The following is a 144,179-nucleotide window of genomic DNA, read 5'->3' as shown; positions in this document are numbered from 1 at the left end:
GTTTGAAAGTGTCAATGTTGAAAAATTACCCCATAAATATGTTTTGTCAATAAAAAGCTATAATAATAATAACAAGAAATTTAAATTGTGTTTGGTTTCATCATTTATCCTCTGAAACTAGAATTGGTTACTTCACTGGTTAGCATTCTGAAGACTTTCAAAATCGTTTTCCTTTATCTTATTGTGGTCATATAAATTCTATTCATTTCATTGTGTATCAGTCCACACAAATTTTCAGAGGTTTCTGATCAATCTGTTATATTTGTTATTTCTTAGGGCAAATGATAATTCTTATGATAAGATTCCAATACATAACTACACTACATGATTTTTTTCAGCCATTATGGGCACTTGCTTTGTTTCTGGTTCTTTGACAGAGCAAGTCTTGCTATCCATATTTTGTACATATGGGGACTTTCTCTGGTATTTGACCTCTTTAGTGTACATGCCTGGTTGTAGCATCACTGGGCCAAGACTGCATTGTTTAGTGACTTTTTACAAACTCCTCATTCAAACTTGAAAAACTGAAAACCAGAATGAGTGAGTGATTAGCCCAATGAGCCCACAAAAAAATTACTTGTATTATTAGAAAATAACAGTTAAAAAAAATCCAAGTCAAACCTCATTAAACCAAGGCTTTAAATATAAATAACGTGAAATTACAGAGATTCAAATAACAATAGTAAAAATTGTAATGTTCTCTCTAAAATGTAATGTTCTCTGTTGAAGTTTTTTTAGGGTCTCTGGAGGCAGCCTTCATTTCAGTTCAGTAATCACCACAAGTGCAGCCAGGTGTTAAAGTCCAAGTTCTTTATTGTTTCCTTCAAAGTCTTGTCTCCTTTCCTGGGGCCCGATTAGCTTTCTTAGAGCCCTATCTCTCTCCTGGGTTCCAAGAGCTTGAGCCTGCCTTCTCTGGCCTCTGAATCTCCCTGCCTTCAAAGGTTTGTGCTTCAGCCTCCAGTCACCACAAAGGTGGATGATGGAATGAGAGCTTCTCTGAGCTCTGAGAGCTTCTAGTGCGCTTGTGTGTCTGGCCCTGAGAGCCTCTTCCTTATATGCTCTACACTGGGTACAAATCAATCATTATATCACCATTCCTATTTCCAATAGGAAACCATTATTTGTTGTAGGATTAAATCAATGCTAAACTAGATTTAACCATTGTCTCCTCAATTCCACTTGGTATACCTTGTTTCAAGTTCTGTCCCATAGCAAAAAATTATAATTAAAACTCCAAACTCCAATTCATATGTCATTTACAAGTTTACAAAACATTTTCTTTAATATAGTAGATATTGTAGAAGATAATGTCAAATCTTCTTCTCATTTTATTTATGAGGATACTGAAGGATGAAGAGACTTGCCCAATATTATATAGCTAGTACACAGGTACTACAAAGAATCAGATCCTATAATTCCAATTCAATTATATAAAGCTGACACTCCTATGAGCAATACAGAATAATATATATGAGACAAACTTTATGTAGAGGACACATATAGAAGAAAAGTCAGGAATACTGGGTTCAAGTTCCCATCATGCTACTAAGTGATCTCGGAGGAATAGTTTTCTCTGTCTAAGTTTTGGTTTTACCATTTGCCAAAACAGTAGTTCATCTTTGTCAGTGTTTGCAAGAAGCATGAAAAACATCTGCAAAGGCTATTAGGAAGGTGAAAGCTGGAGTATATTGGTGAGGGATGGCTTGGGCTACAAATGCTGGCATACTATCTGGTAGTTTTATATCTTAGCTAATTATTCCTTCTAGAAACTTGGTTGTTTCTAAATTGCTAAATTATTTAAAGTCTTGTGATCTCTCTCTAATGTTGGTACCTGGAGCAAGGCTCTAGCTATGCTACCCTAGTTATGCCTCTGAAACCTCTTTGAAATTTAGGTATTGGATTATATATGCTCTATGGTCTCTATTACCTCTGTCGGGGTGATACCATAGTGCATAGAGCAGGGCCTGCAGTTAGGAAGAATCATCTTACTGAGTTCAAAGCTGGCCTCAGACACTTATTGGCTAAGTGACCCTGGGCAACTCACTTAACCCCATTTGTCTTAGTTCCTTCTCTGTAAAGTGAGCTGAAGAAGGAAATGGCAAACACTTCAGACCTTTGCCAAGAAAATCCCATATAGGGTCTTGGGAGAGTCGGACATGACTGAAATGACTGAACAATAATGGTCCCAGCTAATGTTAATATTCTGTAACTCTATAAAGATTGTCTGGCTATTTTCTTCCGTCTCTGAGGTTCAGACAAGTTACATTACCTTGTTCATGGTAATATAATGTAGCAATCGGACCTTCTGAGACCACTCCTCCAAGAAGCACTTATGCACAGATTGGGATATCCAGAAGGCAGCAGCTGCTGCTCTCAGCTGTTCTAGTATTAACTTTTAACAAAAAACTAGTATTTAACTTTTCAACAAAAGTATTAACTTTTGGGGCTGGGTTTCTATTACTGTCACTCATAAACCCCAACTCACATGCTCCCTAGTGAAGATCAGCTAGTTGATTCAATTAGCTTTTAGCAAAGGCATTTAAAACCTCAGATGTCATAATAATAATAATAGTTAATGTAAAATATTTACTCCCCCAAACCCTAAGGCACAGTGTCCAGCAAATAATACATAATTTACCAGAAGGGGGGCCTCAATGTTAGTGTGGCAGAAGAGTAATTAACAACTCCTACTTGATACTTTATGATTTAGAAATCTTTTCTTGGCATTTTTCTCTGGTGTTAGGGCATTCCACGTTTCTTGAAGCTGCTTTCTCCTTGGGTGGTTTTATATCTGTGTCCATTTTTGTCTCTGTTTGTCCATGTTTGCCTGTATTTGTCTCCAGTGTCTGTTTGCCACTGACCAGAAGTTGTCTCCTATAGGTAATCTTTCCAATAGCATGATGGGGGAAGATAAAAGAAAGGGGGTAAAAACAAAGAAAGAGAAAAAAAGAGGCGTGGGGCACTCACACTCATGGGATAGAGACTTTGTTTATACATTTAAAATTTTATCATGTCCTTTATACTGGTTAATGGGGAGGTAGAGACTTCTCCCTTAAAATAGCTCGTATCAAATTCAGGAATTGAACCCAAATCTTCCTAGTTTCAAGTCTACCATAATGTACTTCACCCTATGCTGCCCTCTCCAGATAGGAAAGATAAGCTGTTAAGTTCACGGGAAATAATGAGATGTCTCCCTCTTCAAAGGGCTACGAGAAGAGCTCAGCTAACCAATCACTTGGACTTCATAGTAACCTACTATGCCCCAAGAACTGAGAATTGAAGAGCTGGGATTCAAACCCTGACTCTTTTATTCCAAATTCAATATTTGATCCACTATACAATGCTGCTTTTTAGTAGACAGAAGCATAGCATCTCCCCCACTGACCAGCTGAAATAATAAGGAGAAAATAGAGAAACCTGGTGTTTTGAAAAGAATAAGTATTTATCCTCTAGGGGTTCCAGCCTGCATTGTCTGTCTGTAATTACAGTCCTGTTGTGACCTGTTTACTTAACTAGGGAGTAAAGCTCCATGATAGACACATTGGGTAGCTGAATGGAGGTGCATTAAGCCAACATGCAAGGCATTTCCTCTAGCAAATGACTTGGAATGTCTTCAGTGTGGTTCATTCAAGGCAGATCTTTTGTTTTCCAATAATGGTATTCACAGACATAGGCAGCCCTGAAATGCCCAAAGTGCCTCAGAGATATGTATTATCTGCTAAAAGAGAGACTAGTAAGAGACACACATTTCCTATAGCAAAGACTGGTAAGGCTGCTGCTAGGTGGTCTCTTTGGATGTCTGTTCCCTTAAGGCTAAGATTATAAGATCATTGAGGAACTGGGGATGAGTACTCTTTTCCTATGAGATAATGAGAATGTGATGAACCATAGGCTTCTTGAGATCTAAAAAAAGTGATAAAAGAACAAAAGACAAAAGTGAAGGCGTATTTCTCTGTTTTGATGGAGACTGTGATATACTGGATAGCATATTGAACCTGAAGGCAGAAGATCTGAGTTTGAGTATCGGCTCTGGCAATTATTTACCATAAAGTATGGCAATTTTTACATTACTTATTTTTTGGGTTGTTGTAAGGAAAAAGAAAAGGGTAAGAGGGAAAAAAGGAAGCAAGAGGAAGAGAGACAAAGACAGAGAAAGAGAGGTGTATATGTATGTGTGTATGTGTGTGTGTGGTGGGTGTGTGTGTGTATGAGAGAGAGAGAGAGAGAGAGAGAGAGAGAGAGAGAGAGAGAGAGAGAGAGAGAGAGAGAGAGAGAGAGAGAGAGAGAGAGAGAGAGAGAAAGAGAGAGAGAGAGAGAGAGAGAGAGAGAGAGAGAGAGAGAAAGAGAGAGAGGGAGACAGAGAGAGGAAGGAGGTGGGGGAGGACATTGAGAGAGATAAGATTTTATAAAGTGCTATGTATATTAAAAAAAGAACTTTGATATTATTGTTAGTAAAAATTCTGTATTATTCACAAGTACCTTGCTTATGGCAAATCTGCTCTCTCTATACTTTTGTTCTTCCCCTGCACTGCTATTCAGCTATGAAAAGTGCAGTAAATATAGCCATCTCTGAGTGAATATGTGTGCTTCACCAAACATCCGAGTCCAATATAAACGATTGGGGGTGGGGGGAGTTACTTCTCCCCCACCCATTATCCATATCCAGCTTCCAACCAGGAGTTCAAATAAATCTTTAAATGCTAACTCAAAGAAACAAAAGAAGTCATTCCAAGGATTAAAGGCTTAAAGATCAAGAAACAACCTAAAATGTCATCCTGCCAAACCTCATAGAACATTAGGAAACTGAAGCCCAGAGGGATTCAGGAATTTGCCTAAGGTTCCAGAGGTAAAAAATTGAAGAGTTGGGGTTCAAACCCCAGCCCTTTTATTCCAAATCCATTGTTTGGTCCACTATCCCTGCTTTGTATTTGGCCAATTCCCTGGTTTGAACTAGAATGAGATATCCTCTCCTTAAGAAAAAAAAAAAAAAAGACTGAGTATTCTTTGATATTTGTATATATACTAAACTTGGACAAATGTCTGAGACTGTGTGCGTTCTCTCCAAAGATTTATGATGAATGTGGTTTCCAAAATAAATCCTTGCTGCTTCTAATCTGTTGCTTGTTATAACTGAAAAAGAAATGGAGGTTATCAAGAGAAACCAGATAATTAAATTTCTAACACAGTTAACTTTATTTTACATATGATCTTAAGACAATAAGCTTTGAGTGAAGCCAAAATAATCATACTTACACAGAAGAAAATGTTCTCTTCAGCAACTTTTTCCAGCTATCCTAACCCCATGAAGACACCTCACTTTTCAAAACTGTGTTTAGGATAGTTGATCAAACTTGTTTTGTGGTGTTTATCATTTTAAAAAATCATTGTATGGCTTTTTTTGAGCCCTCATTAGTTCAAATAAGTCTTCCCATGCTTTGTCTTCATCATCTTTGCGGTTTCTTCACAGAAAGAGTTTTAGTTGCATCCCAGAAATTTTAATATGTAAAATAATTATAACTAATATATATATATATATATATATATATATATCTGCCAGAAACTTTATACATATTGTCTCACGTGATACTCACAAAAATTCTACAAGGTAGGCGCTATTATTACCTCATTTTCCAGTTGAGAAAATTGAGACAGAAGTTAAGTGCCTTGCTTAGTCACCCAGCTTTGAAGCAATTTGAATTCAGGTTTTCTTGCCTCTAGGTCCAGTTTCTATCCACGGTGCTATCTAGATGCTTTATATTTTTTTTAGTCATGTTTGATCATTTTCTTTTTTTTAAATAGTATTTTCTTTTTTTCTAATTTACATTTAAAGACAATTTTTAACATTCATTTTCAAATAGAATTTTGAATTCCCAATTTTTTCCTCCCTTCCTTTGGCACCCTTCTCCCTAAGACAATAAGCAATTTCGCATAGCTTATATATGTGCAGTCATCATCATTTTCTTTCACAAAATTATTGCTTCTATGATTTTCTCTTAAACCCTCTCATTATTTAGGATTTTATTTTATGGCTCCAGTGGGTTCTATTTTTTGTTTGTTTGTGTTGTCTGAACTAATTTCTAATTTTCATTGAGTTATGGTCTATAAAAGATGTATTTAGTGTTTCTGCCTTTTTATATTTATTTGCAATATTCCCTAATGAATGATTAATTTTTGTAAAAGTCACATGTGGTACTGAGATATATAAATAAGTTTCATCTAGATGAATCCATTAATTATTTAGTCCTATTTTTTCCAGAAATTTGTTCAATTCTATATTTTCTCTTTAGATTATTTTTCTGTTGAGTTTGTTCAAAAACTGGAAAAGAAACATTAACATCTTCAGCCACTAAAACTTTACTCTCTATATCTTCTTGTAATTCAATTATTTTTACACTGTAGATTTAGATGCTAAGGCATTTAGAGTATGCAAATTTAATACTGACATTTGTTTAATTTTGGTTTCTTTTAAAACAATAGTTTCCCTGTTTATCTCTATGTTGTGGATTTTTGTTATGTTTTGTGTGATAACAAGTCTGTAGCTTTTGCTTTTTGAGGGGATTCACTGGATGCATATTAGATTTTGTCCCAGCTGTTGATTTTTTTATTTTACATGTGTCTTGGTTTACATATATTTTTGTAAGCAATAGATTGTGAGTTTTGATTTCTCATTCAATCTGTCATTCTTTTTGTTTTATTGAATTGTTTACTCGATTCACATTTAAAGTTGTTAGGTTTATATTTTTCTTCATTCTCTAATTTGCTTTTTAGAAATTATAATTTCATACTCTCTTCCTCTTTGTTCTCTCCCCCTTGTGAAGGTAGTATTTTATCTCTCTATCTCTTTTTAAAATGTATTCTAATAGCTCTTTCCCTTGTAGTCAAGCCCTCCCCCCCCCCCCGTTTCCATTTTTTAACCTTTTTCTAGTTGTTATTCCTGTTTATTTCTTTTTTAAAACTATTTACCTAATTGCTCCTCTCTTTTTCCCCTGTAAGTTATGTAATCAGATAAAATCTCCTTTTCTTTTCTTCCTTTAAACTTTTTTTTATTTTTTAAAAAAATTCTCTGTAGTTTTCTAAAAAACAATTCTTTATCTCATTCTCTTCATTAATTCTCCTCCTTTTCTATCCTAAATAGTTTGGTTCCCTATGCTCATATATTCCTGTGATTCTAGTTGCACTATTTTGAGTTCTCTCTTCTAAAAGAAATTTCTGTTATTACTTTATAGATCTTGTTACCTCCACAACCACCTCTCCATTTTCTGTTATACTTTGCTCTTAGAAGAATCAAAGGAGATAGATGCCTTAGAAATTTTCCTGTGTTCTTAAATCATATGGTCCATTTTACCCCTTGCCTTTTTGATCATTTTCTTTTCCATTTATCATGAAATATCCTTTTTTGGATTCATACCTTCTCTGGATGTAGGTTGTCCCCAGGAGAAGTTATTTCACCTTCTGATGTAGGAGGCTGTATATTTTCTCAGAAGTACAAATCGGCATTGTAAAGTCCCCATTTCCTGTTATCTTTCCCACCATGGCAATGCTCTTCAGAGGTACTTTTGTTCATTTTTTAATTAAGATTTTTTTCCTTTCTTTCTTTCTCACTATTTTCTTTGATACCACTCTAGTTCTCTCATAGCCCCTCTTCTTCCTAAGAAAATGAAGGAATTGTTTTCTTTTCATTGTTTACTATTACCTGGATTAGGATCATCAAGCATTCTCCTCTCTCTTCTTCCTCCCCTCTCCTCTTTGATGCCCCCTCCTATTCTGAAGTTTAGTCCCTCAGAGAGTAAAAACAAAAACACTGATTCACCTGAACAATATGGGTTGTGATGTTTTGTCCATGGTATTTCAGATTTGGTCCTCCACTAACATTTTTCATTTAGATTGTATTTTATCTTTAGCTTCTTGTATGTTTTTAGAAATTTGTTGCTATTTTATTGCTTTTAGCCCCATAGGTATCTTTTTTTGGGGGGGGGTCCATTTTTTCTTTTTATTATCCTCTATCTATGGAATCTTTTTTTTTTTTTTTTTGTTACTTGTATTTTCCTTAGTAATTGCACTTAGTTAATTTTCGTGTGTTTTTATTGCAAGGGTGCTTGAAAATGGAATAATTTGCTCACATTTTTTTTTTTTGCCTTATTTTGAAAGATAATCTTTTTAAAAAGTGATGGTTAGGCTCAGATTTGAAAGATAGGACCGGTTTGGTTTGCATTTTGAGCTATTTTGCTCTTCAAAATATGTTATTCCATTCCCATCTTTAGTTTCTGATGGGTACATAATAGTCTTGTGTTATTTAAATTTCCATATTTTTATATTTGAAGGCCTTTCTTCTGCTCACTTGCAGAATTTGTTGTTTATTGTTGGAATTGTTAAATTTAACTATTAATGTGTCTTGGAATTTGTAACATAGAGTTGTTTTCCCCTCTGGAAGCATTCTCTGAATTTTTTAAGTTAGTACTTTGGTTTTTATATAATATTTTATTTTCCCCCAATTACATATGAAAAAAATTTAACATTATTAACTAAAATCTATTTCTCTCTCTCTTCCTTCCTCCCTGAGATCAATCTGATATAGATGATATGGAACTTGTTATAAGTTAGATGTGCAATTGTGTAAAGTGTTTCCAAATTAGTCGTTCCAGTGGAAGGAAAATAGCTCTAACAGAGGCAAGAAAGAAAGTGAAAAGTTGTATGCTTCATTCTCTTATTCAGATGCCAATGCCATCAATTCTTTCTCTAGAGACAGATAGATTTTTCATTATAAATCCATCGAGATTATCTTGAATCATTGTATTGCTGAGAATAGCTAAATCATTCACAATTATCATATAATATTGTTGTTATTGTGTACAATGTTTTCCTAATTCTGTTCACTTTACTCTGTGGTGATGCATGAAAGTTTTCCCGAGTTTTTCTGAAATCATCATGTTTTTCATTTCTTCTAGCACAACAATATTCTGTTTAAATCACATACCATAACTTGTTCAACCATTATTAAAATGATGACATCCCCTCAATTTCCAGTTCTCAACCCCCATGAAATGAGCTACTTCAAATATTTTTTATTGCTACAAATTGGTTCTTCTCTTCCTCCCTCCAGCTCTCTCTCTCTCTCTCTCTCTCTCTCTCTCTCTCTCTCTCTCTCTCTTTCCCTTCACCTCCCCCCTCTCTTCTGTGTTTCCTTTCTCCCTCTTTTTGGGAAACAGATAGTGATTTGTTTTATCTATTTAGGGAAAAATTTTTAAAGAAAACTTTTAATTATGTTTCTTACAGTTTAATTTTTGTTATGTTGTTATTTCTAGTTGCATTGTTGTATTTGCTGTGAATATTGTTTTCTTGGGCTTGCTTACTTCACTCTGCATCAATTCATACACATCTTTCCAAACTTCTCCATATATATTGCACATATTATTTCTTGCCATAAATAATATTCCATTAACATTAATGAACTACACTTAGCTTACCTATTCCCCAATTGATGGGCATCAATTTTGTTTCCAATTTTTAGCTATTACAAAAAGTGCCACTATAACTATTTTGGATTATATGGAGATTTTCTTCCTGATTTCACCTTCACAGAAAAAGATCCCAGGATAAATTTGTCATGTCTAAACTCATCAACATGCTTCCAATTCAAGTCTCCATTGGTACCATCTCCCTCAGTTTCCTTTTTTTCTGACTACAGGATTGGAAGATAGACTACCAAATTCCTAATATCTTCTTTTATGCAAGGCAATAATGAACTCTTAATTCAATTCACTTTGTATCTGCTGCTCTAAAACCAGCCTAGTTTCAGTTCCATGGAATATTTGTTCCCATGTCAGGTACCCTCTGGTATACTCCTGTTACTCCCTGCACTGTTTTTTTTTTAACCACCTTTTTTATGTGACCCCTCTCTCACTCTCTTTAGATTGTAAATTTTTATTAATTGTATTCCTAGCATTTAGCAACAGTGCCTGGAACATAGTAGGTGCTTAATAAATAATTATTGGATTGAATCAGTTCAAAAAGCATTGGCATTTTAATTACTTTATTTATATAATTCCAGATTGCTTTCCAAAATAATTGAACTATTTGCACAACCTCTCAACACTGACTATTGTCATTTTTGTTGATTTGCAGGGTATAAAATGAAACCTCAGTATTGTTTGGATTTGTGGGGGTTTTTTTTATTAGTGATTTGGACCTTTTTTAGTTGTGAATATTATGCTGGGTGTTTTTTATTTGAGAACTGTTTGTTCATATCCTTTGGCCATTTATCTATTTTAACATAATCTTTTTTTATTATTATAGCTTTTCATTTACAGAACATATGCATGGGTAATTTTTCAACATTGTCCATTGTGATCCAAGTGATTACTTCTGTTCCAACTTTTCCCTTCCTTCCCTCCACCCCCTCCCCTAGATGGCAGGCAGTCTCACACATGTTAAACATGTTAAAGTGTATCTTAAATACAATATATGTGTACACATTGTACAGTTCTCTTGTTGCACAAGAAAGATTGGATTCAGAAAGGTAAAAATAACCTGGGGAAAAAATAAAAATGCAAGTAGTCCACATTCATTTCCCAGTGTTCTTTCTCTGGGTATAGCTGGTTCTGTTCATAATTGATCAATTGGAACTGAATTGGATCTTCTCATTGACAAAGATATCCACTTCCATCAGAATTGATCATTATATATTATTGTTGTTGAAGTATATAATGATCTCCTGGTTCTGCTCTTTCACTCAGCATCAGTTCATGCAAGTCTCTCCAAGTCTCTCTGTATTCATCCTGCTGGTCATTTCTTACAGAACAATAATATTCCATAACATTCATATACCACAATTTATCCAGCCATTCCCCAATTGATGGGCATCCATTCAATTTCCAGTTTCCAGCCACTGCAAAAAGGGCTGCCACAAACATTTCCCTTCTTTAATATCTTTTTGGGATATAAGCCCAAGTAGTAACACTGCTGGATCAAAGGGTATGCACAGTTTGATAACTTTTTGAGTATAGTTCCAAATTGCTCTCCAGAATGGCTACATCCATTTATAGTTCCACCAACAATGTAGCAGAGCCCCAGTTTTCCCACATCCCCTCCAACATTCGTCATTATCTTTTCCTGTCATCTTAGCCAATCTGACAGGTGTGTAGTGACCATTTATCTATTGAGGAATGGCTATTAGTTATGCATATTGATGTTGTTGTTCAGTTGTGTTTGATTCTTTATAGCCTGCCTGTGCTTGTTATTGTTTTTTACTTCTCTTCTAGATTATCCTTTACTTCTGCATTTTTGCATTCCCAATCTATTCTTTTTGTTTGTTTGTTTCTACGGTGAAACTTGCCACTACAGATTCTAGAGAGGTTTGTTTTTGTGTGTTTTGTTTTTTATTCTATCATGATCATAGAAATTTCCCAATTGATGAATATCCACACAATTTCCATTTCTTGGCTACCACAAAAAGCTTTGTATTATTTTCCTTTGATTTGTAGAATTTACATATTTATTCATAGATTACTGAACTCATTTACTAGACCTGAAGAATATATTTCTCTCTGTTGTTTCTGTTTTCCTATTGATTATCAGATTGTGTTCAAGATCTTTGTGATTTTTCTTCCAGAAATCTCTGATAATCTCAGGATTTTCCCTCTCTTATTTTCCCCTGTCATTCACTTTTTATTCTCTCCTTTCTGCATGTAGTTTCTGTAGGGACTAGATCTCAGAGTATTACTGCCTCTTTCCATGGTCCACAATTCACAATTCACCAGCCTACATCTCTTCTTCAAAGTGATCTTTGAGTGGTTAGGATTAACATATTTGGATGCAGTGCCCTTGTGGAGTGTCTCCATGGTACTGGAAAGAAGAAGGAACAGGATAAGGGGAGTGAATTTTGTTGCAACCCTGTGTCATGCCCTGGAATCTGCTACTTCAGCCTTACTGCCAGTTACAAGGAACATGAGGGAAAGATTCTGAGTAAATCAATCAATCAGGGTCAGTTCATAAGTTGGCATTTTGGTGTGTTTTTTAAAACTTCTTTTTGGATTCTGGGTATCCTAGAATATGAAGATAGTTGAAATTGTTTTATCTTAAATACATAATTTTTGTTTGGAGAAGTTAATGAAGATGTAAGGACTGGAAAAATGTTTAGTCCTCCATTTTGTTACTCACATGATGACAGTTTTCTTATATTATTTCTTGCATTATAATTTCAAGTTTTTTTTGACTTATCAAGTACTTCTGGGAGATCTATGATCTGTAAGTTGCTATTCCATATCCTGACTTTGAGATCAGTATGTTTTGCTTCTGTTCTTTTAATAGCATTTCTTTTTGCTTCTTTTCTATTAAATTGACATTTATTTCTATATATTTGTATTCTCCATAAGGCATCGTCTTTCACCTTTTTAGACCATGGATTCAATGGTTTCCTATTTTGACAATTATTTTTGCTGTGCAGTATATAAATTTTGCTGTCATAGTTCTAATTCCTTTCTTGAGCATTTGTGAACATTGTGTTACTGTTCCATGTTGGGATCCTCTACCTCATCAAGTGTTGGTTCCTTTGTCTTGAAACATTTATTGAGAGATATTTTAATTCATTTAGATGAACCACTGACTACCTTCCCTTCTCTTTTAATATCTTTTTGGTTGATTGAGGTTTTTAATTGGATTTTCTTACTCTTGATCTTCATAATTTCTATAGAGACTCATCAAAGTCTGGACCTTAAAGTTGCCCCAGACTTCTCTTATGTTGGGGAATTTACTCTTCATTGGTTTCAATTTGTGACCCCAAATGACTTTTGGAAGTACAGGATTGGGTGCAACTAGATTCCAGTCCCCTTTGCTTTAGATTTATGCAGTCTAACACACACATTGGTTTTCTCACTCAGTTTTTTTTTCTATTCTTTATTTCTTTGACTAAGTGCTACAACAGCAGCATAGTGCCATCCCACAGAGAATACACTTTGACATTTCTATATTTCTCTCCACATCTCAAGGGAGGGAGGGGTGAGTAACATTGAGAACCTCCTGCTTGTGGTGAGGCCAGGACAGAATGTATTGGCAAAGACGGCAAAAGTAACAAGGGGTTTACTGAATGGTTCCTTGCCTGTGGGTCAGGTTATGTTGTTCTTCCAGAATGTGAGGACCAAGTGAACACATTAGCGTTTAGCGATTCTGTATTGTCAATTCATTAGATTGTTACTTCCATCAGCTTCTTAGCGTATTGGCCTTCAGAAACAGCTGTAATTACTTTACCTCTTGCAAATAATTTCTATTTTGATGAGTTTTGAGGGTTCAAGAGAGTTGAAGAAAATATCTAGTTCTCCTTTTTAGTCATGTGACCTGTACTCTCCAGCATAGTTTCTTACATGGCATATGCATTCAGTAAATGTTTGGTGAATTGAATGAATTAAAATTTGGCTAAATTTTCATTCAGGATACATCACCTTACAGTGAACTCTAAAATATTGCCCTAATTCAATATTATGTTGAATGTTATTCTAAGTAAGTGGTCCATCAACTGGGGTTTGGAAATGTTTTAGCTCTGTCATAATTGTTTTGCTGATAGAGGAACTGATAGGTATATTGTTTCAAGTAATTTTTTAAGGCAGCTTCCTTGAAGAGGAAGGAGGGAGTTAGAGATTGGCAACATTACCACATAATTGGGCATAGAGTGTAATCAAGATGGTGGCTGACAGGGTAATTGCTCCAGAACAGGCTGATCTATTGCAGAGCTCACTTTATAAATACCATGATTGTTAGAAGGGGCTGTAAGTACTCAGGACATTACTATTCCTCAGCCCTGCTGGACAAAGGGGAAAAATACAGGCACTCCATATAGGTCCATTAAAAAATGGTCAATTGTTCACTGACTCTGGTTAGGTGCATACTTGGAGTGTTTGAGTCAAGAATCTGTGGTCCAACCCAGGTACCCTCCATCCCATCTGGATTTTATTCAGGCCCTAACCCTCACTCCCCTTCTACTATAAAGGCCATTCAGTTCACTGGAAAAGGATACAATTTCCCTAGAGACATATATTCAAAAAAGGCGAAGGGATTTTCAACTTATTAGTCTGTGATTTTGGCTAAGTTCCTTCACTTTTTTGCACATTGTATAGACACATCCTCCTTCCCCCAAGTGATAAACTTGTGGAAGGGCATGGACAAAAGTCACTCAGAAATGGAAAAGTTGCAACTGATATTGCAAAAAATCTACATAGATTCGGTGGAATATGATTTCCATCTAGAGATATGCTGGTAAATATTTTATAACTAGTTCTCCAGGAAAACAACTATTTTTGTTTTATATATTTCATTGTTACAAACAAAATTTCAAACACAACATGTTTAATCTGCATAATTAACATTTTCTTCAGCAGTTTCTTAAGTCTAGAAAATAATTTAAACAAAGAAATCAAGTCCTAATTTATAGCAGTCAGTAATTTCTAAGGTGTAAAAGCTCACACGAAAAACTGAACAATTTGAATAGACTCCTCTATACTCTCAATCAGGGGGTTCTGTGCATATGAACCAATCTGATTTTTCTTTAGGATCCTCAGGGCATCTAGTGGCCAGTTATCTACCAGAGCTGCCTTCTGAACTAGGCTACTCTAATTTTTGACTTATTGCAGTCTAGAGGTATATTTTTTATGTGCTGATCAAATCTATTAGCTCCTTCTTCTGTCAGTTAGCTCTTCCTTTACCTCACAGCTCTTAGATGTGCTTCAGCAAGCTAACTCTAAGCATCTCATAATTTTAGAAAACATTTTATAAGACTAGTATAAGAGTGTATAAGCATATCAATATCCATTCCCATAGGTCTCTCAATATCATCAGTCACCCCTGAGCCTGGATCTTCAAATGAGGAGTGTAGTCACATATACTTTACTGCATATAAAATGGTGTTTGTTAATGGTTTCTAGGATCCCTTTCAGCTCTATCATTATAGATCTACACTATTCTGGCCCTTGATACAATAAATTTTAGTTTTTCTTCCAGCCAGGTATGAATTTATTATTTCAATAACAGGAGGAAAATGCTTCATGGAGGATTTTTTTAAAAGACAACTTGAGAGAAAAAATCCTAAGAAATAACAATATTAATAGCTAGCATTTATATGGTGCTTATAACTAGCCTCTATATGGTGCTTTGAGGTTTGCAAAGTATTTCAAATGCTATACCATTTACAATTATCCCCCTGGAAAGATTTATATGAACTAATGCTGAGTGAGCTGAGAATAATCAGGAGAACATTGACAGCAAGACTATGTGATGATCAACTATAGCTTAGTTGATAAGATAGACTTAGCTCTTCTCAGCAATATGGTGAGCCAAGACACTGCCAATAGACTTGGGATGGAAAATGCTATCCACATTCAAGGAGAGAACTATGAAGACTGACTATGGATCAAAGCATAGTACTCTTTTTGTTTGTTTTTTTCTTTTGGTCTGATTTTTCTTGCACAACATGAAAAATATGGAAATATGTTTGATAAAAGTATTATACATGTATAGTCTGTATCAGATTACTTGCTATGTTGGAGAAGGGAGAAATAAGAGAGGGAGGGAGAACAGATTTGGAACACGAAATCTTACAAAAATGAATATTGAAAACTATCTCTACATGCATTTGGAAAAATAAAATACTATTAAGGAAAAAATCCATTATCCTTAATTTATAGATAAAATAGGTAAAATAAAAATATAAAATATAGATAAAATTTTAAAAAGAGGCTAAGAGAGTGATTTGTTCATAATCATATAGGTAGTATTACAGATGAGATTTGAATAAAAGTCTTTGTACTTTTATTCAAATTATTACATAATTTATTAATAGTGCTGATTTGGGGAGAAATTTCTGCCTATATTTAATGGCCAAGGATTGCCATATCCACCCACTGACCAACAAAAGCTATCAACAGGGAAACCTCTCCTAAAAATTCAGCATAAAAATTCATCCTAAACAACTCTTATATCAGGAGTGAAACAAGGTTGCCCACTATCATTGTTACTATTCTATATTGTATTAGAAATGCTAACTTTGGCAATAAGAGCTAAAGAAAGAGATTAAAGGAATTAGAGTAGGCAATGAGGGAACCAAATTATACTCTTTGCTGATGATATGATGGTATACTTAGAGAACCCCAGAGATTCTACTAAAAAGTTATTAGAAATAATCCACACCTTTAGCAAAGTTGCAGGATACAAAATAAACCCACATAAGTCATCAAGCATCCTTATATATCACTGACAAAACCCAACAGTTAGAGTTACAAAGAGAAATTCCATTTAAAGTAACTACTGATAGTGTAAAATATTTAGGAATCCATCTGCCACGGGAAAATCAGAAACTTTATGAGCAAAACTACAAAACACTTTCCACACAAATTAAGTCTAATCTAACCAACTGGAAAAATATCAAATGCTCTTGGATTGGGTGAGCAAATATAATAAAGATGACAATACTACCTAAAACTAATCTATTTATTTAGCGCTATACCAATCAGACTCCCAAAAAACTACTTTAATGACCTAGAAAAAATAACAACAAAGTTCATATGAAAAAACAAAAGGTCAAGAATTTCAAGGGAATTAATGAAAAAAAATCAAATGAAGGTGGCCTAGCTGTACCAGATCTAAAATTATATTATAAAGCAGTGGTTACCAAAACCATTTGGTATTGGCTAAGAAATAGGCTAAGAAATGGAATAGGTTAGGTTCAAAGGACAAAACAGCCAATAACTTTAATAATCTAGTGTTTGACAAACCCAAAGACCCCAGTTTTTGGGATAAGAACTCACTATTTGACAAAAATTGCTGGGAAAATTGGAAATTAGTATGGCAGAAACTAGGCATTGACCCATACTTAGCACTGTACACCAAGATAAGGTCAAAATGGGTTCATGACCTAAGCATAAAAAATGAGATTACAAATAAATTGGAAGAGCATAGGATAGTTTACATCTCAGACCTGTGGAAGAGGAAGGAATTTATGGCCAAAGAAGAATAGAGATCATTATTGATTACAAAATTTTGATTATATCAAATTGAAAAGTTTTTGTACAAACAAACTAATGCAGACAATATTAGAAGGAAAGAAATAAACTGGGAAAACATTTTTATAGTCAAAGGTTCTGATAAAGGCCTCATTTCCAAAATATATAGAGAATTGACTCTAATTTATAAGAAATCAAGCCATTCTCCAGTTGATAAATGGTCAAAGGATATGAACAGACAATTCTCAGATGAAGAAATTGAAACTATTTCTAGCCATATGGAAAGATGCTCCAAGTCATTATTAATCAGAGAAATGCAAATTAAGGCAACTCTGAGGTACCACTACACACTTGTCAGATTGGCTAAAATGACAGGGAAAGACAATGCAGAATGTTGGAGGGGATGTGGGAAAACAGGGACACTAATATATTGTTGGTTGAATTGTGAATACATCCAGCCATTCTGGAGAGCAATTTGGAACTATGCTCAAAAAGTTATCAAACTGTGCATACCCTTTGATTCAGCAGTGCTGCTACTGGGCTTATATCCCAAAGAAAAACTAAAGAAGGGAAAGGGACCTGTATGTGCCAAAATGTTTGTGGCAGCCCTGTTTGTAGTAGCAAGAAACTGGAAAATGAATGGATGCTCATCAATTGGAGAATGGTTGGGAAAATTTTGGTATATGAATGTTATGGAATATTATTGTTCTGTAAGAAATGACCAGCAGGATGAATACAGAGAGGCTTGGAGAGACTTACATGAACTGATGCTGAATGAAATGAGCAGAACCAGGAGATCATTATATACCTCAACAACAATACTGAATGAGGATGTATTCTGAAGGAAGGGGATTTCATCGACAAAAAGATCTAACTCAGTTTCAATTGATCAATGATGGACAGAAGCAGCTACACCCAAAGAAAGAACACTGGGAAATGAATGTAAAATGTTTGCATTTTTATTTTTCTTCCCAGGTTATTTTTACCTTCTGAATCCAATTCTTCCTGTGCAACAAGAGACCTGTTCGGTTCTGCACACATATATTGTATCTAGGATATACTGTGACACATGTATAGGCCTGCTTGCCATCTGGGGGAGGGGGTGGAGGGAGGGAGGGGAAAAGTCGGAATAGAAGTGAGTGCAAGGGATAATGTTGTAAAAAATTACCCAGGCATGGGTTCTGTCAATAAAAAATTATAATTATGAAAAAATAAAAACAAAAAAAAAACTTATCATAAAGTTCATATCCTGTGAAATGGTCTCATAATAAGGAGTGAGCACATTTCTCCTCAGATGGTGAATACCTTTGATTGACCAAAACTCTGTTATGTCCTTGTATGAAGGACACAAGGAAGGAGTTTGATCCAGTGTTAACTTTTTTTTTTTTGCCTTCATGACAGGTGCTTCAGGAGTTAGTTGCTTTGCACTCACCACTAAGAATGTAATTAGGACTCATGTTCCTGTCTATGGGTCTGGAAAATACAAAGTCCCTAGAGATGTAAAATGCTTCCAAACCCTTTGTGAGGTTGCTTAAGGGAAAGGAGGTTGCCACAACTCAATGAGAGTAGAAAGCAGATGTTTCCAATCAAGTGTAGTTTCCAAGATCATAGATGAAGAACTGGAAGGGACCTCAGGGCCAGCTAGTCCCTTCATTTTACAGATAAAGAAATAGAAGCTAAGACAACTTAAGCAACCTGCTCAAGATGATGTATAATAGGAACAGGATTTGGATCTAATTCTATAAATGCTAAATGCATGTGCTTTCTTTCATACCAGAACCCTCCCCTTATTAGACACTCTGGATAGTGCTGTAATACTTTCTTTCCCTTCTAGTCTAGCTTTCAACTTCCAGTCTTGAAGCAGTGGTGAGAGCTCACTGATTTAAAAGCAAGATTCAAAGCAGGTGGAAGAACTATTAAAAATGAAGGTTAAAGCAGTCATTGAGGCCAGGAGGAGAATAGTTGAGAATTCCTAGTAAAACTTTACAATTTCCTTATTCCCCTCTCTTCTCCATCTCTCCATGAAGCCCATATATCTGTGGGGGAATTGTGGGTGATTGTTAAGGGGAAGCCTATTAGACTTCCCCAATGGGAAGAATGTTTCTGCCTGCAGAAGGACCTTTCCATCCTCATTAGAGCTGGCCCTGGTTACTACTCTCCCCTGCCCCAGTCTACTAATTGGAGCACAGGGGGAATCCAAAGGAATGTTTAGCCACCCAGGAAAAGACTCAAGAGCTACCCTGACTATCCCATCAGATGCCAAGAGTCTTCAGTAGTGGTTTGGTTTGAGAAAAGAGAAACCAATTGGTTAAAAGACGGGCTAACTTTGGCTACCTCCAGTAGTTTAGTAGTTATTGGCTTTAAACTTGCCGGGCCATATATGACTGTAGATCCCCAGTTGTTGGGCCTTTCATGTGTATTGACTCAGCAGTGTGCAAACATGTTAAAAGTTCACTCTCTCTTTTATAGGAGTCTATAAAAAAGCTCTTAAACTGGAGTCATAGAGTTTCAATGAGACAAATGAATAATCTGCCTTTTGGAGCTGCCCTTTCTAAAGACTTAACCTAGTAGGTGTGAGCAGTTTTAAGATGTTGCTTCAGCTTGAAGACTTGGTTTGGCTGTGAGGCCTTTGGCAATGGGCTCTGGCCACCAGGAGGCAGGATGGGAGGTCCAAAAGGCAGAAGGAGCAGCCTCTGAGGAATGGGCTCACAGGGACAGCCCCAGTTGCCTGAAGCATGGTCAGACTAGGTACATAGACACCTTCAGGCTATGATGGGAGGATGCTGGGAAGGCTTGTTCCTCCGAATTGCTGCTTCACTTATACATACTGACATAGATAAAGGACAGGTCTTTGCACTAGAAAGACTGAAATTCAAATCTGACTCCTGACACATAAGTAATTTTATTATATGTAAATTTCAGGCAAATCACTGAACCTTTTTGTGTTCTGGATAACTTTCTAAGATAAATAAGGTGTCAGCCTGCATTGGGAAAAGGAGTTTCTTCCTAAGGCTATACCAAGGAAATCATGAGTCCAGTTCCTATCTCTATCTTAAGAGTTTAATAAATGTATTGCTGTACTCTGATGGACGTGGCTGTTTTCAACAATGAGGTGATGCAGGCCAGTTCCAATGAACTTTGATGGAGAGAGTCATCTGCATCCAGAGAGAGGACTGTGGGGGCTGTGTGGATCACAACATAGTATTTTCACCTTTTTTGTTGTTTGTTTGCTTGGGTTTTTTCTTTCTTATTTTTTTTCCTTTTTTGTGATCCAGCACCCTGGATGCCTTAGAATCAGCCAGAGTCAGGATAAGCAAAAGTCCTTAGTCTTTATTCTTGATCTCTGGAGGCAGAATTGAATTGGATGGAAGCAGAATCTCTGCAACCTTCCTTCTTTGTATGTCCCACCTAGAAGTGACCCTGGCTAGTCTTACTCCACCCCCTACTCCCTCCTACAATTCTCTGCATACACCAATTATCGAGCCAGAACAGGATAATGGGAAGGGCCATTTTCCAAGCATATGCTTATAGAGTATTGTCCAATTGGTAATTAGCTTTAAGTGCTCGAACTGACCTCAGTACATCGACTCAAGAGTTTCAGCCCTTTATGCTTTTTGATCTTGTTTTTCTTGTGCAGCGTGATAAACATGGAATTATGTACAGAAGAATTGTATCTGTTTAATATATATTATATTACTTGCTGTCGAAGGGAAGCAGTGGGAGGCAAGGAGGGAGAAAAATTTGGAACACAAGGTTTTGCAAGGCTGAATGTTGAAAATTATCTTTGCATATATTTTGAAAATAAAAGGCTATTATTTAAAAAATATAAAGAAATGTGTTGTTTTTTAAAATTTGAATGTGTATTAGTGTATGAAAGTGAATTAGTGTATCTTGAAGTAGAAAATATAATAATATAAATTATATATAATATATATCATAATTTTAACAATAAAAATATAATAATAATAACAATAGTAGCATTTATATAGTTCTTTAAAGTTTGCAAAACCTAGAGATGTAATTTAATTTGAGCTTCATAAGCAAAGTAAGTTCTATGATTAGCCCCATTTTACAGATAAGGAAACTGAAGCTGAGACTTAACTGAAGTTAAGTGATTTACATAGGTCACATAGTGTCTAAGATAAAACTCAAACTAAGGTCTTACTATTTTTAAGTCCAATACTCTACTTGCTCTACCACTTGGACACCAAATGTAATCAAGAGGGGAAAAAGCAAGACAAACTCTTTGGACATAATATTATTTTCAGTGTCTGGGAAAAAGAAAATCAATTTTTGTAGAAAAGAAATCTAATCCAGCAACTATTAAATGACTCTTCTGTACTTTACAATGAAAAGAAATGTGAGTATTATACTAGAGGACTAGGTTTTGAATCCTGCCTGTATGATTTTGGACAAATCATTTCCCCTCTCTGTGCCTCAGTTACCTCCTCTGTAAAGTGAGGTGGAAGGAAAGTAGGGAATAAGCATTTATATATAACCTACTATGTGACAGGCATGGTGCTGTTTTATTTTGTTATTAAAAATATTATCTCATTTGATAATGGTGATTAGACTTAGATCTATAATCCTATTACCTCTAATCAGATTAGATGAGGAGATGCTTCTTTGACAGGGGAACCCTCGCTAGCTGATGTCTGAACACTTCTGTCTCATCTTTGTACTGAGTCCCAACAATCAAACAATAAATTTGTTTCTAGGAAATTGGCCTCTCAGTCTGCAAGTGTGAATTTCCATCTTGATTAGGGTCAAGGGAATAAATGAATGCCAATGTATTCCCTATTGAGAAGGAGCAAAGAAGAAATGGACGGGGTCAGGTGTACTCCACTAGAGGGAAGGGAAAAGTTGGAACAGAAGTGAGTGCAAGAGATAATGTAAAAAATTACCCAAGCATATGATCTGTCAATAAAAAGTTATAATTAAAAAAAATACAATCTCTGCTTTCATGTCACTTGATTTGACTGAAGAGAAAGTTAAGAAAGGGTATTGAGATGTAAGCACAGATAATTAAACAATATTACATGATAAACATGGGAAGATTTATATGTCTTAAGTAGTGTCATAAGACCCACTAAAGGCACATAAATAGTATAACAATGTAAGGGGAAAGAATATCCAAAAAACAGTTGAAACTTGAATTTTTCTAAGTTATAAAAACCAAACTGCCCCAAAGAAGAGATCTGACAAAAGAGTTCTACTTGACTCACACCCCATTTACAAGGAGAATGGATCATGGGTGTCCAACATTACATCTATAGATTTATTCAATGTGTTGAATGATTTTACTGCTTTTATTCTCTTCTCTCTTATTCTTTGTTATACAAGGGATGACTCTCTGAGATGGGGGAGGGATAAAGGATAAAATTGTAGTGATGTAAAAGCAAAATATATTAGCAAAATCTATTTTTGACACATAGGGGCAGCTAGATGGCACAGTGGATAGAGCACCAGCTCTGAAGTCAGGAGGACCTGAGTTCAAATCTGGATCCAGATGTTTAACACTTCTTAGCTGTGTGACCCTGGGCAAGTCATTTAACCCCAATTGCCTCAGGGAAAAAGACACAGTAATACATGTTGCAAAGATGCAAAGCACTTTGTTGAGTTTCAAGGGGATAAGTAGGGGAAGCTGCTATTATAGTGTGCCTATTTTGCTAAGTTTGCTGGTGAACTTGGGTCTATAGTTACAGGAAGCAATCGCGCCAGACAGCTCTGGGTTAGCACCATGTGTCTACCTTTCACACTAATATCATGTGAGCAACAAAAGCTAGCATAGGTTCTGAGAGAATGGCCTAAATTTGGTTTCTCAAGAACATGCTATTGCCATAGAGAACTAATTTGCTGACAAATTTGCTCACAAAAAGTTGAACACAATTAAACAACAACAAACCATTCCACTATCTTTCGATGAAGGTATGTGTGTGTGTTTGTGAATTTATAAATAAAGAACAGAGCTACACCCAGGTTAAGTACTCAGTAAATGTCACTGGAGAGAATAGAATTGAATCTCATTTTATCCTCTGCTTTCAGCACCAACATAGGGCTCTTGAGTATGAGACTTCATGATGGAATATGACCTTATTTTATCTATTTAAAAAACCTTCCATAGATTCCTATTGTTCATTGAATAAAATGTGTCTGACTCATTGCAACCCCATTTGGAGTTTTCATGGCAAAGATACTGGAGCGATTTGCCAATTTTTTTCTTCTCCAGCTCATTTTAAAGATGATGAAATGAAAGCAAACAATGTTAAGTTACTTAACCCAGGATCCCACAGCTAGTGTCTGATCCTGGATTTGAATTCAGATCTTCTGGAAGCCAGGCCTAATACTCCAGCTGCTGCATTAACTTAGCTTACCCCCAGCATTTAGGACCCTCCTTGTGGTTGCTGTGGTTGTTGTTTGTCCTTCATCTTGAAGAAGATCATGGACATCAGGGAGGGTGATGCTCTTGATGTGTTTGAGGTACAGCACCAGATGATGAGATTGAGGGGAGAAATTGACACCAAACATTGGGGTTTGGTCAGGTTAAAAATTCACAATGGTCTTTCTCTTTGGCAAAAGGTAGATTTATTTGGAAAAGGTGACAGACAAAATGAAAAGGTAAAAATAGACACCAGTAGTGCTAAATATGAAATAGAATTTGGAGAGCATAGAGTTTGATACCATCAGGATTGGGAGAGGTGTGAGAAGAAAGCCATCAGGAGGGCTAGACAAGGCGAGCTAACTCAAAAGGAGTTCAGCAAAGATGACATGGGTCAAGGACAGATTTATAAGATAAATTTAACCTTGGGGATTTGACATAACTTGGCTTTCTGATTGGATACAGTAAGGTAGGATTACATAAGACTTCCATGGGTTGAAACTGTAAGGCTGATCTGATCCCCCATCAAGGTCCTTCCCTGTTTGCCTCAGGGAGTATTCTTATCAGTACTTTAGACTCTCTCTGCCCTCACCAAGTAACCCAGAACTTCATCATTGTTACATGCAAGCTAATAGGATTTAAGTGGGGAGGAAGATGCTGTGCAAGGTCATCTGCCTCACTTTCTCCTCCAGAGTCATATGAGTCCAATGGCCAGATATTGATCAGAATGACTGCAGATGGCCCTGGATGCAGTGGAAGACCCTAAACTTTTTAAGCTAAGGTCTTTAACAGGTCTCAGTTTGACTGAGGTGATTCCTATTCAGTGATTAAGTTTAGTTTGAAAATAAAGCAAAAAAAATGGCCTCTTTCACCTAGTCCAAATAAAATAATAAGAAAAAAATAAACAAATCAATCTGGAAAGGAAAGATCCTCAGAGTTTCTGGTCAAAACAGAAATGATTTTTATTTATATTCACTCTGAGTCAATCAAGACTCAAACAATGATCAATTGGGGCATAGCCTGGGACTTATTGTTGGCCAATAAGTGAAATTAAAAGAGATTTGGATTTGAGGCAGAGCCCTTAAGAAAGAAATCTAGACAGTAAATACGTAAGTATCTTGGGAAGGTTACTACCTTGGAGCTTTACACAGTTTTGCCTGAACCTGTTTGTCCTGCATTCTCATCCTGCTTCTTTTGATTAGTGTTGTAATCTTCACAAACTGTATTACCCTCTAGTCCCATCCTCATCCTTCTTTCTGTTTTGATGTGAATCTTTGCTTACATCATATTCCATGCTTAGCACGGACTCTACTTCCATCTTTATTTGTTGAATACTTCATTTCCTTCCCTGCCTAACTGAGATGACAACTCCTCTAGTAATCCTTCCATTATCCTCTGACTAAAACTGATAGTTTTCTGCTTAATTTAGCACTTTTCCTGGACCTTTCCTTTGCACTTATCTCATTGTCCCAATTATCATGTTTGTATAAATGTCTTTCTCCCCATTAGACTGTAAGTTCCTTGAGAGCAGGACCTCTGACAAGTCTATCTTTATGGGGGAATGGATGAATATATTTTAGAAACGGAACCTAATAAAAAATCATTGTGCTATGACACAATTACTATGGGGAATTCAGAGAAACGTGGAATCTATGTAAATTGAGACATAATGGATTAAGTAGAATGAAGAAAATAATATGGCATAATTATAACAAAATAATGTATAATTATAATGATCAAGCTTGACTCTGAAAAAGAGATGAAAAAATGGAGCTCCTCTTTTTGTTGAGGATATTGGGGACTATGGATTTAGGATGCTGCATATGCTATCAGACAAGGTCCATATGTTGGTTTGCTTAACTGGATTTACTAGTTTTAAAAAATAATCATTGTTATTTGCTGGGTTGAAAAAGGGGAGGAGTATATTCAAAAATGAATATGTATAAATGGAAAAACCACCAATATATGGGGTATTTGTTTTTTTAATAATCTGAAAATATTTACACAATACCCATGATAAAAAGAATTTAATAGAGGAAACACTACTATTTAGTTATCCCTGCAGAGACTACTTTAGAGGCCTTTAGGTTATGCAGTATATAAGAGTGCCAGGCTGGGAGTCATCAGAAAGAACTGATCTTTCAGTTCAAATCTGGCCTCAGATACTTACTAGCTGTGTGATCCTGGGAAAGTCACATAACCCTATTTGCCTCAGTTTTCTCATTTTAAAAATGAGCTGGAGAAGGAAATGGTAAACTATTCTAATAGCTTTCCAATGAGGTCACATAGTGTTGGACTGAAAATGACTGAACAATAATAGCAGGGGTCATTTAATTCTCTGACATTCAGGTTACTTATCTATGGGGATGATATTTGTATTACATATTTTAAGTATTGCTGTAAGGAAAACGCTTTATAAAGTATAAAGCTGAATAAATGTTAATTGGGGTGTGAGATGGGGATAAGGTTTGAATTTGGACCTGTGATTTCATGAGTGGGAGGAATTCCTTCGTATGAAAACTCTGATCACCAATCTTAGGTAGGTTTATAACCTACATGGTTTTAAAAGAAAATTGCCTAAGGTAATGAAATATTAATATTGCTCATGATCAGTGACATAACTAGTTGTCATAAATTTCTGGTTAGCTTGAAGAAAGCTTATATCTACTCCTTATTTTGGAAAACCATTAGGAAGCTCAAAGAAATTGTAGGTTGAAAAAAAAATCAAGTTTTCAGTCAATTGAATAAAGTTATAAACAAATATCTGTTATAAAGAAATAAATTACATTTAAGTAACATTTACAAAGATATTGTTTATTATTCTGATTAGGCTATTGATACAAAGAATTTTGTGTGATTAATCATGTTTGAGCTTATAAGTGAAAGCATCGCATAAAAATAGTCATTTGATGGTAACTTCAAAAAAAATCTGTCTTTGCATCCCTAGTGCCTAGCATAAGGTCTTGCATAGGCAAGACTTTAATAAGGCATCTTTTATAAATGTTGAAACTGGCTAAATTATTTATGCTCAAGATTGGCCTTGCCTATAGAGAAGAAAGGATTATTTGAGGAAGTTGGATATCAATTTTGCCTAAAAGTATTTTTACTATTTATTTTGGTGGCCTCCAGAACTGTTATCTTTAGTAGAGATTTATTTCTAGGTATCAGATGGAAAAACTGAAATAAAGAGTAGATATTCCATGGAATGATGTTTCATCGTACTCACTGTAAGGAAGAACTTTCTGAAAATTGGTACTTTTCAATAAAAGAAAAGGCCAGATCATGAGCTTCCTAGTGTTGGAAACATTTAAACAGAATCTGGATAATTCTATGTCAAGAACAGGTAGACAGGATTCCCATCTGACATGGGAGATCAGACTATTTGACAATAAGATTCTTATAATCATAAAATCCTTTGTCAGTTCTAAGACAAAGGATTTTATGATTATAAGAATCTTATTTAGAAGTACAACTGCAGGTAAGGATACACAATCAATATCAATTATTTTTGTCTCAGTAAAATAACTCAGATTGCTCTGGCCTTCTGAGTTTAGGATAGGGAAAGGCAGCAAGGATGGGCCTAGAAGTTTAGGGTCTGATATGAAGACCTCCCAGATGAGCTAATTCTCTCTACCAATGCAAATTGGCACCTTCTCTGTTACTGGTAATCTAAGAGTCCTAAAATACTGAAAAGCTGTGACACTTTCCCACAACTAGGATATTTCAGGGGCAGTTCTGGAACTGCTCATATCTTTTTGAAACATAAATCCATCTACACTATCACATTGTCTCTGGGTAGAAAGTGTGAAGTTGGTGGAAAGCAGGTCAGGGCCCAAGATCAGCTTTTCCATTTCATGTCTTTAAGTAGGACTGGCCATATCAGTGTGGCTGACAAAACTTCCTTTCTTGGGACAGTTTGGGGTTAGAGTGCAAATCCATCAACTCCCTCCAATTCAGAACTCATTGCATTTAGTCTGGTACAGAGAAATTGGCCATCCTGGCTTCTCTGTTGAGCTGCCCAGAGGAAGTGTATGTCTGGGGTAGCCTGTTTTCCAGAATTTCCAGCTAAGCTGCTGCTGCTGCTTTTGCTATTGCTGCTGCTGCTGCTGCTGGTGGTGGTGGTGGTGGTGTGTGTGTGTGTGTGTGTGTGTGTGTGTGTGTATGTGTCTACGTGTAAAATGTAGGAGGTGGGGGCAAGCTTCACCGTGTGGGGTGTGAAGTGTGTGGGGATTTGGATGAGGAAGCAACGGGGGTGAAATGCATCTCAGACATGGGGCATTCGTTTCTTCCAGTTGTTTGGATTTGTCCATAATTAAATCCTGGTGGAGCTGTCAGTGGCTGTTGACAAATATATTACAAGCACATTGAGTTAAGTGAAAGTTACTTAAAATTAATCCCGCCCTTGCACAATATTCCTATTTTCCCTCAGAAGAATGCATTGTGCAGCCCAAGTACAATTTCTGTCGAGGTTCTGAGAGACAGAACCACCTAAAGGTGGAAATTTGCAAATCAGGCTCCTGTAGAACCTAATGAGAAGCTGCAAAGGTTTCAATTATCCTCCCTAGCCTCTCTCTTTGCAGCCTGACTGACAGCTAATTATGCTGGTGCCATTTTTTGGCAGTGGAATTTAATCTCCCAGATGGTAAAGCAAATCAATTTGCCCATCCATTGCAGCTGAGCCTACTTGAGCTCAGTTTTAATTTATTCTCCTAAGCCTAAGAAGACCACTCATTTCGAGTATAAAAATATCAAATTTCTCCCACTTAGCCTGGGCAATGGAAACATGGAGCTAGGATGCTGGGGGTGGGATATGGGCAGTAAAGGCCAAAGGCGGTTTTGTAGGTTAGCCATAAGGAGTACTAGTGGTGATGTCCTCTTTGAGTTCTTGGGAAAGGCTCCAGGGAAGGTCAATGTCACTGAGGCTGCTGGGATAATGGTTACACATGAGTCAGAGAGGCATTAAGTTGGATTTTAAGGAAGGGCAAAGTAAATCTCTAAAGGACATAAGACAGAAAGGAATTGGTGGCAATTTCTAAGTCTTTGAGTTAGTGGCTGCCTTCTACCTCCCAGCAGGTATGTAAATTCAATACTCTCCCTACCTGCATTTTTTGGGCCCAACAATTATGCTACTGCTGCTACATCTTTGGGCATTAAAATTTTTGTCATTGGAATGTTATGGAAAAATAAGGTATTTTTACTGAGACTTGACCCTCAATTCTGTTTGTCGTCCTATTAAGTCTGAAGGCCACTGGCTGCAAATCATATGTGGCATTTTTTCCATGAAAGGCTGCCTTGCCACTGCTGATTCAGTCTTCCTTCTTCTTTTGGTATAAGTCAAGTCAAGTCATCAAGCATTTATTAAATGTGTATTACATGCAAGGTACTATGCCAAGCTCTAGGGATATAAAGAAAGGTGAAAATAGTCCCTGGTGTAACAAGGAGATTCTGTAATGCTGTTGACATAAGAATATTAATCTGAAAGTTCTATCTAATCCTTAGTTAGCCAGGTTAGTTCATTTCCAAATGAACTAAAGCAATATTCAGAGAATTTTTGCTGTGATTCCACAAATTCATAAAACCTCACATTTCCTCACACAAAGGAACTTCCAGGGCCTTTGAGTCTAATCTGTATCTGTTCAAGAATTGTCTCTTTGACATTTCAAATAAATGGTCTGCCATCTTTCACATGAAGACATTCCAATAAGGGTTCATAACTTCCTCAATCAATTGCTTCTACTTAGGGACAGTTCTAATAAGAAATTTTCTTTTTTTCTTCTTCTTCTTTATTTCTATGCAATTTCCAACTAGTATGCCTAGTTCTAAACTCTGAGGCCAAACAGAATAAAGCTAATTTCATTGCCACATGAAAGTATTTCAAAAACTCAAAAGACAACTATGACATCCTACTCAAGTTTTTTCATTCCCCAACCTGATATCCTCAAGTTCCTTAAACTAATCCTCTCTGGAATTTCCAGTCTCCTCAATCATCTTGGTTATCCTTCTTAATAAGCTAGAAAATGACCAAGTCATCAATATTTTTCTAAAAATGTGGTACTCAGAATTAAATAGAATTCTCCAAATGTGGTCTTATTGGGGAAATCTAGTCTTAATGAGTTATCTGGAGTACTGAAGCTGAAATATCTGCCCAGAGTCAGTATATGCAAGAGGTGAAACTTGAACTCAGGTCTTCATGATGTCAAGGCCAGTTTAACTACTATACCATTATGCATGTTATATAATTAGAAATGGAGATATCTTAGGTATCAATATTGCTACATAGATACGCATATTCATGCCCATATATATATATATATATATATATATATATATATCATCTCCATCATCCTTGTCATCTTTTCAGTATAGATAAAAATATCTTTTGGGAAGAAAAGAGAGAAGAAAAGGAAGAAAAGAAAAGAAGAAAGGAGGAAAGAAAGATGGAGGAAAAGAAAAAAGGAAGGAAAAACAAAGAAAGAAAGGGAAGGAAACAAAGAAGTGATAAAAAGAAAGAAAAAAGAAAAAAGGAAGAAATGGAATAATGAACAAAAAAGAAAAAGGAAAAAGGAAAAAGAAATGAGGAAAGAAAAAGAGAAAATAGTTACTAGAGTTATCCTGAAGGTGTTTCCAGTGAGTCCATAGAAGTCTATATGCCAGTACTTTATTCAATTTTTAAAAACCCAACAAACCAGTCATTTGATCTACCTGTATAATAAATCCCCTGAACATTAAACAGTATTGTTGTTGTTGTTTGTTCTTCATTCTCAAAGAGAACCATTACAGCAGGGAAGAGATACCATGATATGCAAGTGAATTGGACTGAAGTGAAAGAGGGCTATGCAAGATCACTTGCCTTACTTTCTCCTCCAGAGACATCTAGGTCCAGTGGCCAGATAAGATCAGAGCGACTGGAGATGACCCTGGAAACAATGGGAGACCTTGGTCTTTTAAAACTAAGGTCTTCAACATGTCTGTTTGACTGAGGCCATACCCATTCAGTGATTAAAGCTCGGTAGCAATTGAGGCAAAAAATTCTCCTCCTTTACCTATTCCCAAAAAAAACTAACCATTTTTTTATCTTAACTCCATAAAGTATAAAGATGAAAAACAATAATAATGACAATTCTATTTCTTTAAGGTCTGCAAAGTGCTTTATATACATGACCTATCTGGGATAATCATAATCCTGTTTCAGGTTGGAATTTGGGAGTTCCAAAAGAAAAAGGACCTTCAATATGTTTCCATGGTTTGGTGAGAAGGTGTCCCTAATAATCTTCTCAACAGAACCCTACAGGTTGGGGACAGAGAAAAGATCATATATTTACACATGTTTGCTAAGCAGCAGAGAAAAGGATTAATGAGAACTTTTATTGTGGAAGACTTGTCAGTATGTTCTTATGAAACAATTTTGATGTCAAAGACAATGGGTACAAGATATAAAGAGAAAAAAGCCCCAAGAAAATGCCCTCAAACAATCCCATTTAGAGCTAGCTTTCTCTTTTTTTGTTCTCCATTTCTTTTCCATTGCTCATTTCTTTTCCTTCCTTTTCTACTTTTCTTTCACTCTTCCTTTTTTCCTCTTTTTCTCCCTTTCTCCCTGTTTCCTTTCCTTGCTGTTTCTTCCTTTATTTTTACTTCTTTTTTCCCTACATGGCATTCTTATCTTTTCTGAGAAAACTAAAGAGACAGTGCCCAGAAAAAAAAGATAGTCCACATCCAAAATACAAGCATATGCTTTCCCTTCACTCAAGTCTGAATGTTAAAAACAGCACGTTGAAAAACTAACCCAAGAATTTGATGTTGTTTAACCCGGGAGAAAATTGGAACTATTCCCTCCTCCTCTCTGTCCTTCCTTCTTTTTTTCCTCCCACCTCCCTCTTTCTTTCTTTCCTCGAACCTTCCTCGCTTAACATCTTTCCCCCTCCCTTCCTTCTTTCCTGTAAAATTACTGTAATTTTCCTGTAAATGGCTAAATGCAGCTGTGACTTAACACTGCAGTTTGACCATGAATGTGATGGAGTAATTTTATAAGATAAACAAATCGCATGGATGGACAACCCAGAAGGTGAGAGACTTCTGGTAGAAGCTGGATGGGAAAACAAGGAAGATCTAAAGTTACACATCTCAGGATGCATCTGAGCAGGAAGACTCTGCTGACTCATGGCTCTCACACAGTGCAGAGTCCATTTTAATCTCATTTATGTTCAATCATAAATACAAATAGGAAATTTGAACACTTTCCATGCATCTGTCTCAAGATATCTTTCTACTTCAGCTCTTCAAAATCTGGGCTTTTTGAACTCTTTTCCAGGCTCATGCTATTTCTTCCACCTGGAATGCCCTTCCCTCTTCTCTATGTCTGTTCACCTCCCATTTGTGCTTATGGTCCCAACCAGTACTATGAAATTTTTCCTTACTAATCCAGCCTACCCAGATTTCTTTCCTTTGACCTTACAGAACTTTTCTTCACCACTCATTTAATACATGATTCCTCTAAACTGCACTTTCTAGCTATGTAACAGAACAAGTCACTTAATTTCTGTCAGTTTTCTTATCTGTAAAATATTCGTTCTATTTCCCTGTGTTGCTTTGAGGAAAATTTTGTAAATTTAAAAATGTTGCATAATTGCAAATTAGTTATGAATATTAATAATGATTTTGTGTATGAGTAAAGATCCTTGTTTCCATTATTGGAGAGGATACTCTCTAAGGGCAGAGATCTTGTTATGCATAAAGCTCTGTTTCTTACTATAACTGTATAAAAACCTGTCTTTAAAAGACAGATGACATTTTTCATCTTTCAGGGCAGGGTTGATTCTGAGTCATAGAACCCGAATTGGCAGGACCTTTGAAAGTTTAGTCCAGGGGCTTCTCTGGAGTCAAGTTGACACCAAAGAAAAAAATGCTGCTTATGTCTAAAACTTAAACAGGACCCAACAATTAAGATAAAGGAGATAACTGAGACAATTACCTTTTACCCAACTAATTCGAGACAGGAAAAAAAAAGAAAAATCCCACTCTTCCAAATATTATCGATATTGGCATAATTGCTTTATGGTTTGCAAAGTACTTAGCACATATCATTTTACCCTCACAACAAACCTAGAGGTAAGTATAATAGGCATAACAAATTCTCCTTGGTTTTTTAGATAAGTAAACTGAGATTGGAAAAGTTAAGAGGATTGTTAATGGTCACATAGCACAGAGGCAGTATTCAAACCCAGCTCTCTCCTGACTCCAAGTTTATCTTGTGATTCTTTCTTTTATAACTATCCAGAGGAACTGATTACTTTATCAAATCTATTCTTTAGAATACAGTGTAATTCATAACCTGCAGGAATTTCATTCAGGAGGCAATTTTTAAAAAAAGTTCTGATGTCCTGGGGCATGATTGAAAAGCAGAGGCAAATACCATAGTATATCCATTTACTGTGTATCTGTTTCTTTTTTTTTTTTTTTTTTAAATTTATTTAATAGCCTTTTATTTACAGGTTATATGCATGGGTAACTTTACAGCATTAACAATTGCCAAACCTCTTGTTCCAATTTTTCACCTCTTACTCCCCACCCCCTCCCCCAGATGGCAGGATGACCAGTAGATGTTAAATATATTAAAATATAAATTAGATGTGTATCTGTTTCTTACAGTTTATTTGGATTTATTTGGATAGGCATACTCACTTATGATAGGCACATCATTATTCTTAATGTTATTCTTCTTCTGGTATGTTATTCTTAAACATATATATGTGTGTGTGTGTGTGTGTATACATATATCTTATATGTGTATGTGTATTTAATTTCTTGTAAAAACTTTTTAATATTTGGCACGTTATTCTTTTGAATGCACAGGATTCCCCCACTTTTTTGATACTTTTTTTTTGTTTGAGCTAATATTCTGGATAAAGGGAAAAAGTGTGATTTATGAGAATTTCTTTGCAGCAGTCTGTGTTTGTGTTTTGATTCTTTTTTCTAAAGGGAGAAACATTTCTCTCAAATCCTTAGCCCTAACGTAACTACTGCTGAACTAATTTTGTTAAATAATTTTAACTGTATATAGAGATCAGCATGGAGTAGTGGCAAGACTACTAGCTTTGGAATTAAAGAATCTGGATTTTAACCTTTACTTTATCACTTTTCTAACCCTGGACAAATCATTTAGCATCCCTGGGTCTCAGTTGTAGATCTCACTTGTAAAATGGGGCGGGGGGGGGGGGGGGGAGGGGGCACCTTTCAACTGTCAATCTGTGGTCCTGAATATAGACTCTAACAAATGACAATATTTACACCATAAGATCACAACTTAGGAACTGGAAGAAATCTTAGAGATTGTTCATGATCACACATGGTCACAGAGAGCAAACTCGTGTCTTCTGGTTCAAAACTTAGCACTCAGTTCTGGCCACAATTTTTTAAAAATTATTGCTATAGATGGGAGACACTACATTTACAAAGAGAGCAAAGTGTACTTAATTCTTCTGAAACTTCAGACATCTTCTGGTAATTATGGTAAATAATTATTGCAAAGTTCACAGGATCCACACAATTCATGCCTTTGTGTGAACACATGGACAAATCTTTTTACTTTTCAGTCCTTTTAGCGACATCTAGTGGAATCCTTGCAAAATACACAGTGTGATCGACCCAAAAAAGAAAGCCAAGTCAGAATGGACTTTTCATCAGACCGTGTACCTAAATGTCCATCTTTAACCTACGTCTTGGAAGTACTGTTCTTTCCAACCGTTCACCACTTAAACAAAATTCTATTGATAATATTTCTACGAAATTATTAACCTGCATAATTATCAGCCCCAAAGCATGTACTAATTGAAATTTTTATCATTTTAAAAATGCATCTTCTTAAGGAATAGAGAAAAATTCTCTTTTTGGGGAAAAATCTGATTCTTTGGTACCAGAGTTACAAAGACTTAACACAAAGAAACTCCTGCAGAGATCATGGAAACTAACTATTTAAAGAACAGTGCAGCAAGCCACATTTGTAGCCTGACTACAAAATCACATGTTGTACAACCTTGGTTGTTTTGAGGAGAAAATCACCTTAGGATAGCACTCAAAATGAAACACACTATATTGCATTATATTTTCTAACCTTCAAAATATGTTTAAGAGTACTCTTTCACAGGAGAGAATAATAATTTCTCCCTCTCCCCTGCCCCAAGCTGGGCAATGGTCTGTCATAAAAAATGAAGTGTGACTTCTAAGAGTCCTTGATGATGATGAACTTTTACCTCTCCCAGAGTTTGTTGCATGAAGAGAATAAAAAGACCACAGCTAGAGAGCTGGAAAGAACTGGCTTATTTTGTAAAACTCTGAGAGATTATGTGATTTGCCTAAGGTAGTAAGATGCAGAGCAGTGGAAATGTGTATGCCAGGATAGATTAGGGCAAGACAAAATGTCCTGTGTTTAAAACAAATAATTCTTGTTGTTCAGTCATTCAGTCTGACTCCTAACCCCATTGGATCACAGGATGCCAGGCCCTTATATCTTCCACTATCCCCTGAAGTCTGTCTCAACTCATGTTCGTTGCTTCCATGACACTAACTGACATCTCATACTCAGCCACTTCCTTTCCTTTTTACCTTCAATCTTTCCCAACATCAGGCTCTTTTATAATGAAAAAACAAATAACTTTAGTAACAAAATTGTTCTGAAGTTTGTTTTTCAAATTAAAGCATTCATTATTATTTTCATAAAATATCCTAAAGAGCATGAAAACAAATTGTTTTTTTTTTTTTTTTTTGGGGGGGGGTAGGGGAGATAAGGATACAGACTTGAGACTTTATTGAGATAGAACTTCTTGATGAGTAAACTATAACCAATGCAGATTAGGGGCTATTCTTTAATTTCCAGCTTTAGAGAGCTGCCTGAGAACCTGAGAATCCAGAATTACAAAGTTTGTATGGGCCAAGGGCAGGACTTGAATCCCCACATTCTTCATATGGAAGATAGCTTTACATCAGAGGGCTCAAAAAAGCAACCCAACTATTGTCCCATCTAAATTAAAATTATTTGGGAAATATTTAACAGAATAAATAAAAATCAAGTAGAATATAATACTAACATGTATGGCTTTCTAAGTCAATAAGTAGCAGAGATTCTTAAGTACTGTTTAGTGGCCCCTCTTTGTATGAGTGTGACACTACTATTCTATACAAAACTGACCCTTGCTGAAAAATCCTATCAATAAAGTCATATTGAACACTTGTTTTTAAAGACCTTGGTAGGCAACTGTGGGTGAGTGACTGCAGGGACAAGTCCATGTCAAAGGTCCCTTCCTGAACCATTGGGCCTTGACCTAAATGGTTAGTATACAAGAGTAAGCTATGACATTCAGCTAAGATAGAAGAGTTTGACCTTGCAGGTAGAACGTGAGCTTCATTGCCTGAAAATGTAAATGAGGATGGATGGCTATGCATTCCATGAAGGAGCCAGGAAAGTCAATAAGACTTTTAACCCTGGCCTATCTTCTTCTCCAGACAAGCAAGATCTGGGACATTCCTAGAGCTTGACATCTTTTTCCCAACCACGGTGGCACCCAAAAACACACCAAGGCAAAGAAACAGTTTAACATTTTACTAAATCAATTCACACAAATTCCAAATTGCAAATATAATTAAGGACTACAGGCTTCTCTCCCCCTCTCCCCCATTTCAAGATCCATCATTAAGACAATAAAGTAAACAGAAATTAGATGTTTTTTTTTTTTCTTTTTTGTTGTTTTAGGGAAAAAAATGAGAACAATGTGATGAGAAGGAAACATCACGCAATGTAGGATTACGTACCACAACACAGTTACAAAATAGGGCTTCCTGTTTTTTTTCCACATGTAAAAGACAATGAACTTCCCACTACTGTCTGCATCAATCCGGTATTCATTAAAATAAAACTATAAAATTTCCTAGATTACACTAAACTCATACAAGGGCTGAAACAGTGCATTAACAGCAGTAACGCCAACTATCAGTGCTAACATAAAAACATTTTAGAAGGTCAAAACAAATTAACCCAAAAAACAAAACAAAACAAAAAACCAAATCTCATTTCCCTAGATGAGCAAAATTGAAAATAAAGGGTGCTGCCTCACAATTAGGAGTTAAGGAATTTTTTTTTTTTTTAATTTTAAATTGGAGAAAAGGACCAAGTGAGTCTGGGCTGCTTCTGTAGTTCTTTCAACTCAGTTAGCATCTAATTTTGCCATTTCCTGCACATATATCCCTATACTCTCACTGTCGAAGAGCACGAAATAAACCGTTTTGATTGATGAAGACATTGTAGACACAAAGTAACTGGAGATGGCTCTCAGGATCAGCTGTGCTGCTGTCTGTTTGGGGAAACCATTTCTGTGAAGAAAAAAATACACCAGAGTTACTTTATGATTATCCTAAATTGGGGGGGAGAGGAAATTTGGGGTCAAATGTAGCAGCTGCTGCTCCTCTTTCCCATCAGCTAGTTAGATATGTCCAATAAGTTGTCTTTTCAGCTCTGCTCCTGGGAATTACTGATCCAGTATTCTATGATTCCATTCTCCCATGCTGTTTCATAAATATGTGCCAGACTGAGATTTGAAAAGGCAAGTTTAGACCACTTACTTTTGTCTAGTACATTTGGCCTCTACAGTAAGCATTGTGTTTGTTGAATGAATGTGATAGAAAAGGAATAGTGATCTCTTAAGTGCATGCTGCTCTTCCAACAGAGTGTATTTGTATATATGTATAGGAACTGCCCTATTCCTAAAGATATCAAAATAAACATTTTGAAAGTAAACATCTAGCCTTATAAAGTGGGAAGGTCCACTTAATCTAATCTTCTTATTTTATAAATGAATAATTCAGGCCTAAAATGAAAGTGATTTGTCTCAAGTCACACAGTTGTAAATAACACTATCAGGATTCTAACTCAAAGCTTCAGCAAACCTTGAAGTACTTCCACTGTACACACTGATCTCTCATGACTACTTAAATGGACTCTAGAAGCACTTTAGGTCTCAGATTCCAACAGCATGGGGATTTCTGATAGGGGAGCTTCTCCTACCAATGCAAATTTTGCCTAGGTTACACAGAGTTTAAGTGACTTACTCAGGCTCACAGAATTTCTTCAGGGTCAGCAGCAGGATACGATCATAGATCTAGTTTCAAGTCCTGAACTCTATTCAATAGATCACAGTGCCTCTACTACACCTCTAACAAACAGAATAATATGCATTTGCATATATTATTCAATAATATTATACATACTCATACAAGGCCAGCTTGGGCCATGAAGGACCTCTGGGTATTCTAACACTAAAACAATCTAAATGTCTGATTTCAGAGTATATCAAGTTCTTTTAATGCAATTTAATTTTTAACAAGATAAACATACTCCACAGAGCATGTTCAAGAATGGTGGGGCAGAAACACAGGATAGAAAAGGCTGGAAGCTACAAGCTTACACTTTATGGGTGAGTGAGTTTCTATGCATTTCTCCAAATGTCACCCACAAACACAAGGTCCTGAAACAGAACTCGTAGACAATATGGCTCCTAATTTTCTAACATTTGATTTTTATCTCAACATCCTTCTTGGAGTGAAGCATCTTTGAACTGTTCCTGGTGGAATGTGCCAAGTTGGATGAAAATTTAACAAACTAGCTTCTCAATTGATTTGTTCTTCTAAATGTATTCTATGTATAGCATTCATACATCAAGATATCAAAAAATCATGGCTGGGCAAGAAAGCCATTATAAAAAGTCAAGAAGAAAACACTGTGAGGATAAACCCTGTTAGGGCCAAACTATTAGGAGAAAAAGCAAGTCTATTTTGGACATACCTAATGAAAACCAGGATGCCAATTTTAGGCAAGCCTAAGTAAACCATTTTAAGTCTGCAAAGAGGGATAAATACATCATCTTCAGAGTCTACTTCCTACACTATTTTTTTGATCCCCTTGAGGTAGCTAGCATTTTTTAGTATTATGTCAAATAATAATGGTGACAGTGGACATCTTTATTTATTCCCAATTTTATTATGAAATATCCAGAGTTTCTTCATTCACTCAGCTAGTCTTTGTTAAATATCTATTATTACTACACCTGAAAAAGCACTGGACCCTTAATTTCATTTATACAGGGAACTTCTAGAAGAGGAGATTTTCTCTTTGACTTAGAAAATGTCTGGGCACTGAGGGCTTAAAGGAACTTGCTCAGGTCCATGTGGTAGCCTTTGAACTCAAGTCTTCTTGGTTTCAAGGTCAGATTCTTAGTCACACTACCTCTCCTAAATAATCCCCTATCCTCAAGAAGTCTATATGCTATTGCAATGCAAACAATGCTAGACCTTGCTTTTAAATATACTTTTTATCATATTAAGACAAGGTGTTTCATTCCTGTGTTTTTACTTTTTTTAACAAATAGATTTTGATGTTTCTAAGTAGCTGTCTTCTTTCTCCTCATTTGCCCTTTTAAACACTTTTCCCCGCAAACTGTCCTGGAAATCTTATTTACTCTGTATATATAATTTATTTATTTATTTGGATATACATTGCTTCCCTCAAGATAAGCGCCTTATGTGCAAGGAATATTTTCATTTTTACCTTTGCATTCCCAACACCCAGAACAATGTTTGGCATAGTATAATTACTTAATAAATACTTGCTAAATTATTCTGAATGCTAAGTGTCTGGTTTAAGCCTAGTTTTCATATGTAAGAAGTCAGTCAGTAGGGGTCAACTTACATAAGACTATGCATACATACACTCAATTTTCAGTATAGGGCATGAGTTAAATTCTTGTTTAAATGCCTAGAGTCAGAAGGGTCTGAGTTCAAATCATGTCTCAGACACTTTCTACCTGTGTGACTGGAAAATCACAAACTAGTCAGCTTCAGTTTCCTCATTTGTAAATTGAGGATAATAATAGCCCCTATCCCCCAGAGTTGTTATAAAGATCAAATTAAGAAAATGTATAAATAGTGTTTAGCACATAGTAGGAGCTATAAAAATATTTATTACCTTCCCTGCTTTTCCTCTTTACATTAAGACCATTCATCGATTCTGGAAAAGACCAGCAATAGTAAAAAAATGATTTCTTTCTTCCTTTCACTAGATCCCATTTCTGCTCAAGTTTTTTTCCAGGTAAATATTGTAACAGTCTAATTTTAAGAGAAGAGGAAAAAAAGGTGATATGTTCTATTCCTGCCTCATCTTAACATGAAATAATGCATGCCATTTATGTAAATTTTATTTAAATTTTTAAAAAGGTGAAATCTGTGGCATATTTGAAAGAAGCCAGTCCAACTATCTATTTTTTTCAGGATTTCTTTTCCCGATTTTGTCATCTAAACATGTTCTAAACTCTCTCAGGCTTTTAACTTTAAAAATGAATTTTTGTAAACTTTGCAGGGGAGTTCAACTAAATAGGTTGGGCAGGATTAAAGTCATGATCATCTTTTAATATAACAAAATTTGTACATTCAAAAAGAGTGTGGAAGAATGCAATCTCCTTGAGGACAGGTCCATTTTTTTTCTCCAAAGCCCCAATATTTAGGAAAATATTGATTATAGAGGGATAAAGGTGACACAGTGATTTTATTGATTTACAAAGGCAACAACTTCTCTTATGCTGCTAGTCCCATAGAGTTACTAGAGTACTTGCCTGGAGTCATACAAGCTAACATGTTTCAGAAGAGAAACTTGAACCTAGATTTCATTGGTTTCAAGTCCTCTTCTCTAATCAAAACTTGGTTTTGGTCCTGGCATATAGTAGATGCTTAATAAATATTTGTTGAATCAAACTACACACTCATTCTTTTGGAAAACTGTACACTAATTCCAACAATTCTGCCAATTGCCTAAAACATTTTTTGGGTTTCCCTTTGAGAAATCATCCATTTAGTAATAGCCAGTTTGTAAGCTATTTCATTACATGATAGTCATACTTTCATTCTGGACTGAAAACACAATAATGAACTTGATCATATACTGAATTTGGCTGGCTCTAAAGGGTTTCTTTCTATCTCTGGAAATCAAATAGTCTTGAAGGAGAAATATTTGCCCCCATGCCTGTGCCCCAGGCTCTGATGGCAGTTCCCAAAGGGAAATCGGGAACAATCGTGGGAAAAAGCAGCATCACTGGATTAAGTAAGCAACATGTCTCCCAAGAGAACTATTTGTAAGAGTATTCATTTGGATGGAGAATCTTTCTGGTAGGTTTTGAAAAGTAACACTTTTCTTTATTGGGGCAATGTTTTCACGGTAGTGGCAGCATGGTGCCCCATGCTTTCCCCATTTTGTCATCTAAACATGTTCTGAGATCCCTACCAGGTATAATGGTGAGAATATATGTGGCAGTTCTGGTCATTTTGAGTGTTGATTTTCAAACTAAGCAGTGGCAAAGGCTACATGTTATTAAGCTCCCCTTTATGGAAGCAGAAAGAATCTTAGGTCTAAGGAGATAGACTGATTTTCCCAAGGTCACAAAGATAATGAATAAACAGAGTTGGAAATTGGCTCCAGGTACTTTGAATCCAAGTTGGACATTCTTGCTCCTGAACCATTTTGCTGCTTCTCATTTCCCAAGGGTCATCCATGATTGAGAATTGGACAAAATCTTACCACATTCACAAAGATCCTTACTGAGTGAAGACAAAGTAGCTATGGAGATGGGATAAGGGATGTTGAGGGTCATGTAGGAACCATTTGAATTAAAAGATCATTTAAATGTCACCCAAAGAATGAAAAATTATTTTCGTGCTCTAAGTACAGCTGTCTTTTAGAGAATCTGATAAGGTTACAATGATTCCATTAATTTTGCCAGCTGTGAGAGCAACCCAAAGAGGCCGAACTGGTAGGGAGTGGGAAGCCTTCCCAGGACTGCAGACAAATGGGTTTACTAGCAACCCAGGATGTGGGAAGGAACTCTAGAAACACACGCCTGAAGAGAAAAATTCTGTTCACTGTGGGGATCAAGTCTGGGTTTCTGTTGAGTCTCAAAATACCTCCTTAAGGAGGAAACTGTTGGCTGTGAGTGCAGTTCCCAGCAGGGGTCTTGGCTGGTGGGGATGGGGAACAGGATTTCATCCCATTATGCTAAAAAACCAAAATGCTATGTTATTCTATGCTAAAAACAAAACAAAACAAAACAAATATCTTTATCCTTGGCCATCTACTATTATATACTGTTTTCTAATAGCACAGTTCTCTACACTGCAAGTTCTTAATAAATGTTTATTGGGAAAAAAAATGATCTTATGACTTGATTCTTCTACAGTGGAGAGAATGCTCGATTTACAATAATAGGATTTGGGTTCAAATCTCAGATTTGCTACTATATGACCTTGGACAAATCATTTAACCTCTTTGAAAATTGTGATTCTTGTGGCTCTCTTCAACAATGGGATGATTCAGACCAGTTCCAATGATCTTGAGATGAAGAAAACCATCTACACCCAGAGAGAGAAGTGTAGAAACTGAGTGTGGTTCATAACATAGCATTTTCACTCTTTTTGTTGTTGTTTGCTTGCATTTTATTTTCTTTCTCATTTTTTTTTCCTGTTTGATCTGATTTTTCTTGTGCAGTAAGATAATTGTACAAATATGTATGCATAAGTTGGATTTAGCATATATTTCTTCCATGTTTAACATATACTGGATTACTTGCCATCTGGGGGGGGGGGGGGGAAAGGAGGGAAAATTGGAAAACAAGGTTTTGCAAGGGTTAATGTTGAAAAATTATCCATATATATGTTTTGAAAATAAAAAAGCTTTAATAAAAAAAAGAGAATTGTGGTTCCTGATGTGTAATGGACTAGATGGCCTTAAAGTCCCAAATCTATGCTGTAATAAACCTGGCCATGTTTATATAAGCAGAGCTGGGTTATTTATTTCTGTGTCTTGAAACAATGGTAAGGATAGAGCAAAGGTAAAGGGCTAACTGACAACTGAATGACTTACAGTTCTAGAGCCAGATAATAACCTTAGGCTTTTCTGCCTCTGGATCATTTGAACCCTTCTCACCAAACTCTTAATTGAGTTTAGGAACTGAATGTTTGAGATCATTTTAGCTTTGCAGACCTGACTTCTTAACTGATCCTGAAGGATGATATTTGGATATTCATATAAAATAGAAACATAATTATAATCGCTTCCTATACATAGGGCTAATCTCTAAAAGACTCTCATCCAGTGTTTCTAATGGTGTCTACTTCAAGTAGCTGGAAAAGACTCAGAGCAAAGGGAAAAGGGGATAAGAGTGATATTTTAAGCCACTCCTATATTATCAGTGTTTACTTTGCAATCTAAGCCCTCAAAATGTATTTGTTTCTGTGGTCTGACAGAAGCAGGACAGTGAACATTGGAGAAACTCTTGCTCAGGCAAAGAGAAAGCAGAAGTTGCCTATTATGTCTAGGAACTTTTTACATTTTTTGAGCATCATATGTGTATATTTACATGCATGCATGAATACAGTAACCAAACACTGCCATATTCAACCACAAGGAAACATATGACCTCATTCACAGACCACTAATGAATGAATGACTGTTAATAAGGATTTATTAACAGAACTCATGTTCATTTTCCTGAAATGTGTTCCAAGGTATATACCACTTTCATAGTAAACATTTCCCCCTTGTTGTTCAACATGGGTCTCTATGATAAAAATAAATTCTTTTCACCCTTTCAGATCAGGGGTGTAGTTCCAGGAAAACTGGGAAAATGATAATTTTTTTTTCAGAGGAATAATGGAAAGAAATAACTTTCACCGAGTATTTTCAGTCGATAAGGACTGTCTTGCCAATCAGGAATTAAATCTATTTCTCTCTCTTTCTCTAAGAAAATTTTCTTTTCTCAAAAGTTAAATTCAATTTAATTCAGCAAGCATTTCTTAACCATCTATATGCCAGGAACTGTGCTGGGTGCTGAGGATTCAAAGATAAAAACAAAAGCATCTTCAATGATTTTACCTTGCCCTGGGAAGAAATATAAATCCACACATATAAGGGAGGCCTCTTGTAGAGATGATACTTGATTTAAGCCCTGAAAAGAGTTGTATTGGAAGAGAATAAGAAGTATGGGTATTGATTTCATTATAAAATGGAAGTGAAGTGAATATGGATCCAGTTACTTTACCTACAGCTCTGGATTAGCATGATAAAAGGGACCTTGCAATCCTATGTACTGGATATGGCCCTTCTGAAAAATGGAAATAATAAATGTTGTGAGGTTCCAATCACATGTTCCTTTAGCATTTTGCACATTTTAGGGTTCTTAATCTGTGGCTCATGAATTTGTTTTTTGAATAGTTTGATAACTATTTGAACATTGTAATTTCGTGCATTTTATCTACTATGCATGTTTAAATTATTATTTCGAGAAAGGTCCCATAGTTTTCACCAAACTGCCAAAGAGGCCTATGACACAAAAAAGTTAAGTAATCCTGTTGTAAAGCAAATAGTCAGCTATTAGCATTATTTGGCTTTTTTTCTTATTGGATGCATCATTAAGTAGTGAGATCTTTAAAATTTTGAAAGTCACGTTTTCTACTATGGGTCTTCTGTGTATCTGTGGCACAAACTACTCTGTCCTTGCTAAGATAACATTACATAAATATTCTAGTTCATTTCTCTCAGCCTGCAGGGAAAGCTTTATTAACACTCCAAAAGCATGATAATAAGAAGCTTTGTATGTATATGTAAAAAGAAAGGGGTTCCAAAATGACTATCAAACTCCCGCTTATGTCTAGAGTAAGCTTAAAGTGACTTTTTGGAGGGAAGGGAGTACCATCATTTTCTTTTTCTTGTAGTTAGGCTGCATGGGATTGGGAAAAACACTAGAAATGAAATTCCCCTCAATACAGATGAGTACCTCCTGTGCAACTCAGTCTTAGAGAGATGAAGTGTTTCATCCACTGTCACAGAGATGTTATGTCAGAAGCAGGATTGAAAAACACTGCTGATTCTACGGTCAGCTCTCTACTTACTATGTCACACTATCTTTTTCTTACTTTTCTTTGCAGACAGAACCTGTGATTGCATTGGTGATTTTTTATTTTATAGCATATAAACAAAATGCCTCCAACCCACAGTTTCGGACACCTGCTCCAGATAGCCTGGTCTCGTCATTATTTTGCCCGTTCCTCCCTTGCATCATCCTGATTAGAATAGTCTTCCCCTTCCCCTCAGCCTCTTCAAATCTTACCCCATTATGCAAGTTCAGTTGCCAAAACAATCACCTTCATGACAGATTGTAGAGCTAGAAGGGCCTACAGAGATCACCTTATAGTGAAATTATCTCATTTTACATAAGAGGAATCTGGATCCCAAGTGAGGAAAAAGTTCTCAAAGTCACACAGGAAGCCTTGTTTGACAATGATATCTTCCTTCCCTGAATTCCTACTTACTATTTATGTTATTAAGTAATTGGCACATCCTGTTGGTAATTATTATCTGTACATAATGTGTCTCCAACTAGAGTGTAAGTTTCATGAAGGTAGGAATCCAGTTTTATTCCGAGGATAATAGAATGTCAGAAATCATTTATTCTTTGTCTCTTGTTATAATAGCTACTTAGAGAACTAATGTACTCTGTGTAGCACATGTTCAATTGCTGAGTTTGTTAAATGGATACAGTGCAAATGGAAAAATCTCATTCTTTTTAATCATTATTACGTTGGCCAAGTGAATAAAAAAATCTCTGCTTCCAGCTCAGGTACTTTGGTTCCTACTTTGTGAGTGAGATTAAGATACACAGTAGTCTCCTATATCTACAAGCACAAACTATGAATAATGAAACTATCAGAGCATTGGGAAAAAAGTGCACAGTCTAACAACTTAAGAGAGTTCATCAACTGAGTATGAGAGGCAGACTGATGTCCTAAAAATAGCCCAAAATTTAGCACAACGGAACAAAGTTCTATTCCCAGCTTTGAGACTTTGGATATATCATTTCTCTCTGGGCCTTAATTTTCTTCTCTCTAAACAAACAGGTTTAGATGAGATGATTTCCAAATCCTTATGTAAACAGTCCTTTGGTTATGGTAATGTATAATCCTCAGTCCACAAACCTCTTTATCTATTTCTGTACTTTCTAAGCACAGAAATCTCTTTCTTACTTCCCTAGAGAAGCAGTTCTAAATTGACTTTGTCTCAGAACTCATAAATTCAAGAAAAGTTCATGCAAAGTCCTTTAAATAAAAGAGAGCAAAATGACTCTGTGTTCTTCTCCTAGGAGATTGGTGCACCCTCTTAATATCAACCAGAGCCCAAGAAGGGTTTGCATGGAGTCGGGGCTCAATAAATATTGTGGTCTAACAGGCTGGAAAGAGGATGTCTAGATGCCAAAGATAGTTTGCTACATCCCATGTTATGATGTTGAACTTTATTTAACCAAAGCACATTTTAAAAGAAATCATCTGAGGTAAATGTCCAATGCAAAGTACACACTGATGCATACAGTATTGTGATCATAATAGCTACTGGAGGCTGAGGATATCGAAATACTGTTATATGAAAATGCCATCACCAAGTCTTTCCTTTAGCATGCTGGACTTAGTTTTTTTTTTTTTTTTTTTTTTAAATCCTAGCATGACTTTCATGCTGGAGACACTGAATGCCACAAACAAGCTTTTTTATTTCCCTTCCTAAAATTCAACATGATTTATTTGAACAGCTTTAGTGTAATCCCATTCTTGAGTCACGAAAGGGAATGAAACTGTTTACATGGCTTTATAAGGTGATGTCTGCTTGACAGATGTCTGTAACAGAACAGCTGTGCATATGTGGTGCCTTTGGCACTTGTGGATCTTAAAAGTTTTTCACTTTATTATTTTAAAAAATGTTTTACTCTATGAAAAATGTAAATATGTTTGAAATAACAGATATACTTTTATGGGAATTAATTTTCATAATTCAATTAAAAGCCTTCTCAATAGCTAAAGAAAAAAAATACTGCTACCAATAAAGAATAATATTAACTCTCATGTCTGAAACACCTTTTATCAGCATATATCAAAGTGCATTATAAACACTAATTAATGGAGCCTCATAATACCTTCTATGAGGAAGGTAAATCATATTAACTTCACTTACTGATAAACAAATCAAGAGACAGAGAGGTTGACTCATTTATCAAAGATAACGCGGTGATTCAGTGAAGAAGAGATGTTACAGGCATGACTATTTTAAAGTCCTATAAGATTGCTTTGTGGAAAGTAGTTCCAAATCTACTCAGGGTCTGGGTCTATGTTACTTGCAATAATCTCCTTAATTGCAAATAAAGTGCATTCTACCAGGAGCTTGTTGACTACCTACTATCATAAAAGGCAGTCACTTTTTTCCCCCTTAATTGAATGTAGTAATATCCATATCCTATTTTTTCAGATAATTCTCAATCAGACAATACTGAAAATCTTCAACATGTGCAGAGCAAAATATCCCACTAAAAAAAGTACAGTATACTGCCAATGTAAAACAGGTAATGTAGGAGACTGGGAATAACACTAGCTCTCAAGTGAGAGTCTGAATCCCAGTTATGCTCATTTACTGTGTAATCCTGGGCAGGTAGCTAAATTTCTCTGGACTTCAGTTTTCTTATCTACAAAAGAGACTTGGATTAGATGAGTTATAAGGTCCCTAAATTCTACAAATGATGCTTTCACTGTCTATCCAGAAAATATCCTATGGATGACAGAGTTAGCTTGAAATTTTATCCATAATGACTCTAATGTCATTGAGAGGGAGAACAAGACAAGGAAGTAAAAATATATTTACAAAATCACAGGGTCTCCAGTCTGACTCTCTCCAATCTAAACTCTTCAGCTAAGCATTTAAAATCCTTTACAATTAGTCTCCAACTTTTTTTTAGCTTTTTCATTGTGCATATTCTTTATCAGTGGGCCAGACTTGACTGCTCAGTGCTCCTGTTTTGTTCTTTTCTTTCCCACCTACTTACATCCTTCTCATTTTCAAGGTCCAGTTAGGTACCACTTCTTTCATAAAACATTCCTCAATATATCCCTCTCATTCCCCAGTTACAAGTGACTAATTGCTTCCTTATATCTCCTTTAAATATAGTTAATTTCTATTATTATTATTATTATCTCTATGCTTATATAAACCTGATTTGCACTATAGTTATAATACATTAACTGAACTTCTACTAAACTGGAAGGTCCAGGAAAATCAGGACCATGTCTTATTTTAAATTGGTATTCTCAGTACTCAAAATAAGACTGCTGCCCTAAGTAAATTTTCTTAGATGAAATTAAATTATTTAATTTTCAGCATGTCTTATCTCTTCAATTAGACTATGTACCACATGATGATTAAAACCTAGCCTTACTCAATTTTTTGCCTCTGATCTCTCAACTGAGTGTCCACATTAGTCCCTCAATAACTGGATAAATGAAATACATTACTTGAGAATTATCTTCTGGCACAAATATTTCAACTAGTAGGTTCTCTTACCGGCCACTGCCAATTGATGGAAATGCAATTGATTTCAGCTTCTTGTCATCTGCTAAAGCCAAACAATTCTTCACAGTCTTTTCCAGAAGCTCTTCGCACTTGTCAGAACCCCATATTGGACTGTTACAATGGATCACAAACTTGGCAGGCAAACCATGGCCAGCACTGACAGCCGCTGGTGGGAAAAAGAACCCAAACCTTTAATTTCCATCCCTTATAAACAACAACAACAAAAAAATTGACATGTGTACATAGAGTTAACAACAACTACTCAGCCCTAAATTTAAACCACCTGCAGATATGGCAGTGGAATGATTGCTTTAACTAGGGACTGATTTCTAATCCTGGCTCCTGTACTTACTAGAAGTAGGCTTGAATTAGTCTGTTTTCTCCCTCAATCTATTTCATCGTAAATAAAATGGGGATGATTAGCCCTGCCCTGGCTCCCTCATAGAACTGTTGAGATAGTCAAGTAAGTTATTGCATATGAAGAGGTTTTATAAATGGTAAAGTGCTATACACCTATTTTAAAATTGTGCTATTTCTTTGAAGTCAGAAGTCTGAAGTGGGAACAAGAGCATTTCTAATGTATTTACATGTGTAACCTAGGTTCCCATGGTGCTAAAACATATGTTTAGTTATAGTCGTTTACAATTACATTGCCCAGCCAAGGCATAGACTTGGAAACTTGGCATTCGGTATCCACTTGGCTACTGCTAGGAATGGGTTTCATTATTGTAGGGCAATTCCCTTCCTACCACAGTGAACTTCATATGCCAGACTAATAACCCCTTTTTGTGTTCAAAGCACTTGAATGCATTGGTTCCTTTGCTGCCAATGGATTCGTTTGAAAAACAATTAAGTGTGATCTATAATTTCCTCTGACTGACATGTCAATGCAGACACATTAGGAAAACCACTTATGTTTATTTATAGAATTTAACCAAATACCCCAATATCCTGCTTCAATAGCTTTATTAGGGAAGGAAGGTCTTAAGAGTCCATATGATTAAATCAATTTGCTTTAGGTAGGCTCATTTCATTTTAATAGAAGATGTTTTCATTCTTATGTATGTTTTTTGGTGCTTGAGGCACCAATAGAAAAGGGAAGGCTCTATCTTATAGTTTTTTCTCTTGAGGCATCTGTGGACAATGGTTAATGTCCTTGTTCATTTATCTTACAGATTCAGAATGCTTAGCGTGGAATTTACAGGTTTCCTTACAGATCAGTGCAAATTTCAATCCATATAGATAGTATATGGAAGTAAACTGGTACATCAAACATAATTTCTAATGCAAAGTGTGTTCTCTATGCTTTAGATAAGCATAGTGTTTGTGAGGCCCAGACCACTGATCAACAAATAAATTTTTGTTACACAACCAGTTATCATGCTTATGCACAAACTGTTTTATAAAGTGTAGGTATTCTTTTCCCAAATAGTTTGCAAGTTCCAAGGGCTGGGACCATCTGCTCCTCTGTAAGCAATGGTTCTAGCCTATCATTTTCCCTCTGTGGGACAGAGCTTTCTACTATGTAAAACAAAGGGATTAAATGTGACAGTCTGAGATTCTATCAAATTGACATTCTGTGGTCTATTTAGAACTTATGTGTCTTTGTGTTTGAGGTTGTAGTAGGTTGGCTTTCCCAATTGTACCTCATGAGGTACCTCATGAGGACCATCACAATGTCTTATTTCCTCTGGCAGTTAAAAAAAAAAAAAAGCGTGGAATTGGTTCTATCATCACCTAATCCATCCATAAGATATTGCTTAATACTTCATGCTACAAATATTCAGACCATCTGAAGGAATGCTACCATCATCTTATCCTGATAAGCTCTGATCCTAAGTAACCAGAGAAGACATAAGGAACTGACACTGTCGGAAACAATAAAACCACAGGATTCCTCAACAAGTGAAAAAAATGGCCTAGTTGCAACTGGTTTGCTATTATCAAAGTTATCATTTTGTGAAATATCCAATATCATTTGGATATTTCACATCCAGCAGCTTGGGTAATACTGCACTTTGCCATCACTTAAACAGATTAATATTTGCACTGATCTGTATGCTCAATTAAATTCTCTTCCCACTTCAGATTTTAAACCAGCTTGGATAGAGGATTCTGTTAGGACCAGGAAAAAGAAAAAAGCAGTTAATGAAAAATTTTGTCTACAGTTCAATGTCATGTTCAAAAGTAAGCTTTCCCCTTTTCCTTTCTTTCAGGAGGAATTTAAGTGACAAATCATAACTAATTTTATTTTTTGCAATTATAAATACAGATGGGTGAATGAAGATTATTAATTTTAAAACATTTATCAGCAACTTTACAGATGGTTTAAAATATTACATTGTAATTTGTCAGAGCTCATGTTTACAGTGTTCTTTCCTTTGTTTTGAAACTCCATTTAGCATCTTAGATCTACAAAAACTGATAAACTATTCTGAGCAATCACATTTTTAATGTGTTTTAATGTGATGGATTCTAATTTTGATTCTATGCCTTCAATAAAATTCTCTTTTATAAAGACAACAGTCCTTCACTTCATGGACGGGATGAATGTCATATTGTGATTTTCATTTTAAGACTATAAAAGTCTAATAGGAATAACAGTCTATAGGACAAAAGTCTATAGGAACAATATACAGAATGGTGTTTGAGCTTAATGAGCTTTATGTTTAATGCCCTTGATCACTTATTTTAATCATGCAGGAGAGCATCCCTAAGAGTGTTTTGTGAGGATTAAAAGGTGGCACAGCCCACTCAAGAATGTGCCCAGATGAAACAAGAACCAAAACTGGAAATTGGCAATGTTGCTTTAGTCTTACCTCCAGCAATGTCCAATGGACCATTTTTTTTCCGAAGCTCTAACACTGCTTCCACAAATTCCTTGCCACCTTTCTTCTCCAGGGTATTCCCTAAACAAGGACAATGTCTGATTAAATGTTAAGCCTTGTTACTTGGGCCCACATAAAGCACGTAGCATATTTAGCTACCATGCTTCTCACAAAATGATTTGACCCACTCAATTTTAGAAGTACTGCAAAATAGGAACTAAATGTTAGTTTTGTTCATGTAAAATTTCAAAGCCATTCCCAGATAGCCAATGGACATCTTTCACATTGCTTCTTGCTCTTCCTTTCTCAGTTGGAACTTGATTCAGATATCAGTGAGTCTCATTTTAGCTGGTCTCAAAGGTGTCCAAGTCATCAGAAGGCCAAGGGAATCAGGCCTTTTTTTGTATGGCCCTGTTTCTATGTTTTATTTTGATCATAAAAGAAACTAGATGGCTAGAAACAAAACCTGAAGTCCTATTCCCACCTGAACTTCTCTGGGAAAGACCAAAATTTCCCTACTGTCCCTTCTTCCTTAAAATAATGAGATCTTTAAAGAACACTCTCATTCTTCCACCAAACTTCTAATTTCTCCTGTGGCTAAACCTAGAACAAAAGGAGAACATTCCAGTGCTTGGTGGGCATCATCATCATCATTAAGGGTTTTTTTTGTTTTGTTTTGTCTTAATCAACTTATGGGTACCAATTATTAATTGAATTAGTTCTTATTTTGCAGTTCTGTCATCATAGGCAAATACAAAATGGCCCCAGACAATATTTCCCTAATTATACTAATGACCCCCCAATTGCCATATATAAAGATGAGCAAAAAAAGAAACAGAGCTTAAAGATCTTTTATTATATAAAGACTTTTTGCAGTCCCAACACTTAGCACAGTCCCATGATAAGACAAGTTTGTGGTGATTTGCTTTTGAGGCAATGGAATGAATTATCCCAACTTTGGTTTGGGTATATGCTACAAAAAACAAGGATTGAATGTTTTAAAGAAATCTGCTTTATTCACATGGAGTTCACATCCCCAAATGGGTGCATGGGTGGAAAAACTCCTAGCATGAATGAAAAAAAAAAAAAAAAAAGACAAATGGCTTCTGTACAAATAGTTAAGTATTTGAAAAATGTTTAGTGATGGATTGAAATGATTACCGAGTTTCCAACAATTCAGGCTCAAAACATAAAAATAGTATTTCTGTCCACTTATTTGGCAAAAAAATTAATTGGGAAAATTATGAAGCAAAAAGCACAGGATCTAAAACCAGGAGTACTAGGTTCAAATCTTGGGTCTTCACTCAGTTACCATATTTATGAAAGGAAGAATATTAAAAAGACAACTTATTATGTCCCTTCCAACTTTAAGGTATGATTTTACGCTCTATTACCTTTTATTGGGGGATATTTTTCTAAGTGGAAATACAAGCTCACAGCATAATCTAATGTTACATATTTAGAACTGGACTATGACATTGTTCTGATGGACAGCTAGCAAAGGCAATGGATTTTTGAAATTGAAATCAAAGAAAGCAATAAGACTGAATGTTTCTGAATGAAAAGAGTTTGGCTTTTTTTTTTAAAGCTCTGATTCCTGTTTTGCACATCTTAAAGTTACTTTCCTGAAGGGAGGCTGAAGTACACCCTTTTAAACTATTTACTTATGCTTTAATTTGGGGGGAAAAATCATGATACACATTAGACAAGTTTGTGGTGATTCATTTTTGAGGCCCTGGGATGAATTATCCCAAATTTGCTTTGGATATATGCTATAAAAACAAGGACTGGATGTCTTAAAGAAATCTGCCTTATTCACATGGAGTTCACATCCCCAAAATGGGCAGACTGCATGGGTGAAACGCTCCCAGTGTGGTTAAAAAAAGAAAAAAAAAAAGACAAATGGCTTCTGTACAAATAGAATTTGGGGTCAGAAATACACTTATGTTTGCAGAGTCCTGTCCCAAAATAGAACCAAGAATTTAGAATTGAAAGGATCCTAAAGATCATTTATTCCAACCATTGGGACTGCAGAGTCTGAAAAAGCACTGTTGTGAGTACTGAGAGGGTGATAATCAAATTCCATTCAGTTCCCCATAAGGCAGAGACATTAAGGTGTTAAACCTGTTCCTGGGCTGACTTTCAGAGAGGTGTTCACTTTAAGATGTTTTATGTGGAATCCAGTCTTTCCTTCTACACTATAAAGTTCAGAAAAAAGAAATAGAGTGTTTTGATAGGTCATGAGGCAAAAGCCACTTTTCAATACAAGTTTCTGAACTCCAATAATTTTAAGCTCAAATGACAGGAACTATAATTTGTATATGACATCTACTTAAGATAATAATGAATAATAGAGAATAAGGGATAAGCACTTACATAGTACAGGCTTGAAATGACCAGAGAATTGAAGCAAGGCCATTATGGAGCTGAAAGATGCAAACCTTGGCCTTGGTTCTCCATTCATTACCATGCAGAATGATTGTATCACTTCTTTCAAATCAGATAATATATGCAAAATATATTTGCAAAGTTTAAAACACTAAATAATGTGAGCCATTATTACTATGATTATAGGATAGTACTACTTTGATCTTATACTTTAGCTTGATTTGAGGGGAGAAGAAACATTCTAGAGTAAATGAACACAATTCAGGTTTTCTAACTTTATATATTAACTGAAATGAAACAGAAATTCCAAATTAGAAAATATTAACAGCATTACAATAAGCCTCTTCCTTTCTACTGCTAGGAGATATGGCATATTATCAATATTTTATTCAATGAAAAGCATATGTTTTAAATTGCTTAACAAACTGCCTTATTTTTTTTATTTGGAAAGAAATTAAAATTAAACTATGTTTAGATTAAGTATTGTGGTATCTGAATTCTACCCAAAATTAAGGACACACAATCAAGGTCCATTTTGATTCTATACATAGCTAGGTATGCATGAATGCATTTTTAATAAGATACATTTTTCCTCTATATAGTCAAAATTCTTAACAAAGAATATTTTCTTTTTTAGTTTAATATCAGGGTTAATGATAAAGCAATTGGCTTATTTTCTCCCAAGCACAACTATGTGTTACTCTCATGAGAATAAGAGCATTATCTCATGCTTACAAAGCAGGCATAATAAGTATTACAGTGCTTAGAACAGCCTAAGCAAGAATTTTGGCCTAGATGACTTGAGGCTTTATGCCTGTGGTAAATTTCACTGTTAGAAAGAACTTTAGGTGATCAAAGTTAATCATCAGAAGCTAAGCATTCGTGCAGGTTCACTTCTTCTTCCAGCAGTCATGGGACCTGGGAATTTATTAACAATAATGAGAAATTGGATTATCAGGCAGAGGTTTCTTTGAGTTAATCAGGCTCACTTCAAAGCAGACGGCAGACCCAAATGGGATATAAGTTTAGGTTGGGTTTGGTTGAGATGAAGTATGACTCTGGTTTGATTCTGGGTTAAATGGATTCACCAGGTATCACTTCTAAAAACAGCTCTAAGCTGGCATATTCTAACATTGGTTCCATTAACCACTAACTGTGTACCTTAAAGGCTTTCAAATTCTCTAGTCCCAATTTCTCTTCGTTCAACTGTGAGGTACACAATACCCTTGAGAGTGTAGAAAACTACTAAATGTAAGGTATCATTGTCACCATTGTTCTGACAGTATTTCAAAGGGTTAATTAAGGTGGTTTCCTTTGGTTTCTGTGTCATCGGTCTGCAGAGGTAATATATCATACTGTAAGGTGAGTGTCTAGAAAAAAAATATAAGGAATTCTTATCTTCCCTGGGATTGTTTGGAATTGTCCTTGTCTGAGAAGAATCTGAACAATATCATTCTCAGGGAGTCCCTTCAGCTTCTAAACCAAGAGATTTGACTTCAAAGTTCTCAGGACAACTGGTAATTCAGAAAATGGCTTTCTAGGTCCAAAGCATATTTAGTAGGTATCATATGTCTAGAGGTCCTATCTTTGGATACAGATTAAAAGAGACAAGCTGATCATGATGGATTGAGTACATAGTTCTCAATTTGATAAAATATATTATTAAATTGTTTTGTTATTCATAAAACAACTGTTTCCTGCTCATTACATTTTCATTTGGTTAAGTAAAGATTGAAGGAGTTTCTTCCTCTAAGGCTCTCTGCTTTAGGAAGTTTGAATTTCTCTTTTCATACTTGGATTTCCGTATATTTTATTTGTCTACATTAGGATTTAATTTTGAATTAACAGCCTCAGTTAATCTAGATTCTGTTTAATATTTTCTTCCAAGATGCCACATTAGAAACCAAAATCTATGTAAATACCTTGAATTACAAAATATAACAATGATGAATGGAGACAGTCTACAAATACTATATTTTCTTTAGAAATAGTGAACAAGACAAAACAGCAATAGACTGTTGAATTTAGCTATTTTGGAGACAGTATTATAAATTTCTGAAGGTGTCATCTTCTTTAGCTACCTTTAATGTAACATTTAGGTAATCAATAACCTTAATTTCTAACATTTTGGTGGCTATCTTTGAACCTACAACTTAGTATTTCTGCATGATATGCTGCATTAGCATTTCTATATAACTATTCCTTACTGTAAGACAATTTAATACATTTATAAAACTATAGAACCATAGAATTTAGAGTTGTAAAGTATCCTAAACATCATTTATTCCAACCATTAGGAACCAGGCAACTCAAAGAAAATAATTCCTCCAGCACATAAAAAAATTACCTGGCATATAGAAGGTGCTAAATAAACACTTGCTGATTGAAAAATTAAATTAGCAAGTGATAAAGTCCTTTCTAGAATTTAGGGTTCTAGAAAGTCTTTGGAAAGATTAAATATAATATCAATTAAACAACCAATAAGTATTTATTTATTTATTAGGCACCTACTATAATGCACCAAGTATTATGCTAAGCACTGGGGATATAAACACAAAGAATTATTAATATTTTTTAGGAACATATCTGTCCCATATATTGAAAAGATACCTGCATATTACACAGAACTATGGATTCAGTTTTGATTGCTTCAGCTCTTGTGCAATCTAAGTCTGTGCTATCTTCATAATGTTAAAACAGCTTATCAACCCAGTATAAGGTTGAAGGAAAATAAAAATGAGTCAATTCTGTGATTAAAACAAGCTGTGTCATGTAGAAAAAACTATACTACTAAATCAGATGATTTTTTTTTTCTCTTTGAATTTACTATGGTGACATTGTTAAGTCAACCTGAAAGCTTTATTCAGCTTGAAGGTTGTTGTCCTGATGGCATCTGAGAAAGGGAGGGAGAAAGGGGAGGGGAGAGAGAAAGAGAGATTCCTCAACCAGAAACATCCATTTGATGGCTGCACGGCCCATCACAACTGGTCTTTTTGCCTTTTATATTGAGCCTAGGAAATACAGTTTAGAGCTATGATCAGGGGAACTTTGGAGGAAGGATATTTCATTTTTAAGACCCCATGAGTCAGGACTGCTGGAAGTGCAAGATGAATGCAGCCCTGCATAGCTATCAGAACGATCAAGCTTTTGTGGCTGATGGCCCATGCACACACACAAAATCCGCAGCACTGGGCTTTCCATTACCTACTTCACCACCGATGTAGAAGTCAGAGTTTGTCGGGTGAACGACAGCATCACTGTCGATCGTGGCAATATCAGCCTGTACAACTTGCAACTATAACAGGTAAACAAATGTAGATCAACTGGGTTGGATTGAGACCCATGCATAGGTTGTACATTCACTAACGCACCAATGGAAGTGTGGACCTACCTGGTGGATTCCAAAGTATGAGCCAAAACGGTAATCCAAGATGTGTATTACACGTGTGGATGGGGGTAAGAGGAGGAGGGATATCAAATGTGACATGTTTCAATTAAATGTTTGAATGACAGGTCTGAAAAAATCACATGAGATCATTTCCAAAGTTTTTTTTTAAGTGGCTAACACCCCTTTCACTTTGCAGAAACCTATAAAACTGGTACCCCACTGAGAAGGATACTAAAATATGGCATGTTTTTTTTTTTAATTGCGGATCATCAGGCCAACCAAAATAACGAGTTTCTCCATTCTGTCAGCAGCAATAAACTCACAGGTCTTAATTTTTATCCTTATGACATTTATCATTTTATCTACCTTCTCTTTTAAATTGAGAAAACAGTATATTTGTCTGTAGAGAACTGGTAATTTCCTCCCTAATGTATTTTACATTTTAAGATACATTCTATTGGTGCCACTTTTTGGCCTCTCTATTTGGTTGTATTTTCACTGCAAATAATATCTGCAGAGGCAGTTAGATGGTACAATGTATAAAACAGATTAGATTAAGGAAATTCTAAGTTCAAGTTATTTATCCTTGATTGTCTTAGAGAGAGAGAGAGAGAGAGAGAGAAAGAGAGAGAGAGAGAGACAGAAAGAGAGAGAGATAAGAAGAAAGACAGACAGAAAGAGAAAGGAAGGAAGGAAGGAAGGAAGGAAGGAAGGAAGGAAGGAAGGAAGGAAGGAAGGAAGGAAGGAAGGAAGGAAGGGAGGGAAAGAACAAGAAAGAGAAAGAGAAAGAGAAAGAGAAAGAGAAAGAGAAAGAGAAAGAGAAAGAGAAAGAGAAAGAGAAAGAGAAAGAGAAAGAGAAAGAGAAAGAAAGAAAAGGAAAGAAAGAAAAAAAGGAGAAAAAAGAAAGAAAGAAAAAGAAAGAAAATAAGGAGGAAAAAAAGAAAGTGTTTGAACTGCGTGAAAATGGTATACTTGAAGCATAATGGCATACTGATGACATAATCACAAATATTTGAAATGGGGCTAGGCATAGAATACATTTGTAGATTTTGTTTACTCCTACACTTTGCAAAAATGTTTATGTATAATAATAATAAGTAGAATGAAGAGTAGAATGGAATTATTCTTTCATTAAGGAAAGTTGATGTTTTATAGCAGAGTTAAAAGTTAATAGGTATTTAGCACTGTTATTATACACTATTTACTGGGAAGAGTACCTTTGAGGTCTTTCAATGTATTGGAAATATCACAGGCAAAACTAGAGGGAGAAGGAGACATCTTCATCTCCACAGGCTGTCACTGGGAGGATAAGAGGTATTGCTAATAACCTATCACCATGACAGTGAAGGCTAAAGTGTATTTCTAAGCATGAGGATGATATGCACACACCTACCCATTGACATTTTCTCACATATATCTTGTCTGCTCTATGGAGTTACATGAAACTCTGGAACAGCTGTTTTCTCTTTATAAAGTATCCAGAGACTGAACTCCTATCTTTGATCTATTTCTTCTAAAGCACAGGTTAGGAAAGCCCCTTCCTATATAGAGGTCTTTTCTATCTTCCCCCAATTTGAAATTACTTTTTATTACTCAATTGTATATGTGTTGTACCCCCTCAGGAGATTGTGAGCTCCTGTTCTGCAAGGTAGGCTGGATTGAGGGATATTCACGCAGTTTTTCTTTCCTCTGTTTTCAATATCTAAAGCAGGGTTTTGCATATAATTTGCTGAATCAAATTCACTCTTTGATACTAGGGTATGCTCTAAATAATTGGCACTGATTATTATACTTTTTCAATACAAAAGACAATGTGAAGGTAGATAATACTGAGAAAATCAATTTGCTTACCAATTAAAGTCAGCATGACAACTCATAGTCACATTATATAATTTTCTTCTCTAATTATTTTCAGGTTTAATTTGAATAACGTTTGTAATGAGGGGTAGAATGGAGAAATTCTCATTTTGTTGTTACCTGAGTATTTCAGTCAGTTAAAAAAAAATCCCCCCCTCCCTCCACCCCAAGAAGCCAACAGTCAGTTTGATCATTATGGAAAAGAATTTAGACATAAATGTATTTGCAATCAGGTGAGATGATGCCAATTAGAATCAATGAAATGTACTGAGTCACTTATACCTGGGCTAAGGTTGGTGTAAGCTGGGCACAGCTCTGCAGGCTCAAACATCAGCCTAGGATTTGGGAATTTGGGTTAAACTATTTTACAGAAAAAATTGTTCAAGAAGCTAAATTCTGGGTTCCATAGTTTTCCATCTGACAGCTGGTTGCGCCAAACCCATTCCCCCCAATTACCTAGGTCATCTTTAAGGTCAATGTCAGCATTGGTAGGATTGATAATGGCCTCCACCTCAAAGCCGGCTAAATTACTGATTTCACTGTGAATAAGGTTCAGCTGAAAAGAAAAGCATGAGGTGGGAAATAACAGGACAGCTGGGAAGTCACAGAAAAGCTGCAGAGAAGTGAGCCTTGCAACATAGATGGAAGTAACAAATACTCAAAACAAGGTACAGGTCACAAACAAGGTTGGTGGTGGTGCAGGGATGGGGTGGGGAGGATCAGTGCTCAAAATGAATCCATTTCAAACACAAGACTCAAATGCTACTCAGAATGCTGAAAGGAAGATTTTTTTAGGTGCCAGCCTTAAAGAGACATTAGTGATGTTAATATGGAGTGAGGTGGGGGTTGGCCAAGTTTTAAACTGCACTAGATACATATATTACCCTTGGCAATGTTGATCATCCCAGAGCCTCTATCCCAGAAAAATCACTACCACGAGATTCAAAACCTCTCATTATGAGAACACAATGTTATTGAATTCCTGTCCCCTCCCAGTGGCTTCATAGAACTAGACTGGCTTTGTTAGGCCTGGGGGGTGGGGAGGAGTAATGTCATGTCAAACAAAGCAAACATGTATCTTCTGATTCAGTCAGGAGGCCAGTTAGGAGCTATAATGGTCTGTTGCTTAGAAACATTTAATTTCACCTGCCCATTCATCATCAGACGCTGGATTTCTCCAGAGAGGACCAAGGGGAAAGGAAAAACAGTACTTCTTCAAGTACTAGTAATCTTAAAATTTGCCAAACTCTTTGGGCATCATTGTCCTGACACCCAATAGACTTCTCTAGAATACTTCTCTTTAGCAAGTTTATTTCTATCCAATAAAACAGCTCCTTTATATTCTAGCTCATGACCATCCTTTTATCACATTTCCATGGCAACCTTGAGTATCTAACTATGAAGGGAAATTTTACACAGCAACCAGTGGGGTGCTGAGAATTAGAGAGCAATGGATGTTAGTCTCATATCTTCTACTTATTGTTTTTTAGACACAAATATTCAAATGGATTTTTTTTTAAATGCAGATGTTAATACTTTGGCTTTGGTATTTTAAGAACAAAATTTGTGCCAAAGAAAAATATCAATGCCAGAGAAAGTTGCTGAAATAGATTCTAGCCAAAATCTACCCCCAGAAAAGAGGATGACCCATTGCTGGTAAAGGATGTAACTATCCCTATGTAGCCAGAATCTACTCTAGTCAGAGCTGTCTTATACTGATTTTCTGGGAAAAAAAAGTGAAAATCATATCAGAGGAGCTGAAAGCTGGCAATTGGGCCAACTTGCTGCTTTAGACTTCAATCCTCTGAATTTATGGAACCAAATATTTTATTGAAAACAAAACAAAACAAAAGCCCAGCACACTCCAAGCATTAGAAACATAAACCCAGGTTTATGATCCCCAGAAGTAGGTAGTACATTCTCAAAATCAGGACCCTGTTTAGATTAAGAGTAATCCTTTCTTAGGTAGACAGTAGTGGAAACAAACTCTATGTAACTATGCCAGAACCAGGCTCAGGGTAGGTCTAGCCATTTGACAGAGGGAATCACTTTTAATTACTAACTAGAGAGGTAGTGGACTAGCTTTGAGTTTGAATATTTAGTGGTTTAAGATAATCTTCCAAATGGCCTTGAATTGAGATCCTCAGATGTGTTTCTTGGAACTCATGTGTGATGACCCGGGGATAGGGAGGAATGGTCTTCAAATAAAGAACTGCAATCTGGGACTTCAGCTGCCCGCAGTCCAGGCTTTTGAAAAAAAAAAATTAGTTTGGGATTAATTCTCATTCATTCATTCACTCACTCATTAGAAGGATTCTTCCTGTAAACAGGAATAAATGGCATTAAAGAAAGTCAAGATTAACACCTGTAAACCATGGGTCTACCAACTGGGTAGAAATGTGTAGGCAATTTAATGGTTACTGTGTCTTAAACATACGCACAATTGAGAACAAGGGGTGGTTGTTTCCAAATGATATCATTTGAGTCTTGCAATCTGACAACATGCAAATGCTGTTTAAAAAAAAAAAAAAAAAAAAAAAAAAACTTAAATTAAGCCAATACCAAAGAAACACTGTTTCAGGGTTGGGAAAGGGAAGGAAAGAGGGGAGAAAGGAAAAGGGAAAGAAATACTTCATTTGGCATAGTATGGATGAGTGCACTTTTTACTATATCTATCACATTACTGCATTTTTGTATGTGCTTAAAACCATACATGCTTAAATCCTTAGAAATTCACACTTTTTTCCAGTTATATAAACTGTTCTGGTTTTGTGTTCAGAAATGCCTCATAGGAAAGCTGGTTATTTATGTAGGATCTAATTCAACCAAGCCATAAAATATTCTCCAGTTTTGAGCTGGCTTTGTCCTAGGGAGACTGACTGCCTACATTTAGTGGAATTGGATTCTCTGCTGAGAATATGTAGTATAATATGGGTAGAATCTTATATCCTAGTCTGGTAAAGAGACAGAAATTTCAAACTGAAGCCATGAGACTCCACAGACAATTTACAACTGTGGTGTGGAAATGTTTATCTTTATACCTGACACCAGTTCCGTGGAGAGACATGGGATACCAGAGAACAGCCATTACTCATTGCTATGGATATATATATCTTCAAATCTAGATTTTTTTTCCTTCCTTTTTTTGAGGGATAGAAGAGAGGAAAAAGAAGTAGATGAAAAGAGGGGAAGGGATCTTGGTTAACTGCACATCATGTGGAAAAAATGAAATTCAGTAGAGACAAGTAATACAAAAAGGAAGAACAAACAGTGCACAGAAAACAGAAAGGCCAAGTGGGTTGGGCATGAGCAGAGATGGTCAAGAAGATCTCAATGCCATAACACATCACATACTAGCCGGAGTGAGTCATCCCTTCATAAAAAATGCAAATGTAGAAGGCCAAAATAAGAGAATTCAAGACAGAAAATGTAAGGCCACCCTCTCATTACCCTAGAAAGAACCTGAATGGGCAACAATGGACACCCCCCCCCCCCCCCCCCCCCCCCGAAAGAGGTGTAGAAGAAAATAGGACTAGAAAGCAATTGAAACTACAATATGGGGAAATTTAGACTCCATATGAAGAATAATTTCCTGCCAGTAAGAATTGTGAAGCATTGGAAAGGATGACATAAAAATGTTGGTATATTTATAAAAATAAGATGGTTTCTCATAGGTCAATCAGAATTTAATAAAATCATGTCTGAGAGACATCAAGGATAACTTCTCAAAGTTGCTGCCTGCACAAGGAGCCCATGGCTTTAATTTTGATTGGTTCTTAATGACATTGACCTTGTTCCTGACCACCTCAAAGCATTTGTTTTAACTCTGCATTTCAGACTCTAGATTGTATTCAACTGAACACTAGATATTGACATCTGTTTGTATTGGTTTCTAATTGAATTGGTGTGTGTGTGAGAGAGAGAGACAGAGAGGTTAGAACCTCAACTAGCCTGGAAGCTTCTTGAGGGTGAGGGACCAATTTCATGCTTCCCATAAGTGTACTCCCATAATCTAGGACAGGACTAAGTAACAGATGGTGAAATTAAATATTAGTTGAAATGAATAATAAAACATATGTAGATGTAATGGTGAAATGGAATAATATTTTTATTAGTTTCTCTTCAACATAGGAAAGAGTGAACCGTTTTAAATATTCTAGATCTACCTATTACAGTGACAGAAAACTGCCTTAATCTTTTTTTCTTTCATGCAGAATAATAAGGTCTTAAAAAAAATTATCATGTCTATTTTGAACAGAATTAGCTTTTTTAATGAGCTGAGATGATGGTATCAGTGTCAGAGAAGTATTTAAATTGGAAGCTGCTATATGCAGATATATTTACAATATATAGCAAAGTTTTTTTCTTAAACATCTTTTGGATATAAATGCAGATTTTATTAAATCAATGTGAATGATCAATAAAAAAAGATTTAGAAGATATTGATAATCCTTTCCTGTAATATAGGCTTGAGTGCTAGTTTATATTAATTGTCTGAAAAGGGGAAATTTAGATGAAATTGGAATTTTATCTTCCTACATTATTCACAAAGAATGGAACAATCTACTATTTCCAAAAGAAAAATCCAATCTCATAGAGCCTATTTTTCTAATCCATTGTAAGAATTAGAACTTAACTGTAGTATCTGTTCATCTTCCCCATGTTGGGGAGAAGGTTGAACATTCTTACTTTTTTGTTTCTTATAAATATTTTTACTGGGGTATCATGAAACGTCCAATGGCCACCAGGCCTTAATAATCTTGATGAGGGAAGTGCTGAGGTAATTCTGGGAGTTTCAAACTGGCAACTTCCTCATAAAAAGCTTTTACTTTGTTCTATATAGAAACAACCACCAAAGTTCCCTGAAATGGAGTCACTGCAAATTGCCTTGCTTGTTGTCTGAGTTGGTTCATAGAAATTTTCAAACACAATAGATAAAATAATCACAGGATGGAATGGGAATACATTAATCTTCTCATAATCTAAAATAAGAGTCTAGAACTACAAGAAAAAGATAAGGAGTTAAGAGTCCTAAGGCTGAGCCATGAACACCAGGAAGATTTGTAAGTAATGACTCATCATACTTCCTGGGCTGTTCTGAAGAAGTATTAACTCTACTAAGAAAATTATTAAATTAAATTTGCTATAATTTGACAGTAATTTATGGAAATCTATGTTGGATGCTTTTTGGAGGTATATCAGATTGTAAAAGTTCTGAAAAAAGAACTCTGTCTCAAGTAGTAATTGCATCAGAAACCACAAAACAAAGGCATACAATTGGTTCAATATCACAGCACTGCCTTCATTTTCACAACAATTTTACAGCGCAGTACTTATATGCGTTTATTAAAAATTTACAGCATAATTAAAGCAATTATTTCACAGATTAAATATGTCAAGTATAACATTGTTAACAAGAACAATTAACTTATAGTCTTCAAGACTCATTTGCCTTTTTATTTAAATAGTTTAGCAACTGACAGAGAACTGTTGCGATCAAACAGCATTTTCCAGCCCAATCTTCTTGCCATGTGCAGGAGACACCAATTTTTCTCTTCATAGATGGGCAATCCTGATACATACTTGAAAAGTATGACTTGAGCAGTACAAAGGACTACTATAGAAATTGTACCACTATGAGACTTCTAAAATCAAAATTAACCTGTGGGTTAAAATGGCTAAATCAAATTGCCCCAATTAAAAGGCAACTTGAATTTGAACACTGGAATTTTTTTTTTTTTTTTGCTGAGGCAATTGGGGTTAAGTGACTTGCCCAGGATCACACAGCTAGGAAGTGATAAGTGTCTGAGACCAGATTTGAACTCAGGTTCTCCTGACTTCAGGGTTGGTGCTCTATCCACTGCACCACCTACGTGCCCTTCAACACTGGACATTTTTAATGGTGTTTTGAGATAGTGAGAATTATCTCTGTTCTATGATTCACAACATAGGGTGTCACTTGTTTGTGTATTTGTTATAGTAGACAAATGACTGGAAAAATCTCTTGTCAAATAAAATTACATTAAATGTAAAATTCTTTCTCTGTTTAATACCTCAAAGGGTGAGAATGAAAGCCTTTTTGACTTCAGGAATAGTGTTAGCATCAGGGGAGAGAACAGTCATACATATAATACCATGTTATATCTTACTTTTTTGAGTTTTATTTGGGCAGTGTTAGTAAGGAAAGCATGATCTGAATCACAGAGAAAGTACAATTTCGGGAAAGGAAAAATAGGTGCAGAGAAATTCTTAGGTTCAAAATCAGGTTCTAACATTTGCTGTTAATGTGAACATAAGTTATTTAACTGTTCAGATCATCAGTGTCTTTATCAGCAAAATGGAGGCACTAATACCTATAGGGTTGTGAACAAAGTGCTTTGTAAGGTTTAATGTGTCATATAAGTGTATTATCATATATATAAATCTAACATTTAACTTGCTTTATAAGAAGGCTGAATTTTATTTAGGAAATCTCTCTTGCTGGTGTTTATATATTTTTAGTTTATTATACATAGGAACAAGTGATAAGCATTTTTTCCTGTGCTGATCAGCCTTTATTTTGAAGTTGTTATTTGAAGGTAATCTAAACACAATTAATTCTGTAAAAACTCTGGGAGTACAACTCAATAATTGCTTCCAACTTTAAAATGATAGAGGATAATTTTCTAACAAAGTGCTGAACACATAATACTTGCTGAGAGGCTTAATAGTTAAGTTGCAAAAATTCAGTCTTAGCATTGTATTTCAGCAGCATACTGAATTACTAGTATGCAAACTCTCTCACCAATGTAATGCAATGACTGTTCTGCAACTTAAGAAGTCTTAATTGGTTGCACTGAAAAATTAAGTGACTTGCCAAAAGTCACACATTCATGATATGCTAAGATAGAAGTTGAACCCAGGCCTTTATTACTTTGAAATTGGCCCTATGACCAACCTGACACCTACTGTGGTCTAAAGATTCTAAATTTGGTTATAGGAATAGTTCTTCTGCATGGAGTTCTGGCATTAACTTTACCTGCATGTTTCCTAAAGTACCCAACATTCTTAACTGAAATACAAATTAAAAGAACAGTATTGTTTCAGGGACTTTCTTTCCAAGGATCAAATAGCCAAACGGGAATACTGATTTCACTGCTATACTCTAACACAACTCCTCATATTTTTGCTATTTCCTAAATAACATTGCACTAAATGTCTGCAAGCAGTTTAAATGATGATAGCACAAGTTACAAGCTTTCTATGCACTTTGGCTGGCTGCTTCTGAACACTGTTGTGTGGCTGACATTAACTAGTTTTGCCTGTTTAAAGAATCCTCTTCTCATACCAAAAACATTTCTGTGGAGTCTGGTAATGAAACATAAATGAGAAGGGAGAATAAATTTAAATGAGTTGTGTACAAGTTCCACCTCTTTCCATCTTAACCTTCAACAGACTTTGAATGAATAAAAAACTCCTGATTCTTTTATGTGCACTGAAGCTGCTCAGGGAAAAAAAAATTAGTGGATTGGGTCAGGTTTACTATAAGTGTAAAAACATTGTACCCACCATACTTGGGTAAATTGAAGAACCAGTCCCTTCATCCAAGGAGCTTACAAATGACTAAGAAGGAGAAAGGCAAGCCAGAATCTGTTTCTTTATAAAATACATAAAAAAGTTGGGAAAAGGGGGAGAATTTTTCCTTAATTCACATACATAAAAAATTTCTTTTTAACTATGTGGGAAGCATTTTTTTCCCCCATTCTTCAAGGCAGGGTGAGAAATTCTGACACAAAGCAACAATGGGAGTTAGCTTTAAGTAAGTAGCAGAGATAGAAGCAAGCAGAAGAGACTGTAGGGACAAGCTGCCAAAGAGCAGGGAAAGGGGATTAAAGAAGTAGGGGTGGGAATGGAACACTAAGGGCTCTATATCTTCCTGTACTTAACATATTACCAGGTCTTAGAAATTCCATCTGGCCCAAGGAACTTAGTATAAGCTGGTGGGGAGGGGGAGAGAGCTCAAGTTGCAACACTTTTCACCCCTCATTCCAATCAAAGTAATTTGTATGAAGAATCACATTAATCTGGGATCTATTGCCCAAAGAACAAATGTACGTATGTAAAACTATTCCCAATCAATTGACTTTCTTATTTTGTGCAATTAAAAACATAAAGTGAATTTAGGAAGTAAAAATTTCAAACTTTATGCCTTAAAACATCAAATTTGTGCTATTTTTTTTAAAGTACTAAAAGCACAAATAGCATTTGCAAAACAAAAGCATTTTAATTACATTTTACAACAATAAATTAGCATAAAATTGTAATAAGAGACTACGCATAACCTGGTTTTGGAAAAACATAAAGGATTCAAAGAAAAATCTCAGTGGCAGGATTAAATAGAATGAATCACTTATGATGCAAAATAACTTCACACTGAAAGTTAACAAATGATGCCATGTCTAAATAAAATATCATTAAAAATAGATCAAATTTAACCCTTAAATTGTACCACTTAAATTTCAAGAAAGGAAATGATCTGAATATAATATCTAATTCTTTTTTATTCACTGTATGTTTTTTAAGGCAGTGTTCATAACTATTATATTTTCAAGGCTTAAAAGCTCTTGATATCATTTTTATTTACAATAAAAACAAATTATCTTTTATAAACTGACATCTTTTGCAAAACTGCATCATTAGAACAACTGAAAATATATTGCACAAGGTTAAAAAAAAACAAACAAACAATAAGGATTTTTATAAATTGATGTCAGTAAATAAAAACTCTAGTACATATATAAGAACCAACCCACCCTTTAGGTCAGAAAGATTATTGTACTGGAAAATGAAAGTGATATTCTTTCAGATGTAGTTAGTGACCCATCAGTTGTTCTCTCACTTTCTGTCAAGGATTCTTTTTGTTTCTAGCTAATTTAACAATTCACCTTTCAGACAGAGTTCCACCTGTACCAGAAAGCTTATAGGATGTGCTGACCATATTATATATACAGATCAGCTTCTTAATCTCTTATATTTGAAATGTCTACACTTTTCCTTATCTACACAGCTCCCATTTTCTGAACATTCTTTTTCACCACTCCCAGTTATTCCAAATTTTTTATTACCTTCAATGTTTTCCCAACATATCTGATACCTGTGGCTCCTCTGGGACCCAACCTAGTTCTTTGCTCAATCATGGTGCTATCTTAGAGTCTCAAAGTTCCCACAAATAAGACCAGATCACAACCCCAAAAGTTCCCACACTTCACAGAGGACATTATATGGCTGTGTGTGTGTGTGTGTGTGTGTGTGTGTGTGTAAGAGAGAGAATCTTGAGGTTGTTCAATAGCTCATTTAATTTTGAAGAATGCTAGCATACCTTCTGGCCGAGGAAGAGGCTTTTGGTGGAGAGGACGGTGAATCCATCAGCAGGAGTGCCCTCCGTGGTACTATCTGCACTGGCTGCTTTGCTGACTTCTCCCTGCTTCTTCTTGCATAAATAGAGTTGATTAGTTTAAATCTGCATATGAGGAGGTTCTCATTTAACTGAACATTTGTCTGCTGAGGCTGGCATGTAGCACTTCACTGCAAAATCAAGAGAACAATGTAAAACATCCAATCATGGAGTTTAAATTTAGAGGTGAGCAGAACTTTATGGCTTATATACTTTAATATCCCTCATTTTGCAGAGAAAGAAATTGAAGCTAGATATTATACAGGCAAAAAGTAGCAGAGCTGGAATTATCTAGATTTTCTGATTTTAAATCCAGTATTATTCTTATTGTGCCCATGACATACTATCAGTGATGGACTAAGGACCAGTGCCCCTCTCTGTCACTATCACATGCCCCCACTCTGAGAATCCTACTCTTATTTTTCTCCCTTCTAGCAAAATCCAGTCTTAGAAAGTATGTGATAAATTCTTTCACAAAGAGGTGTAACTGATTCTTTTTTTGTTTGTTTTTGCTGAGGCAATTGGGATTACATGACTTGCCTAGAGTCACAAGTTAGGAAGTGTTAAGTATCTGCGGTGAGACTTGAACTCAGGTCCTCCTGACTTCAGGACTGGTGCTCTATCCACTGTGCCACCTAGCTGCCCCAACTGACTGATTCTTAAAAGAGACCTCTTCCTGATTCTTGCATCTTCACAAAATCTTGAGCTAAAGGAATGAATCTGATGAAATTTCAAACATTAATAGTAAAAGGTTTGGTAAAAGGCTTTTTTGTTTTGTGTGTGCCTACAGATCTTCCTGGCAACCCAGAAATAATCTGGTTCACTTTATTTTATGCCAACATTTATAACCGGCAAGGCTAAAATCAATGATTTGCCCAAGAGCTCCCTCCCCAATGTCTCACCTAAAAGCAGTGTTAATGTTCCATGAATTATAGTTGTGATAGTTTAACAGTGCTCAGGAAAAACAGGTAAAGCAGGGTGACATGAAGTCTTTTGTCCAAAAAAATGGTCCCTGGACCCCTAAATATCTGAGGGTCAACAATCTAGATATGAATTACCAATTCTATAGGTATTCTATCTGCTCCTTTAAGGACTCAATTGGGACACTTCTCCATAACAGGACTAATTCACAAGGGCTTTGAGAACAGCATCAAAGATAGTTGCTTTTAATATATACAAAATGGATCGCCTGTGTCTCCTGTGAATTTTAATGAAACAGAAGTGAGGTTTCTTGTTTTGTTTTGTTTTTTGCCTCTTTTACACTCTGCATAATATTTAGCTGGGAACTGAAAAAAAAGAGGTTGGTGGCTTTGAGCACAGAATGGATGACAGTGAGTAATTATTAACAGAAAATATGACGTAGAACTTAAGGCTAGAAGGGAAATCAAAAATAATCTAGTCTAATCCACTGAGAAAATTGAGGCCTAGCAGTTAAATATTTAGGCTCCTATAACTTAGTGCTGGAAGGTCTCTCAGAGATCAATTTGCCCAGTAAGCAGTAGAACCAGAATTTAAACCTCAGTCTCCAAAATCCAAATCAACTTCTCTGTCACTGATGCAAAAGGAAGGAATAGCACCATCGTTTCTAAAAGGGCCAGGTCCCTTCTTCATAGGTCTTGCAATCAACTCAAAAGGTGGGACAGTAGTGCAGTGCTAAGGAAACTTGGATCTTGGAGTCAAAGGAACTAAATCTGAATCCAAACTTTGCCATACTCTATAGGCTCTGTATAGGACTCTGAACACTTCAGCTGTTTGGATCTCATAATTGAGATTAAATTAGATGACCTCTAAGGTCCTGGAGAGCAATGTAGTTTCAGACACTTACTAGCTGTGTGACCTGAATCACAGTTTGCCTCAATTTCCTCAACTGTAAAAGGTGATAATAGTACCTAGCTCGCCAGGATTATTGTAAGGATTAAATGATTAAATTAAACTTGAATATTTGTAAAATGCTTAGCATACAGTAGGTATTTAATAAATAATTGTTTCCTTTGTTTCCCTACTTTCTTCTTTTCCTTTCTAGAACTCTTGTTCTAGGATCCTATAAAGCAGTCTAAATGACTGACATCCATTCCAGATTTTGTTTCAATTTCCCAAATGTTCAACTGATCTATGATCCAGATTTGCATGCTTAAATATCAACAATATCCCTCTTATTGATTCCCTATATTAGATGGCACAAGCTCAGTTGTCACTCATGGAAAAAGAGTCTGATTCTTCAATAAAAGTTTACCAAAGGGACAGAAAAGTGTTGAAACAATGGTAGCTTTTCCAAAGAGCCATTTCACTTTGTTGTTATCCTGACCTAAACACCTAAATAATCCTCACCTGAATCCCTTATATTTGTGGTTAGAATATGTAGACTTCCAATAGAGAAAGACTATATAACAACATCATCCAGGATCTTGACTAGCCTGTGAGAAGGGAGAACTGATGCGAATGTCCTATTTTTTACACTGGTCAAAGGGAAAGATTCTGAATGAAAATTATCTTTACCCTAACTTCTGGCTAAAAAAAACTAATCACATTAGTAGGTTACCAATTCCCCAAGAATAATCTCAATGTTATTTGTCCTTAAGTTTATCGTTAAGATATTTATAGTTCTTTTTCTCAACTTAATATGCACATAAAGTTTACAGATACAATTCAAGTCCTTATCTAGATAGGGATTATATTTGTGATTTTATTGAGTTAGAGAATGCCTAGATAAGAGAGCTTTCAATGCAGGTGGCACCCTTTTTGTAACTTAAAGCACTTAAGAATTGCCTAGACTACTATTGTGGTTAAATGATTTTCTGGCCAGTCACCGAATCAGAAGGTTTCAGAGGCATTATGAACCCAGATCTTCCCCACTTCTTCCCAGATCTATCTGTATTTGTGTGTACATTCAAAGACAATTATAAAAATGAAGTGTTTAAAACTAACTGGATCAAAATGCATTAAATGAAAAATTTCACTATCTGCTTAAAAACCTCCACTGTGTGTGTCAGTTGTTAGATACTTGGAAGGAGTTTTTTTTTTTTTTTTTTTTTTTTTGTTTTGTTTTGTTTTTAATTTAAATGACATGTAATTGAAAAAGAATATGGTGCATTGGTCTTCAAGGTTTGACACTTGATAAGGAGCAATGCCCTTTCCCTTCAAATGTTTGGGAATGTTAGGGGGCATTCCAAGTATTCTTTGACAAGGTATTTTAAGAACAGGAAGAGGGGAGAAGCAGGACTTTCCACTGATTTCTGGGAGTTGACCCCACAATTCACATTAAACAAATGTTTGGAAAACTAGCTGTTCACAGGTCCAATTTCAATTCCCCTCAGGGGTTAACGTTAGCCAAATACTGGTACAGTAAGCATACAATGTGCTTTATTGTGTGGAAGAAAAACAGACCACCATCACAGACTTCCTGCTTTTGTAATCAAGGAAAAAGTGGAGTTTTGGAGTGATCATTCATGTGTGGTTATTAGAAATTCTGAGCTCTAAATATAGCTCCACCAAGAAATGTTCCCTACTACTTTCTTCTCTCTCCTGTCCCAGTCCAAAAAGAAAACATACCTGGATTTGGAAAGTCTGGAAGTTGAGAAAGGCACTGGGAATAAATAAATACATTTTAAAAACACCTGGGGGTCAAGGTAGAGGGACTGGGAATGACCAAGGGCTGCATTCTGAAATCACAATGAAAAGCCAGAGACTTTGTTTAGCTACTCAGATAGGCTTTCTTCAGCATTCTGGACTAAATATGAAGCAGTTTAGTTCGAATACAAAAAATAAAATTGTTCTGCTATTCAACTGTTCGGATCAGTTGCTCAACCATACTGCTTAAGGAATGCTTATGGTCAGAGCTGGGAAATCTCTCAAAGAATAGATCTGGATCTTTCTTATAAGCTTCAGAATTGATCCACCTGCCATTTTCTTAGTCATCTCAAATGCACATATGAGAAGGGAAAAAGAACAGTTCAACCTGTTAATTTTATACTTTGCAAGAACAATTCCCTGAGTAGCCCTGAACCACCTATGGGACTTCTGAGGGAAGTGGAATTCAAGTCTGGAAATAACTTCTAGTAAGTTATTCAATATTTTGTTTCCCTTTCAAAAGGCTTGGAGCAATTCTCAGGTGGTCTGGGAAAGGTTTTTTGAACTGTTGTTTTATAGGAAGTACCTCATTGCTCTGAAAGAAATGAGGTTTGCATGGAAGAAATTTCTCCAAGTTTACTTTGAATCTACTCAGAGACATTAGCAAATTCTAAAGGCAGCAGGCAGACAAAAGAGAGGCAAACTGGTGCAGGGATTATTAGCAAGCCAGATTTGAAGCTGGAAAGGAGCAGATTCCAGTCTTTCTTTTGGAATATATGGAACAGAATGGAAAAGCACTCATTAAGTGCTTTCTAAATACTAAGTACTATCAACATAAACAGACAACCTGTAGAAGTTCACATTCTAAACAGGGGAGACAACAAATAAAGGAGGTTTCACTTTCATGTTCAGTTCATGGAAGATAGAAAAGTCAGGAAGTAATTAAGCAAGAGAAGTAGCAGGGCAGATGGCAAGGCCCTGAGGACCTGGAGAACTGTCAGAGCAGATGGTCCCCTACCAAGATAGTGGGTCCAAGGGTTAAAATGTAGTGGGGCTCTGGCACAACTGCAACAGAAACAGTAAGATATGTATACACATAGAAACAGATATACAAGCTGTCTGTGGTTCGACTCTCTTAACCTCTCAGTGTCCTCAGCAACTCTCCAAAAATTTTAAGTTAAAGATGAATTGTTAATCTATTTAAACAAAGAACCAACCCCATCTCAATATCCTCCACCCCAAAACAATAACAACCACAAAACAGGCAGCAAGAGGTAATTGGTTACAAACTGTCTTTAAAATTACACCCCCCAAAAAAAGTTCTCATCATGCTGATAACATACTCCCACTAGGCAAGTCATTCAATAAACTCCCAGAGTTTCACTCTCCCCATTTGTAAAATGAGAAGGGTTGCAGCAGATGATCTCTAAGGACCCTTTCTTGCCACAGCTCTATGATTCTATGGTTAAATAGGGAGACAAAGACTAAAGGTTTTCATCACACTCCTGCTAAAACCAGGCCGTGCTGATCAGAGACATAGAAGAAATGATCATCACACATATTGTATTTAACATATACTTTAACAGATTTAATATGTATTGGACTGCCTGCCACCTAGGAGAGGGGGTGGGGGGAAAAAGGGGAAAGGTGGGAACAGAAGGTTTTGCAAGGTTCCATGTTGAAAAATTACCCATGCATGTGTTTTGTAAATAAAAAGCTATAATTTTTTTTTTAAAAGACCTGTCCATTTAGGGAATTTTGAAATAGTTTTAGTTCTTTTTTTTGCACTTACTAATAGTATATGGAAGAATATTGTAGAATATAGAAAAAACTATTTATAGAGCCAATGTTCAAATCCTACCACTGATACAAGTTAAATCAGGAGAGAAGATTTTCTCTCCTGGGAGTTCCTGTACCAATGAAATCCCAGATCTAAGCCCTAGATTCTACTAGTTTTATTTATCTACTTGGAGACAATATGGTACACAAGCCAAGAGGACCTGGTTTGGGGCACAAGTTCTGCTACTCATTATGTAATCATGAGTGAGTCACATAACTTTTCTGGACCTCAGCTCCATACCTGTAAAATGAGGAGGGATGGGGGTTGGGGGTGGGATAAAATGGTTTGCAAGATCTTCTCCAGCTCTAAATCTATGAAAGATGATGATCCTATGAACCTGTCAGGTAGAAGCAGAGGTAGCAAAAGCAGAATATGGCATGTACTGTCAAATTATTATGTAGTAAGTTTGGCTTAATTGCTTCCTTTTTTAGATGGATTAATAGCAAAATTCAATATAGCACTTTTTTAAAAGAATAGGTTACCAAGGAGTTGGGAGAACACATTTTTCAAAACAGAATGGCCATCAATGTCCAAGGCTGTTGAGATAGGAGACTAAAATGAATGCCTTCTAAGTACTTTTCCAGCTCAAGTGCTGTGGTATCCATCTTATTAAAAATGCATCTTTGAGCAAAAAGAAAAGTTGCATCTTTACCCATGCAGCTTCTTGATTTAAAATGGAAATCTTTTGACCACTTGACAGATAGATAGAAAGCAGGACAAATGTGCTTATAGATTATTCTCAGTTGCTCCTTTCTGAGTCAGCTTAATCTATTTCCCTATTGACAATATATTGCTACAAGTAATCTGATAACTAAGATTCAATCCATCAGAATCTTTTCATGCTCACCCACTCTCCCACTAAGAAAAAGGCAAATCATTCCCATTTGCTTGTTTTATTCCATAAATTAAAAAAAATTTAAAAGAGCAAATGTAATCTGGATTTCAGAAGATAAAGCACTAAATGTCTGGACAGCATTTGTAATTTTCTCATTGACGCTGGAATAATAACATTCCAATGAAGAAAACATCTGGGATATTTGGGAATGCTCCCATTCACCAGGAGATATAAAGTCACTTCAATGAATAGTGACAACTGGGGAAAAGTTATTTTTCAAGGGTCTAATGTATTCCTTTGAAGGTAAATATTTCCCTTCAAATAATCAACCAGCATGTTCTCTTATATATTGAGCATTTAATTTGTGAGGAATGTAGATTACTTAAAGAAAAATTTATAAGTACAAGTAAACGTGAGAATATAAGAACTGCTCCACTTAATTGTCCCATAGGCTATCTGACCCATCATTCTGTATCCAACATGATAAGAAGAAACAGAATATGAAGGGTTTGGCTGACCTAAGTGATATAACACACGAGGATTAGATAGATGATGGGTTTTTTAGAAGGTATATACAGTTTTGTCAGTCACAAATGTGTCCAATTCCTTAAATTCATGTTTACTTCCTGCCTCTAATAGTTCTTGGGGTAACAACTTCCACCAATTATTGGTCACTGTACAAAGCAGGACTTCCTTTTATTTGCCCTAAATTTACTTCATCCAAAGTTCCTAAAACTCCCTTATCCTAGAGGATACACATAGAGTTTAAGTAGAACTTTGTTCTTATTTCAGCAGTGCCTTGCACACATAATAAATGCATGTTGGCATGAATAGTATATTAAGCCTCAAATGTCCAATGGTGGCTTAGCAAAACAACGTACCTTAGATTTCCTGGGTCCTTTCTTGCCTCCTGATTTCTTTGACACAGGTTTCTTCTGTGATGGAGATTTGGCCTTTTTGGCTGGTGGGGGAGTAATGATGGCTTCCAGTTTGCCTTTGGATCCCCTCTTCTTTGCTAGCAATTCTGGGTGGATATTTGGTAAAACACCCCCACTGGCGATGGTGACCCCCTTTAACAGCTGCCGGCAAATCAAAGAGGCGCATTATAAATCAACCTTCCTAGGCTTGCATATTGACAACTTTTTCATATTGAAGCTGATCATCTAGGGCCATGGAAGGTCAAAACTTCGGGGAATTTAAGGATCACTTAAAACTGTGGCTTAGAAAAGGGAAAGATTCTGTGACTAGACTGAGACAAGAAGACAAACTTTTGGATTTTTTTTTAAATGTTCTTTGCCAAATGGACCTCTCCATCAGAGAATGTATGTCATGTCTTCTTAAATGGGAAAGTTGTTGTGTTACATGATTTCCAAGTTTACTTCCAATTCTGAAATTCTAAGTACTCGTTTTTAATAAATGGCATACTTTCCTCTACTGTCAAACACAAAGTTTCAAGCACTGAAAAAAAAAAAAAAAAAAAGAGTGAAATTTTCATCTGTATTAGCATCTTTGTTTTTATATAGTACTTTTTCTCCCTCAAACTGCATAAACTTATTTCACTCCCTATCAGACATGGGCTAGTAAATATTTAATAAACATCTCCCCCCCCCAAAAAAAAGGGCACATGTAACACATTTTTAAGATCAATCTGCACAATTAATACCTTTCCCATTACCTTTTTAAGGCTAGACAAAAATAAAATGATAATCAAACCCTGGTTTTGTAGCGTTACCAATTTCTGAGGGGCTAAATATTTACATTGAATACTTAACAATAGATTTTCATGAACAGGTATAAGCCATCTGTAACAGACCAATGCTTCAGAACCTCCCCCCTTCCCCTCTGTATAATCAAGAAAAAAAAAGGCCTCTCTAAAATTAACATGACATGAACTGCTTAATGCATGATACAGCATACAATTTTTGCCTCCTGCTCTACTCATTCTTGTGGATTTGTTCTTTCAAGAATCCTACATTTAAATCTTACTTAAATGTCTAATTGTAGAATGGTGGTGATGTGGCATTCTACTAAGCCTAAGCTCAGTCAGTTAATAAAGATGTGAGTGAGAGACATCTGACAAATTGTATACCTCTGGTGCCAAATAAGGAAGAGACCAGTTAAGTCCAGAGAGGCCTATTATTAGCAAGGTGACAACAGAAGAGGTACTGGACTTTCCCAAGTGCACAGAACCAGATTAAAATTTAATTGGCAAATGTTTGAATAAATTAAAATACAATACAAATAAATTTAATTTGTGATTTATAAGTCAAAATGAAGCCCATACCCTCTGGCTACAGAATAAGTTTTTCAACCACAGCATCTCTTGAATACAATCTACCAAAAATGCGGGTTCAATAACTGAAGATTAGCACTGTCCAATAGGCCATGAGGTTGCAGATAAATGAAAGAGAAATCAAAGTAATGACCCTTGATACTGATCTCATCCTTAAAAACTGGCAGACACCGAAAGGCTCTGGAAAAGGGAGAGGCTGATTAAAAAAAAAAAAAAAAAAAAAAAATTGGATTGTTTGCTAGAATGTTTGAATGAAAAAAGTTCTTCAAAAGGGGTCAACTATTTGAAATCTGAGATGCACCCATGGCTTGTTTTCCTACCTGGTTTAATTCTTCATCATTGGCTACAGCCAAAAGGATATGTCGAGGAGTGACTCTTCCCTTCTTGTTGTCTCTTGCAGCATTCCCAGCCAATTCCAAAATTTCTGCTGTAGACGGGAAGAGACAGAAGAATAATGGCTCTTGGTTAGTGTCACAGAAGTGGGAAATTTCCCCTTGTGACATACAAAGTAACTTCCTATTAGGCATTGCAACTTGGTCACCTCATGAAACTTTACAATCCTAATCAAATGTCTCATTCTTTCTTGACTCTAACAATTATCATACAACATGGTAACAAGAGAAAATTAACCTCCAGGATCTTTCTATGAAACAATACTCTGTATAAGGCTGCTTCATAGGATGGTGTTCCCTGAAGTCACTGGTTCAGAAACTAGTTTCTTTTCCTTTCTGAGTGCTAGTTTTCTTGTGAAATAAAAAAAGTCTTGGATTGGATGAGGTTGAAGACTCCTTCCCACTCTGATAAAAACAGTACAGTATAAAAAAGGCTCATTTATTGTCAGAAAACATAAGAGTTCACATCCCTACTTTATAAAGACCCGGGCTGAAATACTTAAGCTACATACACCTCATTTTTCTATCTGTTCATGAGAGATTAAGATATTTACAATATCTCAGATTAATATAAAGACTAAATAAGATGTGTAAAACACTTTATAAACTGTAAAGCATCATAAATAAAGGAATTATGGAGAAAACGCTGGTTTGGATGGAGCTGGATGGAGACGTGGGGCCAAAATAACACTCTGGCCATATAAGATAGCATTCTACCTGGAAGATATAGATTTGAATTCTGTTCCATCTTTACTAGCTGTGTGACCAAAAGCTAGTTCCCTCACTTTCTGAGTCTCAATTTTTTCATGTCTACAAGTAGGGTTTGTAGTATCTAAATCATGATAGCATCTCATGCCAAAAGACCCTTCTCTTGAGCATGAAGTGAGTAAATATGTCTGAGACAATCATACACAGAAGTTTTAACACATTCTTATTCCCCCAAACTTCTAAAGTCCCTCATAATTTCCTTAACTTGTTTTGAAAATGAGAGATTTTAAAACTTGGAGTTTGTGTCTATTGAGATTCCATGTTCATGTTAATTGACATCTGTCTGCAAAATAAAGCATTAGGTTTCAATGACAAATGTTTCAAGTGCTGCAATTGAAAAAAAAATTTATGAATAAGCCACTGAGGCAATATAGATGCTGTCTATTTTACTGTACCAAATGTGTAACAAGGAATGGATCAACTAATCAATAAATATTTATTAAGTGCCTACTATGTGATAGGCACAATTCTAACTACTTTATAGATTCTATCTCATTTGATCAGATAAGATGTACCCCTGAGCAAGAGATTTCCTCTTTTAGTATCAATAGAATCACAGACCATTAAAGTTGAAAGATACTTTAGAAATCATTCAATTCAATTCCTATTTCCCAACACATAAGGAACTTAAGTTTTTTATGAGGTAAGATGACTTGTTCTTGGTTACACAAGAACTGAAAACTTTAAACCAGGTTTCCTTAATCTCAACATCTGAGTTTTTCTCAAGATTGTTTTTACCTACTGCTCACTCACCTTTCTAACCATTATGCTTTAGCCAAACTGCTTTACTTTCCCTGATCCTTTGATGCATTCTGGGTTCAAGCCACTCTCCAGCAGAAATACCTTCCCTCTCCTCTGGACCTATCCAAAACAAGTTCATGCTTTGGTTTACATGGCATCTGCTTCTTGATATCTCTCCAGCACATGGTGATCCCTACCACTTTCTAGGCTACCTTTTGGGCTTATAATTATGTTCTGACTTTTGTGATATCACATTGTCTTTTAATAAGTTTTTGGTTGTGTTTCATTTCCCTAACTAGTTTATAAGGCAAGAGCTTCAATATTTATAACTAACTATGCCTCCCCAGGCAATCACACCTCCTCAGTTTGCAGAACTCCAGGTCATCCTAAAAATCTCATCCTTTGCTCAACAAGACTGATCTTTGTACACAGTAAATTTTCAACAAAAATCTGTTAATTCAAATTAATTTAACAAATATTTATTCAACACCTATTTACTAGGTACAAGCCAGTATGATGCATACTAAAGATAAATATATTAAAAAAATGACACAACTTCTGCTTTTTAAAGACTGTATATTTCACTAGAGAATATAACATGCAAATACAATATATGGTAATCTAAGCAGAGAGAACATTTATAAAGCCATTAAGTGATCATATATTATATCTCTGACTTAGAGAAGGAGCTCAGAGGCTATCTAGTTTAACCCATTCATTTTATCACTTAAGAAAAGGATCAGAGTTAAGTTGTGACTGAATATGCAAGTACAGCTTTTGCATGTATGATATAGAATTTAGTTTGTGTTTAGCCTTTTGGCCTACATTTTATAAATAAATTGTTGCATAAAATAATAATAGAAATAATCACTATTTATTAAATAGATAACCATTGTTTTATTAATATCTTTACTGTTTTTAAGAAGTCATATTGGTTATGTTGATTGGCCTTTTTTCTCTGTCCCTGATTTAAGACCTGCCTTCAGAGAGGATGGAGCCCTATTTACAAGGTAATTGAACCAAGTTTATGATGAATCCTAGAATAACTAAGCTTTCTGAAGAGATTCTTAATCATGTCAAGATTTGTCACTAAGTTAATAATGGTTTCTGGTAGGAAAAGATGAACTGTGTTTATTGGTGGAAGCTAAGTAAAAATTGCATATAATTTTCAGGTTTTTTTTAAGCTTAAAAGACTGTAAGACAGAAAAGGCAAAAAGAGTAAGAGTTAAGACAAAAAAAAGAGGGGAGGAAGGGAGGGAGAGAGAGAGACAAACAGAAACAGAGAAGGGGGTAGGGGAGGAGAGGAGAGGAGAGGATATAAAAAAAACTCAGTGGAAATTAAATACAAAGAGGAGAGGTTAGAGGATCTTCCCCTCCACCACTGAAATTATCTTTCTACTTACAGTTCAATTTATAAAAGCCCCTAACACATGTTCAGGTATCTGTGGTATTGGGAACACATGCCAACTTCCTTCCTTCTACAGAATCATAACTAGGAATCTTTTTTCTTCTTTGGAGGCAAATGAGGTTAAGTACCTTGCCCAAAGTCACACAGCTACTAAGTGTCTGCGGCCAAATTGGAAGTCAGATCCCTTGGCTCTAGGGCCAATGCTCTATCCACTGTGTCATCAAACTACCTTTAGGTAATTTTTTAAATGGCTAGAAACATATTCTTAATTATACCTTGGTCATTTGAAGAGAGGGATTAGCAATAAAGCTGAAAACAAAATTGAAAAGTGGATTTCCATCAACTAAGAAGGTACTTTTGGCTTATGAATTAAATAGGGCTTAATTGGGCCTTAATAAATAAAAAAATATGACAAATTCAGAGAAACATAGAAAGAATTTTACAAATTGACACATAGCAAAGAAAAGAGAACCCTAAATGCAATACAATAAGGTAATTGATGTACAAAAAATAAATGAACTCAGATGAAATGCAAAGACCAATCTTGATCTCAGAAGTTAGATGATGAAAGACAACTTTCCTCCTTTCAAATGAAAAATGGCAAATATAGGTAAAGAATGTTGTTAATACTATCAATTAGGACGATTGTGTGTCTTGGTTTTGTTTAATGATTTCTTAGTTACAAAGGAGGGACTTATTGTGTGGATATGTTTGTGGGGAGAGGGTTGGAGAGAGAGGGTTAAAACTAGGAAACTGTAATTTGAAAAATAAAAATTTACTAATAAAGATTCTGAAAAAAAATAAAATTCATCTATGATATTCTATGCATAATTATGTTATGCCTTCTGAATATATTGTATTATTAAATTTTCATGCATTTATATCTTCTCTCTTACTACATTGTAAACTTCTTGAAGGCAGGAATCTTCTGTTTGCTATTCTTCATTTCATCCACTAAACCCACTTACCTTAAGTTCATAATGAGCAGATCTTTAAAACATTAACATTCACAATTAAAATAAGGGATACTACTATAGACACTAAAAAAGACACAAAGTCTTAAATATTTTGGCAGGGATCTATCTGGTTGTGTAACTTTCTTATTCAAAAATGTTCAATGGCTCCCTATTGCTCAAGAAATAAAATGTATATTTTTTTATTTGGTATCTAAGGTCCTTCACAAGTTGTAGTTGCCTTACTCTTTCAAAAATAACTTAGTGACTAAATGGATAGAATGCTGCTCTGTGAAGCTACTCTTTGTTTTATTTTTTGTTTGTAATTTTTTTAAGCTAACTATTCTTAACCCCTCTCATTGGAAATAAATTGTTTCCTTGAGTTTCAGAGTTTTTCACCTCTCTAATGAGCCTATCCACAACCATTATGTCAGAGTTAACAGAATGGATTTTACCCTGCTTATTCTACTATAAGTTCTAAGAGGGCAGAATCATCAGGTCTGATTTAGTTTTTTTATTTCTAACCTGTAAAGTAGCACAATAACTTGCACACAGTAAGATAAAAGATGTTTAATATATGAATAAATGAATATTCATTCTTCCATTAATTGAAAGAGACATGTTAGGTTGCCTATTTGCAAATGTTTCCTTTTTGTATAAGGTCAATAACAATTTGTTCACAGTCAAGATAATAAAAGTCCTGCAAGACAAAATGGAAGCAATATTAGATCTGAAATCAGAGGACCTGGATTCAAAAAAAAAAAAAAAAAAAAACTTCATAGAACCTGTTGATAAACCCCAAGATCTCAGCTTCTGGGATAAGAACTCACTATGTGACAGAAACTGCTGGGAAAATTGGAAATTAGTATGGCAGAAACTAGGCAATGACCCACACCTAACACCCTATATTAAGAGAAGGTCAAAATGGATTCATGATTTAGATATAAAGAGTGATATTCTAGGGGCAGTTAGGTGGCGCAGTGGATAGAGCACCAACCCTGAAGTCAGGAGAACTTAGGTTCAAATTTGGTCTCAGACAACACTTAATAAATTCCTAGCTGTGTGTCCCTGGGCAAGTCACTTGACCCCAATTGCCTTGGGGAAAGAAAGTGATACTAGAAGAAAATCAGAAGAACAAAGGATAGTCCACCTCTCAGATCTGTGGAGAAGGAAGGAATTTGAACCAAAAGAACTAGAGTACATTATGGAATACAAAATGAGTAATTTTGATTATATTAAGTTAAAAAGTTTTTTTTTTTTTTATAAATCAATGCAGAAGATTAGAGAAGCAGAAAACTGGGAAAATTTTTTTACATCCAAGGATTCTGATAAAGGCCTCATTTCTAAAATAGACAACTGACTCAAATTTATAAGAATTCAAATCACCCTCCGAATGATAAATAATCAAAGGATATGAACAGATAATTTTCAGATGAAGGAATTAAAACCATTTCTAGTCATATGAAAAAATGCTCTAAATCATTATTGATCAGATAAATGCAAATTAAGATAACTCTGAGGTACTATTACAAACCTCTCAGTTTGGCTAAGATGACAGAAAAAGATAATGATTAATATTGGAGGGGATGTGGAAAAACTGGGACATTAAAACATTGGTGGTGGAGTTGTAAATTGATCCAACTATTCTGGAGAGCAATATAGAACTATCCAAAGTATTATATATAAAACTGTGCATATCTTTTGATTCAGCAGTGTCTCTACTGGGCCTCATGTGCAAAAATGTTTGTAGCAGCTAAATGGCAAGGAACTGGAAATTGAGTGGATGCCCATCAGTTGGAGAATGGCTGAATAAGTTATGGTATATGAATATTCTTGTTCTATAAGAAATGATCTGCAGGATGATTTCAGAGAGGCCTGGAGAGACTTACATGAATTGATGCTAAGTGAAATGAGTAGAACCAGTAAATCATTGTACAGGGCCACAAGATTATACAGTGATCAATTTTGATGGACATGGCTCTTTTCAACAGTAAGATGATTCAGGTCAGTTCCAATGATCTTGTGATAGAGAGATACATCTGTACCCAGAGAGAAGGATTGTGGGGACTGAGTATGGATCAAAACACAGTATTTTCATTTTTTCTGTTGTTGTTTGCTTGCTTTTTGTTTTATTTATCATTTTTTCCCTTTTTGCTATTTTTGTTGTACAGCATAATTGTGGAAATATGTAGATTACTTGCTGTCTAGGGGAGGGGATGGGGGAAAGGGAAGGAAAAAATTTGGAACATAAGGGTTTTCAAGAGTGAATTTGAAAACTGCTATATTTTTTTAAAAAAACGAACTTGGCAAGTCATTTAATTTCTCTGAACCTTATCTACGAAACCTTCTTTTTACTTAGAGGAGTTGGATACTGATATTTTTAGTCACTACAGGTAGGTTAGATGGTGGGTTTGGTAGGTAGTGTTAGACCTGGAGTCAAGAAGATGTGAACAGAAGTTCTCTCTCAGTCACTTAATAGCTCTGTGATCCTGGGCAAGTTACTTAATATCTCTCAAACTCAGTTTCCTAATTTGTAAAATAAGAGAACTGGATTCAATGGCTTCAAAGATCCCTTCTAAGCTCTAAATCTGCTAACCTAATTCTGTGCATGAGTAGGTTAGCAAATTACTTTATAGTTGAAGAACTAAATAAAAAATGAACAGAGATATGGGGGAGGAGGAGAGAGAGGGCAGTATTTCACCATTTGAAGACTACTGTATTTGTTCAAGAAAATGTTGTTTTCACAGAAGAGAGTGATCCTGTTAAATGATGTTCCTTCAGCAGGAAATTCAGTTTAAGTTATGGTTTTCTACTGGCCATTTAGGGAAGTTAAGGTGACCCACTTTTTTTTCCGGTCTGGTAAATGGTATGCAGGGGGTTCTCTATAAGAAGACCCAGAGAGATGAAGCTAAGGCTGTGTAAGGAAGAGAAGAGAGCTGGAAGAAAATAATTTAGAAGGAAAATTAAGGAAGAAAGGTTGTTTTTTTTTTTTTTTTAATTTTTCTCCTCTCTTTTTACTCTCTTACTCTAAAGAGTAAGTAAAACAGATTAGTAAAGAATAACAGATTCCAACACTTAGAGGATCAATGTAACCATGGACAGTAAAATCTGAGCCTAGAGTTGAAAAGGACAAGAATAAGCAGTTTGACATTCACAATTCCTGTTCGAAAACAGGTTTTCATTAACATGACACCAGAAAGTTGATGGGGAAGATAAAAAGGTAGAAAAGATAGCTAAGTGGCTTGAAAAGGGGACAACATGGTACTGGGAGATAATCCTAATTTGCTTTTTCTATACTTCCTGCCTAGTCATTCCCTTGCTAAAACTTCAGTAGCCACAGTTATTTTATTAGGGAAAAACTTATGATGTTGTGTACTTAATGGCAATGAAGTTCAAAATATCTAGTCACAGAAGTAGATATAGATATTCTAAGAGAAGAAGAGAAAGAAAAGTGGGTACAAAAGCAGAAGGCTGTGCATTTTGGCTATTTGGATTCCCCTTTCCTAAAATTCAAGAAAAACCCAGGCTTCCTTCCAAGTCTACTATCTCTGAGTCTTAGTTTCGGAGAAAGATTTAGAATGAGAGGACCTTGTTCTGATGATGATGTTTGTCTATGTGCCTTTTACAAATTAAGTCTCTATCCTCCTGTAGGTCTATCTCCTTATTATTAAAATAGGAAAAAAAAAAAAAAAAGGAATCTGAGAATCTTTTTTTATGAGATTAAAAAAAAAAAGGATTCTCAAATATAAGTGCTTCCTTTTTTTTTTTTTTTTTTTTTTTTCTTATTAGCACACATTATCAGACAATTCCTATTTCAGGCTTTCCCCTGATTCTTCAAAACTCCAAATCCATTCCCATTCCTTTCCCTTCACTCTTGGATAAATGACCTTGGCTTTTCCTTTATTAAACAAAGGAGAAAATCTAAATTCCCCTACCTACCATCCTTCTCCTTTAAATATATTTCTGTTGGTCCTTTTAACTACTCTCTATGACTTCCTTCCAATCTCAGACTAAGATATAGACATCTTCCCATCCTAAGTCTCATTCTTGCCCTTATGCTCTAGACTTCATTTCTTCCTTACTGACAGATATCAATTTGACATTTATATCCTCTCTTCTTAGCTTTTTCATCTTCTCTTTCCAACAGCTCCTTTCTGTCTAATATAATAAAGAAGCACTGGCCTTAGAGTCACAAATCATGGAGTCAAAGTACAACCTCTGCCATTTGTTATCTCTGTGACTTTCAGTAACTTCTTAAGGGTCTTTATTCCTTCTTTTACAAAAAGTCAGAGAATAGACTCAGGTATTTAGCTGGGGGAAAATTTACCTGTTAGTTTTGTAATGCATAGAATCACAGATTTAGGGCTAGAAGGGACCCTTGAGACCATTGAATCCAATCTGCTTATTTTACAGAAAAGGAAACTGAGGAAGAAAAAAGGTGTTTTGCTCAATGTCACTTTATGTTCTACCATACTATGGACCTATTTGTTTTGACTTACACTAAGCCCTGCAATATGATGAAACTGAAAAAGATTTCGGTGCTAGATTAAGAAATACAAATCTTATATTCTAATTTCAGCTCTGGCATTTACTATTGTACTCTTGGGAAAGTTCCTTAAACTTTCCCCATCTGTTTGTTAGCTCACATACAAAATGAGGAAGTTGGACTAAATAATCTCTTAGATTGCTTCTAGTTCCATTCTTCCTTTCAACAACATCTTCTCAAATGATAGGTTACATCATATGCTTTTATTTGATCATCATCTATCCTGTTTCTAATTCCTAAAAATCCCAGAAGCAAAGGAACAATAAAAATTCTGAGATTTCAAAATAAATGGAATGACTGCCATAGGTCACCATGAACCTTGTTTAATATTGCTTCCTTCATGTAGCCATTCTATGCTGCATATCTGTCTATGGTACAATGCAAAATGGAATCCAAAATCAAACAATACAAAATGGAGTCCAAGCAGAGATAACAGGGCCTATCAGAGTAGTAAGTAGGCACACTCCCTATTCATATGATTCTCCCCTTCCATATAAATTGGGTAACTTCTTTATGTGCTGTGAGGACTACGCAAAGGAGTGCTCATGGATACTCTCTGGATAGCTGTGCAATGGCGTTTATAACTGTTTACTCAGGCACTTCCCGCCCCCCCCGCCCCCCCCGATGGACAGTTACTATAGCAACCTCTTCATCAAGGGACACACAAGACACAGCACCCTAAGACACACCTTTTCAAAAACACACTCCATGGCCGTCACAATAGCAAGGAGAAAATGAGCACAAAGCTCCCAAATAAAACAAACCCCTAAACATCTGTTGTCTTTTCCAACTTTTTAACACAGCCTTCTTCCACACTCTTTAGGGAAAAAAGGGACCTAAAAGTGCTTCCCTGATAGGCAGCAAATGTCCTATAACTGAGTGGAAAAAACTGAGGAGAGGAGGCAAGGAGAGGAATAAGAAGAGACAATAGGGCACAAAGGGAAAAGGATGAAGGAAGAGAGGTGAGAGAGAGAGGATAAAGGAGAGAGAGATGGGAGAGGGAGAAAGAGAAAGACAGAAAATATGGGAGAAGAAGAACAAGGAAGAGGAGGATTTAGAAGAGGAGAAAAGGAAGAGAGGGACAAAGTAGGGGAAGGAAAAGAGACAGAGATACACAAAATACAAATGATCAACAAAGGAAGTTTCTAGACTTTTATTTTCCTGCAAATGGGTGAGCCCCTCCTTTTCATTCTCTAACAAGAGACAAGGTCATGGAGACTTCAGGTACTGAGCTGTACATTAAATTATTAACAGCCAAATTCTGCTCCCCAAAATGATTCTACATACCATTTGCATCAACTCTATGAAAACCTTGGTGATTTTCAGCAGGAGGTGCACTGTTTTGCATTAAATCAGGACCAGCTTCAGTTATTGCCTAAAACTTGAACTGAGCCCAAACTCTTTTAGGGAAAGGTTTTCCTAAGTTCAGTTAATTTATTTTGGGGAAGGTTTTGTGCATATCTGAATTTCCTAACTGTAGCTGGATTAGGAGAAAAGAGAATCTCTGGAGCCCTGGGATTCATAGACCAAAAGCCTCATCTTGCAGAGATTGACAGAATAACGGTTGGATGCAGTTTGAATTTTCAGGTGTCAAAAGTAACTCTTCTTGGGACAAAAGGAACCAGAATCTAAGAACAAAGGAAACCAAGAGAAAAGTAATTAAGGAGGGAAAAACAAAACAAAACAGGGCTTACATCAAGTTCACTGCTGCCTTGGTTGGATCATTTTTACTCCACACTTTGGCTAAAGGGGGGAAAAAAGTCATTTCCTATAAAGAACGCCAACCACAGATCTATTCATACATATTAGAACCTATCTAAAGAAGATAAAAAGGAGGGGTAAATTAGTAAAGTTGTAGCTGAAAAGAAGACAAGTTGAAAGGATGAGAAATTCTCTCCAATCTCATTCTTATTAGCTTTAAGCAGTTCTTATTTCAGCTTCTTTAGCTTTAAAATCTACACTCACCCACACTTCATGACTTCATTTGCAGTGACCCCAGGCCTAAGAGACACAGCATCCTTTTCTTTCCCCAGAGCAGCAATTTTCCTTGCTAGCCTAAATGTCCCTTGGCCTCATTGAACATGATATTTTAAAGGCTATTCTGACAAAATTCTTGCAGCCTTGAATAACAGTGTGATTTGGCAGCCTTTTCAGCCCCTAACCAGCTGTCAGAATGTGAGTACCTTTGACAGGTCTACATTCCAAGTTCATCCAGAGACCAAAGGCTTAGATTTGTTTTTTGTTTTTTTAAGTTTAGTGTTTTTTTTTTTTCCCTTGAACTAAACCATATCTGTAGTATTGAAGCCTTTTGTCTATCTTCTCTTTAGGGAGATGAAGTCATGGCTTGCAGAATTAGGCTCATAACAACTAACAGGTGATGTGTTGAGGCCAAGCCAAAATTTTAAACACAGATCTTCCAATAGGAAAAAGTCAGGGGCCTTTTCAGAGCTGTTTGAAGAGACTCATGTAACAAAAGAGAAATTGAAAATAACATCTTGAAATCAAAGAAAAGCAAAAGCTGTTGTAATCCCAAGGAGAAAACAGGCATTTGCTACAAAGCCAACAACATGACAAGGTATCTGTTTATTGTATTTCTTTAAGTTAATCAACCTTCCATCAGCAGTTTATTGAGTTCAGAATTGTTTCACACAATTCTGGAAGGTTTTAACCCAATCAACCCCAATCTGAGGGTGACAGTAGAGTTTCCTGCATGCCTTCCCCTATTGGAGTCTTTTACAATCCCTTTGGACTCTCCCAAATCTTAGTAGTTAAAGATGGATCCACATGCATTCCTGTAATTGTGCCTCATGTGCAACCCCTCCAGACCCGCTATCCTAAGAGCTTACATATATAAAGTACTGAAACTTTATCAAGTTCTATAAATATAAAGAATCTCATTTGATCCTTACAATAACTTCATGAAAACTGTTGTATTATTATTATTCCCATTTTACAGATGAAGTCCTAGTTACATCAAAGTTATCCAATGCTTAGGATGTACACACAGCATATCAATCCTTTGGACTATATCCTGGACTTGGGTCTGCACTGCAAGAAGAAATTATTTATATTGTAGAAGAGCAGTGAAAATGGAGAATGCAAGCTTCCCATTTCTTTGTATCCCTAAAAGGTGCATAGTATCTGGCACATAGTAGATCCTTAAACTTTTGCTGACTGAATGATTGGCCATGGAAGTCAGAAGACATAGGTTAAGTGAATGATTCATTTTTAGCTCCTTTTTATGTGCTATCTTCTCTTATTAGAATATGAGCTCCTTGGGAAAAGGAACTGTCCTACTTTTAATTTGGATTTGTATTCTCAAGACAGCAGAGTGCCCAGAACTCAACAGGTGCTTGATAAATGCTGTCAGGCTGGCAAAGTAAAAGTATAGAATAATATGATAATCTCATTTTGTAAATAAAGTCACTAAAAACAGGATTTATGCTCATTAGCTGGTAAAGCTTAAGTGTAAAGTAGATAAAGGAATAGATTATATCAGAGATATCAAACATTGTAACTGCAACACTCCCTAATGCAGCTAGAACCACATTAAAATATACTTGGAAAATATTTAACAAAATAAATAAAAATATAAAAAGTCCCAAAGATAATGTAGTATGTAGTTTTCTAAGTTAATATGTGATGTGTAGGGATCCTTATTTACAATTAAGAGTTTGATATCAGTAGACTAGATGACCTCCCCTCATTCTGTCTGACTGACAGAACCAAAGAATTCTAGGCAACAAAGAGAATTTGAAATTTTTCCAAGATCAATTTGAATTGTTCCCATTTTACAAATAAGGTCCTAGTCACACCCATGTTTCTTCTTGTCTTCATGTCTTATATTTTGCACAAAATTGTCAGTTCACTGTTCTTATAATCAAGAGACTTTCTATATTTTGATACTTAGAAGTGATGAAAGGTCAGGGTTATAATTTTTTTTAATACCGAAATTCCCCATGTTTCTTGATGGAGCTAGCAAGCAAACCAATCTCCATGCATTTAGTAATACTGTTAAAGCCTCATAAGTACCTTGAAAGATATAAATATACTAATTACCATTAACAATAATAATTGGTATGCAAAAAGTGAATGTAACCAAATCACCCATCCAGCTCTAAATTTCCCAAGAATAGAGGATCTCAGAATGAAAGAGAGTTCTGAGAACATGAAGTCAGTGGTTCTCAAACTTTTTCAGAGCACTAGAATTGCTCAGTTTAAACAAGACTTTAGCTAGTCTTGCAGTAAAATCCCCTAAAATGATTATTTTAATGCCTGTTAACAAACAACAAAAAGTTCATTAAAAAAAATAAAAACCATCACCAACAAAATGTTTAGGAATTCCTTGAAATACAATCCTGAGAAAAACTGATCTAATACAACTCCCTGACTTTACAAATGAGGAATTATGACCCAGAGAGATTAAGAGACTTGGTTAAAGTCACTCAAGTACCAAACAGAAAAATAAAAATTCAAGTTCCAGTGCTGAGAATCCAACTTCAGCATTCTTTCTATTGCAAGATGGGTCATGCAGTGAATGACTAGCATGGTCAGGATAAAAATCTGTACCTCCTGACTGCTTGCCTTGTGAATCCTGAGTCATAGCTACTTCTTTTAACTAAGAATTTTTCTAGCTTCTCTCATTTACACATTCATCTTGAAATAAATCAGTAAGGACTCTGCGCTCAACATAAAATGTAGCCACAAAAATGCCCCCAAACCATATACTCTACTGAAATAGTTTACAAAGACTGGCTGACTTGATTTTCCAGCACACACACACACACACACACATACACACATACACAGTATATATACTGCATGTATATGTGTAGACACACAAACACACAGAAGAGAAGAAGAGAATCTGTGTGGGGAGACTCATTGTGGGGAAAGAAGGAAAGGAGAGCAATAGAAAACCTAGTGTTTCCTCCCCCTTATAGTTTACACTTTGTTGGTTACTCTTAACGGTTTACATATGTTTGAAAAAATGCACTTGAACCTGATTAACCTAAGTGCTGCCAGACATGATTTGATTGAATGCAGAGTATATGTCTTGGCCCAGCGAGCTCGTTATTCGTTAGAGTTGGGGTCTTGGTTTTTAGTCCCTGACCTTATCCTGCATTTTCCAAATGTGCATTGATGAGGGGAGAGTCAGAGGTGACAGGTGGCAGTCAGCTGCCAGTCACTGGCTAGTGCCCACCCTACATTTGCTGAGGCAGCAAATGCCAGCACCATTAGTAAAGAAAAAGAATGAAGGAGGTGACTTCATCATCACCAGCTGGTCTGAAATAAGTATCTTTGAGCTCTAGCCATTTGGGAGGTCTCTGTTGTCCCTATGAATTAATTTCTTCTTTTAAAGGCTCAAAACACATTTGAGAGGAAGTGGTTAATTTGCATATTTGTCTATAGAAATTCCAAACTACAAAGAGAAGAAGGTACAACACAAAGAAATCTGCTAAAAACTACAATCAAGGATAATTCATAAAACATCACTGAAAAAGAAACAACCTTTCTCACTACTACTTCAGCAAGACCTTAGAGACAGAGATCACACTTTTACTTCCATCATTAAAAACTTTTGGTTTTATCCATCCTCCTCATCCATCTTATTCTTTGGAGTGAAAACTATAACCAGATGGTATGTCCTCTCCTCCAAAAAACTTCTGAATCTCATTTCTTTTTTGATTTGTTGTGTTTCATTCTAAAGCACTGTGAGTTTGGTGACTAAGAAAGCAATTTTTGAAACTTTCTGATCCAAAGATGTGGCTGCTCTCCAGTGTTTAAATAAGGAGAATCTGTGGGCTAGACATTTAGCACCCTTCTTCCAGTCTCTCCCTTTCCAATAGTCAGAGGTAGAGAAGAGATTAATTTCTTAACATAATTCCTGGCTGCAACTCATCTGGCATCATTAGATTAAATCTTCCTAAAATATAATTTTCATCAAAGGAGAGAGGTCATTTAGTCCAATCACTCATTTTACAGGTGAGGAAACTGAGGCCCTTGTAGGTTGAATGACTTGCTCAAGTTGACATAGATAAGTCATAGAGCCAGGATTCAAACTTAAGTGACCCTTCCCTCAAAAACAGTTGCTCATTGCCAAGTGGATAAAGTACAAGCTTTTTCAGCCCAGCCTTCAAAGCCCCCCACAACCTAGTGCTTCCCTACTTTTTCTATCTTACACCATACTGATCCCATATGTATGGGATATGACTGGTCTTTTCCATGGCACCCACTCCTTTTACATTTCTGTCTCCATGCCTTTATTCACATCATTTCTCCTTACCTAGAATGTTGTTCTTCCTTCTTAACACTTATCTAATTTCTGTTCATTTCTCAAGGATCACATCTACAAGAAATCTTTCCACAATTCTACAATCCTCTTGAAACCTTTGCATCCTTGGGTCTCACTGCCTGTATCCCTTATTTGGCACTTGGCACAAAGTGTTGTCCTTTATTAAGAAGATAGATTAGAAGGGACTTTGGCCATCTAGGTCAAGTACCCTAATTTTAAATATGAGGAAACAAGCTGAGAGAGGTTAAGTGACTAGCACAGGATCTCACAGAGAGAAAATTAGCGGTCAAGATTTGAAGCCAGTCCTGAACCAGAGCTTTTTTCCCACTACTCCACATTACTTATCTCTTTTTATGTATGTCTTTTCTCCCCAATAGATCATGCTCCTTAAGGACAAAAACTACATGTCATGCACCTCTGTTCCACCCAAATAACTTGCAAGAAGCACTCACAGGTAGTACATACTCAGTAATCATTAGTAAAAAGATGACACTTAAAAACAACTAGAGACACTTGTCATAATTTTTAAAACCTATGACCCAAGTCTTGGGCTTTGACTGTTAGACTTCCCATCATGCTAAAGAGAAGTAAGCATGGAGGAAATCCTATTTTGTGGAAGGGTTTATACATATCTGTTATTATCTGTTCATACAACAGATGGAAATTTTGCTAGAACCCCCTTATGTTTTGCTGCCTCCCTCACTCTACTGACCCTCCCATCTTGCACTAGCTGCTCCTTTGGGCAATTCTGGCAGGTCTCACCTCTGACTCTTAGAAGACTACAGGAATGAATGGATCTTAGAAATAATCTAGTACAAAGTTCTAATTTTCCATAAGAGGCTCACTGAGACCCACAGATGAGTAGTGTCTCATTTAAAGTGACACAATTATTAAGTATGGAGTTAGGATTTGAATCCAAGATGTTAGACTGTAAATCCAATGTTTTCCTAATGGGAAATTCCTACATAATCCTTTCCAATATAGAATCCAAGGAATTGGAAGGAGGCAATATAGAACTTATTTTAACATAGGACTTTAAGGTTTACAAAATGCTTTCCTTACAATTATTCATTGATATAATTGATGCAAGAATTATCTTTATATAAATTAGGAAAATGGGACTCACAGGAGGAAGGAGAACTAGGATTTGAACATAGTTCTTCTGGCTCCAAGTCTAGTGTTTTATCCCATAAAGCAAAATACAAACCCTCCTCTTCCTAAGAAGCTAGGAAGATAACAGGGAACAAGCAGCATGGGAAGGAGGATCATGATCTGGAGTCAGTTTTGAGTTCCAACCCCTATCATGTGCAATCTGGATGAATGAAGGCAGGTTATTTAATTTCTCTGGCCCTTAGTTTGCTTCATCTGTAAAATGGTATGGCTAGATCAGATGGATCTCTACAGTTTCTTCCACCTTTAATTTTTTGATGATTGAGTTAACAATTTTGAGTCAACTAAAAGCTCAGATTCAAGACAGGGTCATGCAAAAATTTCTCAAATGAAAAGGGGTCACAAGTGAGAAAAGTTTAAGAAGTCCTAATCTATATCACACAATTTAGCATTCAATCATACTATCTTATATCAGTGCTTGTCTTACATGTGGATAAGTCTAATGACTGTGAACTCCCTGATCAGGGTCTTTTCCTTATCTTGTATCCTTTGTCGTGCCCTAGCATAGTGGCACTTATGACAGTGAAGAGGAAGCTGAAACAACATAGCCATCACACCATTCCATATAATTCCATATAATAATAATGGGTTTTGAATATGTCAAGGAAGTGAACTGTGAGGACCAAGATGCTTACAAGATCACTTCTAAATCAATGAGAACTACACAGAGTAATTTGTAATGTCTGGGAGGGGCTTCCCTGAAGGCTGCTATATTACCACATATAAAATTCCTACCTGGAAGTCCAGGATTTTTAGGGAACCGTGCATTTCCTTTACTTTGATCATAACCTGCTCCATGGCTTTCTGCGGTTTGCATTTGTAAATGTCAACTCAGGGCTTTACATCTCAGCTGATTGCCCTCAGAGGGACTTAAACCTGGCCAGACTATGAACTCTAAAAGCAGAATCAATTACTAATTAATCAACCCAAATTTTAATTTTAAATAAGATTATGTTGTATGAGAAAAACCACTAAGTATGGAGAGGGACCTGTCTTTGAATCGTAAATCTACCTCGGTTTGCTCATCTGTAAAATGAGGAGTTGGGTAGAACTAAAGTCCCTCCAACCTGTAAGTCCCAGGATCCAACCTACTGGAAAAGTTCTCTTCTTCCTTCTTTAATATCTGGTTATTGCACATAGGATTGTAGGATTTAAAACTGAAAGGCAGTTGGTTCAGAGGATGATATTATTTAAGTTGACAAGACCTGTTTGCTAATGAATAACTGATATTGACTTTTAGTAGTCAATATCCAGATTTATGGATCAACAGATAAATTGTTAATCAAAGATCAACCTTGGCTAATAATTAGCCCAGAGACAATAAATCCAAATTCAACCAAAATATGAAGCTAATGTCTCCAGGGTCAATTTGGTGAAACTGTGAATTTTCTTGGGTTTCTCAAGCAATGAGTCAGCTTTGTATGCAGTGTATTTTGTTTCAAAGTTATTGTTATCCAGCCAGTAAAATCAGAATTTGATTGAGATACCAAAAATAAGAAGTGGTTCCAAGGGAGGGAAAGTGAAGAAGGATGTAGAGAAGAACCAAAAAAACTGACCTTGACTTCTCTTCTCCACCATTTCTCTTAGACACTTTAATTGTAATTTTACAGGTACATCGAGAAAACAGCTATATGTACCACAGAAATCTGTTTGTTCACTACTGTCTCTGCCCCGGCATAATGGAAAAAAATCAATTGAGTGTTTGGAGGCACAATAAGGAAAGAGAAGGAAAAGAGAGAAGAAAAATTTATTGTTCACTGATATACTTACTATGTAATGCTATGTTATTCATGTTTCCTATTATCCTTCTACTAAACTGTGAACTCTAAGAAGGTGGGGATCCTGTCTGGCTCCCCAAATTCTGAGAATCATGCTTTACATACCAATGGAAGGAAGCTCACTTAATATTTGCTGAGTGAAAAAATAAATGGATAATTGGAAAAAGGAAGAAGAAAGGAGGGAAAGGAGAGGAGAAAAAGAAGGAAGAAAAAGGATAGAAGCAGCAAGGAAGGGAAAGAAAAAGAGGAAAGGAATGAGAGAAAGAGAAGGGGAAAAAAAGGGAGAGGAAAGAGAAGGAATGGAAAAAGGAGTTGTTTCATTCAGTTTGCAAGATTTAAGGAAGGTTGACTATTAAACTCCTAACAATAGGCCTGGTAGAAAAAGACTATCTTTCTTGAGGACTATGATTAATATTCCCTTTACGGCTGGTCCCCTCAACTGTATTTATTTATAGGTTTGAACTTTAGGTTTTGCTTTCCTGACATGTTATAATGGTCTAAATAACTAGGGAGAGAGGGTAATAAATATATATTTTATTAGTTGTTGATATTTTGATGGAATGATAGTTGGAAAAACTATTCACAAAACTCACACTGGTTTCTTTTCTCTTCTCCATAGGGAATCTTAGAATCTCAAAAACAAATTCTAATAATCTTCTTCAATGGTTTAAGGCACTTGGGAGATTTTTAAGAGCACAGAATTGTCCCCAAATCCTATACCCTAGTGATTCCCACATACCCACATGGAATAATACTATTACAACCCAACTGGATTGTTCAGTGTTTAGCTACCTTTTTGCCTCAACAAATACTGCTCATTTCATGCTGTCCTGGCACAAAGAAAAGACCATCTCTTGAAGCATTTAAGATTACTAGTTGGTTGGAGCAGCTAGGTGGCGCAGTGGATAGAGCACCAGCCCTTAAATCAGGAGGACCTGAGTTTAAATCTGGCCCCAGACACTTAACACTTCCTAGCTGTGTGACCCTGGGCAAGTCACTTAACCACAATTGCCTGGGGGGAAGTGGGGGGAAAGATAACTAGCTGCTTTTCCAGCAACTACCATCTGTCATCACTGACTTGGCCTTGACAAACACTTGATTTCTACTTTTTTTTGGAATGTTAATATGAATATGTCAAAGCTGGGTCCAACATCAGAAGCTCATGTCAAAAACATCATATAGTGTATGGAATTTATGTAGCATTTATCACCTAAAGATCTAAAACTGATTCATTCTTTTTTTCTCTTTTCTCAGAGAGAAATCTTTAACTGAGCAGTGATGCAGCTCACCCAGGCCACATAGTGGGCAAACCACAGGATTATTGGAAAGGTCACCTTCTCAGCTTCCAAGACCAAAAGAATATAAGAGTTTTCCTATTGGATCAGGATCTGCTGAGCTCCAGGTTCTGTCTGACAGTAAGCAGAGATGGATCATTTCAGGCAGGGCATGAAAATCCTGTCTGGTGCTGACCTCAAAGGTTAAGGATCATAAGATCAACAAAGATTTAAAGTTATAAGGGACCTTAGAGGTAATCTAGTCCAGCCCCTTCATTATACAAATGAGGAAACTGAGAACCAGAAAGGTGGAATGACCTGCCCATAGCTGAGGTTCAAACCTTGATTCTCTGACTCCAAATAAAGTGCTTTTTCCAACTTATCATACCAGCATTAATGTGTCTGATACTGTTTCTCTTCAATTCTTGGATGATAGATTTCTTTCTGAATTATTTTCATCCTTTTTAGAATTTGTGTATATATTCCATCAGTGCTCTTTCTGTTGGAAGACAAAGAAACCTTCCAGTAGATATGCTCAAGGAGACTGAAATTTCAGATAACAGATAACCCTCCAAACGTCAGTTATCCTTCCCAACCACTAAACACTTGAAACTTCTTATTAGGTTTTGCCTTGTTAACAAGACTATATATCCAAAATGGTTCTGCCTTATGTAAAATTCACAAGCCTAGATAATAGACCATGGCAGACTTGAGGTCTTTTCAGGGTAGCATTTTTCCAGGAGACTTCTGAAGTGATCAAAAGTTAAGAATAGTGAATACTGCTGCTGGACTCTCCAAGCAAGCAACTCTTGTGGAAAAGAAGTGAGCCATTTCTTCTGACTGCCATCTAGATGGCAGGCAAGCCAGATGAGTGAAGCAGCATGGTACCCTGAGAGGGAGAAAAGAGACAATATTCTAAAGGCAAATTAAAACTCCATTACTACCTTGAGCATGACCTCCCCTCAACCTAGATGAAGACTCTGAATCCAAGAGGCTTAGGAATAGTAATGCTTTCTAATAGTAGTAATGCCTACTACAATTATCATCCTGGGAAGAAGCTATCTCTATGGAGACCTAGCAATTTCTCTTGCAATGGCTATAGCTAAAGTTACTGAAAGCACAGTCAATGTCAAATGATTCAACAACAGAAAATGATAGGATTTTATCAGTGAAAATGAAATTAAGGATGAGCATAGACGCATGGCATAGTGGCAGGTAGAAATATAGGCAGGCTCTTCCAACATAACCCTTCCACTAAAATCTTACCAGATCCTGAGAGAGAACTGCAAGAAAAAACAAAACAAAACACAGTAAATCATATTTCTAGTCCAGGTCAGCATAGATGTCTTGGGACCCTAAGGATGAAGTCTGGTCAGGAGGGCACTGTATCAAGCAATCCAGTGTATTGGAACTCAGAAAGGGCTGAGGCTATGCACCAGGGTGAGAGATCCAGAACTTTACTGAAGAACCCCGATCTTTCAGTACTGTGGAGAACAGATGCAAACTGGCACTTCAGTCATTTGCTACCCAGTTTCAAGTCAGATTCAGGGTGGAATGAAGTTTCAGAAGGCTATAGGCTTTGTACTGAGCTAAAAATAAGTTCAAAAACAAATAAAAGCAGTAAGGATGTGACTTAAGGAACTGGTTTTGGTTGTAGACTCAAGTCCAGTAGAGTTGTGAACCAATACAGCCATTCTAGAAAGCAATTTGGAACTATGCCTTAAAAGCTATTAAAGTATACGTACCCTTTGACTCAGTATTACTTCTATTAGGTCTGGTACCTCAAAAAAACTAAAGAAAAAAGGAAAAGAAGCAGAGCTGCTAAAACTATTTTTGTAGGCAAAAAGTAAAAACTGAGGTGATATAAATCAATTGGAGAATGGCTAAATAAGTTATATGTGTGCTATATAAGGAGATCTTCCGTTTAAAAAAATTTTTTTTTACTAATTATAGTAAAAGAAGAGGCACTACTACCCATTTGCTTTGCTGCTGTATATTAAGGGCCATGAAACCTTTCTATCTTACTTTCAGTGAAAACTTTCCATATAGTTTGTTTCTCCCATTAAAAGGAGAATTCCTTCAAAGAAGCTGGTTTTGTATTTTCAGGGGTTAGCAAAATGTTGTAGCAGAATGTAAAAAAAATGCAAGTCCTTAATGCTTTTTTATTTCTTTCATTCATTCATGTGGGGAAGCTAAAGTACTATGCTACCTGTATGAGGGATTTCTGAGCAGTTAATACAATGTTTGGCTTGGTTTTATCAATTAAAAAGAAAAGAAAAGAGGATAAACAATAAGCAGCTGTCAATTCAAGAGTAAAAATTCATCAGAGGGAAAAAGGGCATGAGGTAAGCTAAAGAGGCTAGTCACCTCACCACAACAGAATGATGGTCTTCCAGGATTTCCAAATGCTATTATTTACGTGGCAACATATGGAGGAGGAAGAACAACAATAACAACTACCACCCAATTGGAAATCACTGGTATAAATATACTTCTTTATTTTTTATTTTTTTAAATTATAGCTTTTTATTTACAAATTTATATGCATGGGTAATTTTATAGCATTGACAATTGCCAAACCTTTTGTTCCAATTTTTCCCCTCCTTCCCTCCATCCCCTCTCCCAGATGGCAGGTTGACCAATACATGTTAAATATATTAAAGTATAAATTAAATACAATATAAGTATGCATGTCCAGTTATTTTGCTGTACAAAAAGAAGTGGACTTTGAAATAGTGTACTATTAGCCTGTGAAGGAAATCTTAGCCTGTGAAGGAAATCAATATACTTCTTTATTATAAAAGAGATTTCAGAGAGCACAGTCAGGGACATTTGGGAAATGACAATTATAATAAAAACAAAACATCAATAAAAAATTTTAAAAATTAATCACAGGAAGTAGCAATTTTCTGCTAACAACCAATTGATATAAATCAATTCCTCTCCCCACACATGCCTCATGATTCTGTTGGCCTCCATTTATCTAATTTCTGCTCCATTTTAATTCCTCTTAACTATCCTGAATATAATAAAGCAGGATGATTCTAGGAAAAATATAACTGGCAGAAAATATCACTCCCAGTCAGCTATAGTCAAGGAAGGATCACCAAATTATTCTGTATGAAGCATTCAAAGAACTTACGACCTAGTAAGGAAGAGAATTATATCAATTTCAGATTCATCAAAGTGTTCCAGACTGTCAATATTCTTTCTAAAATATGGCAACCAGAACTGAACAAAATAATCCAGTTGTAGTCTGACCACATCAACAAAAACCAACTCCCAACCACAAAGTCCCTCATTTGCTTTTTATCATTTGCTTTTTAGGATATTATCATGTAATACAATTGACATCTATTGAGCTTGCAGTCCACTAAGACTTCCAGATCTTTTGCATATCATCTGATATCACACAATGATTTCTATGCTTGTGAAATAGATTAATCACTTGAACTCAAATGCAGAAATTAAAATTTGTCCCTATTAACAACATTTTATCTTCTTAGACACAATCCTCAATTCTAGACAAGTATGATCATTGTGGATCCTGATTCTACTATCCATTTAGATATCTTTCCCAGCTTCATTAATCTATAAATCAAATAAGCATGTGATTGATGCCTTCTTTGAAATCATGTTAAATAGGATGAGCCTCAAGGACAAATCCCTAAATTACTATACTAAAGGACTCCCTCCAAATTGGTATTGACTTACTAATAACAACTTATTTGGGTCTAGTTGATCAACAAATTCTGAATTCACTTAATCATTCCATCTCACATTTCCACCTTATGCACAAAGACAGAATGAAAGATGATATGTTGAAATTTAAGATATAAAAGTTATATATATATATATATATATATGTATATAAATACATATATTAATCTAATATGTATATATATATATATGAAAATTATGTCAAAAAAAGAAAATGAAGGTAATAGGCTGGCATGACTTATTTTTCATGAATCCATTAAGGTTCCTACCAATCATTTTTTTTGTAATTTAATAGCCTTTTATTTACAGGTTATATGTATGGGTAACTTTACAGCATTGACAATTGCCAAACCTCTTGTTCCAATTTTTCCCCTCCTTCCCCCCACCCTCTCTCCCAGATGGCAGGATGACCAGTAGATGTTAAATATATTAAAATATAAATTAGATACACAATAAGTATACATGACCAAACCGTTATTTTGCTGTACGAAAAGAATCAGACTCTGAAATATTGTACAATTAACCTGTGAAGGAAATCCAAAATGCAGATGGGCAAAAATATAGGGATTGGGAATTCAATGTAATGGTTTTTAGTCATCTCCCAGAATTGTATCACTGGGCGTAGCTGGTTCAGTTTATTACTGCTCCATTGGAAATGAATGATTTAGTTGATCTCATTGCTGAGGATGGCCAGGTCCATCAGAATTGATCATCATATAGTATTGTTGTTGAAGTATATAATGATGTCTTCTACCAATCATTTCTTAAAAATGCTCAGAAACACTCACTCTAATCATTAATTTTATAATTTTTTCAAGAATCAAAGTCAAATTAATCATCCAATTAACAGATTCCAACTCCAGTAATACACCATCTTCTCCTGTTCTCCATGATTTTTCAAAAAATGACTTACAGTGGCTTGTTAATTATAATATCTAATTCTTTCTGAGTCTGGGATGTATTTCTGGTTAGCAAGATTTCTGGGAGCCACTTTTATCTTTTGTTTTGGGTTTTAGTATTTTCTTTAGCAAGGAAAAAATTGCTAGCAATGATCATTCCTATCCACTAAAATTTACCTAGAATTACATAATCCTTTACACATTTGTATGATACTTTGCCATTTACATTGTGCTTAAATAAATCACATAAATGATCTCATTTGAGCTTATTAATACCCTCTGAGAAAAGTAGGGCAAGGACTATTTCTTCTATTTTAGAAAATGAAGACATGGAGGCTCAGATCAATTAAGTGACTCTTACAAGTTCATAAAGATAGTTAATGGTCAATCCAGGATGTCAACAATGTGATATGGCAGCCAAAAATGAGAATTCAATTTTAGGCATAAGAGTTTCATAATACCCAGAACTAAGGAGATGATAGTTATATAACATCTGTGGTACTTAGTTATTTTAGGAAGAATATTGATAAACTAAAGGATAAACTGGATAAATGTCCAGAGGAAAACAACTGAGAATAATGAAGAGACTTGAGATCAAGCCATGTGAGGTTAACTAAAGAAATTTAAGGCATTTAGTATGGAAAAGACAAGGCTTAGGAAGAGCATGGTAGCTACTTTAAAGCATTTGATAAGTTAAAACATTAAAAGAAAAGGGGATTAAATTTGTTCTTCTTAACCACAGATGGCAGAACAAGGAGCAGAGAAGGAGACTTAAGTCAGATATAAAGAAAAATTTCCTAATAAAAAGAGCTATTCCAAAGTGGAATCACTCCTTGGGAGGTAGGCTAGGTTACCTTCACTGAATTTCTTCACACAAAGGCTAAATGACGACTGGCTAAGTATGCTGCAGGGTGACTGTTGTTCAGAAGACCTGAGTGTATGCAATCAGCAGCTCCACTGTGCATAGGCTGCTATCTGAGCCTCAGTTTCCTCATATGTAAAACAAGTAGATTGGCTCAGATGACCCTAAAGGTCCCTCCCATGTCTATCAAACACTGCCAAGTGATGAATTTTTTGGCCAAAGCACTTTATTTACTACAATAAAAAGGATTTTAAAGTTACAAGAGGGAAGGAATACTCATGCCAATATGCCAACAGAAATATACACACATAGTGAGAGATGGTCTATTAAGAGAACTGGCCTTGGTGTCAGGAAATCCTACCTTTAACATATATTGGCTATGTGACTCTGGGCAAGTCCATTTAACCTCTTAAGTTTCCCACGAAGCTCTCTAAACCTATAAATTTTAAAACAGGGTCCAATCTGCACAGTTAAAAGGAATTCCCTCTATAAATAGAATCACAGGTAAGCTCCAAAATATATACAAAGAGACACACACATACACACACACACACACCACACACACAAACATACATGCCATCTTTAAAAATTGGTGATACCAATTCTCCCTGTGCAACAAGAGAACTGTTTGTTTCTGCACACATATACTGTATCTAGGATATACTGTAACATATGTAACATGTATAAGACTGCTTGCCATCTAGGGGAGGGAGTGGAAGGAAGGAAGGGAAAAGTCAGAACATTAGTGAGTGCAAGGGATAATGTTGTAAAACAATTAGCCAGGCATATGTTCTGTCAACAAAAAGTTATAATAAAATATATATATATATATATATATATATATATATACACACACAAACAAAAAAAAATTGGTGATATATTCATGTAGTCAAATAACTTTTAAGCTAGAAGAGACCTTTAATCCAACTCTTCATTTTAAAGAAGAAAAAAATTCAGACTTGTTCAAGGTTGAGTAATAAGTAGCAGACCTAGGATTTAAACCCTAAGCTCTCTGACTTCAAATTTAGCACTCTTCTTACCATACCAGGTCTCTTCTCTGCAAAGTGAGTTTGTGGCAGACTCAAGACTAGATTCCAGATATCTGGACTCCTGTTCCAATGCTCTTTAAACCATGGAAACCCAATGACGGCCCCATTTTGCTTCTTCATTCTAGTTAAGTGGTACTCAATGAATATATTCAGGAAGGACTGGGAAGATTAGGGGGCAGAGGTAGTAATTTAAACCATGACCTCTGATCTTAAGAGTTAATGTTAGGGCCAAACACATACCTTCCACCTAGCTCTCTGAGCCTGGGAGATTTACTTCTTTTTCCAAGACCAGAAGTCTCAGGAATGATGTATATTCACTGAAACAACTATCCGTATAAGCAGGATGTGCTGACAATAGAATTTTCTCACACCCTAATTTGAGAAGAGCAGCATAGCTGAAAAAGTGATGGCAGAAGGATAGAGAACATCTGACCCAAGTTAAAGATCAGAAGTCACGCAAGCAGAAATGTGGAATAAAAAAAAAATCATTTTATTCGTTTAGACTAGACTTCAAGGTGTATTTTTAATGACTATCCCTTTCCTCTATTTTATTGCAAAATGAAATCAGGCTCCAAAGAATACCTCATCCAGCCTGTCAAGTGGCTAAAAGATCACTCAAGGGATACCTATTGTTCCCTGAGTTAAGAATCAGCTGTGTAAAAATATAAATTACTCAGGTCTATTAACAACAGACAGCTGCAAGAGACTTCTATTATCCAAAGACACTAGGTTTCTATTAGTAAGTCTTATGTTCAGTAGTTAATATAAGAGAGAAGACAAAGAGGGTGCAGAGTGCTGAAATGAAGGAGAGTGGGTTGGGATTTGGGAAAAATCATAGGAAGGAAAAACAAAAAGAAGGGGAAGGGGGAGCTAAATGGAAGCTATGAGATGAGTTCAATATGTTTACAGAAAAGACAAAAAGCAAAACCAAAAATGAGAATTAAATTCTAACCACAAATGCATGCCATGGGAAATATGCACAAGGCATCTAAAACGTAATACATCAAAATAAGCATTGGTCCCTCTAAAGTAAAAAAAACTGTCCCCTTGGAGGGGACTTATTCTGGTGCTGTTGTCCTAGTCCATTTCTACACTTCTCCTTGGGAACTGCCTTCAAAGCAGGTCATAAATCATTCAAGTTGCAAGTTACCTTGGAGATCTTTCATTTTGTACTTGACAAACTGAAGACCAAAGTCATAAAGGCTGAAAATGGTTGAGCCTAACAATCTTTTGAGCTCCAAGTTCAAACTGACACATCGGTCCCCAAATCCTTTAATCTTGCACAATTGGACTCCTTTTTCTTCCACTGATACCTTCTTTTTTTTCTCTTCTACTCCCCCTACCTATCTTTTGCTTATGTGAGCTTCTAGTTCTTTTCCTCTCTGCCTATCCAAACTCTACCTATTCTTTAAACTCCTCCATGAAATTTTCCCTACTTCTCTCAGTCTATAGTTACCTTTTCGCTCAGATCTCACAAAGCACTCTGTATACACCACTCTAAGGCAGTTATCATAATTTTTCTTGGTTGGGAGTAATGGAACAAATTATACAAGGTAGTTGTTTACATGAGTACTATATTATCCCCCTATTAGATTGTGAATTGTGAGAGGGCAGGAGCTATGATTCAGTTCCATTTCCCTGTACTTAGAATAATTCCTGCACACAGTAGTTGCTTACTAAAAAATTGGTAAATGACTGAATGGGCTCGCATTCTGGCTCTTTGCTCTTTTCCCTACAATTCAGCCCAGCCCAAGTCCAAGCCAAGGTAGCTTCCTGGAAACTCATAGAGGAGAAACTGTGCCAATTTTCTCCATGCTTACTCTCCACTGGCTCAGATTCTGGCCTGAGTCTCCAACAACAGCTCCTCCAAGTTAGTTATGGTCTCTTCCCACTCTTTAGGTCACATAAAGACCTAGACACTGGTGCATAGAACAGAATCGCTGTAATATTGTTTTTCAAATGCCCTCTAGGAGTAAATCTGATTTGTGGAAGCAGCTAAAAGTCACTCAAAACTAAAACTGGTGAATAATGTGATAAGGCTAGTAATAGCATGTTTGGTTGAATCAAGTCCAGATGCAGTTTAACCAATGCAGTTTAACCAATGTCAGAAGCATAGTCTCCCAAGAGAATGGGACTCAGCTGGATACACAAGTTTTGGTCTGTTTATTTTTAAAATAAGTCACATGGCTACACAGTCAAACCTCATCTGGTCCATCTGTTAAAGGCCTCTCATTCATTTGTGGTTGGCATCACCTTGATTGAGAAGTGTAAATTCAAAAAGACAGACCAAAACCCAGCTCTTTAAATGTGGAGCTTTGGTATTCTCCTAAAATTTGGTACTATACTTCCCTATGATCTTCAAGTTAGACAAATGAATCAAAGAAATATGGAATTTTAGAGCTGGAATGGACTTTAAAAAGTCATCTAGTCCACATTCTCATACCCAATCCTCCTTGCCCCAAATTTTACAGATGAAGGAACAAGCCCAAGGAACTGAAATGACTTGCTAAGGTTGCATGTGAAAAAGGAACAGAGCTGGGATTTGAACCCTTATCCTGACCCTAAATCCATAACTCTGTGCACTCTGCTACACTGCTTCCAACACTTCCAAAACAAACCCTTTCAGTTTCAGATCCTAGTGACATAATGCTGAAGATTTATAATTGGAAAGGACATCAGTGGTCACCATAATAGAATGAGGAAACTGAGGCCTAAGAGTAGGAACTTGCCTGTGATCATACAGGCAGAAGGGATTCATGATTAAAACCAGAACCAGTGACTCTGAATTAAGTGTGATTTTTTCTTTATTTTCTTATTCCAATCTTTTCTACCTTCATGACTCTTGCTGTCTACTCTTTAATCTACACCAAGGTTCTTGCTGTCTGAACAACATACTTTGGCTTTAGTTAGACTTAGTTTTACTATAATGTCATAATTAACTCGCAAGTCTGTGTGATCTCACCTAAACTAGAAGTTACTGAAGGGTTGGGACCATATCACATTCTTCCTCGATTTCCCCTGCAATTCTTAACCCAGTAGGCATTGTGTGGTAGGCACACAGCAGACAGACACTGACTAAATAAACACAATGCTTTGCTGACTTCATGATTTCATTAGGGTAGGTACTATTTCAGTTTGGAAAATCACAACCCTCCTATGTCTTTTTATCATTTGTGATTCTTATCTATGCCTTCCTATAAATCTTCTACCAAGGATCCACCCCATCAAATCCTTTACCTTGTTCACAGGGTAGTTCAGAAGCATTTAGGCTATCTGTTCATTGGTTTTCTCTCATTCTGGCTCTGTGATTTTTTTTTCCTTTTCAAATCAGACATGTCCTTTATATGTTATAGTTTAGAGGATACACACCCGTACTCAAATGTCTTACAAAGAATATGTCCTATCTCTGACACATACTGACTGTGACCCTGAACAAATCATTTAACCTCTAAGAATCTAAGACTATGAGTTTCAGAGAAGATGCCAACTTGAATTGCTTGAGGGCATTTTCTCACCTTGGAGTATCCTATACTAATAAAATCCCAAGTCTTCTACTTATTCTACCACTTCCATATACATCTCCCCCTAATGAGATGCATTAATCTGCTTAAATCCAGTTTGCATATTTTATTTGCCCTTTAAGATATTTAGATTGTTATTTATTCTAAGATCATGGTGTTCTATGAGTCACAAATATATAACATCACTTGGAGAACACCAGTGTTAAAGAATGTTGAGCTTTCTTTAGAAGCATTCTCTTTGAGAAACACAATCAACAATGCAAAATGGCAGCCAAAAAAGTTATTGAGATCCTGGACTAGGCTAAAAAGCACATTGTCAGCATAAAGGAAGTAATACCAGTTGGGTGACATGAAGTGGTAAAAAAAATTTGGAATCCATCTAAGTTTTGATCCTGACTCTGGTATTTATACTGTAACTTTGAATTACATACTTCACCATTCTGGGCCTCAGTTCCCTCATCTGTAAATTAAGCCGACTAGACTATTTGACCTCTAAATTTCCTTCCAGCTCTGAATCTATATTCCTAGGATACTCCTGTTATATTCTTCATGGTCAGGTTACATTTCTCTTCTGAGGAAATGGTAAAGTGTTCCCAGAGAACTATCTAGCTGAGTAAGAAGACACTGAATATATTTAGCCTAAAAAAAATAAGACTTAAATGGGGACACAATAGCACTTCAAGAATCATCATATGGAAGGATTATTTTGTTTAGTCCCAAAGGGCAAAAGGTGGCAGTTATTGAGTGAACTTCTCAATAATTAACACTATATATAAGTGGAATGGGTTGTTTCTGGAAATCCTGTGCTCCCCTTTGTGAGAGATCTTCAAGTAAAGACTGAGGATAACTCCTTAAATTTATCACAGAACACTGTTCAGGTACAAATTAGAAGTTTTCTGAAGTTCCTTCCAATGCTAAGACTCATAATATTCTTTCTGCTAAACTAATTTTGGACCCTATTCATTATTAATCTTAAGTACCTGTTTCAAGACATGCAGATTGAAAGACTAACTCAAACAAGTGTCAGTAAGGCAGCATATCACAAACTGGTATTGCCCATGACTTCTAAAAAGTGCTTACTAAATAATAATAATAAACATAATTAAAACTTACCATTATGCAGTACTCTACCAGTTCCAAAGGACTTTATAAACTTTATCTCATTTGAGCCTTACAATAATCCTGTGAGGGAGGCAGGATTAGCCCCAACTTATAAATGATAAACTGAAATCAAAAGGAGAAGTGAAATGTCTAAAGTTGTACTATTAATGAAAAAAGCATAGCTGGGGTTTGATTCCTGATTGATTCCAATGCTCTTTCAACTACAATACTAACCTCAATATTCCCTTTCCCTTAAAAGACATGTGCTTTTTGAAGTATGTTGCAAAAAAAGAGCCAGTCGGTGAAAATCCAGCCTTAGACACTTATTAGCTGTGTGACCTTGGGAAAGTCACTTAACTCAGTTTTCCTTAATTCACTGGAGAAGGAAATGGCAAACCACTGCTGTATCTTTGCTAAGAAAATTCCAAGGACAGTGTTGGCATTATCCATGGTTTCACAAAGAGATGAACAACTAAACAATGGTCAAGTATTGCCTAGGGGAATATGGAACAGAAATGTCAGAGTGGACAAAGACCTAGTGAAAGTCATCACCAGAGCCAGGATTACCATCCTGAATATCATCTCAAGTGCCTCTGCTCACCCACAGAAACTCTGAATCTCATTGTTCTGGATGAACAAAGACATGGAAAAGCAATAACAGTCTGCAAATTATGTGAGAAAGGTGCAGATGCCACTAAGACACTGAAAGAATAGCAAGATACCATAATGTAACTGAGAGAAATGGGCAACAGTGCATGGTATATGAAGAGATCATATTCCATGGGGAAAGGTCTGGGGAAAATCTGAGAGGTTAGGGCTCAATGAGACTAGAAAACCATCTGTAACAATGATTTCTGAAAGAGTGCATTCTGGTCACCAGACACAGGTTTACTCCAGATGCTGTATTTTCCTTTCAAGTAAGATGGATGATTCGACTAGTCATGCCAGAGGAGAAACAGATGCCCAGCCTCAAATTACAGAACAACGAACACAGTACACACTGTTGCTGCTCATAACAGAACAGAACAGAACCACCAAGATCAAGACACTTAACCATGTCACCCAACATCCCCAGCTCTAAAATAAATATCCTTTTCATCACTCCCTCTCGTTAATCTAGGGAATTTCTAACTTGATTATGACTATATCTACTTTGCTAGCAATAGTTCATGGATTCACATAAGGCCCTAGGGAGTTGGAAAGAGCTTTCAAGATAGTTTAATTCAACTCACTCACCTTAAAAATGGAGAGCAGAAAAGTTCAATGCTCACATAGGTAATAAACAGCAGAGCTACCAAGCCCTTCAACCTCAGGAACTCCCACTTCCCTTATGTCCAGGTGTCCATGCATACACACAGGTGGTGTTTGGCTGACCTGTACACATCCCAAGGATAATTCACAGAACTGCAATAGAAACACTTGGAACCCAACTTTGACGTGTATCCAACTTGTCCTAGTTAAGTGAGAAAAAGAGGTCATCTGTGGAAGATAGACTCTTTGGAAGAAAGGCATGAGGATGATAGTAGAAAAAGTACCAATTACCCCTTCCACATCATGGGAGATGGGGAAATAATGTGGAAGGGTTAACTGTAGGAAAAAGGCTTGGGTCCCAGATCTGCCAGTGCCTGACTAGGTGTGTGATATTATTAGACAAGTCACTTCCTCTTTTCAGGCCTGTTCCCTTTTTCATAAAACGAGGAAGTTGAACTAGATTGTCTCTAAGCTCCCTCACAGCTCTAATGTTTTGTGGTTTAAGATCCTTTCTAGTTGTGACATTCTATAACCTTCATAGTCAGAGTATCTTTTTTTTGCAACAATTTTCTGGATACTTTAACTAAGGACATATAAACTGGGACCAGTGAAGTGGGACTGCAGAGTTCAAATCTTGATTCTTAACTTACTGGGACTGAGACCGAGTTTCCTCACCTATAAAAATAAAGTGGTTGGACTAAATGTCTTCTAAGGTTCCCTCAAACTCTACAAATCTATGATTTGTACTCATATGGTATGGCTTTTATACATCTTTGACTGGCTCAGAAATATCATAAGTAAACACTGTATTACTGGCCTAATATGTCAAGAGGATAAGAAAGTTCACTCATTTGTGAACTATTTACTTAATTCCTCCAATTGTTTTCTTTTTCCAGTGTAGCCTTGAAAGCTCCACAAAAATTGTTTGATGATTGTGATGCAGAACTACTATCAGGACTATTATACTGGAGGAGAGGAGAGAAGTAAAAGAGGATGAAGACTTTAATTTCCTTTACGAGTGAATACTGAAATCAATCAGGGAAAAGGAACAGGCTAGGGAGAGATGAAAGATGGGGAAGGGGGAAAATCCAGTAAGAGGGTTAGGTTATTTATCTGAAAGACAAAATAGTGCAATGAGCAATTTTTAAAAATCAGGAATCTCCATTTTCAAATCCCATGAAGTCTGGCTGAAAGGGGTCTCAGAAATCCAATCTAACACCATTAGTTTACATATGAAACAAATTGAGTCCCAGAGAGAGGGAAGGACTTGACTAAAGGATTCGTTCCTACTATATATCAACTTTGCAAGTTAAAATTTTATAGAGTGGAGGTATGATTTTTTTTCCCAGAACTCTCTGAAGAATGTAATACAAGTGTCCTTATCCCCATTTTACAGATGAAGAAACTAAAGTTCAGTGAAATAATAATAATATAGTGAAATAATAAGCCTCCCCTGATTAATCTCCCAATGGGGCAGCTGATTGTGAAGTGGACAGAGTACCAAGCCTTGAATCAGGAAATTTAAGTTTAAATCTTGCTTCAGACACTTACTAGCTGGGTGACCCTGGGCAGCACTTAAACTCTGTTACCCCAATTTCTTCAACTGTAAAAAAAAAAAAAAATGTGTGTGTGTGTGGGGGGGTGAATAACAGCACCTACTTCCTGTGATTATTGTAAGGATAAGAGGAAATACAATGTGTGAAGCACTTAGCACAGTGCTCGGCACAAAGCTGCTAAAGTAGGTACCTCTTATTATTGTATGTATTGCAGAAAAATGTGTTATAAAAGAGAAGGCACTACAATTCAAGTCAGATTTCAAATGCCTGAATTGCCACCAGCTGCCTGATTCTAGATGACTAACATTTTTTGTTCTGCCAGATCCAAAATTATCCTTAAGGAGGTCCTTTAACTGTGCTTGTCAAAAGATCTTGCAGGCAGGGAAACACAGTGGAGTAAGGCTTCAGAAATGTTCTTTGAATGCATAAAGCCTTTAGAGGTCCCCTGTTTAAGCTATCCTATATGTTTTCATTCTCCCCACAAACTATTCCCAAAGCCAGGGGTACATACACACATCACCTCCTTGTGCAACCTTGTAATGACTCCCCACTAATGATGACTGGACAAAGTCTTAGTTTCATAGATCATCTATGATCCAGACTCAATCTAGCCCTCTAGCCTCATCTTCCTCTAGCTGCATCTAACTCCTTCTTAGTCCTCTTTTCTCACATAAACAAATCTTCTGAAATGTTACCTCTGCACCAACTTTTCCCTCTGTTCCCTCCTCTCTAGACCTGTCACCTCCATCATTAGCACTCTTATCAATTATTGCAAAAACTTCTTTATAGGCCTTCTTGATTCTATAATTTTTGTTTTGCCAATTCATCCCCTACACTGAAGTCAAAATAATCTTCCAGAGGATCAAAGGATCATAGAAATAGGTTAGAAAGGAACTTAAGGGCATGCATGTGGTCATGTCACTCTTCTGCTTAAAAACTTCAATGATTGTAGTGCCTACTGATTCAAGTTCAAATGTCTTTAAAACATTCAAAGATTTCTACAACCGAGTTACACCTATAACTTCCAAACTTATCATATAATACTCTTCTCCCATAAGGTTCTGATTTTCAGCCAGAGAGATCAAAACTCCCACTTCCAACACACTTTGTATTCTCCTGCTTCCATGTGTTTGTTCACACTGCTACTTTACTTAAAATGCACTCCCTTTTCTTTTTTGCCCAAGTTCCTTAGAGTCAGGTATAAGAGAAAGAGGTTTTCCTGAAGGAAGCGGCTTGAATTTTAAAGAAAACAACCATCAAAGTCTAATTCAAGAGCAAACTCCTCCATGAAACTTCAACAATTCCCTCCCCTATCCCCAGTCCAACTTCACAAAGTAAAAAAGTCCTAGAAAGAATGCTAGACTCCTCTACCAAACTCCTTTTACGACACAGACATGGTACTACTGATACCTAGACCAGGTAGGCTGAAAACAGAGAAAGAAAATTATAGACCAATCTCCCTAATGAATATCTATGCTAAAATCTTAAATAAAATATTAGCAAAAAGATTACAGAAAATCATCCCCAGGATAATACACTATGACCAAGTAGGTTTTATACCAGGAATGCAGGGCTGGTTCAATATTAGGAAAACTATTAGCATAACTGACCATGTCAATAACCAAACTAACAAAAAACATATGATCATCTCAATTGACGCAGAAAAAGCATTTGATAAAATCCAACATCCATTCCTAATAAAAACACTTGAGAGGATAGGAATAAATGGACTTTTTCTTAAAATAGTCAGGAGCATATATTTAAAACCATCAGTAAGCATCATATGCAATGGGGAAAAACTGGAACTTTTCCCAGTAAGATCTGGAGTGAAGCAAGGTTGCCCACTATCACCATTATTATTCAATATTGTATTAGAAACACTAGCCTTGGCAATAAGAGTCAAGAAAGAGATTAAAGGAATCAGAATAGGCAATGAGGAAACCAAACTATCACTCTTTGCAGATGATATGATGGTATACTTAAAGAACCCCAGAGATTCTACTAAAAAGCTATTAGAAATAATCCATAACTTTAGCAAAGTTGCAGGTTATAAAATAAATCCCCATAAATCCTCAGCATTTTTATACATCACCAACAAAACCCAACAGCAAGAAATACAAAGAGAAATTCCATTCAAAATAACTGTCGACAGCATAAAATATTTGGGAATCTATCTACCAAAGGAAAGTCAGGAATTATATGAGCAAAATTACAAAAAACTTTCCACACAAATAAAGTCAGACTTAAATAATTGGAAAAATATTAAGTGCTCCTGGATAGGCCGAGCGAATATAATAAAGATGATAATACTCCCTAAACTAATCTATTTATTTAGTGCTATACCAATCAGACTTCCAAGAAAATATTTTAATGATCTAGAAAAAATAACAACAAAATTCATATGCAATAATAAAAGGTCGAAAATCTCAAAAGAATTAATGAAAAAAAAAATCAAATGAAGGTGGCCTAGCTGTACCTGAGATAAAACTAAAGCAGCAGTCACCAAAATCATTTGGTATTGGCTAAGAAATAGATTAGTTGATCAGTGGAACAGGTTAGGTTCACAAGACAGAATAGTCAACTATAGCAATCTAGTGTTTGACAAACCCAAAGATCCTAACTTTTGGGATAAGAAATCATTATTTGACAAAAACTGCTGGAATAACTGGAAATATAATATTTGTTGAAAGTGTTCTCACTGAAGCAAAAATTAAAGGATACTAAAATGACAGATGAGAGAGAGAGAGAAACTCAAAACACTAATCTCTTTGAGCCTTTTTATCTATAAAATGGGGGAGAGGGGAGAGAATTTTGAATTAGATGATCTCAAAGCTATCTTTCAATTGCAAATTTAGGAATCTCCTCTCATTCTGTTAAGGTAATTTAAAACATAAGCTTGAAAGTGAATCATCACCCTCCTTAACCCAGGATTCCAACATCCCACTAAAAAAAGATCAAAGAATATAAGAGGATTCTAAATATCAGATCCATATTCATTAAAGACTAATCCTCCTTCCAATTTCTAACTGCAAGATAGATCCCCACTGTTTCTATTACAGCTAGACCCCATGAACTATACATGACAAGAGTAGAGAATGGTAAATGATCAGGAAGTCCTCATTTTACATAAATACCTACATTTATTACTGCTCCTCAGCTGCCCAAATTTACTTTATATTTATTCTGCATATGCATACTCTGCATATAGTATATTATAATAATAACCAATGATATTAACTAATAGCTAATAAGGCACTTTAAAGTTTGGAAAGTATGTGGCAGACATAGAGTATCTCATTTTATCTTCAAAATAAACCTTTAATGCAGATATTATTTTCCTTACTTCATGGAAGGAGCAGAGAGTTCTAAGGAAGTTGGATTTTATATATGCTGCAGATAATTTGATTCACTGGTTGGTTTGGCAGAACTGCTTTTTTTTTTTATTATTCTTTGTTAGAAGGGATGTGAGTAGGAGCAAGAAGGATATGTTCAGATACAAAGGTGATGATAAAATATATCAATATAAACAAGATTTAAAATACCTTTTTTAATAGAAATGCACTGAAACCATCATGCTTCATGATACAAGGCACTTTAACACTACTCTGCTAAATGCAATGCTTAGAAACCCTGGGTTTTAATTCTAGACTTTTAGGTAATGTGTTTTGTGATCTTTAGCCAAGTCCCATCTTCTCTGAGCCTCAGTTTCTCCCTCTGTAAAGTGAGAGGATCATGTAATTGATCTCTAAAGCCCTTAGACTAATTTAATAATCTTTACTTAAAACTTGACTGTTTACAAAGCATTTACAAATGTGAGCATGAGCTCTTCACAACAATCGTTATAAGGAACAACCTGCAGTATCTTTTTTTCATTTTAACTTGTAATTTCATTGGGTTAAGGAATTCCTCATCAATTAATTCCTTTTATCAATGTAGATCAGTATGTGATATGTAATTTACCATCTTAGAGAGCACAAGGTCATTCAGACAGTATGAGCTCTCACCTCTCACCCACAGGTGAGATTAGAACTCTCGTCTTGACCACAAGGCCAGTTCTCTACCCACTATGTAATTTTGCTTCTACATCAAGCAAAAATAATTGCCCCTATTTAATAGATGAGAAAATGGAAGTTCAGAGTATAGGCCTCCTGAGTAGTGGATTCCACATCACTGGATGTATTTTAGCATATTGGATGACTCCTTTTAAGGATAATCAAAAGAGATTCCTGTTTTGAATAAGGGGTGACTTTCTGAGTAATTCCTGACTTCCAATTCACTAATCTTTCTCCTAGATTATCTAACTCTGGAAAGTCTCACACTCTCCATGTTGAACACTTTATAAAGCAGCTGGTTTGCATGAGCATATGATAGTTTTTTCTTTTTACTTCCCAAGTACCAAAAATGGTAGTAATGGAACAATAAAAACATGGCTCCAGGAGTACTGGATATATAGATTTAAGGAACTTAAACCCCATTTTGTTGAGGCTAATATATCAATAAACTATTCAACAACATTTATTAAGCTCCCAATCTGCACAAAATATGTGCCTTATTTGAAGTTCTGCCTATGACACATATTGGTTGGGAAAAGTGACTTAATTTCTTGGTTCTCATGATCAATCTCTGAGACATTAAGTTGTATGAGAGTTGCTCATCTGCACTAGCAGATAAGAATTCCCCACACCAGGAAAATTACAGGTCCAGACAAAAAAATATATAAAATACAAAAGAGAATAATTCTTCATATCATGGAATTTAATTCTTACTGGTGGAATTGTTTAGGAATTTTCTTCCCTAAAGAGACTCCTAATGTCCTATTATTCAGCTGTTCTATCCCTCCTCAAATTTTCTTCAGTCACTTTCTCTGGAGCTCTCCTTTGTGGTAACTAATACTTCTTTGTAAAATCCATTTTATACATGCCTTATCCCTAATACAAGCTTCTTGAGGACAGAAATTACATTCTTCATTTGAATCCCCAGGCTGTAGTACAGAGTCTCACATGTAAAAGGTGCTTAATAAATGTTATTAAAATGCACTTTTTGTGTGACCCTGGGCAAGTCACTTAACCCCCAAATGCCTCAGCAAAAGTAAAAAAAAAAAATTAAATTGCACCTTTTTCCAATTAGCCCAACAAATCCCTGTCATATGATGTCTCCCAAATAGACCCCACTTATGCCTATCTCTGTAGCTTTGTTTGTGCTGTTGTCCCAGCCTGAATGCCCTTGTCCTCCTCTTCTATTTTCTGTACCAATCCATATTTTCCCCATCCATCAAGGCTGAGCTCAAAACCTACTTCCCCCCCTGTAAGCCTTCTCTAAATTCCTCAGCCCATACTGATCTCCCCTTTCCTGAATCTTAGTCTGTATCACATTTAGTATTTAAACATGTAACAAAGAAACATTGTTTCTTTGTGTATAAAGTCTTGACTCCCTTACCAATGTGTAAATTTGCAGAAAAAATCTGGAGCTTTTTCTTCATCCCTGTGTCTGTCTGTCTGTCTGTCTGTCTGTCTCTCTCTCTCTCTCTCTCTCTCTCCCCAGTGAAATTCCAGGTCAGGCCCATAGCAGATGTCGTGTGAATGCTTATTTAATGGCCACTTAACAGACAAGTTTAATCATACTCACCAGTCAGGTATTCCAGCACAGCAGCCATGTACACTGGAGCACCCACCCCAATCCTGTACTTAGGGTGTCCTTTCTTAATGTATCGCAACATTCGCCCCACAGGGAAGATGACTCCAGCTTTTGCTGATCGGGAGGTTTTGGTGGACTTCTTCTTTCCACCTCGGCTTGACATCTTGCTTTTCCTGAATATGAAACAGCACACTACAAAGAGAAAGGGAAAAAAGCAATCAGATGACCCACACCAATTCTGGGATCTAGAATAGGATATGCATGCAAAGACTAATAATCTACCTCATATTTGCTCAACTGAGGGCAAATGAAAGTCAGTGGATTGGGTTCTTCTGCACAGATGTGAAAATACTTAAGTCCTCTTTAATCTTTTAGAATGAATTTGCTCCCTCCTTTAAATAAATGATTCTATTTTCTATGTCTGACACTGTGACATCCATTTACTTTATTTGCCATTCCATTTAAATATTACCATGAAAATGATGTAATTGCTTTTAAGTACCTTTACATGTATACTTAAAAAAGAAAAGTGGATTTCTTTGCTAGGTTCTCTATGGTTTATATTTAATCATTATAATGAATGTAAACTGTTTGCATTTTTGTTTTTCTTCCCAGGTTATTTTTACCTTCTGAATCCAATTGTTCCTGTGCAACAAGAGAACTGTTTGGTTCTGCACACATATATTGTATCTAGGATATACTGAGACATATTCAACATATATAGGACTGCTTGCCATCTAGGGGAGGGGGTGGAGGGAGAGAGGGGAAAAATCGGAACAGAAGTGAGTGCAAGGGATAATGTTCTAAAAAATTATCCTGGCATGGGTTCTGTCAATAAAAAGTTATTATAATAAAAAAAAAGAAAATTAAAAAAAAAGAAAACAAAAAAAATTAATCATTATATTTACACAGAACTAAAACCTAGGGCTTACCTATTTGCTAATCATACATATTTTAAAGCTATTTCATTAGCATGGAGAATGACTAAGTCTTAAAATCTATGACTTATAATGCGTATGGTTCTAAATAGCAAGAAGAACTAACTTCCAAGATCTCTTTGGAATTTAATTTATGGTTTTCCAGGACTTGAAGGTCCTACCAAATACTCACTGAATCTTGGCCTGACTGTGAGAGAAACAGCAGTCAAGCTCTCACACACCTTTAACCTTTTAAAGATGATGTTGTAGTGAGAAGGAAAGTGGGGGAAAGCAGGAAGACTGACATTTAATATTGCTGTACTTATATAAAGCATACTTTATAAATATAGCATGGTACAGGGGAAAGTGCTACATTTAGAATCCAAAGTACTGGGTTCAAATCCTGGTTAGATTTAATATTTATATGACCTTGAGGAATAGGATACAAGTTATTATAAAGGAATGATTTCATTTTTGTTTCTGTGTCTCCAGGGCCTAGCCTAGTTCCTGGAACACAGCAGGTCCTTAATGCTCATTAAATGAATAAAAATAAATTAAATTATCTGAGACAGTATGGTATAGCAGATAAGATGCTAGACTTTGAAGGTCTTCTGACCTTCAAAAATTCTGAGACTTAGTGGCTATGTGATTCTGAACAAGTGCATAATCTCTGTGAGTCTCAGTTTCCTTATCTGTTAAAGGAGGCAGTTGAACTAGACTTCTAAGGGTTCTTCTAGCACTAAAGCCCCCAAAAGACTCATATTTTGGAAGAATCGTTTTTTTAAAGTACTTGGTACCCTGTACCAGTGTGAGGGAAATTATATTTCTATTATATTAATAACCAATTAAGGCTTTGCTCTTTATTTCCTTATTCAAAGTCTAGCACTAGAACTCAATTAGCCAGTCTCTGAAGAACAAGGCTGACAGATGAGGTTGACAGAGATGAGACTGCCCAAATTTTCTGGTAGCATAATCTACAATCTTGAGCAGGACGGTACCAAGACTTTATTTCTCTTTCAAGTGTAAACAGACTCTAATCTAGGTGAATTTCAGCCCCAAAGCATTAAGCCCACTGTCTTTGTACCACCACACCTCGTATCCCCCACTGGATATAGGCAGATCTAGATCATGAAGGAAAAAAAACAACCAGAATGGTTTAGATAAAGATGTATTCCTTTGTCCAGATTGCAGGAGGCAGCTGTGTCTCTTAATCAAATCATATTCTCAGCAGGAGAAGATGAAGACTTTTAGCCCACCTCCTCATTAACATACCTACTCCTCACTCATTATTTACCAATCAGGGTTGATTTTTCTTCTGTCAGGGACATCCCCTTTTCCAAAATGACATTAAGACTTTCAGTCTCCAAGGTTTTTTTTTTTGATTTTGTTTTGTTTTGTTTTGTTTTTTGTTTCTGGTTATCAAAAGAAACCACTGACCATCAATTTATTATTACCTAGCCTAATTAATAAATTGTTTATTAATTACACAGAAACTGTCTCTTAGTGTGTCAAGTATGATGACACAAAGAAATGGGTGTCAAGAAAAGTAATTCACTTTACAATTCATGGAATATTTTCCTTGAAATAACCCTTGGAGAAAATAGCATAAATACTATTTTTCCATTTGACAAATGAGAAAATTGAGATTTAGAGATTAAGTGACTCATCTACACAACTAATAAATAGCTGATCTAAGACTAGAACCAACCTCATCCAGTCTTAAATGCATCATTCTTTCCACTATACCTTGCTCCCTTGGAATATGAATTCTTAGCAGAATTATTGACTGGCTATTAGCAGCTCACAACACCCCTTTATCTGTTCAGTGTCTTAATCTATGAAATGGAACTAATATCAAGAAATGAAGGCCTCAGTCATCAGTCCAGAGGGTCAGTTCTCTATTAAGTTAAATTCTGCTCACTGAAGGCCAAAAGGATATTTATGTTTATAAAAACAACAATTACAGTTTCATAAACAGCACTACCAGGTACACTCTGTTCACTGCATCAGGCATTTTCCAATGACACAACATATTTTATATTTGCCTTACTGTTTCATTCTTCCACCTTAAGAGACCTGGTTCAAATGTCGGTAAGATTAATTTTAAGAAAAATCAGAGCTTTGTGACAGGCAAATCTGACAGGGGCTAAGACAGCTCAAGCCTTGATTCAGAATCAACCCTAGAGGCAATTGTCCAAGGGAGAGAGAGAGACCTTATTTCTTGGAATATATCTATCCACCCATACACCTGAGAATGATGGAATCAACTGTCCCCTAAAGGCTAAAAAAAGCAAAAACAGGGCTTACTGTCAGAAAGTCAGTCTTTGTAATTGTAAGCCTTGCTCATTTTAATAAGCATGGTTCTATTTGGTGTCCATCAATGCAATGCATCTCATTACTTTACAATACTATGAGGTACTAGGTAGACTGTGTCTTATGTCAACTTTGTAGTTTCACCACAAAGTAATAGCACTTTCAATGACAGATCACAGGATTTAGAGTTCTGGAAATCTAATCCAACTCTCTCATTTTAGAAATGAGGAAACTGAGGTTCACAAAAGTTAAATACACACAAGTCACAAAGGTAATAAAATACAATGGAGGAGCTGCAACTTGGGCCAGTCTCTCAGGGCTGCTGTGAACAATGCTTAATCTGTAACAGATTTATTGGTGAATGAATGGATGAATGTGATTTTAAAATATTCCCTCCTTATAGATGCCTCTACCCACTAAAGGCAGGGAATGTGTGCTTCACATGTCTTAAGGATCCTATCTTGTTTTGGAATAAAGATTTTGCTACCTTCTGTGTAGAATAACTACAAATGTTTCTTAGAACCATAAGCCCAATTAGAAATTTCCATTAAATCTATGAATATCAAAGTTATACACTGTTATAGTTTTTAAAATAAGTGGATACTTTTGTATTTTAAACAGAAGCATATGGAAGTGATATTTCCTGAAACTAGTTTCAGAAAGTTAGTTTCAGGACACTAGCTCTTTATTTGAACATGTGACTTTAGCTCATAACATCCTTCAATAATCCCCAGGGCAAAGCCCACCTTAAAGTCAATCATAGTTGCCTTCAGTGACTTCTGGCTAATTACAGCTAAGGGAGAGCATGTTCAGGAGAAGAACAATAAGACTTCTGTGCTTGATATGCTCTGAAGTAAACTTGTTCCCTAGACTCAAAGTTCTTTGTCCCATTAGGTACTCAGGCATGCCACAAGATCTGTTTCCAGCAGCTTGCCCTGAATAGTCCCAACTTTACACTTACACCTAGCCTAGGGAAGAGCCAAACTGTCTGTCAAGCCTTATTTATGGCAAAGTAGAATTATGTAGGCCAGGACTTTCAGAAATTAAAAAAAAATTTTTTAATTACATAAAAGGTTTTTTATCCTTGTGTAAGAAATTTTTGCTAACAGCTCCAAACTAGCTAAATATATGTGATACAGAGTTAGGATGTTCAAAGTTTAGGCTCCAATTTAGTAAGACAAGACAGTGAACATTTGTCTTCCAGGATTTTCAATGAAGTAGCCTTCTTCAGACATGTTTCAAGTTTGGGTTCAGAAATCATGGCCATCACAATTATAGATCAACAAGGACATTAGAGATTTTTGTTTTTGTATTCCACATAGCTGAGTTTCAGAGAAACTGACCACCCCTCACCAGGGGATGCCTGGTTGTATAGGTTAAGGGGAGTAGATTCTATTAATCTTTCTTCTGATGAAGTATTCCCTCTTCATGAATGAGATTCAGCGCTAACTCCTCTCCCTCTTGCATGTTGAGATGCCATTTTTCTTATTTATTTGCTGTCTCTCCAGTTTCACATCATTTCCTAAATGATTCTAGGACACCTGAGATTCTAGGACACCAAATCCACTATTAATCTAGGAAGGAAAACTCTTCTCATTTTGCATCAAATGAAGTGCTTAACTATAATTTCAAAAATTTTTTTTGATAATTTCATTCCACTGTGTGACTTTCCTTTGGGAGCTTATGCCAATTAAGAACATTCTGAAAAGGGGTTTATAGGCTTCCTCAAAATGTATAAGGGACCCATCTTTAATACAAAACAAAGAAGTGATAAAGCAATCTTTTAACTCCTTTCAATTTTATGTAGTGTAGACAAAACAGCACTTCAAGACTGTTTTTCATGCTTAGTCCTCTTTGTATTCATTTTATTCCAAGATTTTTAAATCAAACTAGAGAAGGCATCTACCTTCTGACCACCATGCCATGTTAGCCACACAGAATCAAGCACTCTTACTCTATGGTCACATTTCACAACAAAGCCAACTCTAGAATAAGTTTGTAGATCAGATTTTTCAATATTTCTCTTTAAATTGAGACACAGATAATGGCAGTGTTTCACCTTTCTGCATTTATCCAATGCCTTTTTAATGCATATTTTCTTTTTTCCTCCCCTTCTCTGGATTCTACCTTTAAGTAAAATAAGAAGGCTTACTGATCTCAAAGGTTTCTTCTAGCTTTAAGATTATCTGACCCTCTGCATTTAAATCACCAGCTTTTCTTTGCCCAAGCTAGCCAGAAATTACATTGTGTTTATTTGGTATGGATTTCTGTATATACTTATGAACATATATATTATTTCCCTCTGATAAACCATAAGGTCCTGGAGGAAAAGAACAGTTCTACATTTGTCTTTGTATATCTAGTACCAAGCATAGTAGGTACTTCATATATAATTATTGATGTGGAAGAATAATCAGCATATGCATTCTAACTATATAGTCTACTTTCTCATTTCTTTAAAATCTTTGAGAATGAACAAACACATACTGACAGCACTCTTGATGAAAAATATGAAACAACCACAGGAAGGTTACCCCAAAAAGCTTTGTGAAAGGATGAATGCTATCAGGCTGGGCAATATGGCTTCAATCCAGCTATGAATTCCTATGGAGACTAAGTGCCTACAAAAAATATACACAAGACTTATCCAATGAAGAAATCAAAGTCATGAATTCCCTTCAGGTTCTCTGTCTCCAATCTTCTTAGTTACAAGTATAGTATTCTAAGCATTTGGGGTCAGATTTGAGTCTGAAGTCTTGGTGCCACTGTCTATGATATCTTGAACAACTCACTTCCTCCTTTAATTAAGCAATTACACTGGATCAGAGATTCTTAAGAGTTTTCCATGCCATAAATCCCATTCTTAAATAATCTTTTTAAACTAATAAAGTAAAATACATAGGCTTAGAGAGGAAACAAATTCTTTTCAAGCACAGATATCAAAATATATTAAAAACTAGTTCACGGACCCCAGGTTAAGAAGCCCTACCCTAAATAGGTTCTTAAAAGAGTAGCTGAAGAACACTGGGAAATGAATGCAAACTGCTTGCGTTTTTGTTTTTCCTCCCAGGTTATTTTTACCTTCTGAATCCAATTCTTCCTGTGCAACAAGAAAACTGTTCGGTTCTGCACACATATATTGTATCTAAGATATACTGTGACATATTTAACATGTATACTGCTTGCCATATGGGGCAGGGGGTGGGGGGAGGAAGGGGAAAAGTCAGAACAGAAGTGAGTGCAAGGGATAATGTTGTAAAAAAAAATTACCCAAGCATGGGCTCTGTCAATAAAAAGTTATAATAAAAATAAATAAATAAATAAAGTTTTTTAAAAAAAAAAAGAGTAGCTGGTCCTTTCTATCTCTAAAATCTATTAAACAAACTCAAAATATATGATTTTCTTAAGACTTATTTTTATGCAAAGCACATACAATCTACTCTCTTAAATTTTATCCTTTTTCATTTGAATCACCCTAGAGCCTTCTCTGCTCCATCAATTCTTTTATGTTGTTTTAGGAATTAATTGTTTTAGGAAAGTTAATAGACGTTAGGTTACTGTGATAGCCAGTGTATGTTTGCATATGTCTGTCAGCTTAATTTTGTCTGGTTAGATGGGGGAGCAAAAGAAGTTTCTAACAAAGTGATCACTTACAAAAAAGTATTTCTGGGAATTTATTTTGCAAAGACCCTACTCTTCCTACCCATTAATCAAGTGCAGAAAAATCATCCCATTTTTTTTTGGAAAGCCACAAATCTGATCCTTTCCAATTTTAGCATCAAATTAGCTATTTGACGAGAATAAAGGTCACCTAACTTCACTGACCCTCCATTTCCTAATTTGTAAAGAAAATAATATTCACACTATCTATATCACAGGAAAATGCTTTGAAAACTCTGAAATGCTCTAATGCACACTTATTATCACTCACCTTGACTGAGCACAGAACAGCTGGAACCCCGAGGGTGTATCTTAGATAGAAAAGTAGAGGAAAGATAGTATGGGCAACCTTCTTTAAGCCTAAGGCCAAGCTCCAGGTAGGAAAACACACTGGAAGAAGAATTTGAGGACCTCAGTTTCAGAACCAAATCTACTATTTTCTAACCATAGGCTTTGTTCGTGCAATTTCCTCATTTGTCTGCTCTGGTACTTAATTCTACTCCTTCATTTCAAGATGAAGCCCCAAAAAAGCGAGGTCACACAGCCAAGATAGTGTCAGAGTGGGATTAGGATGCTTGTGGATCAGATGGGGAAAACAAGCTACATTCTACCACCTGCACTAGGCTATTGAAATCAGACAAGATTATTTATGTAAACTTAAAAAACTTTGTATAACATCAGAATAGAAGAGCAAATCCTGGAATCAGTGAAACCACATAGCTTTCAAGGCCGTCCATAACATGGCCCCAGCCCACCTATCCAATTAAACAACACACTGTTCCCTAACTCTGGACTTTACTCCTCCACTTGTCAGTTTCAGTTCTAATTCTATCATGCTATTCTTTCTCTCTTTAATACCTATCTTTTCCCTATATTCTAAGTCCTATGCCCATCCTTGAAGTCCAATTCCAACTCTTCCTCCTCTAGGAAGCCTTCCATGGCCATTACATGTCCCAGTTCAAAGAAGTCTTTCCAGCACTGGATTCCACAATATGGAATTACTCTTACATTTTTTTTCATACTAATTTGGTCCCCTCTCCCTACTTAGTCACCATACTAGTTCAGACACCCCTCAACTCTCATCTTTACTACTATAATGCCCTAATTATTCTTCATGCCTCAGTGTCTCCCCTTTCCTCCCTACCCTCCACTGAGATAATAGTGATTTTCATAAAGTACAGGTTGGACCATTGTTTCTAAAATTAAAGGTAAACTCTTTAGTTTGGCTTTTAGAACCCTTCAAAAACTAGCTCTACCCTGTCTGGTATTCCCAAATTGGCCTTCTTATTGTTTCTCATATATGATATTCCATTTCTAATCTGTTATGTTTTTGCCCTGGCTATTCTCCCTATTCCTGGGGAAAAGTCCTTTTCATCTCCAACTCTTAGAATCTTATTGTTTTCAAAATTCAGCTAACGCACCAACTCCTAAATCAAAGCTTCTTAAAACCCCATTCAATGTTGGGGTCATGAAATTATGACATTATAAATAAATGTTTGATTTGTATACGCATTTATATACCTAGGTTCATGTAAAAATTTCTGGAGTAAAAAGGGGTCAGGAATGGAAAAGTTTAAGAAACCCTGTCCTAAATTAAGGTCTTCCTAATTCCTTTAGTTGCAAATGCCTCTGCCACCTCACATTGTTCTTTATTTTGTATATGTCTCTAAAATATGTACATACATGTATACATATACACACATATGTATACATGCACATATATGTATATGTATATGTACATTTTATTTCCCCTGAAACAATGTAAGCTTCTCAAGGGCAGAGAGTGTTTCATTTTTGTCTTTACAAAGACTCCTATACAGCAGGAACTCTATAAAATGCCTTTTATTTCAATACATCAGAAGAACCATGATTTCAATGGTTATGGGCACTCCCTCTACTGATACTTATCACAGCCTAATATACATAGAAGAATCACAGATTTCAAGCTGGTAGGGAACTTGGATATAATCGAATTCAATTCCCTCATTTAATAAATGATAAAACTAAAGCCCAGATAAATGAAATGATGTGCCCAAAGGTATTCAAATAAAAAATTGGCGGAGCTGAGATTTGAACCCAGATCCTCTGACAACAAATCTAGTGATCTTTCCACCTATATCTTAATAAACATCCTCATGAGTTTTTAGTAAACTACCTTCAAAAAAATTCACCACCTTATGGCCAACCCTATGATGATGACAAGTGGATAAGAATTCTAGATTTATAATCAAAAAGATTTGAGATTTAATCCTACCTGTGCCCTGAGTAAGTCATTTAACCTCAACCTCAGTTTCCTGACTTATAAAATGCGGCTAACAATCATACCAACTTTACAGGGGTTTTGTGAAGTTAAAATGGGATAATAAGCTCCTTGAAAATCTTCATGAGTAATAAGTCCAGGGACACTTACTTATTACCCTGAAAACTTCTTAAACTTCTCATCTTTTAAAAGATAGAACAACATGTCCTAGCTATGTGACCCTGAGCAAGTCACTTAACCCCAATTGCCTCAGCAAAAAAATCCAAACCAAACCAAACCAAAAGATAGAATATTTAAAGAATTTCTTGCCTCTCCTGCATCTGGAGGGCACAGCCACTTCTCCATGCCAGGAATGTTCAGCCTCTTAGAACCTTAGGCCAAAGTTCGGCCAAAGCTCAGCCCAAGCTCAGCCCCAAGCGCCACCTCCTGTCCTGAGTCCCTCAGTCATTTATCCCTCAGGCATTTATTTCATACATATCTGTGAATACACTACATTCCTCTAAGGCAGGGGTCCTCAAACTACAGCCGGCTGGCCAGATATGGCAGCTGAGGACGATTATCCCCCTCACCCAGGGCTATGAAGTTTCTTTATTTAAAGGCCCACAAAACAAAGTTTTTGTTTTTACTATAGTCCGACCCTCCAACAATCTGAGGGACAGGTGAACTGGCCCCCTATTTTAAAAGTTTGAGGACCCCTACTGGGGTAAGGATTGGCTCCCTTTCCTATTTGTTTTCCCTAAGTCTGACACATAGTAGGGCTTAATAAATGCACATCAGCAAGTTGATTAATTATAAAATTTACAGCTGGAAGGGCTCAGACACAGCATCTTCTAGTCCTATCCTCTCATTTTAAGATGAGATAACTGAGAAGTTAAATAATTTGCCCAAAGTCACAAAAGTAACAACTATCAGACCCAAGTCTTGCAGTGCCTATTTCACAGGGCTGTTGTGAAGACAGTGCTTTATTATATATAATAGCAGCTAACATTCCTATAGCTTTTACTATGTGGAAAACACTGTGCGAAGCACTTTATAATTGTCATCATCTAAGCCTCTCTTCCATCTGATTTCCTTTTCTAATTTTGGGACTACACCCCAATTCTAAGCAATATTGTTGTGTATGAGTTTTTCAATTCACCATTATGAGAAATGCCCGCCCACACCAGAATCCATTCATTAATAGCAATTCCATTTCCAAAGTACATAGCAACTTTCCTCAAAGGAGTTCAAAGTGCCTCATTCACATACTCTTCTCACATACCTGTGAGAGGAGTAGGCCAAACACTATTCTTTTCTAATCTGTTACAATTCATGAAACTAATCTAAGATTAAACAATAATAAAGGGATAATAAGCTCAGCAGAAATGTAACCTAGATATTCTGATTCCCTAGCAATCCCCAAAAGGAAACAAAAAGATGCTTTGAAGATATCTCCAAATAAACACTTCTGCTGTCTCTTAAAAGTTTCTTTTTTGCAGAAAACCAGAAAACCAGAAAAGATTTTTTTTAGACTTGCTAATTTAACTCCATTATTAGTAACTCCACTTTAAAAGCCAAGTAGTAAGAAGCAAATAATCAAGACAATTACAAAATGGCTTAAAGATAATAAAAATTTTTTTATTAGCTAAATAATACTTGAATATTTGCCACAAATAAAAGTATCGATTAGAGTCTGATTGGTGACAGCTATTTAAAGGTGATTACATCCTACTATAAGGATGACAGATTCTGTAAGATTAGGGCTCAGATCAAAGCCATGTTGCACAGGATAATGATCTCATGGAGTTGGATAAATGCCCATTTTTTACACAAGCATTTGTCACCCTCCTATCAACTTCAATCACTAAGGCCAATCTGAGACACTTAATTCTGGAGCCTGAGACACTAATCCTGTTACAACATTCCCTTCCATTTATTCCCATCATACAAAATGATTAACCATCACTATTGTCACTCCCAAGAGGGATAAGATACAGTATAATAACCATAACTCACTGGGCTGGGGTTAAAATATGTCACTATGATTGGTTTAAAATAGGGACTTGCTCTAGTTTTCCAACCAATCAAAAATGTCATCTGTCCCCATTCTTGCACAAACGCTTCTTTGAAAGCATGCACTATAAACTAAATATTCCACAGTCAACTCTCCACAATCCTTTGGAAGCAAGCCATGAAGTGTTACAGGTAAATCCAATACATATATAATCCAAAGACTCAGTTATTCTGTACTTGGGAATGCCATATGTACCTGCTATATGTCTTCCTAATTAGTTTATGTTGGGACTTAAAATTAACCTGGGTTAATGTGCATCTGAGCATTATGTAACTGACAGGGAACTTCAATTTGGTCAGAAAATCTACTACAGAGAAGACAACACCAATGTAGACCAACTAAGATATATTTGCTTGCTTAAAGGAATTTTCACCAAATGTTAAAACTCAGTTAAAAAATATATCTTTAGTTCTTATTTCTAATCTCATTACAACTATCCCAATTCAGAAGTCTCTTAGATTCTCTTAGAACATAAACAATTCTTTTAACTCAAGTCTATGCTTTCTTATCTTCCTTTGAATTATATCTTGACCTAAAAAACCTTCAGGGACTCCCTATTGCCTACTGATTGAAGTATACAATTCTAAACCTCCAAACTACATTTTCAATACATTCAAGTATGATTCCCGTTCAGTCTATGCTATTTCTGCCTTTCCCCATCTTTACACACATCATCCCTAATGGCTAGCATAGCATCCCTCCTCCCTTCAGTTTCATCATTTAAATACTCCATTTTGACTTCAGATGTCACTTTGTCTATTCTCCCTGGAATCATAGCCATGTATCATCGTTCTATATCCCCTCCCTGTTAAATTGTAAGGTCTACACCCCCAGACTCAAATACAAGGCCTTATACATAAGAAGTACGTGTTGCATTGAATTAAGGCACATGCCCAATTCACAAAGATATTTCCTCACCCCATTCCCAGCTTCTTCCATTTGGGAAGGATATGTCTCAATATAAATTGGGAAATATCCACTCTATTGAAAACCCATCAAATAAAAACTTCCAGGGATAGTGAAGTTATTCTGTGAAAACTATTCCCAAACAATAATACAAATCTTGGAAATGTTTCTATTTTCCATTTCTAAACATTTACAAGATTCTTGACTTATACAAATCCTAAGTGGCAAAACTGGAATTTGAACCCAGGTCCTCCAACTCCAGATTTGTTGTCAATTCACTGTACCAAACAGCCTTAGTGAAACTGAGATGATATAGGAAAACACAAGCAGAATATGGAATTGGGTGAAATAACTGGTCATCATAATTCCCTTTAAAGTTTCAGAGACTCTTTCTGAACTAAGAGATAGTTACTTTACAATATCCACAGGTGTCTGCTCTGGCCAGCAGCCCTAGATCAGTAAAATAAAAGATGAACAATCTTCTGAGGCAGCTACAATAATATCAAAAGCAGTCAGGCTGTTAAGGGGAAGAGTTATTTTGGCGTTTTCCTTTTAGTTTTTGAAGCAAAGCAACTTCTACTACTGCTTTGCTTGGTGGCAGTGACAGAGGTAATAAAATGAACTAGCCTTTTGTTATGAGTTGTCCAAAGTAATTTTCTTGTAGAATACCTTGGAATATTTGAAAATTCCATACTACTTTGGGCCTCTTCAGCCAACTAAGTAAGTAGGTATACTATGAACTGATCCTGATAAGGATAAGTTTTCTGTTAAATAGGAGCTATCAGAAAGTTCCAATATATATATATGTGCTAAAGCTTCATTTGTGCATTATTCAAAGTTACAGAGGTAAGAACCTTAAATTCATCTAGTCCAGTTAATAGTGTACAAGAATATCTTCTACAATATCCCCACAGATGGCACCCAATCTTTGTATGGAGACTTTTACGGAGAAGGAAATTCAATAAATACACAGGAATCCAGATCTAATTTTTATCCTCATGGAGTCAAATTCTATCTATTATTTCTACCTATTACCAATTGTTCTGCTGTTCAGGTCCAAGCTTAACTACGCATCATCCACATGACAGCCTGGTCACTACTGGAATACAACTGATGTCTATTCTGAAGTCTTCTCTTCTCCATGCGATACATCTCCATTACCTTCAACTTATCCTCATTCAGCATGATTTCAGGACTTTCCAACATCCAGGTTGCCATGCCTCCAGACATTCTCTAGGTATTTCCTAAAATTGGGTACCCAGAAGACAATGTTCTACATATACACTAAATAAGAAATAACAGTGGGACTTTCATCCCTAATTCTCTTTTAATGCAACCTAAGAATTTATTTTCGTTTGCTGGCAACTGTATCACAGTTGACATGTTAAACTTGAAATCCACTAAAACTCCTAGTTCTTTTTTTGTTAGTTTGTTTTGTAAAGGTCTGCCATCTCAGGCATTACCTATTAATAAAAATTCATATTTAAGGCAGCTGGATGATGCAGCAGATAGAACAATGGATCTGAAAATAGGACGAACTTCACTTAAATCCTGACTCAGATACTAGCTATGCTAACTATGAGCTAGTCACAACCTCTCTCAGCCCCCTCCCAGGATCCTCATCTATAAAGTAAAGAGAGGATTTAACTCCAAGGTCTCTTCAAATTCTAAATTTAAGGTGCTCTTCAAAGGTGCTTTAAAATTTGTAAGACACTTTTTGCCCAACCCTATGACAAATTCTGCCAATTCATCAGAGATGTTGCAGATTAAATAATATAACTGAAAACACTATGAAAACTAAACTATATGATGCAAAGCAATGTACATATATAAGAGGTTATGTTCCATTTCAATTATTATTTTTATATAATAATCATAACTGTTTCATTGAATCACTAGTCAAGGTCAAGAAGAATTAAGATATGATTCAAGTCAAGACCCAGGCTGTGGTCCCTTTGTGCCACTGACTTATTAAGTGATCTTGGAAATACATAGTGCCTAGAAAATTGTAGGTACTTAATAAATGCTTGTCGGTTGACTGATTTATAAATCCTTTATCCCCCTTCCTTCAAATGATTAACACATGGTACAACCTCAAGAACTCTCACTATCTGGTGCCTCTTTTCTGGACACTCTCCTGCTTGTCAAAATCCTTCCTAAAATATAGTACTTGGAACTAAAAACAATATTAATAGAGAATGTTAGCTCCCTGAGGACAGGATTTTCTACAACTTGATATCTGGAACATAGTAGGCACTTAATAAATTCTAGCTAAATGAATAGTAGAACTAAAACTTAACACATTTAGGAGTGTTATAGGATCATAAATTTAGAGTTAAAAGGTCCTCTGGGGTACTCTTCCTATTTTATACAGGAAAATGAGTGATTCTGACCCAATTCTAGCACTCTTTTCACTATACCACTGCATACCAAGTCCTAGGCACCTTTACTCTATTAAGATGAAATTAGCTTTTTTGGCTGTCCTGGGTGTTGATTTATGCTGAGCCTGTTATTCATTAAAAACCTCAGTTTGTATTTCTTTAGGGCAACTAGACAATTTCTGAGGTCTGAAAAATAAAATGTCTCAATACCTAACCTCTTCCTGATAAAATTTCACGCATGCTTCCTTTACCCTCCACTATACATACCAGCTTTCAATACCACCACTAATTGTGTCAGCTAGGTGATAACGATAGTTCACTTAACATGGAATCAAAAAGACCTCAGTTCAAATCTTGTTTTGAATATACTAGCTTGAATATCCTGGGCAAGTCATTTAAAACTTCTCAACTTCAGTTTCTTCATCTGTAAAATGGGTATAATAATGGCACCTGCCTTATACGGTTGTTCCAAGAATTAAAATGAGACTATGATAAACTTTAAATTGCTTTATAAATACTAGATAATACTATCATTAAATTGTTTAAGACAAAGCCAGAATTTTGTAGTATTAAATGTAGAGTGTATTACAGTATTTCACTGAGAAAAGCTGACAGAAAAAAGTAAGTAATTTTAAAATCCTGAGTGCTTTTTTAAAAATTAAAAATTTTTCTACAAAGATGGGTTGTAACTTTCCCATGAAATTTAGGAAGCACAACAAACTAAACTTGGTTTAGTTTCACACAGAGGATTTGGTGCCAATTTTGGGAAGTCACAGGTGCTACTTTGGGGTTTAATTATATCATGGACAGTAAATTAGTGTTTGCTTCCATAATCAAATGGGTAAAAGTGAGCCCCAGGTGCCAAAAATGAGTTCCAAAGTTGTAAATGAGTGCTATCAGCTCCACAAATGCAAATGATCTTTAAAGAAAGCCTAATCTTAAAAGAGAAGGAAGCACCTTGAACTTCGAAATCTCAAGCTATGAGAGTAAGGAAGGGAAACTAGCAAGACCCTGCAATTTTCTATTCCTATAGGACATTTATGGCATCATAAAAATCTTACAACTTCACAATTGCAAGTGTTGGACCTTAAGATCTACTTGCTCTTCATAATCCACTTGGTCTCTTTTGAAATAAAACATTTTCTTAACATGTATGTAAGACTCACAAATGCAGTTGTAATCTCATTTTCCTTTAATGGGGGAGTAATGGATTAACAGGGGAAAGGGGATGAACTCACCCACTGGTGATCAGGTGAGATGACAGACAACATTCAAGTATCCCTCCCAATCCTCCCCAACCCTTCCCCTGCCCAGGAAAAGGGAGGCAAGTCCAAAGTTCCAAACCTTTCTCAAACTACAAAGGATCAAAGATGTAGAACCAGGAAAGATTTTACAAATCATCTATTTGTCCCCTTCTTTTTACTGACAAGGAAAAACAAGGCCCAAAGTACAGTGACATGCCCAAGATTACAGAGAGCAGTTTGACAGTCTAATATGAAACTCAGTTCTTCAGGCTCCAAACCCAGCACTTCAGGCTGCTACAGAAAGGAAAATATAAGGCCTTCTGGAATTACCTTAGAGAAAAAACAAATTTAAACTGTCAACAAAAGAATCATCTAGAAACTAAAGAACATGGAGTGCTGATAGGTCCCCCAAAACTTAATGAGAAGAAGCTTGTCCAGACATCATCTTCAGGTACCAACCCGGTCAACTCAGGGCAACCCGTCACCCCACCCTTGCCAGGTTAGCTCTTGGAGCTTCTTCCTCCAGGGGGTGAGGGGAAGTAATGACAGGACCTGGAAGGCCAAAGCTTAAATCCCCACACATGCACTTCCATCTCCTCGCTTCCAGGGCCTGCTTCTCTGCCTTTCTCCCTTTGCCAGTATTGTTCTGGGGACCTCGCCCCCCCCTTCCGGAACACCCGCTTCTTTCTTCCATTCACTCTCGTAACTCCGGAATGTCAGGTTACTGCAGACGCTGCCTCGTCTTCCAAGTGCAACTTTTAGGCACCTTTAGCACACGGCTCCCAAACACGGCCCTGAGCCCGGGCCTGGCTAGGACAGGGAGGGGACAGTGGGGGGGAGGGAAGAGTCCTTTTCTTCACTTCACCTCGTTCCAGGTTCTGCCCCTTCCCTTCCAGGAACCGAAGGCACTAGGCTCTCCCCAGTCCCAATGGCCCTGACTCCCAGAAGGGCGGGAACAGCCCCGGGAGGCTCCCTCGGCGCCCGGGCCCGGAGGGGAGTGGGGGCGGGCGAGAGCAGGGCAGCGGCAGTGGCAGTGGCAGTGGCGGCGGCGGCGGCGGCAGCGTCAGGGATAGGATGCTTTTTTTTCTTCCAAAGGAAGTTGGTTTCCGGGTTTATTTTTAAAAATTAATAAGCTGTCGGCCTTGCAAGCTTCCTCGCAAGAAAGGAAAGAAAGCAAGGCGACCTCTTTAAAGGGGAAAAAAAAAGGAGGCGGGGGGGAGGGGACTGGGAGAGAAGCAAACGAAATCTTCCCTTTCTTTTGCTCTCCCCGCAGCTGGAGCAGGTTACCCCCACCCCCACCCCCGGCCCCGCGCAGCCCGGCCCCCACCCCGCGGCCAAAGACAGGCGGAGAAGAATACAATGTATTCTCTCCGGAGAGGCCCGGCTCGCCTAGAGCAAGAATTCTCAATGGAAAGCCGGGCGCTCGGCAGGGCAACCCGCCAGTCCCGGGGGTCGGCGGCGATAGCTGCCAGTGCAAACAAGCGCACGGCCCCCGAGGAGCGGGAAAGACTGGATCCTCCCCCCGGCCCGCGCCGATCACTTACGGAGCGGCTCCCGGAGAGCGGTAGCAGCCACAGCAATATGTCTCCTGCCTCGGCGGCGCTCGCTCTTTCTCTCCGCGCTCGTTCGTCCGCTCTCTCCCCCACACACACACCTCTCGCTCGCTCGCTCGCGCTCGCTCTCCTCTCTCTCCCCCTCTCTCCTCAGCCGCCGTGTGAACTGGAACCAGTCGGCAGTGTCTCTGTGAATTCCCACAATGCACCGCGCGTCTCTCGTCACATCCCCATCCTAGACCCGTGTCCGGCTGGCAGCGGTCCTTCCCTTCCCCCTTACCCCCCTTCCCCCAACGCCGCGCACCCATGCACATACCCCATCTACACCCTCCTTTTCCATCGCGCGGCCTCGCGCGTCCACGTACAAGCGCGACCCAAGTCGCAACCTGAGGCTCCAAAGCACTCCAGTCCCGCTGCCCGGGCCTCAGAGCCCTCTGCAGGAGAGCCTGGCTGCTCGCTCCGGGCAGGCTCGAGCTGCGGGCCTTCCCTTTCTTCTCTCACCAGCTGGGTGGCTGTTCCCCAGTCCAATTCGGGAAGCGTTATTAACTGCCTGCGGCTTGCTAAGCACCGAGATGGCAACACTCTCAAGAAACAACCCCTACCCTCAAGGAGCTTTTGTTCTGCGGGATAGGCGAGGTCTGTTCTGCTCCAGTTTCTAGACGGTAACAACCACCTTGCTACCTCTGCATTACTTGCTATGAGGCGAAGAGATTCCTTCTATCCCTTTCTCCGAGTTCTTCCTCCGAAGCAGTAGACTGGATTGTCCCTATTCTGGCCATTCTCAAGGATTCTCCTAGATAATCTCTCAGATTTTAGTGTAGCTGCTATTATGGAGATTGCCATTCGCAAAAAGCCGAGAGACTGGAAATTTGGTGGAGCACAATTTAAAACACACATCAATTTTACCCTGAGTCTTGCTGAAGCATTGAACTGTGCCTTTATCCATAGTGATGAATACCAGAGCGGGAGAAAGACTGAGAAGCAATTGAAGACTACCCAATCATCAATTCTCTCTATCTCAGGTCGAGAGAAGGTTTAGAACTGGAAGGGACCTAAGTGATTATCTAGGGCAAATCTTCAGTTATAAGGGTGAGAAAACTTAAGCCCAGAAAAGAGAAAGTAGGCATTCAAGGTCAAAGTCAATATTCAAACCCAAGTCCTCTCATTCCAAATTCAATGCTCCTTCCATTATATCACAGCAGAACACTCATTGAGGGTGATTATGGAAGCTTTCCTGAATGGAAGCATATATTGACCATCTCTCAGGTTGATTTAAAAATGCAAAAAGGGAAACGAAAAAAATCACTCTTCCTTGTGATTTTCATATTCCTAATGTACAAAAAGGCCACTGAGAAATATATTCTCAAGTATGTAAGGAGAGAGAGAACATCATAAACCTGTGTGTGTGTCTGTGAGAGACTCCTCAGACCATTGACTTTCCTGATTAAGGAACTCCAGATGAAGAGATTTTTTTCCATGAACTCAGCAACTTATTGATTCAGAGTTGCCTGATGCTTTTAAACTTAAAAGATTTGCCCAAGGTCATGTAGGTAATGTTATATGCTAAAATTAACCCATGTCTTCTTGACCAGGCCACTCTATTGTCTAGTTTTCTCTACTTCTTATCATCACCCCAAGAGGGCAAGCCAGAAATTTTCAATAACTATTGAACTAAATTCCTTCCTCATATCTACAATTTTTATGTGATTAATACACTCAAATTATAGCATTTATAAAGACATGAGGAAAACAGACTTTCACAAAAGATATTCCACAAGAGGACACATCTGTAATAGGCACATGACTGACTGGAGGGTACAAATAATACAAGATCCTAATGTGTTTATTTTTTATTAAGCATAAAAAAGTATTTGATTTAGTACAGAAATATATCACCTTAACAGCTCTTTTCCAACAAAGTGTTTCTCTTTCACATGTTAAAGTCATATAAGACTAAACGATGTAACAACAGATAACTTTGTTTTCTACTCTATTATTAAGGGAAACATAAAACAGGAAGGTTCAGATTTGACAAAGTTTCTTCTTACTGTCAAGAAATGTATCCTTTACAAAATACCATTTAAAGAGATATTTCCCATAGATGGTAAGATCTTCCATATGCTTCTGCTTTGAAGGTGACATTGTTCTGATTTCATCAGGCACTGGAATACAAGTATCCTAATGAGATATATAAAAAGAATTTGACCTAATTTCCCAAAAGTTAGATATAGTTCCCAAAAAAGATATAGACAAAGAATATCAACTCCATGATATGCAGTAGGCTGGACAATTCATACAATTGGTTAGATAGTAACTTTGAACAATCTAGAATTGTATAGAAGGAATGGAGCGATAGCCTTTTGGAATTGTGTGCCATTTTTAATGATTTGAATATTTTCCAGGAAAAAAAATGATTTATCTTTTTTTAACATCAATATTCTTTCCATGATTCTATATGGTATTTGGGGGATAATGGAAAAGGACTTGGTAAAAATGAATAGACTATACCATTACCATATATTCCTTGGCAAAAGTTGCAAAAATATTATCAGATAGACTTCAAGGATTCTCCTCATTTGATAAAATGAAAAAAGAAAAAACTCTCAGAAAAACAGAATTGGTGAAAGAGAAAAAGAAAATAACTTCTTAAAAAACAGAATTTGTGAAATGGGAAAAAATTCCATAGAACAAAACAACTCATTTAAAAATTCAATTGGACAATTACAAAAAGAAGTAAAAAAAGTAAATGAAGAAAATAATTCACTAAAATTCAGAACTGAATAAGTGGAAATGAATGACTCAATGAGAAAACAAGAATCAGTCAAGCAAAACCAAAAAAAAAAAAAAAGTGAAAAAATAGAAAAAAATGTAAAATACCAGATTGGTAAAACAATTGACCTAGAGAATTGATCTAGGAGAAACAATCTAAGGATTATTGGACTCCTTGAAACTCATGATGAAAAAAAAACCCTAGACACTATTTTTAAGGAAATCATCAAAGAGAACTGCCCAGATATAAGAGAAATAGCAGGTTAAATGACCATTGAAAGAATTCACTGAACGCCTCTTGAAAGAGACCCCAAAATTAAAATCCCAAGGAATATTGTGGCTAAATTTGAGAACTATCAGACCATAAAGACCTTCCCCTTCCACAGGTCTGAGAGGTAAACTATCCTGTGTTCCTCTAATTTATTAATAATTTCATTCTTTATGCCTAGGTCATGAACCCATTTTGACCTTATCTTGGTGTACGGTGTTAAGTATGGATCAATGCCTAGTTTCTGCCATATTAGTTTCCAATTTTCCCAGCAATTTTTATCAAACAGTAAGTTCTTATCCCAAAAGCTGGGATCTTTGGGTTTGTCAAAGACTAGGTTGCTATATTTGTTGACTGTTTTATCCCTTGAACCTAATCTATTCCACTGATCAACTAATCTATTCCTTAGCCAATACCAAATAGTTTTGGTAACTGCTGCTCTATAATATAATTTTAGATCTGGTACACCTAAGCCACCTTCATTTGATTTTTTTTCATTAATTCCCTTGCAATTCTTGACCTTTTGTTTTTCCATATGAACTTTGTTGTTATTTTTTCTAGGTCATTAAAATAGTTTTTTGGGAGTCTGATTGGTATAGCGCTAAATAAATAGATTAGTTTAGGTAATATTGTCATCTTTATTATATTTGCTCGCCCTATCCAAGAGCATTTAATATTTTTCCAATTGGTTAGATCAGACTTAATTTGTGTGAAAAGTGGTCTGTAATTTTGCTCATAAAGTTTCTGATTTTCCCTTGGCAGATAGATTCCTAAATATTTTATATTATCAGTAGTTACTTTAAATGGAATTTCTGTATGTGCACGAATGTTTGTGGTAGCCCTTTTTGTAGTGGCTAAAAACTGGAAACTGAATGGATGTCCATCAGTTGGAGAATGGCTGAATAAATTGTGGTATATGAATATTATGGAATATTACTGTTCTGTAAGAAATGACCAATAGGATGATTTCAGAAAGGCCTGGAGAGACTTACACGAACTGAAACTGAGTGAAATGAGCAGGACCAGGAGATCATTATATACTTCAACAACAATACTATATGATGACCAGTTCTGATGGACCAGGCCATCCTCAGCAACGAGATCAACCAAATCATTTCCAATGGAGCAGTAATGAACTGAACCAGCTATGCCCAGAAAAAGAACTCTGGGAGATGACTAAAAACCATTACATTGAATTCCCAATCCCTATATTTATGCACACCTGCATTTTTGATTTCCTTCACAAGCTAATTGTACAATATTTCAGAATCTGATTCTTTTTGTACAGCAAAATAACGTTTTGGTCATGTATACTTATTGTGTATCTAATTTATATTTTAATATATTTAACATCTACTGGTCATCCTGCCATCTAGGGGAGGGGGGGGGAAGAGGTAAAAAATTGGAACAAGAGGTTTGGCATTTGTTAATGCTGTAAAGTTACCCATGCATATATCCTGTAAATAAAAGGCTATTAAATAAAAAAAAAAAAAGATTATTTTGAGCTCAAATAAGAGAATGTATACAAGGTACTTTACAAACTTTAAAGTACTACAAAATTCAAGATATTATTGTGAAAATTTGAGAAAATACAAATCAGAAAGTGAATGTAAATTGAGTATTGATTTTAAATAAATTAATGTTTTATTAATCACAAAAAAAAAAAAAAAAAGAGAATTATCAGACCAAGGAAAAAATATTACAAGCAACCAGAAAGAAACAATTCAAATGCCAAGGAGCTACAATAAGGATTACTCAGGATGTAGCAGCTTCCACTTTAAAGGATCGAAAGGGCCAGTAATCTGATATTCAGAAAGATGAAGGATGTTGGAATGTAGCCAAGAATAAATTACCCTGCTAAACTGAGCATTTTCTTTCAGGGAAGAAGATTGACATTCAATGAAACTGGTGAATTCCATGTATTTTTGATGAAAAGACCAGAGCTAAACAAAAAATTTGACCTCCAAATATAAAACTCAAGAGAAGCACAACAAGGTAAAAAGAAAAAAAAAGAAAACCTCCTGAGAACTATTTCTGTTATGGGTATAAAGGATACATGTATAATCTGATTTTACTGTTATAATATAAAAGAAGAAATTAGAGGTGGAAAGGGGATTGTAACAGAAAAAAAGGGGGGGGAAGTGGAGGTAAAATGAAGGAAATCACATCTCAGAAAGAGGCAAAGAAAACATTATAATTGAAGGGAGAGTGAGGAATATTGACTATTGTATGAATCTTACTCTCATCAGATTTGGCTTAAAAAAAGAATATTAGATATATTTGGTTTCACTGAGAAACTTTTCTCACCTATAGAAAAGTGGGAGGTGAAAGGCAAAAAGGGAAGGGATAGGCTAAATAGAAGGGAAAACAGAAACAGTAGGAGAAAGGGGTAGTGTCTCTAAAGGGGGAGGATTGCTTGAGGCAAGTAGTGCTCATAAGTAAAATACTGAGGAGGAGGGAAAGGAGAAAAGGAAAAAGAAAAGTATGATTTGGGGTTAATAAGATGGCAGGAAATACAGAATTATTAGTTTTAACTGTAAATGTGAATGGGGTGACCTCTCCCAAAAAACGTAAGTGGATAGCAGAGTGGATTAATAGCCAGAATCCTATAATATATTGTTTACGAGAAACACTTTTAAAGCAGAGTGATACATACAGAGTAAAGGTAAAAGGCTGGAGCAAAATTCTATCATGCTTCAGGTGAAGTAAAAAAAAAAAAAGATCAGATCAAACAAAAGCAAAAGTTGATCTAATTAAAAGAGATAAGGAAGGAAACTGTATCTTGCTAAAGGGTAGCATAGATAATGAAGCAATATCAATATTAAACATATATGCACCAAGTGGTGTAGCATCTAAATTCTTTTTTTTATAATTATAACTTTTTATTGATAGAACCCATGCCTGGGTAATTTTTTACAACATTAACCCTTGCACTCACTTCTGTTCCGACTTTTCCCCTCCCTCCTTTTATCCCCTCCTTTAGATGGCAAGCAGTCCTATACATGTTAAATAGCATCTAAATTCTTAAAGGAGAAGTTAAGAGAGTTGCAAGAAGAAATAGATGGCAAAACTATAATAGTGAGAAATCTCAACCTTCCTCTCTCAGAATTAGATAAATCAAATTAAAAATACATAAGAAAGAACTTAAAGAAGTAAATAGAATACTAGAAAAGCTAGATATGATATATATTTGGAGAAAATTGAATGGAGACAGAAAGGATACACTTTCTTCTCAGCAGCTCATGGAACCTACATAAAAACTGACCATATATTAGCACACAAAGACCTCAGATGTAGAAAGGCAGAAATAGTAAATGCATTCTTTTCAGATCATGATGCAATAAAAACTACATCCAACAAAAGGGCAAGGGAAAATAGACCGAAAAGTAATGGGAATTAAATAATCTCATCCTAAAGAATGAATGGGTGAAATAGCAAATCGTAGACACATCAATAATTTTATCCAAAAGAATGACAATAATAAGATAACGTACCAAAATTTGTGGTATGCAACCAAAGTGATAATAAGGGGAAATTTTAGATCTCTAGAGGCTCACTTGCATAAAATAGAAAAAGAAAAGATGAACTGAGCTTGTAACTAAAAAAGCTAGAAAAAGAACAAATTAGAACACCCCCCCCCATCAAATACCAAATTTGAAATTCTAAACATAAAAGGAAAAATCAATAAAATTGAAACTAAAAAAAAAAAAAAAACTATGGAATTAATAAATAAAACTGAGTTGATTTAATGAAAAAAAACCAAAATAGATAAACCTTTAGTTAATTTGATTAGAAAAAGGAAAGAGGAAAATCAAATTGTCAGTCTCAAAAATGAAAAGGGAGGACTATCTACCAATGAAGAGGAAATTAGAGCAATTATTAGGAGTTACTTTGCCCAACTTTATGCCAATAAATTTAACAACCTAAGTGAAATGGAGGAATACCTACAAAAATATAGATTGCCCAGATTAACAGAAGTGGAAATAAATTACTTAAATAGTCCCATTTTAGAAAAAGAAGTAGAACAAGCTATTAATCAACTCCCTAAAAAAAAAATTCCCTAGGAACAGACAATACATGGGAATTCTACCAAACATTTAAAGAACAATTAACTCCAATACTATATAAACTATTTGAAAAAATAGGGAATGAAGGACTCCTACCAAATTCCTTTTATGACACAGACATGATACTGATACCTAAACCAGATAGGTTGAAAACAGAGAAAGAAAACTATAGATCAGTCTCCCCAATGAATATTGATGCAAAAATCTTAAATAAAAAATTAGCAAAGAGATTACAGAAAATCATCCTAAGGATAATACACCATGACCAAGTAGGATTTACACCAGGAATGAAGGATTTATTCAATATTAGGAAAACTATTAGCATAATTGACCATATCAATAACCGAATTAATAAAAACCATATGATCATCTCAATAGATGCAGAAAAAGCATTTAATAAAATCTAACACCCATTCCTAATAAAAACACTAGAGATTATAGGAATAAATGGACTTTTCCTTAAAATAGTTAGTAGCATCTATTTAAAACCATCAGTAAACATCATATGTAATTGGGGATAAACTGGAACTATTCCCAATAAGATTGGGGTGAAACAAGGTTGCCCACTATCACCATTACTATTCAATATTATATTAGAAATTCTAGCTTTGGCAATAAGAGAAGAAAAAGAGATCAAAAGAGAGTAGGTAATGAGAAAACCAAATTATCACTCTTTGCAGATGATATGATGGTATATTTAGAGAACCCAAAAGAATCAACTAAAAAACTGTTAGAAATAATCCACAACTTTAGCAGAGTTGTAGGATACAAAATAAATCCACATAAATCATCAGCATTTTTACATATCACTAACAAAATCCAATAGCAAGAGATCCAGAGAGAAATGCCATTTAAAATAACTGTGGATAGTATAAAATTTGGGAATCTATCTGCCAAGGGAAAGTCAGGAACTATATGAGCAAAACTACAAAACATTTTTCACACAAATTAAGTCAGATCTAAGCAATTGGAAAAATATCAAGTGCTCTTGGATAGGTTATGCAAATATAATAAAGAGGAACAATACTACCTAAACTAATCTATTAATAAATAGTGCTATGCCAATCAAACTCCCAAGAAACTATTTTACTGAACTAGAAAAAATAACAACCAAATTCATCTGGAAGAACAAAAGGTCAAAAATTTCAAAGGAATTAATGAAGAGAAAAGCAAATGAAGGTGACCTAGCTGTACCAGATCTAAAACTATATTATAAAGAAGTGGTCATCAAAACCATTTGGTACTGACTAAGAAACAGAGTAGCTGATCAATGGAATAAGTTAAGTTCACAGAACAAAATCATCAATGACTATAGCAATCTAGTATTTGACAAATCTGAAGACGCCAGCTTTTGGGATAAGAATTCACTATTTGACAAAAACTGTTGGGGAAAATTGGAAACTGGTATGGTCAAAAGTAGGTTTAGACCCACAACTAACACCATATACCAAGATAAGGTTGAAATGGATTCATTATCTAGATATAAATAATGATATTATAAAAAAATTAGAAGAACATAGGATAGTTTACCTCTCACATTTGTGGAGGAGGAAGGAATTTGTGACCAAAGAAGAATTCTAGTATTGTCCTTTTTATTATATTTGCTTGACCTATCCAAGAGCACTTGATATTTTTTTAAAATCCTTCATTAAGAACTCTACTCTAACAAATAAATTAATTTTTAAATACTAGAAATAACAATACTGCTACCTTCATTACTACTTTACTGAGATTAAGAATATTTATGGAAAACTTTTTAATTCTTACTTTATACTCCTAGAACCTTTCTATTTCTTCACCTAAGCTAGCTAAATATTGCAGCAGATAGAGCATAGTACCTGGAATCAAGAGTTTACTTCAAATATGACCTCAGACACTAATTGACTGTGTGATCCTGAGCAAGTCACCTAACCTCTGTCTGCACATTTTGGTCCATCACTACTCATGACTCTAGAGGAGATAGTAAAGTTGATGACTTCACAAAGCTCTGCTCCACTCATATTCAATTCACATACAAGTCAAGACAGCACCTTTGTGATAACAACAGCAACAAATTGAAGATAATAACAGCATCTATTTCATAGAGTTGTTGTGACAATCAAATAGATATTTATATCTGGAGTTATAAATACCATCATTCCCACTCTTAAGGTTCATCTCCTTGATGACTTTCTCCCTAGGTTCAAAGGCTGTCTATTCTTGTCCAGAATGGTGTGAAAAAAAAATTTTTTTCCAGATAGTGATTGAACTAGATGATTATTAAGTTATCCAACTGTGTTATTCTATTATGAAAAATTCATGTTGCCTAGGATTTTGCAATGGAATTAGATATGTAGTCCATTTAGTTGGTACAATTATGAGGCCTAGAATTGAATAGGAAAACAAATAAGTTGGATTATATTTGGGAAATTGCTTAGTGCTTTGAATGTTCTCAAATGCTGGCAAATACTATGTAACAATGAGGCCTACAAAGCTATCTACTGAAGATATAAGATATACTAAGACCAGTGTTGTAATAGAAATATACTGATCCTGGGATCCGGCATTCAAGGAGATGATATGACTGAAGTGGTGAGACTGGTGATTGCCATATCTCCTTCTAGGATATTGGAAGTCAAGGAAAGTAATACACCTCCTTGCCCCTCCTTTTTTTTTTTATTTATTTGTAGAGATGACTTCACGTATGATAATATCTGCAATCTCTTCTTAAGATATGAAAGAGACTATGGTGAGTATTTTGGAATTATTCTTCTTAATGCAACTAAAACCAGATGTCAGGAAGAAGTTCTTAAAAACTATTGGATAAAGTTGCATGTGAAGGGGGATGATTAACAATTTTATTTATAATTTTTGTTATGTTGAATTAATCATAAATATAGAATACTAAGACTGGCTACTAGGAAATTTCTTAGAGAAAGGATGAGACCTCTAAGAGTTATAGATTATTGTCTTTTTAATACTCAAATACTAAAAGGGAGCTGTGATCTCCCTTTTGGGGACTTCAAATAATATAGATTATGTAGGAGTTGTTTGGTGGGCTAAGAGGGAGAAAACTGTGTTAGGGTAAGGGAACTGCATCAGAAAATTGCTGTTTTAGCACATATCACTCCTTGCAAGATCTTAATGATTTGGGGAAGGACCTTCCATCATTTAAATAACTAGACAGTCCTCCTTTCATGGGCAATAAGATAAAAAAAAAAGGGTAAAAAATAAAACAAGACAAAAAGAATTGGAAGAATTCAAGAGCCTTCAGAAACACCTCAAAATTTCATAATCTTTGTCCATATAAAAGATGATAACACATCTTTCAAATTTATAGTGGTTTACCTAATAAGCGGGAATATGAGTCAAAGCAGCAATGAAAATATTAGAATTATAGCACAGATAATAGCATAACAAAAGTCATAGATTTCTTCTCCTGTTGTGAGGTGCTGATGATGAGCAGGAGTAGCTCCAAAAATATTGGGGTCTCTGCACAGATATTTTTGATATAGTCAAGGATTCTCCATTCTGCATCAGAATCATTTGTATAATAAAGTGGTTAAGAGGCCATAAACCTCCTATATGCAAAATATCTTGTTAACTAAGTTGATAGTGAGGCTCTAGCTGTATCATACTTACTCACTATACCCTATTACATCTGTCCAAACTTCTCCCTAAAAGCTTAGGATGATGATAGAAAACTTTGCCCCTTTAGACACCCTATTGTTAAAAAAACACATCCATGTAAATTAAACTAAGCCACACTATGATGGAATTTCAAATTAAAGTTTAAAATGACAAACTAATTTAAATAGAAGTGTGAAGATTTAAAATAATCCACCTAAGGTAAGAGGAACAAATTCCATATTATATATAAAGAATTTAAAAAAGGAATCTTCTTTCTTCCAGATTAATACAAACCCATCAGAATTATATAGTAACACTTCCATCTCCATGACACCACCTGTTGATCCCATGAATCTTTTTTGGAAGAGTTCCCTGAACCATTCCAAAGGAAAGGAAGCTTGCCAATTAAAGGGGACATAACCTATTTCTCCAGGGGGGATGGAGTATTAAGTGAGGAAAAAATCTTTGAGCAGACTGAGGAAGCGTCAGAGAGAATCAAGCTCAACTAAGTCTCAAAACAGCTCATTTTTATCAGGTAAGATTTTCTAGAGACTGGATTGGTTTCAAGGAATCACTGGATGAGGGAACTCCTTTCCCTTTCAAGGAAACATTGATTTGTCATAGACATGACTTGTGGAAAGTTGAACTGACACTGGCCAGTCAGATATATAATGATGCAACTGTTCACCATTAGGGGAAGTCCTCTCACCTTAAGAAAAGAGAGTTTCATTTTGTCATTTGGGGATAGGTTCAGAGCCATTTGGGTCATAGATAGCTGTCTTGTCCTTTGTGAGAAAGTTCATATGGTTTTGTGCCTGGGACAGCATGGTATCACCATCTGAATTGGACCTATTCCCTGACCTTTGCTACTCTTATAACAGCTCAAACCTCATTTTTAGCATGTGTCTCTGATGAATGCTGACATCCCCCAAACAAATGGCAAAACAAGTTTCACTAGTTTATTCTGGATTGTGTCTGGCAGAAGTTCTCTGAGCTTTCCTCTCC

The 144,179-nt window shown here is 36.1% G+C and overlaps 1 protein-coding gene and 1 long non-coding RNA gene across 8 annotated transcripts; one reads left to right on the top strand and one right to left on the bottom strand.

Moving 5' to 3' along the window:
* Positions 1–35,938: 35,938 nt before the first annotated feature.
* Positions 35,939–132,661, bottom strand: LOC100924346 (core histone macro-H2A.1). 7 transcript variants are annotated; one of them, XM_012549651.3, is made up of 10 exons: positions 132,453–132,661; positions 115,166–115,366; positions 76,577–76,683; positions 74,845–75,042; positions 67,647–67,757; positions 58,745–58,844; positions 53,032–53,145; positions 50,647–50,736; positions 47,819–47,993; positions 35,939–36,720 (listed from the first exon to the last, which is right to left on the bottom strand). In XM_012549651.3, exons 2-10 carry the CDS (start codon positions 115,335–115,337, stop codon positions 36,555–36,557), a joined length of 1,233 nt encoding a protein of 410 aa, XP_012405105.1. In that variant the 5' UTR covers positions 115,338–115,366; positions 132,453–132,661; the 3' UTR covers positions 35,939–36,554. The 7 variants fall into 7 exon arrangements, with proteins under 7 accessions (XP_012405105.1, XP_023359347.1, XP_031808883.1 ...); XM_023503579.2 differs by having other exon boundaries at positions 67,647–67,754; XM_031953023.1 differs by having other exon boundaries at positions 132,563–132,660.
* A 4,800-nt stretch (positions 132,662–137,461) lies between these two features.
* On the top strand, positions 137,462–143,726 carry LOC116421137. The gene is made up of 3 exons (XR_004231442.1): positions 137,462–137,493; positions 142,235–142,293; positions 143,457–143,726. It is a non-coding gene; the product is annotated as an uncharacterized LOC116421137 (long non-coding RNA).
* The last annotated feature ends 453 nt before the right edge of the window (positions 143,727–144,179 follow it).

The sequence above is a fragment of the Sarcophilus harrisii genome, chromosome 2 (assembly GCF_902635505.1).
Source record: "Sarcophilus harrisii chromosome 2, mSarHar1.11, whole genome shotgun sequence".
NCBI lineage: Eukaryota > Metazoa > Chordata > Mammalia > Dasyuromorphia > Dasyuridae > Sarcophilus > Sarcophilus harrisii.
This window is presented reverse-complemented; position numbering and strand designations above follow the sequence as displayed.

Excerpts from the sequence above, each read along its gene's own strand:
- LOC100924346 (XM_012549651.3), bottom strand. The coding sequence starts at position 115,337 with ATGTCAAGCCGAGGTGGAAAGAAGAAGTCCACCAAAACCTCCCGATCA. Across the intron at positions 53,146-58,744 it reads TGACCTTAAAGATGACCTAG|AAGTGATACAATCATTCTGC; the intron begins GTAATTGGGGGG and ends CTGATTTGAAAG. Across the intron at positions 36,721-47,818 it reads CCATCAATTGGCAGTGGCCG|AAATGGTTTCCCCAAACAGA; the intron begins GTAAGAGAACCT and ends TTTTCTTCACAG.